The sequence below is a fragment of the Trachypithecus francoisi genome, unplaced genomic scaffold (assembly GCF_009764315.1).
Source record: "Trachypithecus francoisi isolate TF-2019V2 unplaced genomic scaffold, Tfra_2.0 Lachesis_group10, whole genome shotgun sequence".
NCBI lineage: Eukaryota > Metazoa > Chordata > Mammalia > Primates > Cercopithecidae > Trachypithecus > Trachypithecus francoisi.
The window spans coordinates 37,629,251-37,772,237 of NW_022681455.1; the positions used below are offsets into that span (position 1 = coordinate 37,629,251).

The following is a 142,987-nucleotide window of genomic DNA, read 5'->3' on the forward strand; positions in this document are numbered from 1 at the left end:
TCATCTCCTTCCCAGCCTCACCTCCCCTTATCCTAAGCAGGGCTTCTTGATCAGGAGCAACTTTGCACACTCATGTGCGCACACACACACCATCTGACAATGTCTGGAGACAACTTTGGTTGTCATGACTTGGGGGCAGGGGGTAGATGCTACTGGCATCTACTGGGTAGGGCCAGGGGTGCTACTAAGTATTCTACAGTGCCCAGGACAGCCTCCACAATCAAGAATTGCTGAGTGCTGAGATCGAGAAACCCTCTCTACTCCATCTTTTCACTCTGCTGAGGGCCCCACCCCTCAACTAAGGGGCCTCTATTATCCTCTTCCCTCTCCAGCATCAGAGAGGCACCCCCTTTGATGTGTGTGTCCTGTAAACCTAAAGGCCTGGACCTTCAGCAGAGAGAAGAATAGATGTCCTTACTTCCTGGGGACCACATCCTAGCCTCCTACCCTCTGCCTGGGGAACTCAGTCCTCACTTCCCTCCTCTCCTCCCCATCCCTTTTCTCCCTCTCTCCTTCCTTTACTCCTTTCTCTCCTCCCACTCCCTTGCAAAGCCCATCAGGAGGCCGAGGAGTGGACAGGATGACCTTTGAATCTTCCTGCCCGTCCGTATTACCCAAACAGGCCTCAGAGGCCAGTCCTTGGAGGGATGCTACTGGGGGCCAGAATCACCACATCCTAGGATGCGCAAGGCAGAAGTGTCCTTGGAGATCATCCCAGTAGGAAGGAGGACGCTGGCCCAGGAAGGGAGGACAGGCTCGGGGCTGGCTGGCACAGAGCTGAGGCCACCCGACCTCCAGACTCCCATCCATGAGCTGGCCACCGCCCACATGAGGATGAGGAGGGAGGAGCATCTCCATGTCCTCAGATCCTCTTCACTCTGTCCACACTGGAACTCAGCCCTGCTGCCCACAGAAGCCAGGCCTGGCCCCCTCTGCCTCTCCAACTCCTTCCATCTCTTCCCTTCCGCCCCCTCCTCCAGGCTCCGGATGTGTGACTCCATGCGGGGGTGGGAACTCGGAAAGGCAGGGAGGTGAGCAGGAGGTGTCTGTTTGGGCTCCCGATAAACTCAGAAGTCAGCCGGCGTGAAATGAAGAAATATGGCTCCCGGTAAATATTTATTTTCTATCAGAAATTAGCAAACCAAATGTAATTAAAAACAACTCTGTGTGTGCCTTCTCCACTCCCACCCCCAACCCCAAGTCTAGAAAATGACATCTCAGAATAGTGAGTCATAAAGACCATGTCCTAATTAGCAGGCCGCCCCCTGCTGAGGCTGCCTTCCTCAGACTCCCCAGGAAGTGACGGGGGCCTGGCATGGACCCAGGTCATCGAGGTGGCTCTGAAGATCTCCTCTGGCCTCCATCTGGGTCTAAAGAGTCCGAACCCTGAGCAAGGACCAACAAAGGGAAAGAGAGAATGAAACAGACCTCTCACCTTTGAGTCTGATGGGGGAGGCAGAGCATCTTCCTGGCCCCCGCCCATCTCCAGGCAGACAGCAGTGGGTGTTGGTTAAGGGAAAGCTGGGTTTGGAAAATCAGCAGAACCTGATTTCCTCACTTTCTAGCTGTGTGGCCTTGGACAACTCCCTTTAATTCTGCCAGCCTCAGTTTCCTCATTTGTAAAATGGGGATCGTGAGGCCTACCTTGCAGACTCACCAAAAATGTGGTGAGCCCCTGCTATGTGCAGGGTGGTGGGGCTACAGCAATGACCCAACCAGACATCTCTGCTCTCCAGACTTACCTCCTGGTGGTCCTGGTAGTACTCAGTTGTACAGCCTCCATCCACCACCCCAGGCTACCAGGAGTCCTGGCAGTACTGTCACCCCAGTGGGCTGGGTAATAGTTACCCCTCTTTGTTGAGCACCTACCGTGTGTCTGGTACTGTGCTAGGCACTGCTCCCCCAAGGTGGCTAGACTAGTTGGAGGGCTCGGTTCCAAGTCTAAGCCCCACGCTGCCTTGGGATGGGGCACAGGGTGGACAGAGATCCTGACTTCGGCTGCTTTGCCCCTCCCCTTAGCTTAGGCTGTGGGTTGCTGTGCTCAACAAGTATTCCAGATCCATCCTCCAGAAATGCTGTTTTCCTGCTGTCTACACCTCTAGTTAAAAAATCCCCAATGTCCTAGTGCCAGCAGGGTGAAGTCTGGCCCTGCTTGCAGGGTCTCCACAGCTCACCTCCCTGACCTGGGTGGCACAGGCTTCTGACTTGACCACGGAAGCAGCTGCTGTCAGGCCCACCCGGGTCCCTTCACCGTATTCCCTGCAATGCACCAGCCCAACTTTGGACTACTAATCCCTGCAGCCCTTTGCCCAAGACCTCTCTCCAGAGCAGCCCAAACCATCCTGCTGTGCTTGCAAATGCCACCTCCTCTAGGAAGCCTACCCTGACTCCTGGAGCCTGCCCAACTCTGCCTCTTGGCTCTGGCTGCCTTCAACTCTGCTTTGGACACTTGGCACAGACTGTCTGCTATTAGGAGTTTAATTTCACATATCCAAGTTTCACCTTATCACATAGACCCTTCCTTTCTCACCAAATCCTGCCACCAAATGTTCTGGGTTCAAGTCCTGACTCTCTCACTTAAAAGTTGTGTGAGCTGGCACAAGTTATTTAACTTCTCTAAGCCCCAATCTCCTCATCTGTAAATCATGATTTTTTTTTTTAGAGATGGGGATCTCACTCTGTTTCCCAGGCTGGAGTGTAGTCGTGCAATCCTCGCTGACTGCAGTCTCCAATTCCTGGGCTGAAGAGATCCTCCTGTCTCAGCCTCCTGAGTAGCTGGGACAACAGGTCTGCATCACCATGCTTTCTTATTTTTATATTTTCTTTCTTTCTTTTTTTTTTTTGAGATGGAGTATCACTCTGTCACCCAGGCTGGAGTGCAGTGGCATGATCTCGGCTCACTGCAATCTCTGCCCCGCCACCAGGTTCAAGCGATTCTCCTGCCTCAGCCTCCTGAATAGCTGGGATAACAGGCGCCCACCACCGCCCCCGGCTAATTTTTGTATTTTTCAGTAGAGACAGGGTTTTACCATCTTGGCCAGGCTGGTCTGGAACTCCTGACCTCGTGATCCACCCGCCTCAGCCTCCCAAAGTACTGGGATTACAGGCATGAGCCACCACTCCCGGCCAGTTTTTATATTTTTTGTAGAGACAAGGTTTCACCATCTTGACCAGGCTGGTCTCAAACTCCTGATCTCAAACAACCTGCTCAACTCAGTCTCCCAAGGTATTGTGATTTCAGTCTTTTTTTTTTTAGATTTTAGCGATGGGGGCTTCACTAATGGAAATTTCCTTCATGCTTGTTTTGAGAAATAAAGGAGATGAGATGCCAGCCATACAGTGAGGGGAGGAAACAGCTCTGCCCCTGTAGTTGGTAACTATGATACAGTCTTCCTAGCCAGCGCCCTGCTTCTGGGATTGGCATTCCTCTTGTTTTGGGGAACTGACCCCAGCACCCCAGCTCTGTGGTTCTACTAGAGGGTGTTCATCATGGGTCCCCACCCCTTGGACATCAGATGTGCAGTTGAAAGCTGGGCCAATGCTCAAAGCTGGGCCAACAGGAATTCTTCCCTAGGATTTCTCAAACTGGAGCTGGGACATGTTCAGCTCTTATCTGATGGCAATACCATGAGACACGAGAAAGTAAGGGGGCTGCAGCCAGCAGCACATCACCTAACATGTGAGGGAGAGGGTCTGAGGCACTCAGGCCAATAGGCACAGGAGCAGGTGCCAGAGCACAAATAGAGCGGTGGCAGCGTCCCAGTCCTGGGTTCCAGATGTCTCCAAGGCTCTCCTTCCTGCCGGTGGCTCCCTTCCTTTGACTATGAGAGATCTTCTGAACTCTTCTCGTCAAACACTTTATTGCCTTCGTTCAATCATTTCAACTGGGTTTCTTTCATTTGCTTCCCATCAAGTCCTGGCCAACACAGAACTCCCAGAAAACCACCTTTCCTCCATCTGCCCGTGACAAGGTACAGACTTCCGCGGAGGAGAAGGGAAGGTGAAGGGGAGCCTCTGAGCCTCTCCTAAAAGTGCTTCCTATTTTCCTTTCTCACAAAGGATATAATAGAAAGAAACTTCAACCCCAAAGCAGGCAATTAGTGATCAAGAAGAACTTCCCCAACAGCCAGGAGTGTGAGGCTGAGAAGCTGGAGTTAAGTTGTGGAGTGCTGCAGGGCAGAGGGGCTGCTCCTGGAGACCTCCAGAGCTCTGGGCTCTCTGTGGGGCTTGATTGCCCCATTTCTACCCACTGGCTCACATCCAGGTGTCTGGGGGCTCCCAGGAGGTAAGAAGGTGGACTAGAGCCCCCAGCAGGCCAGCCGAATTGGGGCCGGATGCTGGCTTCCTGTCTGATCGGCCACCGTTTTACTCCATTCTTCAGACTGCTCAAGGAAAATTGCCTCCCTAATTGGCTCTTTTCTTGAACAAGCTTTAATGAGCCTAAACTTCATTCCAAGGGTGCTTAACCACCCTCGAGCATCACTGGATGCCATCTGCAGCCCCCGCCACAGTCGCTACCCACGCCACAAGGGGCCCTGGCAGGGAGACAGTGGGGACAGACCCGAGTCCTGCCCTGTGTGGCGTAGCCGCCCAAATACTCTGCTCCAAACCTGCAAAGTCAGGGAAGAGGAAGCCTTAATGCAGGGAGCCCCAGGCTGAGGGGAGACACAGTGCCGTCCTCAGGGAGCCCCAGTCTGAGGGAGACACAGCGCCGTCCTCAGGGAGCCCCAGTCTGAGGGAGACACAGCCCCGTCCTCAGGGAGCCCCAGTCTGAGGGAGACACAGCCCCGTCCTCAGGGAGCCCCAGTCTGAGGGACACACAGCCCCCTCCTCAGGGAGCCCCAGTCTGAGGGAGACACAGCCCCGTCCTCAGGGAACCCCAGTCTGAGGGGGACATAGCCCGGTCCTCAGGGAGCCCCAGTCTGAGGGAGACACAGCCTCTGTACCAGAGAAGCTCGGAGCCTGAGGCAGGAGATACAAGCTTTGTCCTTAGGAATCCCCTAGAATTATGAGGAAACACTATTTCTGCCCTGGTTCACTTACCCATCAAGAAATATTTATTAACCATCTATCTGTCATGCTGTGTTCCAGCACTGGATTGGAGATATAGCTGTGAACAGAAAGAACAACAGTCCCTGCTCTGTTGGACTCATGCTGTAGCAGGAAGGAAGCACCACCCACTACCCACTGCCTCCCAGTCCTCAGCCCCAGCCCAAGCTCCCAGTCTGGAGAAGAGACATGGGCACTGAAGGCCGCCTTGCAGGAGAGACTGGCTGTACTACGGGGGTAAAACTAAATTCCTGTCATAGAGAATCCGAAACCCAGATACGCATGAGAGGCTTATAACCTCCCCCATAGCAGCCTGAGTCTAGGGTGGTGAGCAGCTCTTCTCCAAAGGTGATGTGGAGACCCTGGCTCCTTCAATCTTGTTCCTCCACCATTCCCCTAGGGTGAAGGACAGCCACATTGCCCTGCAGCCTCGGGACTGAAGTAGCCTCCATCATGTCCTTTCACTTGCCATTGGAGAGCGCTTGGCAAGGCAGGCTGGGAAGCACGGTGCAGCTGGGCAGCCATGAGCGCCTGGCCTGCAGTTCCATCAGCACAAGGAAGGGAGAATGAATCTGCGTTGTCAACTAGCAATCTACTCCAGTGTGAGCCTTGATTCACCAAGCAATCCACTCTTGGAGGACTAGAATATCGTTTTCTACTATGCCCATCCCCACACCTGGCACAACCCTGGGCATGCAAAATACCTCTTGGGAAACAGGGAGTTGATGTGATCAGTTATCTATTGATGTGTACTAAGCGAAGTGGCTTAAAACAAGAACGATGTTATTTACTCCCAATTGTGTGGTCAGCGATCTGGTCTGGGCTCTTCCTGGGGTCATTCTTGTGGCTGCAGCCAGTGGCTTGACTGGGGCAGGATGGTTAATGTGAACTCACTCACATGTGTGGAGGTTGGTGCTGACTGTTGGCTGGACTTGGATCCAGCAGGATAGTTTGGCCCTTTCACATGGCAGTCTCAGGGCAGCAAGAAAGTGAAAACAGAAGTTGCGCAACATCATTGCAGGTGTATTCTCTTGGTCAAAGCCAGTCCAGATTCAAGAGGTAGGGAAATAGACGCCATCTCTTGGTGGGAGGCACTGCAAAGAATTTGTGGACATTTGAAATCTACCACGCTGTTCTGCAGAGCAAACCACTACAAAAACTTAGTGGCTTAAAACAATGGCAGCATTTCTTTTGCTCAAGATTCTTCAGTTTGGGCAGGATGTGGTGTGGGAAAGATCTCTCTACTTCACCCAGCAACATCTGGGCTGGCTGAAAGGATGGGGCTGGAATGATCTCAAACTCACTCATTCACATATTTGGGGCTGATGCGGGTTATGGGCTGAGACTTTATTTGGGTTTTGTTCAAAACATGTGGTGTCTCCATACAGCCTGTGCTTTCTCTTAGCATGGTGACTGGGCTCTCCTGAAAGACAGACAGACAGACAGACACAGGCAGAGCTATGTGCCTTTTATGACCTAGCCTACAAAGCTGTGCAGTATCACTTCTGCAAAAATGTTCTATTCATGGAGGCAGTCACAAATCGGCCCCATTTCAAGAGGAGAGAAAACAGATCTACCTTTTGATGAGTTTCCAGGTCATGGAAGAGCTAACATAGGACCAGAAATATTTCTGAGGTCCATATTGAAAAATACGATCCACCGACAGTGCATCCACTGATTCTTCATCCATCCATTTATCAGACTCCCACGGTGCACTCGCTGTGTAACAGGCACACAGTAGGGACCATTCTCACAGAATCTCTGCTTCCCAAAGACACTGAGCCCCCATGCTACCCCAAGGGTGGGAAACTGACAGCCTTTCTTTGGCAGGCAGGACCACTGCTAGGAGGTCCGTGTCTTCTCCACTGCTCCCCACACTGCTAGCATCTGATGAGGCCCCAAGGCCATCATGCCCAAGAACAAATGGCCATCATGCCCAAGAACAAAAAGTGAGAGCACATTTCAGCAAACAGGATTCTAGTCAGGAACAAAGAAGGATTTTCCTAAGCAAACATTTGTTCTGAGGGGCGTGCTCTCACTTGCTGTTGTCACTGACCTCCCTTCCTGGGGTCAGGAAGAGGGGACATGAGGGGGCAGGTAGTCAAAGGGGACAGTGACTGACCTAAAACATAATGTCACTGGTGCTTTTTGCTTTTCAGTTTGGATGTATGGGCAGAGCAGGTGCTCACAAAATTTGTTGGATTCGAATGTCTAGACTTGCCTTATCCTCCCTCTAGACCGTGAGGAACCTGAAATCTAGGATCCTGGCATCTCACCCAGTGCTTTTGACATAGTATGTATTCAATATATTTATTGAATGAATGAATGAATGAATGGTGTGAATGAGAAAAATTAATAAGACTGCCAATTGCCCTCCTCCCCCCACCAATACCTGTTTCTCGCCTTCTTTTATTGCAAGACAAACGTAATTTATAGCTGGACAGACAGCACCCTAGAATAGAATATGCATTTCCCAGCTTCCTTTGCAGCTAGGAGTGGCCATATAACTAAGTTTTGGTCAATGAGATGTGAGCAATGTGTGGGATATTTAACTTCTGAGTCATATCTTTAAAAAAGAACCAGGCCCTCCCTTTACCTTTCCTCCTTCCCTCCAGTTGAAGTGTGACATGCTGGTGAAACATACTGGACCAACCATATGGACAAGAGAACACCCCAGGGATGTTGGAGCAACTAGCTAGAAGTGTCCTGGGTCCCTGAGATCTTGGAGCTGACATCCCAGCCCTTGACAACTTACAGCCAGACTGTTACATAAGAGAGAACTACATTTATATTTAATTTAGCCACTGCTATTTGGAGATCTCTGTTAGGGCATCTGAATCTCTATCCTAATCAATGCAACAAGAAGGTGAATACATGTGTGAGTGAATTCATGAGTAAGTGAATGGCCAATTACGTGAATGTCTAAATTTTTGCTGTTATAGTGACAGCAAAAGACCACAATACTTCATTTATAAAGCTTTAACTGTATGACATTTGTGTACTCAACAGGAAGTATGGAGGGGGGTGGTTTCAGGGTTGGTTTGACAGCAAATCAGTCATCAGGGACCCCAGGCTCATTCCACCTTTTTGCTTCACCGTCTTCACAGTGTTGATTTTTATTCTTGAACTTGACACATCACGGTCACAGGTCGGCTAGCACTGTTCCAGTCACGATGATGTCACATAGTCATGCTCATGGGCAGGAAGCTGGGGGAGGGCCACAGGGACAAGATAGGATTATCCTCCCGAGTCTCCTCATTAGTGCAGCCAACAGTGGCTGCCACAGTGACTAAGTAAGTGAATGAATGAACAAACCCCACGTAGAAAAAAATGCAACTATGTTCTCCTCAGCCCTGGTGGGAAGGAGAACTCCCAGAATTAGGTTCCAGGAAGGGAAAAGCAGACAGTGGAGAGAAAGGTAGTGCCTCTGGGATTTAGAGGCAGGAAGGAGGCCAGAGTTCCTGGAGTCAGGATGAGGGATGGATTCAGGGTGCACAGGGCACCTGGGAGATGGGCTGGGGTAATTTATGGGACAAAAGAAGACAGAGAAATCCACCATGGCTTGAGGAAGATGCAGTTTCTGGAAAAAAGAACAGGACTCAGAAAAGCCTAAGAACCTGGACAAGGCCTATGGGGACAGACAAAGGTGCTGTCCCACATACAGGCAGCAACCCTGGAATTAGATGTGTTACAGAAATCCATCTCTGCTAACCAAGAGATACAGACAAAACAAAACAAAACAAAAACAAAGAACAAAAACAAACAAAAAACCTGTTTGGGGCTATTGGTGATGGTTCCTTATGCCTGATCCTTTACCCTAATAGCAAATAAAACACAGAACACTGGAAGTCAGGACTTTGAAGGCCCTAAGGAAATAATTCAATCCTAATTCCTCCCATTTTGCAGGTGGCAAGATTGAGGCCCACAAATGAGAAGAAAATCCATGGCAGAGCCTGGACCAGAACCCAGACCCCAGGATCCCCGTCTCGCCTCTCCCACTGGGCATGACACCATTTCTCAAGACAGAGTCATAGCCTCATGGAGTGACTCAAGGGCAACAGCCTGGGGTTTCTCAGTGCATTCTGGAACGTTGAGAGGTGCAGAGCTCCTGCCTCCGTTCTTCTGTGGCCTTTCCCCCAACATGGCCCAGGATACAGAGGGCTGGGAGGGGATAGTCCTCACTGCTTACTGGCTGGCAGTGAATAAGCAGCCTGGCAAAGCACTGAGCTCCTGGTCACTGGCAGAATTCAAGTGAGCCTGGAAGGATATTGTAAGGAGGAATCCGGCCGGCCATTGAAGGGGGTGGCTACAGGTTCTCCCCACTCCTTATTACCTTGGCAGCATCTTGAAACTGACTCGATTCTCACCAGCCAGGGAGGCCAGACCCTTCTCAGGTCTGAGGGCCACAGACTTCAGTCACCTCTGCCAGCCCTGAAGGCTGTTCCCATGGAGACAGGTGAGTGAGAGAGACAAGAAAAGAGATGTGTGGAAACCTCCAAAGCTGTGGCCCTGTGCCAGACAGGCCCTGGGGGCAAGGTGTGGCCAAGGCTGGCAGAAGAGGGGGAACAACCTCCTCAGTGCCGGGCCTGCTCACCAAAGGATGGGGATCTGGACCCCGCCTCCCTCCAGTCCAGAGGCCAGAAGTCACCCGGATGCCACATACTCCCCAATCCCCCAATGCCGTTTCCACTGGAGCCCCCCGGGGAGTCGTCCTGAAGGAGGGTAGTGGCACGGTGAGATTGGCCCATCCAGAACCTTCTCTGCTCTTCAAGTTTTAGACAAAAACAAACAAACAAAAAACCTTCAAATTCCCACCCTAGGGAGAGTGGAAGGGGGACTTTCCAACCCCCATCCCCCATCCTGTCCTTATCTCTGGACTCAGGGTGAAGGGAGTGAAGGGACAGACTCCGCCCTTCTCCAACCTCCACCCTCACTCCTCCCTCTAGGACAGGGTGTCCAGGGCAAGGCCAGTGACTTCCTGGGAACCTTCTGGATGGACTGCGCCATGCCCACCGCCAGGGTAGAGGGTCCTGGCTGGACAGGGCTTTTCTGATGCCTCTGGGGCTTCATGGAGGGCAGGATTCTCCCTCCAAGCAGCCCCCAGCCCAGGTCCACCTACAGCCTCCCACACCCTGCGGCCATCCTCCCTAGGGGCTAGCTCTGTCCTTCCTGACTTTGGTTGGGCTCTCCAGTGCTCCTGACACCCAGTGCACCTCGCCAAGACCCCCCTGCCTCAGGATGCAGCCAGACCCCGCTCATCTCCGGGCCGACGCCGCTGGCGCGGAGCAGGCTGCCTGCCCCTGGGCGCGGAGCCCGAAGCCTGGAGGCCGCCGCCCGCTCCACCCGCCCCGTTCAGTCGCCAGCAGGCCGCTCGGTGCCCACGCCCCACCGGGCTCCCAGCCAAGACCAGCCAAAACGCCGCCGGTCTCCGTCTTGCAGCTCCCACCACCTGCTTGCCTCTTGGCGGGGATGGGGACCGGTTCAGGGATAGGGGTGGGAAGCGGGAGAAGGTTAAAGAGCTCCCACTTAGGCATGCGTAATGGGGGTCCCCAGTGTTGGGGTGGGGACAGAGACGCTCAGGACTACAAACAGAAGCAGGGCTGTGTCCTGTTTTCCATTTACCCTTTTGTGGGGGCCCCCTTTCTCTGCATTGCTTAGACACCCCACTCCCTCATTTCAGTGAATCCCAGAGCTGAAGGAACCTTCAGCTTCAAGCCTCCCCAGCCTTCTCCCAATTTACAGGGTCATTCAAGCCCAGAGAAAGGGCTGGCTTATTGAACCTCACAAGCCAGAATGTGGGTCCAGGCATTCCTCCTCACAGTATTCTTCCCACTGTCTGGGCTCAGCCTCTGTTTCTCTTTACCTCTTCTCCAACTTCTCTCCCTCCTCCCTTCCTTCTTTCTGTGGAAACAGGACCCAGCCTCTAGCCCTCATCTTCAGGGAGAGATCAGCAGGTGCAGTGCAGGGCTCCACCGGGGACATGGGACCCACACAGGGCAGGGAAGCCTGCGACCTGCCTCTCGGTGGGCAGGTCAGCCAGGAGGATGCTGGAGGGACAGAGGAGCTTGGTGTGATAGCATCTGGCCAGGCTGCAGTAGCAAAGATTAAGTTAGATTTTAAAAAGAAAAAAAAACTTGTATGAGCAGTGCAATAATGAAATAAATGAGTGGTGGACCCTGGAAAGTCCTGGAAATCTCCTTATCTCCTTCTGAGAACTTTTACCATCAGGAAAAGCCCTAGACACTTCTAGTCAAGGTCCTGAGCGTTTCCAAGGGGGCTTTCTGCCTGTAGGGTGGAGGAGGAGTCTAGGAAAGAGGTGGTCCCAATTCTTGCCCCCTTCCCTCCTCCCTGCAGGCCCTCCTTAGGCTGCATGGACCGGCCCATCCCGCTCCCCTCACTGTGGGGTGAGTTTGCTCACACACTCAGCTTATCTGGCGCGAGGCCTCATGAGATGGCTCATATTCATGAGAGGAAGGGAGATGCCAGTGCTGCCGGGGGCTGCCAATGCCCCAGGTGTCCTAAAGAGGAAGGGGGAGCAAGAGGCCCGTCTGGACCCTTGGTCATCTCCAAGGCCCCTGGTTTCCTTCAAAGCCAAGCAGCTGCCTCCCTGCATCTGTGTTCCTGGCCTTTGTCTATCTAACTTTGAAGAGGACCTCCTTCAGGGAGCCTTTGGGGACTGGCCCAGCCATGGGGAAAGGGGAGTTTCTTCCCACTCCCAGCCCATGGATACCCAGGTTTTCACATCTGTGAACAAGCTGCAGTGGGCTCTTAGGTGCTTGCTTTTTCTTTTTTTTTTTTTTGAGATGGGAGTCTTGCTCTGTTGCCCAGGCTGTAGTGCAATGGCGCGATCTCGGCTCACTGCAACCTCCGCCTTCCAGGTTCAAGCGATTCTCTTGCCTCAGCTTCCTGAGTAGCTGGGATTACAGGCACCCATCACTTCACCCGGCTAATTTTTATATTTTATATTTTTAGTAGAGACAGGATTTCACCATGTTGGTCAAGCTGCTCTCGAACTCCTGACCTCAAGTGATCCACCTGCCTCAGCCTCCCAAAGTGCTGGGATTACAGGCGTGAGCCACTGCGCCCGGTAGGTGCTTTAAATGTTGCCCTTCCAAATAACGATGATGATGATGACGATGATGACAAGTTAACACTTGCTAATCACCTGTTCTGCATCAGCAACTGTGCCAAGTGTTTTAGACAAGTTATCTCATTTCATCCTTCCTCTCATTCTCACATTACAGATGGAGAAAAACACTCAGGCTCAGAGAGGTTTAGTAACTTGTCCATGGTCACACAGCTAGTAAGTGGAGAAAAGCGCCTGGATTCAAATCCAGGTCTGTGAAGCTCTGAGGCCTGTACTGTTAACCAGGCTCCTCTTTGCCAATGTCTGTCTCTACCTAGCCTCTTCAGAACCCACCTGCTGCCTCAAGCACCCATTTCTGGACTAGCTCCAGGAAAAAGCCCTGGGTGCCGCCAAGGGGAGGGAGCTCCATTCCTTCTGGCAGCCCCCATCACCCATCCCCGACTCAGGACCTCCCTAACTTCATCTGAAAGCACTGTGATTGTCATTATTCTTCCCTTAGATTTTTTCCCCTAATGAACACACGGTGCTTGGGTGATATTACTTTTGAAACATGTTTTTTAAAGACATAAAGGTAGCTATGGAAAGCTCACCAAGTGGTCGGTTAAGAGACCAGCTCCTGGTCCCAGCTGTAGCCTTTCAGCCATGTGAATGTAGGCAAATTCCTCTTCCTGAGCCTGTTTCCTCACCTGTAAAGTGGGCATTATTGACGTCTTCTCAGGGATAATGAGAGGGTAAAAGGAGAAATCAGTATAAAGTTGGAAGACCTGTGCACATGGGCGGGCTTATTCTTTAACTTTTAAATGCGTATTTGGGTTTACTAACTAGTAGTCCAGAATACTGATCCTCAGTTGACTGATTCTTCCCCCTCTCTCCTGCTTTTGGGGGGTTCCAGGGACCTGGGATTCTTGAGTCAAAAGAGGGAGAGGGTGAAAGGGAGGCCTCAGATAGAGTGACAGAACACAGGAGTTCTGGCTGACCAGGTCCTCCTCCCTGCTGCTTCCCTCGCTCTATGCCTCAGTTTCCCCTCCTGGGCCCTGAGTCTGAGTCTGGGTGAGGACAAGAGAGGCTGAGGAGGAAGGTGAGGAGTTGGACAGGCAGAGGAGCTGTAGTTTTTATATTTTCTTGGGTCCTTCCCACTCTGACTGCAGCAACCGCTGACCATGGGCATCTCAATTAGCCACTTGCTTCATAACTTATTACATGGTCAAGGCTGCCGCAGGCTCACATGTGTGGGCATGTACATCCACTCACACGTGTGCGAGCATACATGCATACTCGTGCACACACAGTCACACACACTGCATGGGCATCAGATATAACACTAAATGTTAGTGTTGGTTGCTGGAGGTTGTGTTCTTCTCTTTGGAATTTCTGTTATTCAAAGCTTGGCTCGACATCCCCTCCTCCTTGGCCCTGGTAAACTCAACCCAATTCTTCCCCCCTCCTCCTCCACTGCATGAGCATTTTTATTTGAATAAATCAGCAGGAAAAGATTTCGAGTTCAAAGTCCTTTCCCAAACTCTGTGATGTACAGTTATAAAAATAATACTAAGAACAGAAAGTGACCTTTATTTCTAATCTATAGTCCTTGATGACTTCTGGCTTTTATTTTCTTGAGAAAATAGATTTTTTTCCCTGGTTATTAAAAATAATACATGCTCATGTAAAAATATTCAGGCAATACAGAAAACCTAAAGATGTGAGTCAGAAGCATCTGAAATTTCACTACTGAGATAACTACTATTCACATTGCAGTGAATAGTCTTTCAGACCAAAAAAATGCATATGCTCACATATACACAGATGTTATTATATAAAAAAGATAGTAACAGGCATGCGCTTTCTAATCTGCCATTCTCTCTCGACAATATATTATGGATATCTTTAAATGGCAGCAGAGACTCCCACTGTGTGGATGTTCGGCACTCTCAGCCTCTCTGACTCATGTTTTACTCTATTTCTCACCGCCTCTCAGATGAGAGTGAACCGGCGGGTGGTTCTGGGGGAACGGCACGGGGGGTGACAGAGAGGGACTCTGCTTAGGGAGGGCAGCGTATATAGATGGAATGAGGACTCACAGAGTGCCGGGTCCACTCTGCTGAGCTGTGGCTGGCCCCAGGGGACCTGAGAAAAATGGGCAATTCAAAACATCTTTAGAGAAGACCAAACAGCTGACAAGACAGGGTGATGGATGCGGTGGGAGGAGTTGCATTCGGGGGCCCTGCCAAGTGGACCTCAGAACAGGAAACCACGCTGGGCGCTGACGGGGCCACATGCCCAGGAAAGATGAATTTGGGAGTGGGGGTTCAAGAAATGGTATGGAAGGATGCCTCCACCTGGGTTTGGGGTGACTTCAAGGAGGAGAGTTTCGACTTTTTTCTTGGATTTATCTATACCCAACCCCTTTCTAAAAAGCTGTTATAGTAGCTCTCAACAAAGGACATGCAAAAAGGTCAGGCAGCTAGAAATAGAAAAGCAGGAACAGGCACGGTCTCCATCTGAAGCAGAGGACTGCAGCCTGGGCCTCACAGGGAAAGGGCCTGCTTCTCCCAGCCCCTGGGAAAGAGCTGGGGAAAAGCAGAGTGATCCCCAAGGAGAGGAAGAAGAGGAGGGACTCTGGCTGATGTGAATGTACATCGCACCAGAAGTCAAAAACCTAGATCTCCCTCTAGGTTCTTCCTCTTCTGAATTTTCTGAGCTAGGGTAACCACATCACCTTTCTGAGCCTCACTTTGCTCATCTGTAACATGAAAATAAAAGTATCAGAGTCCTGGCTGGGTGCGGTGCTTCACGCCTATAATCCCAACACTTTGGGAGGCCGATGCGGGCAGATCACTTGAGGCCAGGAGTTTGAGACCAGCCTGGCCAACATGGTGAAAACCCATCTCTACTAAAAATACAGAAATTAGCTGGGTATGGTGACACATGCGTGTAATCCCAGCTACTTGGGAGGCTGAGGCATGAGAATCACTTGAACCTGGGAGGTGGGGGTTTCAGTGAGCCAAGATTGTGTCACTGCAGTCCAGCCTGGGTGACAGGACAAGACCTTGTCTTAAACAACAAATAAATAAACTAACTAAATTGCCTATGTTCTTTAAAAATATATATGTCAAAGTCCTTATAACACAGGACACGGTTGCTGCAAGTTACCTGACCTACCTGTACAGTTGGCAATGGGACCTGCCCTTGGACAGGGTCACTTGGAGGACTTTCATGGGACATACACTGCATTACTGTGCCCCTGGGAATGAATGGCCACTAGAGGAGGGGAGAAAGAGGGAAGATGCAAGGAGGTGTGTTTTCGGTGCCTGCCAGCTTCCTGCCCCTCCTAAGTGGGTCCATCCACAAGCTGCCTAGAAATGGCAGCCCCTAGGAAGCCTTGTTTCATGTCCGTGACCCCTTCCTCCAGCCCAGCTGGTTGGATCAGGGTGGCATCTGACTCAAGGGCAGCCAACCCACAGGTTGCCCAATGATGTATGTGTGGCTGGACCTGAAATGGGGGCCCGTCCAATCAGCCCGTTATCCTGAGCGCTGAGTCAGTGAATGCTGGCAGCTGCCACTGGAAGGCCATGAAGGAGAGTTGAGTTGGAGAGGTCCTGATGCCTGGAAAGCTGAAGTTATGAGGAAGCCGACACCATGACTCAGGAGAGGAACTGCGTGGACAAAAAGCAGCAGATGCTGGGGAGTGACTGAGTCATGCCAGGGTGGTCATCTATTGCTGTTGTCACAAACTACTCCCACCCGCAGGGGCTTACAACAACTATTTTATTATATCTCATGACGATGGGTCAGGAATTTGGACAGAGCTTGGCTGAGCAATTCAGGTGGCAGCTGGGCTGGTCTAGAAGGTCTGAGGTGGTTGCACTCCCATATCTTCTGGTGCTTTGGTGGAGATGACTGGAAGGCTGAACTCAGCTGGGATGGTCAGCCAGAGCCCCTCTAGCATGGTGGTCTCAGAGCAACTCAGAGGACATCCTATGTGGCAGTTCAGGGCTCCCAGAGAGAACGTTCCAAGAGGCCTGAGCTGAAGCTCCAAGGCACTTTCAACTCAGTATGTCACATTCTATTGCAAACCTTCAACTCAGTATGTCACATTCTATTGCACAAACAAGGCACTAAGAGCAACCCAGATTCAACAGGACGGGAATTAGACGCTGCCTCTCTACAGAAAGGATAACAAGGGATTTGTAGCCATCTTTATTCTACCACAGGTGAGGCACCAGCAGTTTCTGTAGACGATGATCCTAGAGCTACCTTGAATCCAAAATGCCCATCTGGTTCAGGAAAACCATCCCTGTTGCAACTCCTGTTTGGATTTCTGAGTGCTCATCCCCCTCACTGTGTTTGTCCTCACAATAATGCTCCTGCACTTGAGTGAGCTTGACCGGATTTCTCTTCCTGTGCTCAATGAGCCAACTTACAGCGGTGGTGAGTCCCTTAGTCCCTTTCTCTTCTATTAGAAGAGAAAGGCCAGGTGTGGCAACAAGAAGTTACCCAACATGAGGGCCAATAAAACTTAGGTGGTAGCGAGAGGGAGCCCTTGGTCTTGTCATCTGAGCCTCAGTTTCCCCATCTGGAACATGGAAGTGAAACTACCCAATCAACTACCCGAATCACTGTAACCTGAAAGACTCTTCCCATCATTCACCTGATATGATGTAGTTCACATCATGACACCCACACCCCTGACTTGGGGCACTTTGCAAATGCTCATCACTGCCTATCCCCATGACCTTGGCAAGCCCATCTCTCCTATAATATAGGAGTAGATGGTTGAAATAAGTGACCTTTAAGGACCTCCCAGCTCTGAAATTCTAGAATTCTGAGAGGTCTGGGGTAAAGGGAAAGGTTGGCATAACTTGATTTTAGGGCAAGGATGCAGCTAGCTCGTGGTGAATAAGGGAGGCAGCCCCAAGTAGGTTGCAGGGTGGGGTCTATAGGGCCAGAATAGAGATTAAGAGGGAAGGGACTCCGAGCGTGTAGGAGGGATGGTAGGGTTGGGTGCCGAGAAGGGAAAAGGGCATTCCAACCACCATACCAAACTTATTCCTCCTCCTTTGCTCTTACTCCCCTTCCTTGAGTCTTCTAAGTTTTTGGGCCCTGTTGGCCTTTGCATATTCTGTTCCCTCTGCTCAGAAGCCTCTCCCAGCCCCAACAGGCTAACTCCAATCATTCTGTCTCTCCTAAATGTCTCTTAGAGAAGTCTTCCCTGAAGCCCCAACCCAAGTAAGAACCCTCCTCTTACCTTCTTTCATAGCACCAATTTCCCTTCCCAGCCCTCACTGTACACATCATTATATGCGTCTTGGTGTTATTATTAGCTTACTGTCCATCTCTCCCGTTACACAGGGCCTTCCACAAAGGCAGTGTTTGGTTGGTATTTTCTGAATGAGCAAACGAACGAGGACACAAGTTCGCTGGGAGCAGACCAGGATGCAGGTCCTCACTGTCCAGGCCACAGAGCAGGATCCCTGTCGAAAGGTGCCAAAGAGAAGAAAGGCCGCCCCCAGGGAGCTGAGAGGAGCCCTCCAGTGCCCCGGCCCCCACCCCTGGCCCACTCTGCCCAGCCAACACACACGGCTGACGCTGAGCGCTAGAACACTGCAGCTTTATTGATAGAACAACCGCGTCCGCAACTAGAGGTTACATTTGGGGGCTTGGAGGTGAAAGAGAGGCAAATGGGGAACAGAGGCTGGGGTGGAGACAGACAGCAAGGCAAAGGGGTGAGGACGGGGTCGTGTGACTAAAAAAACAACCCCAATACATTTCACCCATTAATAAGGGGGTCTCCTGTTGTGCTTTTACCTTGGTGGTGGGGTGGGCTGGGGTGGTCAGACACGTGGGCCTGGGCATGAGGAGTTTTGGCTTTTCTCCCAAGTCTTTGAGGCCTCAGGGCTGGAGCAGCCCCTTCCCTCCCTGCCCCTTCTCCTGGGCTGGGGATAAAGGCCTTGGTGAGCTGGCTACTCTGGGGCAGGAAGGATGCATGGAGACCACTGGGGCCTAGAGGACCACCAGAGTTGGGCTGAGATGGTGATTATGTGGGTGGCTGGGAGGAGGGTGGGAGGGGGCTAGGAAGGAGGGCATTCCTATCCTGGGAGGGTCCTTGGGAAATGAGTGCAGGCAACGAGAGGGCAAGGGGTGGGGTGGGCAGATGCTATCCCTCTGGACCTCGCCTGTACAATGCGGGCACCAGATTAGATGCTCCCTAACGTCCCCTCTAGTTATAAGGGTCAAGGGATCCCCAGGAAAGAGTGGTCCTTCTGCCCCAACACACACACACGCACACTCCACACATCACACACCACATTCTCGGACACACACGCACAGCACTGACTCGATAGAGAGGCAGGTGCTTCCCGGCCTTTGGAAGCATGGAGGACTCCCCTGAACCCTGAACCCAGCCTCAGTCAGTGGCTCTGCAGGGACTCTCCAGAGCAGAGGAAAGACCCTGGGAATACTCCCCAGTCCCTCGAGCTGCCCAGCGAGAAAAAACACGAAGATTCTGCACGCCCCACCCATGACCCTCCTGGTCTTTGGGGAAGTGAAGAGGATGAGCACATGAGGACATGCTGACCTGCACTCCTAGCCCGAGCTCTTGTGAAATCACAGGGGAGAGGTGGGGAAACAGGGTGTCTTCTCTCTGGGGGCCTGGGAGAGGGGTGGCAGCTGCAGACACTGGCGGGAGGGTGGCCACCTCTGTGTGGCACCCAGGCCTGCCATGGGGCAGAAGGGTCTGCAGCCTCGGATGAGAGGCCAGAATTTAGAGCCGGGAGATAGCATCTCTCCCAGGGTGGGATCCCAGCAACATCTATAACATCCCCACCGGCACCCTGGAGACAGGACTGTTAGCCAAACTCCCTGCAGTTGTTTGGCAGGAGACCTCAGGGGCAGTGATAAGTGGTGTGACACCCCCAGCGCTGTAGTACCTGCTCTCCCAAGACTGGCTCTACTCAAACTAGCTGTGTGATCTTGGGCCACTCCCCTTCCCCACTCTGGGATTCAGCTTCTTCATCTGCACGAGGGGTTCAAACTTTTGAGGTCCATCCTCACTCTGACAGCCTGAGCCAGGGGCTTTCCCAGAGCACAGGGAAAAGGAGAATGAATGGGAAAGAGGTGTCAGGCCCATCTCCAAGAGGCAGGGGTGGAAGGAGCATTCCAGGAGGAGGGGCTTGGTCTTCAGGCTTCACTCAGTACCCTAGGAGCCCGTCTATGGCCCCAAGGGCAGGATAGCCAAGCTGAGATTTCCATAAGCTGCTCTACAGCACCCGGCCCCCGGAGTGCTTTTCACCAACATGAAGGGGACAAGGGATGGAAGGGCCCCAGCATCCTGAGGGCTAACACCCCATTTTAAGGCCACAAAATGCCTCAGTCACCCTGACCCAGAGGGCGAGGCTGCCACTGGGGAGATGTGCTGGATCCAGCCAGCCTTGTCTCCCCTGGCGGGGGTCACTCATGGGCCACCCATCAACAGACACGGACACACCGTGGCACACAAAGACACACAGCATGAGCAACACTGATACAGAGATGCTGGCTCACAGGCACACACAGACACTGACACTGACAAGTCACCTGGTGATACACAAAGCCACTCATTTCTGCTGAGGAATATGCAAACACACACAGACCAGCACGTGCCTAGACACTCACAGTGCCCACTGGCATACACTGACACCCACATCCCCCACCCACCTGCTGGCACACACAGACATACACATCAAACTCACCCATTCACACGTGGGGACCTCAGTGTTTCAGCAGACACACTCTGTCAACCCCGGGTCAAGCCATCCTCCAGGCAGGGCTGTCTGCACCCACTGAGACCTCCAGTAGCATTCCCCCGCCCCCCGACCTTGTGCCCTCCACCCATAAAGACCAGGAATCTGGGGGCCACATGTATGCAGTTCAGCCCAGCCAACATGTACTGAGCACCTTTACTGTGGCAGGCTGTATGGATCCTGAGGGGAACAAGGGAGACAAGTCCCCCTGTTGGAGTAGCCAGGGTTGCGGGGCAGATGGATTGGAAGGTCCTCAGAGGGAAGCAGGCACAGGGTGCCTTAGGAACCCCAAAGAGGAAGCACTTGGGGCTATTCATCTCTGGTGCTCCAATGCCTATCCCAGCGAGGGCACAGAGGAAGCACCCAGGAGGTGCCAGGCCAGTGGTTCCTGCTGTCAGGAGAACCTGAGAAGCTTTTCAACATTTCTGATGTCCGAGTGTGCTCCAGTCCAATGAAATCAGAGCCTCTGAGGTGGGACCCAAGCAGCAATGCTTTTTAAAGGACTCTGGTGATTCTATTCTGCAGGCAAGGCCAGGAACCACTCATTACAGAATCCATTCCACTGGGCAATGGAGTGGTTTCCACACCAGGCCCATTTGTGCTAGGCACAAGCGGGAGGTGGTGGAGGTGGAGGGAGGACTTGGAAGGCTCTGAGGAGGAGCTCACAGTCTAGTTGGGGCAACAGACTCTGCACAGATGGGACAATTAAAGAACAATACCCAACAGACGCGATGGAAGTGTATGCTGAGAACCTGGAGCGACTCATTTCAGACGGAGGCCTCGACTGGGCCAGGAAGGCAGCCATGCTGATCAGGCATCAGAAGGCCCCGCTACATCCTGGCCCGGCCACCCACCAGCTGTTGGTGATAATGATCACACAGGCCTGGCAGGGGGAGGAGATGGGCAGCCTTTGCCTCGGTTCCCCGCCTGCCTCCTGGCGCTGCAGTGCTGCCCGAGTTCCAGGCCTCTTCTCTGCAGCTGTCCCCACCAAATGCTCCAGGAGGAGCCCTGTGACACTCCTCACCAAAGGTGCTTGCGTTCAATAAGGTCATCTGTAAGTTCTTTGTCATTCATAGGGGATGAAAGGTGGAATTTTAGGCCATCGCAGGCAGCTTGAGACTACAGAGCAGGGCTGGACACCATTTATTCAGCCAGCATCCTACAAGCAAACACATCACTCAGGAAGATGGGCACACACACTGACGTACATGGACACTCACAGAAACGACTGGGTCTCCATCCAGTCTCACAGGCAAATAGGTGTGATTGCACACACTCCTGCTCAACGAGGTACCCACGGTGGTACCTAGACACAGACGGGCACACACACATACACACATATGCACGCATGCGTAAAGACTCATTCTAGAAGGGGCTGGGCCTTCTCTCTCCCATGGACGGCTGGGTGGGGGCTCAGGGGTGATGCCAAGGAGGAAAGATCTAGATCCCATCATGTCAATCTCAGGCGCCTAACCCAGGACCCAAGGACAGGGAGCCCTTTCACAGCTCCCAGAGAGTGAGGGGACTGGCACCTGCTCCCTCCACCAATCCCAGCTCTATAAGCCCCTCCTCCTTCACTGCCCCTGGGTGGAGAAGGGAACTTTTGACTAGACAGTGCTTTTTGGCGTTCTGCCCTGCACACACCCTCCTACCCAGGGCACCCTTTCGTGCCAAGTAGGTAAGAAAGGAAGGCCTCTCTCCACTTCAAATTCGCTGTCTGATATGGGGGCACCAAATCACAGAGGCAGGACTTCCCTTCTGCCTTTCTCAAAGTCAAGCTTCACCCCAGAAAACGGGCTGGCCACCACTCCCCCAGCTCCTCTGAGACCCAGCTGGCGGCTGAGGCTAGGAGGGAACCGTGTTCTCAGGAGTCCCATGGCTTGTGGGGTGGAGTGGGGAAGGTGTCAGTCTTCAGACTGCCCAGGCCCAAGACCCTGTGCTGGGTCCCTTCAAAGGGCGCACACTGAGGAGGGAAATATGGTGTCCCAGAAATAGGTCAGGGGATCTGGGGTGACCTGTGGTCTCCACCATCCAGTGCTCACTCTGGACAAAGTTGTGTGCAGCAGGTGCCCTACCTTCCTGGTTGTCCCCTGGACGTGGGACATTCACAGAGCTTGCAAAGTCCCACCTGTTCCGCCTCTGATCCCTGTCTCTCCCATCTCAGGAGTCCCAGAGTCTGACCAAGGGAGGGGCTCCATGTCTGCCCCACTTCTGGCTCCCTTCTGGCAAAGCCACCAGGCTGGAGTTCGGCCTTGAGTTAGGGGACAGGGGAAAGTCAGAAGCACACCACGAGTGCAGCAAGGACGAGGCCTATGTTGCGCCAAGGTCCCTGGGTTGGCAGATGCCATTCAGGCAAGTCCCCTGTCTTCGCAGTAAAGAAGGTGCTGGCAGGTCGGATAGAAACTTGTGCTTTAATATCTCTGTGTGTGAGAGCATGAGTGTGTGCGTGTGTGCATGTGGAACAGCTGTCTGCAGGGCCTCAGTGCCTGGCCTCTGTCCTTGTCCTCTGCTCATCCTTGCAGCCAATGCAGGCCCCCTCCCTGGCAGGCCGGCCCTGCCCCTGGGCACCCCAGCTGGCAGGGGTCAGTCTTTGGTACAATGTGGACACTTTGGTGTGCCGGGGGCAAAGTTGCGGGGGGGCCACACAGCTCTCATCATCTCTGCAACGCCAAGAGGAAGATGGCCATGGGCCCCCACAGCTGTGGGCTGGACTGGCAGGGAGCTCCACTGCCCGGCATCACCACCACTGCAACAGGAAAGAAAGAGGAGACAGGCCAGGGCTCTGGTCAGCTCTGGCAGGGGCAGGAAGTGGCAGGCAGGTCGGCAGCATCAGGGCACTGTTACTCTGCCCACCTCTTTGGAGGGCCTGAGGGTGTGCACTGGCCTCAGTGCACACAGACAAACTCACAGCACAGACATGAGATGGCGTGGGGTGGAGTGGGGGTTAGCTCAGCCTGCCAGGCTTCAGGTTCACTAAGACTTGGAACAATTTACTTAACCTCAGTGGGCCTCAGTTTGCTCACTTTTAAAATGGGTCCAACGGTGTGTGCTACCCCAAACGACTGTTGTTGAGGATTAACTGTTGTGAGGTAAGTGAAACGTGCATATACAAGTTTGTGTGCCTTGCCTGGTACACAGTAATTGCTCAGTAAGTGGGAGCTGTTAGTATTGGAAACCTCTGGCCCTGGAAGGCACACGTTCACCTCTGGAGCCAGAGGTACGCACAGATGTATTCAGACACAGGCACAGGAGGCGCTCTGATACCATGAACAGGTCAGTAGGCTCACCACGAGGGTGGGGGCTGGGCTTCTCATTGTTTACACATGCACACAGAATGAGTGAGGGTGGAGCACACCTTCACACAGTCAGAGCCACATGATTCCCATCACTCAGACATTCTGAACCCCTATTCAGACACAAACACCCTCCCCCAACAGACAGGAACCCCCGCCACACACAGCTCCCTCCAGATTCAGCTCCCCCACCTCCTTCCCATCTTGCACCTTTATTGGGATCCATCTGCTTCCGGGGACACTCCCCCTTCTTCAGTGTGACGTCATCTATGGCAATATCCCCCAGGTAGCCTGAGCCTCGAACCCCCTCAAAAATAATCTGGGGTGGGGTCAGAAAGCAGGGAGCAAGGGTTGAGGAGGTTCTGCTGGGGACCAGAGCGCTCCCCCAACCCCACCTTTCCCCTTAATCTACCTGGAAGTTCCCCCTAGCCTGACTCTTTCCATCCTTAGCCCCCAGGAAGAAGGACAAGGCTTTCCTAAGTGCTTCCTGGCCACAGCAACCACCGAAGCTGGGGAGGGTCCTCTGGGCCCTGCGGACTCACCTGGAAGGGCCCACTGGGGCTGATGGGCACATGGGCCTGCTGCCACACATTGCCCTTATTGCCACTGAGGGACCAGGCATGCGTGTCCAGAGCCCCTTTGTTCCGGGATCGCACCAGGAGGTTGAGGGAGCCTGTGGTGGGTGTGAAGACAGTCGGCAGTGAGATCTGGCCAGGCCATCCTCACCTTTCCCCATTTACCAAGCCCTCTTCTCCCACCACATCCTGCAGCCCTGTCCCTGTTGACAGGACCTCCTCCCCATGGCCAGCTGGGTGCAATGTCCCATTCCTGCAGGGACACCCTCAATGTGGGAAACAAGACTTCAGCAGGATTTCAGTTCATCAGGATGACTTGCAAATTTTCTTTCATTTCTGTCCTTCTGTCCTGCCCTGCTAATCAGCTAATCTCCCCACCCACAAACACACACATGCACACACACCCTATCCTTCCCCTCTAGACAAGGGAGCTGTCCCAGGGCGCTGGGACCTCTGTCTGGGCACACAGCAGGATTTCCAAAGAAAACAGTGTGTCCCTGTTGGCAGTACATGACTTGTGGAGGTAGATGAAGGAGTTTTGAAACGTTTAATATCCAGTTGGCAAGAGAAGTATGTTCGGTCCAGTAAGGCCCTGGGAAAGAGAAGGCCAGAGGGGACAGTCTATGTGATCGTCCATGCTCTGCATTCCCCATGGGGTAGAATAAACACCAGCAAGTGAAAGCTTGCAGGAGGCAGATTTGAACTCCATCTAAGGAAGACCCTGGATGTATCAGATCTGCCCAGCAAAAGAGTGGGCTGTCTTGGGGGAGCATCCTGTCCTTGGACAGGACTATCCAGCAGGGGTGCTGTGGAGGGGACCCCTGTCTCCAGTCACATTACCCCCCTGCTCAGTCCCCTTTGAGGCTTCCCATCGCCATCCTTTCCTGGACTTCCACACCTGATCTGGACGCTGTCAGCTTCTCTGATCTCATTTGCCGCCACTCTTTCCTGGCTCCCACTCGGGTACAGCAAACTGGTATCCTTGCTTTTCTTTCAATACTTGAGGCCAGTTCCTGCCTTAGGGCCTTTGCTTGTGATGTTGCCCCAGCCTGGAACATTCTTCCCTCCCTCAAGGAAGTCCCTGACCATCCCATGTAAAATAGCTCTCTATTCTTTTTTCTGCATTCTTTTCTTTATAAGGCTTGGCACCAGTAGACTGTAGGCGCTTCAAGAGCAGGGATCTTTGTCTTGTCCTAGTGTCCTAGAACACTGTCTAGCATATAATGGTGCTCAATTAGTTAAGTGAATGAATAGATGGATGAATAAATGAATGATTGACAGGATTTGGTCTTCATGAACGCTGAGGTCCTTCCAACTCTGTGATTCTATGGAAGTCCTTGATGAGAGTTATGGAAAATTCTTCATTTAGAATTTAACTATTGGGAACTTATAGGAATTTTGACACAGACCTTCCTGCAAGGAGTCAAATAGGGAAGAGAAGATGTGAATCCCAGGGACTACCATACCACAGAGCAGAGAGTGATCTGGGCCTGGGGAGCTGTACATTAAGGACTCAGAGTTCACAGGAAGGATAGAGGGCTCCCAGCTCAAACCTAGGAAGACTTCTGGAGGAGGTGGTGTTTTCGACAGGCCTTGAGGAATGGGAAGAATTTGGCCAGGGGAATGTGGTAAGAAGGCATGTTAAGCAGAGGGAACAGGCTGAGCAAAAGCCCAGAGGCTGGAAAACTGGAGTCTATCCAGGCACCAGCATACAGCTCTGTTTGGTTTTAGATGTGGCAAGAAAGATATGGAGGAGTGTATTGAGCAAAGCTCATTCTTTTTTTGGGGGGGTGGGGGGTGGGGACAGGATCTTGGTGGTACAATCATGGCTCCCTGCAACCTCAAACTTCTGGGCTCAATAATCCTCCCACCTCAGCCTCCCAAGTAGCTAGGACTGTAGGCATGCACCACCACACCCAGCTAATTTTTAAAGTTTTTTAGCAGAGATGGGGGTCTCGCTATGTTGCCCAGGCTGGTCTAGAACTCCTGGCCTCCAAAAGCACTGGGATTACAGGCATGAGCCACTGAGCCTGAGCAGGCCCTTTTCAAACAGAAGGTTGGGGGTCTTGGGCCCTGGATGTCCTCTGTAAAGGGATGTCAGGAAGCCCCTGAGCAGGGGATACACTGGAGCTTATGGGTGCTGAGGGAAGGGGACGGTGAAAAAGCAGGCTTCTGCATCAGGGTCCTTGGGGCAGGGCAGTAGAGGAGGAAGAAATGGTATGGGAACTGAGGCTAGATCCCAGAGGGATGGGGACAGCGGGCATATCTCCAGGAGGGAGAAGAGAAAGTCACTTCTTTGGGGCTGGTGAGGATCCTGGAAGACACTGGGGCTTGGGCCCTGTGAAAGCCAGGGTGAGTACCTCCTGTTCTGCTGGGTGCTGGCACAGCCTCTCAAGGGCCCATCCCCTGCTGGTGAGGGTACCTCCGTATGCCTGGAACCTTCAATATGCTCCTTTGCTTGGCTTTCCATGCAGGAGGGGTGTTTCTTGCTATCCTAGTTCCTCTTCCCTCCTCCCCTCCTACTCTGCCTGGCAGCTCTGGGCACCAGCTGTCCCCAGACCTTGTGTCTTGCTGGCTCTCCTTGGTCCAAGCCAACTCCTTTCATACCAGGCAGGTAACATTTGGTGGCTCTCTCCCACCAGGGGGTCTGTCTATCTGGTGTCACAGATGGTACAGCTTTGTCTGTGGGAAGTGCCAGCCAACGGGCACCATCTAAGATTGATTCCCCTTCCCTCAGAGCCGGATATTTCATACCACTGGGGGCTGGAGCTGAGCTGGAAGGGACAGGGTGGGGGCACTGGTGTTGCCTGGGCACTCTTAGCCAAGTTCTGGTCTCCTCCTCCTCCTCCAGCACCCCTCAGTTACCCCAGAATTCCAGGTCCCTATGGCTGTGGGTAAATGGGCCGAGCACCCCCAGGCTAATGCCTCCACAATCTCCCCTCTCGCTATCTTGACCAAGTTATATAACACATGTGCTAATATCTTTCTTTAAACTCACTCATTCTTTTTTTCTTTTCTGAGCTTTGTCCTAAGCATCAGTATTAGAGAAATCTTGAGTTTTAAGAGCCAGCTTTATTCACCACATAAATCATACCCAGTGCTAAAACTGGAAAGATGGGGTAAACCAAAATGAACTGGTTGTCCTACCTGGGGAAGCCAAATGGAAATGAGAGGACTGGGCAGGGTGGTGGAGTCCTGGTCATCCACCCTCACCTACCCTAGAAGAAGCTTCTTATTGGACATCCAGACCAAGCCATGGGAAAAAGATCTGTGCAAATGGTTTGGGGGCCCCAGTGGAGACAGAACCTTCTATCCCACTCCATTCTTGTTCATCAGTTCAGCTTGATCCATCACCCTAGCTGTGGAAACTTCTCCATGATGAGCCTTTAGATCTACATTTGCTTAAAGTCACTCCCTCTACCATTACATCTGAGGCAAACAATGAAGATGCTTTCTGCGGACTGACAAGGAATGATCACCAAGATGATGTACAATTCAGAGGAAAAGAGCAAGTATAGGACAGTATGTGTAAAATGGGAGGAAATAGAAATATATATATATATATATATGTGTATATGCTGGTTTCTTTTCTTTTTTCTTTTTTTTTTGAGATGGAGTCTCACTCTGTCGCTCAGACTGGAGTGTAGTGGTGCAATCTTGGCTCACTGCAATCTCCACCTCCTGGGTTCAAGCAATCCTCCCTACCTCAGCCTCCTTACAGGCACCTGCCATCATGCCTGGCTAATTTTTGTATTTTTAGTAGAGATGAGGTTTTGCCATGTTAGCCAGGCTGATCTCGAACTCCTGACCTCAGGTGTCCCGCCTGCCTCGGCCTCCCAAAGTGCTGGGATTACAGGTGTGAGCCACCTTGCCTGGCCAGATGTACTGGTTTCTATTGGATAAAGTATCTCTGAAAATTTGCCCTAAAATCTAGTCTATTGATCACCTTTGGCAGATGGACTGGGATGGGAGGGCAATTGCATTATGTGCCCTTTTGTACCTTTTGGCCTTTGTGAAATGTATTACCTTTCCTATAAATAAGTAAACAAACAAAAACAATTTTTAAAAAATCATCATGTTCTCAGCAGAGTCTCCCATGACCATGCCGCGGAGTCAGTCAGGTCTCCCTGTTACCACCAGTCTGGGCCCCTGTCCTTCCACTGCTGCAGGGGTCACTAACTCCCAGCTGGTAGCACGGGTTATTTAATACCTGTCTCTCCCACTTGCCTGTAAATGCCAAGAGGATGGGGAACTCGTCCACCTCATTCACAAGCACCTGATACCCGGCACTGAGTAGGAGCTCTGGAAGTGATGGCTGACAGATGAGTTCACTGGTTACGTGACACTCCTACCAGTACCATTGCCTGCCAAAGGGTACTCCTTATGTTCACTCCCACACTTGGGAAGCAGGACTTCCTCTCACTGCCCACAAAGCAGCACCCTTCCGATCTCATGGTTAGGGCTTGGAGAAGTCACACAGATCTAGCTTACTGTGTGGTCTTGGGCAAATGCTTGACGTCTCTGAGTTGGATGGAAACACTTCCCTCATCTGGTGGCTGTAAGGGTTAATGCAACCAGGGATTCGGCACACCCAGGACATCACCTGGCAGGCACTCCATATTTGCATTCCCTTAGTTGTCTTCTCCATCCCCTCCTCTTCTATCTCATCCTGCTGGAGTCTTTTATTTTTTTTGAGATGGAGCTTTGCTCTTGCTGCCCAGGCTGGAGTGCAGTGGTGCAATCTCAGGTCACTGCAGCGTCCACCTCCCGGGTTCAAGCGATTCTCCTGCCTCAGCCTCCCAAGTAGCTGGGATTACAGGCACCTGCCACCACACCCTGCTAATTTTGTATTTTCAGTAGAGATGGGCTTTCACCATGTTGGCCAGGCTTGTCTTGAACTCCTGACCTCAGGTGATCCGCCTGCCTCGGCCTCCCAAAGGGCTGGGATTACAGGTGTGAGCCACCATGTCCGTCCCCTGCTGGAGTCTTTTCTATCTGCAGGCTCAGGACTCCTTGATCATCTCAAAACCTCGGACAAGCTGGCTTTCAACTTCTCCTCTTGCCAATTCTCTGTGCAGACCCCTCCAAGAACCTCTCATTTAGCCAAGTGGAGAAGCTCAGGCCTCACATGGGCCAGTCCATGGCCTCCTGTGGACCCCACTCCCCTCCCATCCTCCAGCATACACTTGGTGGAGACTACCTGGTCCCCCAACTCACCGATGTGTTTCCCGTACATGTGGTAGAAGAAGGAGACACAGTAGAACTTGGCGCTGGCATTGTAGAGGGGACTCACTAACCTTGCACGGTCCCCCAGCTCCCGAGGCCTTGATGTCTCAATGAACATGTAGTAGCCTGTGGGGAACGGGGAGATGCGCCAATAGCCCCCGAGACACCCGGGCCTCTTCCTACCTGATTCCCCCGAGACACCCGGGCCTCTTCCTACCTGATTCCCCCGAGACACCCGGGCCTCTTCCTACCTGATTCCCCCGAGACACCCGGGCCTCTTCCTACCTGATTCCCTCTCTGCCTAAGCCTCTGCGGGCTGAACCTGAGGTGCCTTACCCCACGCACCCTGCCTCACAGCACAGCACAGCACACGAGTCTGGTCAGTGCTCATGGGTTCTTGGCTCTACTGTAATTCTTCTTCCTCTTGATCCTCTATCAGGACAGGGCTGCGTCTCCCTCAGACTGGGGCTCCCTAAGGATGGGGCTGCGACTCACCTCAGACCAGGGATCCCTGAAATCAGGGCTGTGTCTCCCCTCAGACCAGGGCTCCCTGAGGATGGAGCTGCATCTCCCTCAGACTGGGGCTCCCTGAGAACGGAGCTGTGTCTCCCCTCAGACCGGGGCTCCCTGAGGACAGGACTGTGTCTCCCTCAGACTGGTGCTATCTCCCTTCATCCCCAGTCTGGGGTGCCCTGGGCCTAGACGACCCCCTGAAGCAATCCTCCACTTCTGGCAGCAGGCCAGGTCCTCACCCTCAGGGGTGCCACTTATGTCAGTGGGGGGACCAGTGTTCGGGGAGCGTTTGGGGTTCTGGGTGAGGGCATTCTGCCGCGTCCAGTCAAAGTTGTCTGTCAGGTCCTGGGTGTAGCCACAGATCTTCTCATCCTCAAAGTGGCAGGTGTTGTCTGCATTTCATGGGGGAATGAGACACAGTCAGCCTCTTCAGTCCCTGAGGCCCAGCCTCGCCCCATCGCCACCCTGCAGAGGCAGCTCCCATGCATCCAAGCAAGGCATCCAGGATTCCAGGCTTCAAAAGACCAGACACGGGGCCCACAGCAAAGTTGTTGCCGTAACAAGACTTCTTAACCCTTTTTGTCCATAGTCCCTTCTAGCACCTAGTGAAGCCTAAGGACAATCTCAGAATAATGATTTTAGACACATAAAATGAAATATATAGGATTATAAAGAAAATCAATTATATCGAAATACCGTTGTCAAAATATTTTTCAATCTGTTATAAAATCATAAGTAGGCTTCTGTAGTATCTAATTAAATCACAAGATCTAGTGTTAGGCCTAGTAACTACTATAGTTTTGAAATACAAATGGATATAAATGATATTTAGAGATATCTCGAACAACTGTAAGGTGAGGTGAAAACATGGGATTTCTACAGCTGACAAAGTCACAGGTCCTGATTTTACTACTGTGGTTTGGGTCCTCCATTCATCATTGAAGGGGATGTTAAATTTCTGCTAGAAGATAGGGAAAATAAAGAAATAATTGAGGCCAGGCATGATGGCTCACGCCTGTAATCCTAGCACTCTGGGAGGCCAAGGCAGGTGGATCACCTGAGGTCAGGAGTTCAAGACAAGCCTGGGCAACATGGTGAAATCTCGTCTCTACTAAAACTACAAAAATCAGCCGGGCACGGTGGCACATGCCTGTTATCCCAGCTACTTGGGAGGCTGAGGCAGGAGAATCACTTGAACCCGGGAGGCAGAGGTTGCAGTGAGCCGAGATTGTGCCACTACACTCCAGCCTGGACAACAGAGTGAGACTCCATCTCAAAAGAAAAAAAAGAAATTAATTGTATGCCTTTCCATGTTCATAGACTGCCTGAATTCTATACATAGATTCCTTGGAGGTCCATGGGTCACAGACTAAGAACCCCTGACTCAGGCAACAGGGGGTGTAGATGAGCCCAGCTTCTCCTTTTTTCTTTTGGGACAGTGAGCCTCTCCCCACCTGCCTGGCCTTTAAACCCCAGAATAATCCCAGACATAAACATCTCCAGCCCAACACTGCTTCTCCTTCTAGCCTCTGGCCGTACCCCATGGAAACGCAGGGGGAATTCATTTTCTCTCTGACTGTCTCAAGGATAGCCTATCTCCTTTCTCTCACCGGGAGAGCCTTTGTGTCCCTAAAGGGAAGGGGAAGTCATGGGGGATTGGGGAGTCTCACCTGAAAGGTTCGGAGAGCTGATGGCTGAGAAAGCAAGCAGGGAAACCAAGTCAGAACTGAGGTGTGGGGCTCTGCAGAGGATACCCTGCTTGGGACCAGAGGACAGGGTCCTCAGAGCCAGAACTGGGGGCCAGCGGGTCTGGCCTGCAGTGACAAGGTAGGAGAGTACATGGTGGGGAACCCCAAGCTTAGGAACCGCATGGGGATGGTGGAGGGGGTCCCTGGCCATGAGATGGGCCCATCCTTCCTACCACCACCACTGTCACCTACGCTCTGTGTAGTGGATGATGCGGGAGGCCATGTCACCAGCCCCGAAGGTGGTATAGGGTGTGAGGCGGACCTCGTAGCTGTGGGGCACACGGAGGTCCGTCAGGATGTACTCCAGCAGCTGCCCCTTCTCCACACGCCGGACCGGGACGGCCTTGACCACCGCATTGTGCTGGTTCAACTGTAAGTACAGGGAGTTCCCAGATGCCTAGGAAGTCAGCCCCTCAGTTTCTTCAACTCTGACACAGGACAATCACCTCTTCCGTGCCCACCTCCCAGGGCCGTCTTCATAATAAAAATGATGATAGCAACACACTGAACCATTAATAAGTGTGGGGTACTGTTTTAAGTATACTGCCATTATTAAGTCATTTAATCCTCAAAATTGCAATCCTATGAGGCAAAATATTATAATCAATCCCCCATTTTACAGATAAGGAAACTGAGGCCAAAGAGAGTAGCTTGCTGTAGCTACTGTACACAAAGCTGGATTCTGGCCTAGGCAGTCTGCCCCAGAGCCACACTGTTACCCTCCCACCAGTCACCTCTTGGGCTGAGCAGAACCACATGGAATCATACTGGGCACGAGAACAGCAGAGAGACCCTGGCCTTGCGTGGTGGAGACCCCCTGGATGAGACTGACCCTCCCCTCTCCCACACCCCTTCTTAAGCTCTTGATCCAAGAGTAGATTCTATGTTCTGTGAGTAGCACTGGCTCCCTCCTCTATGAACCCAGCAGACCCTTGCCTGCCCAATTCTCATAGCTGTGCCTAGAGTCTGGGTCCAGAAGGGACAGATCCCTAGAACGTCCAATCTCTTGCTGCTATGTCCAAAACTTTTCTCCCTAAGGGAGACTCTCTAAAAGGGTCAACGTGTCTGAGCCCCACCTCTGACCCTTCCTCTGGCCTTGATGAGCATTTCCAGGGTCAGCCACCCCACCCTCCACCTGCCCCCAGGCCCCCACTCCCCCTTGGCCCACCTGGCGGACGCTGAGTCTGTAGTTGAGCACAGGGTCGACAGCATCAGGCTCCCTCTGAGTCCACTGCAGCACGTAGGAGTAGTTCTTGGACAGCTTGTGGCTGCGGGTGGGGTTGGGGGTGTCGAAGTAAAACTCCGGGCTGTAGGCTTTGGCTAAGAGGATGGGGAGGGGGGCATTGGGCCGTGGAGGGTGCGGGGGAGACACAAAGAAAGGAGGTGTGGGAAAGGGAAACGGAAGAGGATGAGGTGGAAAACAGAGAGGGAATGGAGAAACAAAGAGAAAGGGAATATTGTGAGATTGGGGAATGTTCGGAGAAGAGGGGATTGGGGAGAATGAGAATGGGATAGGAGGGAAAGTGGGAGATGGAGACAGAGATTGGAAATTCCAAGAGGTGATATTGGTGAGAAGAGAAAGGCAGGCCCAGAAAAAATAGAGTAAAAAGAAATTTAGGAAAACACAGAAAAGGGATATGAGGGAAGACATGGGAAAGAGAGTGGGGGAAAGACACAAAGAAGGGTCAGGGATATTGGGAGGAAAGAAAGATAAGGGAGAGGAGGGGAACAGAGAGAGGAGTGGGGAGACAGGGAAAGTGTGGGAGAACAGGGGAGAAGGGAAGGAGGTGGGAAATGTCACAGGGGCCTCTGGCTGGCAGGGCTGGATGGTGGGGAGGTGGGGAGAGGGCCAGTGACCTGCCGTCCTATCCCCCTGCTGCTGAGTGAGGGATTCCAACAGAAACTGCAGGGCCACCCAGTCAGCTGGGGGCTGCTGGGAAAGCTGTGTATGCCATGGAATGGGGGACAGACATCCCCAGGCTCTGCTCCAGAGGTGCTGCCACCAGCTCTGGCAGGGAGGCGGCTCTCCCCACGTGGAGGAAGACATCAGCAACCCAGGCAGCCCCCCTGTGTTCCCCCAGGCCGCCCTCACTACCACTTCCACCCCTTTCTGACCCACCCATGGCCATCTGCAGCCCCTGACAGCCCACCTGAGAATGCCTAGAAGAGCTGGGGCTGAGAGGGGTTTCTGGGCACCGAAGGGCCTGCACCTCTAGGGTGCCAGCTCAGGAAACGTGTGCTGTCTGGCCCAGTGCTCCCGCAACAACGTTCCAGAGAAGCTGTTGAGAGGCGTCTGCTCTCCCCTAAACTACACCTCAGACCCCCGAAGCGGTTCCCCATCTGTAGCCTCAGGGGTCAAGGACGAGCGGGGAGGGGCTGAGATGGGGCTGCGGCCAGCGCTTGAGGGGCTCTAACGCTGGTGGGAGTGGGGCTGGAGGAAATGCTGCCTGCTGCTGGATCGGCCGGAAGCGCAAAGCTGGGACTGGACCAAACTGAAAGGGGTGGAGCCTATGCCTTACGCAGGCGGAGGAGCCTAGACGTGGCTTGGATGGGTTTTGAAGGGGTCTAGGCCTGGTTTGGTTGTAGTTAGAGAGGCGAAGCCTAGGCCTGGGGAAGGCTATGTTTGGAAGTGGCGCAGTTGTCAGACGCCCAGGAAGCGGGCTGAGCTGTAATAGGCGGGGCTTAGGACAGGTATAGGCATAAGCAGGCCTTGGAAGGAGAAGGCCTCAACCTCAAGATAGGGTGTAAGTGGAGGGGCATGGCCCGCACCTGGAGGGCGGGGCTGGGAGGCCCAGGTTGGTATACTAGCGGCACAGGGCGGGGCCTGGCCTTGGCATGGGCAGGTCTTGGAAAGGCCCGGGCTAAGCCTGGAGTAGGTGGGCTTCAAGGGGGTCAGCGGGCCCACCCAGGGAAAGAATCTCCCGGGCTGGGATTGGGGCAGAGCCTGGCCCCTGGTGGGCGTGGTGGGTGGGGAGGGACCCACTGGACGCTCACCGGAGACCTGGAAGAGGCAGACAGCCGAGCCCACGTCGTTGGAGACGCTGCACTCGTAGCTGCCGCTGCTGTCGCGAGTTACGGCGTCGAGGCGCAGCTCCGCATGATCCGGCGTCTCAGCGGCGGCGGGAACAACAGGCGGCGGCGGCAGCAGCTGCCCTTTGAAGCGCCACACAGCCGAGGCGATGCGCTGGGGGCTGCCTCGCAGCAGCGAACAGCGCAGGAGCACGGGCCGGCCCAGCGCCTGGCGCACGTCCTGGGAACTGGGCTCCACCTCCGGCGGGACTAGGGGCGGGAGCAGCGGTCAGCGGTGCCTCTCCCCAGCGTGTGGGGTCTGAGGAGCGGCCCGTGGGGAGGTAACGCGCTCGCCTCTACTGCCATGAGCCCCGCCAGGAAAAATCCCAGAGCGGATGCACACTCGCAACACATCCCTCCAATGGCCACGCACGTACCTCCCAACCTGCAGATACCCACTCCCTCCTGGCCATTCCCACCAGCCATGCTTCCCAGACCCGGCCTCCAGTCACGCCCTAAGTGGACCCCTCGCCCCACCCCCACCCAAGCAATGAAATGCAGGACAACTCAGGGATTTCGCGTATAATCGCTGAAGCTAGATGGGCTGGGTTCAAATCCCAGCCCTGACTCTGTGAGACCTTAGGCAAGTTACTCAACCTCTCCGTGTCTCGGTTTCCCTATTTGTAAAAATGGGGGAATAATAGAATCTATTATAGGGCTGCGGGGGTTTAAATGAGTTAGCGCATTGAAACTCTTAAAACAGTGTTTGGCACATGGTAATTTTCATCATCTTGTTATCAGACAGTGTTTCCCCTTGAGGGTCCTTCCTCCTCCTTCAAAATCCCATTTCCACCTGTCAAAATCAAGTAATTTTTTTTGTTCACCGGGCCCCTGAAAATGAAGATGGGAGATACTTGATGAAGTGCAGTAAAGAACACAGACCTCCGTGTTCTACAGCACGGGGTTGTCAAGGAGCGTTAGGGGTATCAGGAGTAGGTGGTGGGGTCTGGTTGGACTGGGGTGGGTAAGGGGATGAAGAGGGGACAGGCCAGCTGGGAGCCGGAAGGAAAGTTGGGAAGGTAGTCCGAGTGGCTTGGTGGACTCACACTGCACGTTCAGCTGCACCTGGGCCTCACGGGGGCGCACGTTGAAGCCATTATAGCGGGCCGTCTGGCAGCGGTAGGTCCCGCTCATGTCTCGGCTCACTCGCTCCAGCCGCAGCTTCCCGTCCGGAGTCTCCTCCAGGGGCAGCCCCGAGGGCAGCAGTGCAGCCTCCTTGTCCACACGGGACCAGAGCACGGGCGGCCGCGGCTTGCCCCGCACCTCGCATTGCAGCTCGGCAGGAGATCCCTCGCGCACAGTCACCACGGCCCTACCCTTGGGCACACTGATGGTGGGCGGCACTGCGGGGGTGATGGTGGTCGGTAGAGAGGTAGCAGTGGAGTTGGAGCTCCCCCCTGGGCTCTGCCTTCCGGCTCCTGCTTACCTCCCCCTAGGTGCAAGCCTCTCTCTCCCATCCCAGACTTCCCACTGGTCCCCAGTATTTCCAAAGCAGAATTCACTTTCCCAAATCCTCTCCACCTCCTGGGTCTCCACCTCAGGGTCTTCCAACTCAAAGAGAGACCTGAAGTCAGCCTGGCCTATATTCCGTGTTCCCCAGAACTAATAAGTACTAGGGATTCCACCTCTTAAACATTTCTAAATATATCCATTCTTGGTCCTTCTGTCCTACTCCGGGCCCTGGCCTATTTAAAGACTTCATCTTCTCTTGCCTTAGTGTGTTATCACAGGCTTCTAGTCTGTCCTACAACATCCTTGCCCTTTATTCTTAAGTAATAGGATACCTGGCTTTCAGCAGGGCTCACAGCCACCCAGAATAAAGACTACATCTCCCAGCCTGCATTATCGTTAGCTACAGCCACGCGACTAAATTCTCGCCAATGGAATACCAAGGAAAATGAGGGTGTTTAAAAGAAGCTGTACCCCTCTTTTCCTTCCTGCAGAAAATAATGCAGAATAATAGCTGCAGCTGGAACTGCCATCATGGGCAATGTGGCACAAGCTAAGGATGATGGAAGAGCAAGCCAGGGGGAGCCTGGGGCCCTGAGGACTTGGTGGAGCAGAGTCCCTATCCTAGCCCTAACTGCTTACCAGCAAAGTTTCACATGAGGAAGAAATACACATCTAGCTAGTTTAAGCCACTGTTAGTTAGGGTTATTTCTGTTAATAACACTGCTAATTTCTTTTATTCATGGCAGAACTTAATGCAACCCAACACATTGCTCAATCAGAGGGTCTTTTTGAAGACTTCCATGAGTCCCATTGCACATCACATCAAACAAATTAAAATGTACCCATGTTCTACATTAAATATAAAGTTCTTATTTTTAAATAGCTCTATAAGGCCAGCTGAGGTCCAGTGATCTAGTTAGTATAATATATACTCTATAAACATTTATGCATTTATTGGCTTTAATTGTGCAGTTGTTTCTTTGTATTTTGGAGCCAATTATTTTATTTTTCCAGGCCCTTAAGACACTTCCATGCCCTAGGCATCAGGCCTATGAGCCAAATGGAGGAAACACCTCTGGACCCCTGCCCTGGCTCTAAGACATTCCAACTCCCAAGCCCTCTACACACCCTACAGTTGTAGGGTGCGTGGTCTCTCCCTTTGAGGCTGCACTGCCCTCAGGGAACTCTTTCCAGACTCTCATGTATGCAGTTTGCAATGATATATTTATTTGTGAGACTATCTGAAATGTGTTTGCCTTTTCTCCTAAGCTCTATGAGGGCAGAGCCTGTTTTGCCCACCACTCTACCCCAGGGCCTAGCACAGTGCCTGGCATATTAACAGGGACTCAGTAAAAGCATGTGGCATGAACAAATGGTGGCCTCCTCACTCTGGCTTCCCTTTCCCAAGCCGCTGCCTCCCCACTACCTCCTGTCTGTGGGCCTCTCCACCCCCTCACATTTCCCTAGTGCCCCTCCAGTTGCCCACCTGTCTCAGAGGAGATGTTGACCTCGACGCTGAGGTCGGGCACGGGTGCCCCTGGGAAAGAAGCCATGCACAGGTAGGTGCCGTAGTCACTGAAGTGCAGGTCAATGAGCTCTAGGCTGCTGGTGACCGCGGGCAGCTCAGGATCATTGCGGGTCACCAGCAGCCGCTTGGACATGCGTGCCGGCTTGCCATTCTTGAACCACTGGTAGGTCACCTTCTCCTGGGGCACTGCATCCACGTGGCATGATAGCTTCAGGTCCTGGCCCAGCTGGATGTTCTCACTCTCTTTGATCACGTCAGGAGTGATCTGGAATGTAGCGTTCTTCATGGCTGTGAGTGGATGGGGAGGGAAGGGTAGCTGGGGTTGGCCTGACTCCAGGGGTCCATGTCCCACCCCAACCCAGACCCAGCTTCTCCCCTCTAACTGGCCCTTCTGGGGATAAGGGGCTACAACTCTCCCAGGTGAAACTATCACTTTTCTCTGCTTGGAAATTGTTTCATTTGTTCAGATGTGCTTTAAAAGTTCAAAAAGGTCACTGCAGAAAAGCAGGTTTTACCAAACAGAACTTACACTATGTGAAAGGCACTGTTCTAGGCACTCAACATGGATTTACTAGTTTAACCCATCCCAGAATCTCTGAAGGAGATGCTTTATTACCCCCATTTTACAAAGCAGGGAACTGAGGCTCAGACAGTTTAAGTAACTTGCCCAAAAAAGTAGCCAATCTTGAATTCAAACTCAGAGTCTGAGCTTTTGACCACTACAATGCTTTGTTTTTTATCATTGTTTTAAACCTTAAATATGCAAAATACACATTTGGAAGCATGCACTAGAATCTAATAGTGGTTCTATCTAGAGAGTGGAACTGAGGAGAATTAACAATTTAATTCTTACATTTCACCCTTTTGTGCTGTTTGACTCTTTGTAATAAGCGTGTGTAATTTTTATAGTAAGAGACCAATACAATCACTTCACATGCAATTACATAAAAACATAGCTTTTAGAAAGAAAAAGGTCTGGCCTCTTTAAAAAATGTGGATCATGGCTGGGCGCGGTGGCTCATGCCTGTAATCCCAGCACTTTGGGAGGCCGAGGCGGGCGGATCACGAGGTCAGGAGATCGAGACCATCCTCCTGGCTAACACAGTGAAACCCCGTTTCTACTAAAAATACAAAAAATTAGCCGGGCGTGATGGTGCGTGCCTGTAGTCCCAGCTACCCGGAGGCTGAGGCAGGAGAATGGCGTAAATCCAGAAGGCGGAGCTTGCAGTGAGCTCGTGCCACTGCACTCCAGCCTGGGCGACAAAGCGAGACTCCATCTCAAAAAAAAAAAAAAAAAAAAAAAAAAAAAAATGTGGATCATGTTTGAAACAAGCCAAGAGTTAAACTGAGTTTTTAATCAGGTACCCAACCTTCTGGACAGGACACTGGCACAACAGGCACAAGTCAGGTCTGCTCTGGGAAAGGCGGGCTCTACAGCCGCCCTAAGAGGTGACCGTAAGTATTTGATGTAAATTGAGATCTTACCAACCCAGGCTTAAAAGGCCAAATGGAATCAGGTGGAGAAAAATAATCTTGTGATGGGAAAAGTACGATCGAAGGAAAAAGTAGTCATTAGCCACAATTTTTAACCTTCTTTCTTGCTCTGATTAAGTAAAAAGTCACAGAGAGCTAGTTTCTTTCTGTGAGGAGAGTCAGAAAGAGACTGACTGCTCAGTGAGAGATGAAGAGAGTCCATGTAATCAGTGACTCTCAGTGGAGTTTGGCAGAAGCTGTACTTAATGTTCAAGTGCTAAAGCGCTGGAAACAAACCTGGATCTTTAAAAACAACAACCAAAACCAAACAGGGAGTGTATATTCAGGGCAACTTGAATCAATGCTCTCAGGTAGCCAAAATACATTAAAAAAGAAAGAAAGAAAAGCAACAAACAAAAATTCCTAAAGCCGCACAAGCAGAAAAATTTAAAGTTTTCTCTTTAATTCAGAGTGTCAAAATCAAGATCATAGTGGGCAGCTAATTACTGAGGCTGAGGTTTAATAAGAAAAATGTTTATACTTCTTTAGACTGTGCTCCAAGTTTTGTATCATTTTTTACATTTAGTAATTATCTTCAGATTCACTTAAATACTTCCCTAATAAAGATTTCCATATAGGGCATATGGAAATGTGTATTATTTTCACTTAAATTCAGTTAATCACATAGAAACTACTCTACAGGGAGAAAGCCAGGAAATTACTCTTGAAACCTAGAATGTCCCCATTTAGCTTTTTCAGCCTCAGTTTCCCAATCTTTAAAAAAAAAAAAAGTAGGTAATCAATCCTAGCCCTTCCTATTTCTTGGATTGTTGAGGTTACATTTGGAAATGTAGATTGTCAAACTTTCAATAAAGCTTTATACAAATTTTATTCATTCTGCCATCTGCTGGCAGTTAGCTGAATTGCAGGCAAATCGAATGGCATGGAACATCCTCTGCATGCTTCACCTAGCAAAGCGAAGCCGACAGGCCGCTTTCCTAGTTCATTGGTAGCTCCCAAAGACCAGGGACCCTGTCTGCCTCACAGCTTCCCTCCCACCCCTTCTGAGGCCACGTACATCGCACCAGCAGGTTGACAGTCTTCTTGGCAGGGTTGCCCACATTGTTGGTGGCTGTGCAGTTGTAGTAGCCAGAGTCCCGGGCCTGCACTGAAGGGATGCTGAGGGTGCCACCCTGGGCCAGAGCACCCAGGGGCAGTGGGCCAGGCCCATGGGACCAATGCAGCTGGGGGAGGGGATCACCGCCTGTCAGCAGACACTGCACCGTCACATTCTCCCCAGGGTTCACCACCAGAGTTTCGTTCACAGACAGCTTCAGGGCTGGTGGTGCTAAGAGGACAAGGAGTGGGATCTTAGGGGACTGTGAGGCAGGGCTGGATGTTGGGGAGAGTAGGGGGCTAGAAAAACCATAGAGGCTGGAGAAGCCCTTGGGGGAGATGAGAGGGGAGAAGACAGAGCAGGAAGAGGAGGGGAGGGGCCAGACATTAGTGGCACCATGCCTGGAGTCCCTGTGGGGTGGGGCACTATCTCCCGGTTGGGAGTTAGCTCAGGTAGGGAAGGAGTATAGGGAGGAAAACGCCTGTACCCGTGGTGTTGGTGAGCCGGAAGGTGATGGCCTTGTCTGGGATGCCGCATACGTTACGCACAGACACCTGGCAGGTGTAGCTGGCATAGTCCTGAGGCCGCAGGTTCTTCAGCTTTAGGACCTTGGTCTCCCCCTGGGTAGCAGTGGACCACTGGGGTGAGGTGCCTGCTTGAGTCTCCAGGGGTCCCACATACTCATTTACCCAGCACCAGAGCCTACCACAAATACCTAATTCCTCTCTTCCCACCCCCACCCCCACCCTCACCATTTAGCCCCAGGGGTCCTGAGCCTGGGGTGGATGCTACACTCTCCACAGCCTTGGCAGTGCCTCATCATGGGCTTCTCTGGGTCTGAGGTTGCCCTGGTGCACACTGGCAAGGACCAGGCCTTGGTTTCTCCAATCTGGGAAATGGAGGGGTAAGAAGAGAACTTGCTCTTACAACCCACACAAATATGGGGCTGGCCCGCAGGCATCGCTGAAAGCCCTCCTTGGCAGAATGGCATCACCACCATCTCCTGGGACTACCAGGGCCCATGGGAAGAGGAGTCATCTCCCTGCCCCCAGGTCCTGCTGTGCCTGGCCATAGGTTCCCAATATTCTCCCACCCAGCAGCAGACTGGGATGACCTGTCTGCCCCTAGAGGGTGTCTTTTCTAACTAGCAATGTTTCTGGAGGACATGTTGCCTCAGGGACACTCCTGTCCTCACTGCTGCTCCCTGGACTTTCCATCCGATTTTTCTGCCCCGGGCTGTCTGAACTCCAGTCGGAATGTGTGTTTCCAAAGTGAGAATAGACTTGCTGAAGTCAGGCAGTCCGAAAAACTCAGCCCCATGCCCCCCTCCCCTGTTGGGTGCAGGAGAAAAAATGTGGGGTGAGCCAGCTGCCCGTCCTGACCTGAGTGTAGAGGGGCTCATAGATGTCGACCCCATTGTCCTGGCTATGGGACAGGGTATCGGAGCCCCGCTTCCAGATGAAGCGGGCAGGCGGGTTGGAGTTGACAGTACAGCGCAGGAACACCGTCTTCTCCTGGTAGAAGTTGCCTCGCACATCGCTCACTGTCTGGTGCACCGTCAGCATTGGCTCATCCAGGTCTGCAAGGGCACAGCCCCCATGAAGTCAGGACTGGGTCACCCCAAGGTTGGGGGGCTCAGGCTCCTGGCAGCCCTTAGGAAGAGCTGAGCTGTCCTCAACAGACATTTCCAGATTGCCAGATGCCCTCCCAGCCCTGCAAGCTTAACCAACCTATTAGAGGCAGGGGACAGGACTTTTTCCTTTTACTTTTTTTTTTTTTTTTTTTTTGAGACAGAGTCTCGCTCTGTTGCCAGGCTGGAGTGCAGTGGCACAATCTTGGCTCACTGCAACCTCCGATTCCCTGGCTCAAGCGATTCTCCTGCCTCAGCCTCCCAAGTAGCTGAGATTACAGACATACGCCACCATGCCCAGCTAATTTTTGTATTTTTAGTAGAGAAGGGGTTTCACCATGTTGGCCAGGATGGTCTCGATCTCCTGACCTTGATCTGGCCACCTCGGCCTCCCAAAGTGCTGGGATTACAGGCGTCAGCCACGGAGCCCGGCCTCTTTCTTATTTTTTTGAGACAGAGTCTCACTCTGTCACCCAGGCTGAAGGGCAGTGGTGCAATCATTGCTCACTGCAGCCTCAACCTCCTGGGCTCAATCAATCCTCCCACCTCAGTCTCCTGAATAACTGGGACTACAGGCATGCACCACCACACCTGGCTAATTTTTTGAATTTTTTGTACAGATGGGGTTTCACCATATTGCCCAGATAGATCTTGAACTCCTGGGCTCAAGCGGTCCTCCCGCCTCAGCCTCCCGAAATGCTGGGATGACAGGTGTGAGCTGCTGCACCTGGCCAAGATGACAGGACTTGATGCCTTCCCAGACTTCCTCTGAGCTGTGCCTCCCGGGGACCTGCATGAGGGTGTCTAGCTTTGCAATCTCCCATCATGGAATGGAGGAAGCAGCTGCTTCTTCAAATCCTAGTTTAGCTGTTAATTTGTAGTATAACCCACCTAAGTCCCTTCTCTCTCTGGGCCTGTTTCCTCATTGGCAAACTAAGGTAGTTTAGTAGTTCTTGGCCCTGTTTGCACAAGAGAATTACATGGAGATTTTCTTTTTAATACTGATGCCTGGCAGAGTTCATGGGTAGTGTCAAAAGTCAGAACAATGGTTGTCTCCGGGGGGAATTACTGACTGGGAGGGGGCATGAAGGAACTTTCTAGAGTCATGGAAATGTTCTATCTCTTGAACTGGAAGTTGTTTACACACACATGTAAAAAATCATTAACCTTTGCACTTAAGATTAGTACACTCTATCGATTAATCCTCAATTTAAAAAAAATAATTAAAAAGCTTAAGAAAGAATCGATATTTGGCCCCACCCCTGATCAATTACATCAGAATCTCTGGAAGTAGGGCCCAGGCATCCGTTTTTTTAAAGGGTCCCCTAGAGATCTTAATGTGTGGCTGTGAGTCACAGGCACTGACAGTACACATTCCAACATCCTCCAACAAATGTCCCAGCAGCCCATCATTCTGCCCCTTCCACAGCCCACTGGGATAGAAGTCACCACCACGGTCATGAGAGGAGGTCAGCATTGGTGGGGCCCAGGCCATGCTTGCCAGCCTGTTCCAGGGCCAATAACCTGAGAAACGGCCCTCAGCTCCAGGGGTCGGCAGGACGCTGGCTGGCTGATGAGGGACAGAAGAGAGGTCTGGGATGCCACTGTTCACCACTCTACTGAGTCCCACTTAGGGAGTGGGAGGATGTATAGCTAATAGGTAGGTTCATTCTAAGCCTTAAAATGGTGCCACACAGGCTCCTGGGGCTGGGCCAACAGTTTCTGGGTACCTGACTCAGCCTGATGGATGACTCAGGAAAAGAGGCTCCTGGGGCTAAAGGAATACCCATGGAGAACAGGTAGGGACTGGGGGCTTCTCATGCAGCTAGCAGCAAGGACTCAGGGAATGGGGCTTGGTTCTGTATGTAATGTAGTAAGGAGGGAAATCTCAGAGCTGCCGCAGGACAAAAGCAGAGATATGAGGTACTGTGGGAAAGGCAGTGGACAGTGGGGAAGAGATCTATGTCCTCATCTCAGATCCGAGGCTACCTCACACCATGTCTGTGGGCAAATCACATGGGACCTCAGTTTTCTCATCTGTGGAAGGGGTGTAAATCAACCCATCCTGCCCTCCCTGCTCACCTCACAGGGATGTTGCAAGGTTCACATGGGATTACAGGTGCGAAGGTGTAGATGGTAGAGGGTGGTACACACCGCCCCATACCTCTTAGGCTCCTCTACCGAAGTCAGCTTCTCCATCCCATCCCGTCCCCACTTCCCCACCTCACCTCAGCCCCGGGGTGCCCTCTGGCCCAGGCTGGGCTGTCAGGGCCCAGGGAGAGGAAGGCCTCAACTCACACTGCACGTCCACGCGGATGGACTTGATGGCCGGCACCCCCACGCCGTTCTCAGCCTTGCAGTAGTAGCGGCCGCCCTGCGTGCGCGCAATACGCTCGATGCGCAGTGTCTCGTTGAACACCGATGTCTCCTGGAACTTGTCCGAGGCGCTACCTGCCGTCTTGGTCCACCGTACCTGGGCCATCAGGCGGGGCAGAGTCAGACTGTCAGACTCGCACGGGGTGGGGGCCTCAGCGCTGAGTGCCCTGCAACGGCACCCCCTTTGTCCCATACTTTTTCACAAGCGCACGTGGGGCACACGCAGGCCTAGGAAACGAACCCAGAGAGACTCGTGGGAATGCACAGACGGGGTAGGATGCCACGGGGTCAAGAGCTGGGGAATCCGGGATCAGAGGGAAGAGGCTTTAAATGGGGCGCACAGCGCTGTCGTTAAGAGCATGGATTCGGTCGGGCGCAGTGAGCCACTAATCCCAGCACTTCGGGAGGCCAAGCGGGCGGATCACCTGAGCTCAGGAGTTCGAGACCAGCCTGGCCAACATGACGAAACCACGTCTCTACTAAAAATACAAAATTAGCCAGGGGTGATGGCGTGTGCCTGTAGTCCCAGCTACTCAGGAGGCTGAGGCAGGAGAATCACTTGAACCCAGGAGGCAGGGGTTGCAGTGAGCCCAGATCAGGTCACTGCACTCCAGCCTGGGCAACAGAGTGAGACTGTTTCAAAAAAAAAAAAAAAGACTGATTTCCGTCTTGGTCAGTCACTCCAGGGAAAGCCAGCTATCAGGTCCTGAGCAGCCCAGTGGAGGGGCTCACTTGGGGAGGAACTGAAGCCTCAGACCAACAACCACGTGAGTTAGCCTAGAAGAAGATCCTCCAGTCTCAGTCATCCTTCAACGACTGCACCCCTGGCTGACACCTGGATTGCAGCCTTGTGAGAAACCCTGAGCCACAACCAGCCAGCTAAGCTACTCTCAGGTTCCTGTCCCACAGGAACGGTGAGACAGTACATATTGCTTGAAGCCCCTAAGTTTTGGAGTATTTGTTATGCAGTGATACATGACTAATACACCATGATACTCACTCTGCAAAGTTTTATTATGAGGTTTACAAAGGAAGTGTATAAATCACCTATGTGTGGTGTCTGGTATACATTAGTCATTCAACAAATTTCTATGATTATTAATATTGTCTTAGATTATAGAGAAATATCAAGGATTGCATGAGAAACCTGAGCCTATTACTCAAGGTGCCAGAGTTTTAAGTAAAACAGACCAGTTTTAGATAACTAAGTCTAAGGAGTGGGGCAGAGGCAGGGGCAGTGGGTACAGACTTCAGTCTTTAAGTAGGGAGGCTTGCTTATTACAGAGACAGGGCAGGGAGCCCAAACCTGATGAACAGGTCAGGCCAGAGGCCAGAAAAGTAAGGCTGGGGAGAAGGGGTGAAAGGCAACCTTTCTTATGCAGGGAGGGACCACCCGGGACCACAGTGTTGGTGCTCTCGTCCCCTGCCCATATTTGACTCTACCCACATGGAGCTAGAGGTTACAAAACCTAGGAAAAGTTAGAGGCAGTTTCAGGCAAGACACACCAGATCAGAGAGTGCTTTGGAGAGATAATAGGGACATGAAAACATTTGATCCTTTTGTACTTGATGTTTTATGTTTATATAAAACATTTTGTTTGGATGGTTTGTTTACATACTGCTCAAGCCTTGGTATGCTTTATACACATGAGAGTTCCTACCTTTTTTCAATTCTACAAAATTCTCAGTCTTTATCTCTCTCTCTTTTTTTTTTTTTTATCACTAGAGATGAGGTCTTGCTCTATCACCCAGGCTGAAGTGCAGTGGTACTCTTGGGCTCAAGGATCCTCCTGTCACAGGCTCCCAAGTAGCTAAGACTACAGGTGTGTGCCACCACACCTGGCTAATTTTTTTTGGGGGGGGAGAGTTAGGGTCTCACTATGTTGCCCAGGCTGGTCTTGAACTCCTGGTCTGAAGCAGTCCTCCCACCTTGGTCTCCCAAAGTGCTAGGATTACAGGTGTGAGCCACTGAGCCTGGCCCTTCATCTCTTTAAATATTGCCTCCTCTCTTTTTCTATTCATTCCTTCTTGAATGGCTAAATTTATGTTGTAGCTTCTCATTATATCCTCCATGTCTCTCAACTTCTGTTTCACACCTCCTGTCTCTTTGTCTTCCCTGGACTCCATTGGAAATGCATGGCTGATTTCCTCAGATCTATTATCCAATTCACTAATTTTTTCTTTAGCTATCTCTAGAGTACTGAGGCCAAATTTTTTAAAGACTATATTTTTATTTCTAGGATTTCTGTTTGCTTCTTTCTGTACCTAACTGATCAGGGTTTATAATCTCCTGTCTTATGGATTCTATTCCTTCCATAATCTCTTCCAATATTTAAAATTTTTTTAATTTTGAAGATCCTTTCAAATTGCTCTATTTTCTCTAGTTCCTCAGTTGTGAATTATTCACCTTGTTGGGTCTATGGACTAACTCTTCTGGCACTGTATTTTTTAATATTTTAAAATTTTATTCCACAGGTTTGTACTCAGTGAGATCATCTTCCATAGAAGTCCTATTTGGACCTTTATGGTCCTGTTTGTGGTGCAGATCTCATTCACTACTTGGGTATAGGCGGTTGCCTATACCCAAGATCATGGGTTCATAGATTCTAAAACTTTTTTTGTTGGTTTCTCAGGTTAGGGTTTCCTCACTATTTGGATATTGCAAAATACAGACAGGTTTAGGGTTATCCTATATCATAGGTGGCTGCATTTATATCCACACCCTGAAGGACAGTCTGTTCCCTGCAGTGACTCTGGGCTGTAGGACAGAGATCTTCTGGTCCTCATTCATAGATGATGCCACTCTTATTGAGCTTCCAGCTTTAGGTAGAGTTCAATTCCAGCTCCCAGCCATGGATGGACCTGCAGCCTCAATGCATACCCCTTATCTGTGTGTTAATACAACTATCAGTACAGTGTGTATGCAGTGCCAGTCTCTTCACGGGCTAGGTTCCTCAACTTCTGCTCCCTGCCATCACTGTAGATTTTGTCTGCATTTCTGGCCGCCAGATATCCCTCCTTCTCACAGCTTGTTTGGAGTGAGGCACTCCATGTTCCCTCAGTCCCCCATCTTGACCACTAAGTGGGTCATGAGATGGTATTTTCCTTGTTTTTCTAGTAGTCTGGATGCTCCATGAGAATAGAAACTATAGGGGCATCTTTAGGACCCATAACTTTGCTTGCATGTAGCAGTACTCAATAAATACTGCTTATAATGAAACAAGCAAAAAAGCTAGAAGGCATTTTAGGAGAGGCAAGCAACTGCAGCTAAAGCAGGAAGGTTGTACTTGGGGATGATGGGGAGGCAAGTCTAACTGGAGCACAGGGTGTGAGGAAGGTGGCAGTGGGAGATCAGACAAGAGAGGCAGGTGGAGGCCAGATTGTAGAAGGTCTTCAATGCCATCCCTAGGAGCTTGAATTAATCTGGTAAATGAAGGGGAGCCATTGAACGTCTCTGAGCAGGGGAGTGATATGATGTAGCACAACAGGGGTTATCATTCTGGTAGCAAAGTGCAGGAACAGATTGAAGGGGGCCGGGTGTAGTGGCTCATGCCCATAATCCCCACACTTTGAGAGGGTGAGGTGGGAGGATCACTTGAGCCCAGGAGGTCAAGACCAGCATGGGCAACATGGTGAAACTCTGTCTCTGCAGCAAAAAACAAAAAAACAAAAACAAAAAAAAATTAGCTGGGCATGGAGGTGCATGCCTGTAGTCCCAGGTACTTGGGAGGCTGAGGGGGAAGGATTACTTGAGCCCAGAAGGTCAAGGCTACAGTGAGCCTTATTGCACAACTACATTCCAGCCTGGGTGACACAGCAAGACCCTGTCTTGAAAAAAAAAAATAGATGGGAGGAGGGGTGAGGTGAGAGATTGGGAGGTCAGTTTAGAGTCTACTGCAATGGACCAAGGGACAGGACTGATAGGCTGACCTAGAGGGCTAATGAAGAAAAGAGAGGAGGAGACCCACGCAAGAGACATAAAAAGAAAGGTGTGCCGGTACAGTGGCTCTGTAATCTCAGCACTTAGGGAGGCTGAAGTAGGAGAAATGCTTGAAGCCAGGAGTTCAAGACCAGCCTGGGTAAAATAGGACACCTGTATCTACAAAAAAAAAAAAAAAGAAGGAAAAATGATCCAGGCATGGTGGCACACACCCGTGGTCTCGGCTACTTGGTCGGATGAGGTGGGAGGATCACTTGAGCACAGGAGGTCAAGGCTACAGTAAGCTATGATCTTGCCACTGTACTCAGCCTGGGCAACAAAGTGAGATCACATCTAAAAAAAAAAGGAAAAAGAAAACAAGGCCTCAGAGTCTGGCTAGATGTGAGGAACGAGAAGATGCAAGGCCAAATATGAGCCCAAGGGTTTGCGCCTGGGTGGTAGAACGAACGAAGCCACTGATGGAAATAGAAAACCAGGTACACATACACATAGCCACAACCACACATGACCCATACAGGGACACATAAGGAGACACACATAGATGGCCAGTGCAGCCTTAGGGAGAAATGACCCAGCGGCCTCACTGGCTTGTGGGGAGGACCATCCATCCTTTAGTGGTCACACCTGACACAGACGTCGACCTAAATCCAGCAGCATTGTTTTCCCTTCTAAAACATGCCTTTGAGAAGCAGCAGCAGTGATCATAGTTTTTTGTCCATCTGCCTGTCTCAAGGCCAAACCTACTAAAGCCATCTATGTTCCCAAAATGATCCAGGAAAAGGAATTTTGTATTTCACTGTCCTTTCTAGGATCCAATTGACACCCTTTCTGCTGCTATTATAAAGGTCACAGCAGCTCACCAGCAAATTCCTCCCATCCCTTCAGCCCACCTCCTCCCCTCAGCGCTCAGTGATCATGGGCCACTGCTTCCTGCTTGAGCCATACACTTCATCTGTGACAAAATTTATCTGGCATTCCCAGATTCTTATTTTCTGTTTCTTTCTAATTGCTTTGGCTCTTTAAACCTCAAGGGTGTGAAGCTTGCCTTCCAGAAGCCTGAAGTAGATAGAGATCCCATTTTCTATGCTACTTGCCACTCCTGGAGTCCCCAAATCAAAGATGGACATGCTGGGAGGAAGCAGAGTAAGCTAAGAGGACACTGGTTCTGGATTCAATGTCTGCTTCCATCCTCACAAGAGCCACGTGCGCTTGGGAGTTTACCCAACCTCGCTGAGTCGCAAATTCCTCAGCTGCAAAACGGGGTCACTAATGCCTTCCTCACTGCACAGCTGTGAGGCTCCAAGGGGAAAACACTGGAGAAAGTGCCTGGCACGGTGCCTAGCACATGGTCTGCCTGCAGACACATTAGAAGGTGCATCTAAGGATGTGTCTGCTCAACAGATCCGTGGAATGGAGTGGAATTGAACAACCGGCGTTCTATTTTTCCCCTCAGCCATCAACGTTTTCAGGTGAATGAGCCCATAGCCTCCAGCCCTTCCCCACAGAGTTAATTTTCCAGCTATTTCCCCAGCCCCCATCTCCTGTTCTCTGCCTCCATGCTGTGATGCATCATGAGTCCTCATATCCTGCTGTCTCTTCTTAAGTGCTGAGCCCAGGCAAGGTGAGGGCAGGAGGGGCCTGAGCAAGGCTGGGCTGGGGGCTTACCTGGGGTCGTGGGTGCCCAGTTACAAGGCACTGCAGCATGAGGGTGTCCCCCTCTTGGATGGTGTAGACACGCTCACTGATATTGTCCTCTTTCACCACACACGCCTGGCCCGCATGCACGATCTGGGCCTGGGCTGGAGCTGGCAAGAGAGGATGGAGGAGGTTTAGAGAAGAGGCGCCAAGGCCAGAAGTCTGGGGCTCCCTCCTGAGTGTGTTGGGGACGAGTCAGCCCAGATCTCTCCAGGCCATTCCTCAGAGGCCTGCCCCTGCTGAGCCCAGGAAAGAATCCTCCCAGGACCCCCAGGCTAGAACCAGGAGGGCCAGGAACTCAGAAAAGGGACAGTTCCTCAACCCCTTGCGAGAGAGCTGTGCTTTTCAGTGGGCTGTGTGAAGGGGCTTTGTCATCTGTACAGACCGGTCGTCACTCAGCATCACCATCTTAGCAGTCCTGGCAGTGGATGCCGTCGGCGCCCCTCCCAGCTCCCCAAGGTGACAGGTGCATCCATCCCCAGCTGCTGACAGCTCAGGGTACTCGCCTTCCTCAGGGAATTGCCTTTAGTCAAGAGAGCTGCCTTGGCCAGAAATGCCTAGGAGATAACCCCCCTCTCCCTTGCAACACACACACACACACACACACACACACACACACATACACACACACACACACACACACACACACAAACACACACACAGAGGTGGGGTGACTATGGCGCTGTCATACTCCAGAGCTCCCCTGGAAACAGGCTGAGGCTAAGCTTCCTGAGCCACATCTTTGCTTGGCTGCCTCACTCATTCCCTCAGTTTCTCTTGAGAGCATTTTCCCAGCAAATAGCTTGCCTAAACCATAACTCCCCAGCCCCAACCATCTCAGGCTTTGCTTTTAGAGAGCCAAACCTAAGACATATAGGCACACACACACACACACACACACACACACACATCCGGCTGCACACTGCCCTCCCCGAAGGCCTTCATTGTTTTTTCATTGCTCTCTGAGGCTGTGTCCAGCTTCTTCTCCAAGGCACAGAAGTGCTCACAGAACTTGAGGCCTGGGAGCTGGCAAAAGGCTGTGGCTCCTCCCTGACCTCTCTCACAGTGCCCAGGGCTGGGCTGTGACCCAGGCTGGGGGACCAAAGCTAGGATGTGGCTGGATGGGCCCAGTGGGAAATGACTGAACTTGCCAAGGTCATAGCCCCTGCCTCATTGTCTAGCCCCATTGTCCTAAAGGCAAACCAGGTCCCAGCCCCCCAGTGCTTAAACTCTAGGAAGAGGAAAAGACCCCAACTTCACGGGTTCTGCTCACAGCTGAGAAGGGAGAGAGTGAAGGTAGAAGAGCTGATACTGGGTATAAGGAACACAAGGAGGTACAGACGACATCCCTGCTCTAAAGAGGGGCACGGTGGTGTTAAAATAGAAATCATAAGAGTGATAGAACAGACTCTGTGGCTAAGAGATATCAAATTACAAACAGGACCTAAGGTCATGCCAGGCCCAGAATAAGTCACACCCCCTACACTTAAAGAATAAGCCATGTTCTAGTTGCCACAAGGCCTTCTGTTTTCTCTAGCAGCTAAACAAGCACTGGCCTGGAGATAAGCAATATTGAAACAATTGCAGACCATCTACTGCCAGACACTGACTAACTGGCCTCCTGTTCCACCAGCCATAACTACACCTTTGATCAGACAAGAGACTGATTTCAGTAGCTTTCTCCAGATAAAAGACCAGCAACCATGGACTGGTTCTGGCCAGTTGACAGAGGCTGCCCACTAAGTGCCTTTGTGTCTTCTGTGTCACCTTTTGACACAGGCCAGATTATGGTGCATTTAAATGTTGTCTGCACCCCAAAGTAAACATAAGATGTATGTAACATGCACGTTTGTTTACTATGCATGTGTACATCCCCCTTTGGGAATATACATAGCTCCTCCCATAACCTGTTGAAAATGTATACCTGGCCCACCTGTTCAGCAGAAATTCCTGTCTCACCTTTCCTCTTTCAAAGTGACTGCTTTCAGTCTCTGCCAGAGGCTACACTTCCCAGCCTGTCAGGATGGCCACGCCACAGGACCCAACCCTCTATAAGAAATAAAGTTCTCTTCTCTGAATTTATAATTCTCATGATTCCTCAGTTAACAGAGATAAGAAGAAGATAAAGCCGATACAGAAAATGTACAACTTCCTCCAGGAAATGTCCCACGACTGACAGACACCTTCCTTCTTTATGTGTCTACACTGTGCATCACTCCCCTAGTGCAACAACAAAGCATCAGGCCTGTGTTTCTGTCAAATTCAGGATTCTTGTCTTTCTGCCTACCAGACCTTGAGCTTTATCTTGGGATCTCCAGCACAAGGCCTTGAAAATAGCAGGTACTCAGCGAACACTGAATGAATGGATTTATAAGGATATCCCATGGTGAAGTTGCTGGGGGACATAAGAGAGATATAGAAGGCCCTAGGATGTCAGAAAACAGGCATCACCATCTTCTGGAGGAAGAACCACAGAAGGTTCCATGGAAGAGGTAGTTTTTGAACCAGGCCTCAGGGAATAGGGAGGCTCTGTGCTAGTTGACAGGGCAAAGTCCCAAATTATATTACACAGAGTAAACCTCTAGTGACCTTTGGACATGAGTTTTCTCATCTCTAAAATGAAGAGAACACTACCAACCCTAAGAACTCACAATGGCAGATGTGATGATAACACAGGATAAATGAAAAATGCTTAGTAGAGTCGTAATGTGTTTTACAGATGCTGCAAGTAGGGCCTTCCACCAACACTGATGGGACAGACATGAACTAATCACAGAGGTAGAGTCCACAGAGATAGCCTGGTAGCAGGTCGCTAAACTTGGTCAGCAATTGGGAGTGACACAGGCTATGTTTAACAGTGAGGGTCTCTGCAAACAGTAGCGGGTTTGGTAAACAGTGGTAGCTGCTACCAACCCAGAGTCTGAGTGTCCAGGTGACCATCCTGCCTGCCTGGCTGCCACAGAGGAATGAACCTGGCTGGCTGTCAGGAGACAAGCAATGTACACCTTGAGCAAGCCAGTTCACCATCTTGGGCCTCAGTTTCCCTACCCATAGGAAGGGTAGATTAGATGGCTTCTAAGGTCTTTTTCAACTCACACTTTCTATGAATTTTGTAATCAGCACATAGTCGTCCCTATATAAGATGCACTCTAGAATCTGGGAACTGGGCCCAAAACTGTCACCTCATGCAATAAAAATGCATGAACATCACCATACGTGAAAGAGATAGCCATCTGTGGCTGAAGTCCTCAGGAAATCTCATCAAGAAACAACCCACCAAAAGATGATGTGCATGCTGGTTGCTGATAAGACCAAGAGGCCTGGGGTGCCTCTCAACAAGGAAGACATCGATTTAACAGGCTCCAATGGAAGATAAGCTGTAAGCTTGGACACTGTGGCTTGCCTGTAGCAAGGCAGTGTTGTAATGACAGAAGCTTTGGTGACAGATAAGAAATACTGAAAAAGAGCTGGAGAGCTGGACTTTCTCAGGGCACAAGCTAGTACAGGCCAGGGAAGATGGGGCCTGATCGGCAGACACAGGGCCTCTAGTCACCTGACAGGTGTATTTCCCCACTGGAGATGGGGCCATGAGTGGATATCAGAGATGACATTGTTAAGATTATCCAGCTCCTGGGCAGATGTGATGACTCAATTACAATCCCAGCACTTTGGGAGGCTGAGGCGGGAGGATCACTTGAGCTCAGGAGTTCTAGACCAGCCTGGGCAACATAGCGAGACTCTGTCTCTACAAAAACTGCAAGAATTAGCCAGGCATGGGGGTGTGTGCCTGCAGTCCCAGCTATTCAGGAGGCTGAGGCAGGAGGATCATTTGAGCCTAAGAATTCAAGTCTGCAATAAGCTATGATCATGCCACTGCATTCCAGCCTGGGCAACAGAGTGAGATTCTGTCTAAAAAAAAAAAGATGATCCAGCTCCCTTTGATGACCACCCAACTCTAAAATGCTAGAACCACTTTGGAAGAAATTTGGGCAGTACCTCCTAAAGGTAAATAGGTGTATAACCCATGATGTAGCAATTCCATTCCTGGATATGTACCCAGTAGAAATGAGTACTTATGGCAACCAACCAATAAGCACAAAAATATTCACAGTGGCTTTATTCACAATAGCTCAAAACAAGAACAACCTACATGTCATCCATCAAGAATTGTATGAGCAAATAAGTTCTGGTATCTTCATACAAAGGAATACTCACCGTAAGTGAAAAAGGTGAGCTGTAGAGACATGACACTGTTGAATCTCACAGGCGCAATTTGAGTGAAAGAGCCCAGACACAACATACAGTGTATTGTAATGCCAAAGACAGAAAAAAAAAAAAGAATACATGGTGTGCGATTTCATTTACTCAAAACTTAAAACTGGAAAAACTTACCTTAGGGTAACAGAGGCCTAACACTGATTGCCCTTGGGTGGGGTGGGAGATTATTTGCTGGGAAGGGCATAAGAAAACTTTTTTTTTTCTTTTTGAGATGGAGTCTAGCTCTGTCACCCAGGCGGGAGTGCAGTGGCATAATCTCAGCTCATGGCAACCTCTGCCTCCCGTGTTCAAGCAATTCTCCTGCCTCAGCCTCCCGAGTAGCTGGGATTACAGGTGTCTGCCACAACGCCCACCTGATTTTTGTATTTTTAGTAGAGATGGGTTTTCACTGTGTTGGCCAGGCTGGTCTAGAACTCCTGACCTTGTGATCCACCCTCCTCGGCCTCCCAAAGTGCTGGGATTACAGGCGTGAGCCACCGCACCTGGCCAAGAGAACTTTCATGGGGAGAAGAAGAGAGATGGAAATGTTGGACATTTTGATCTGAGTGGTGGTTGTACGGTGTCTGGATACACAAGTAAAAGCATATCAAGGTATCTGCTTTGGACTTCACCATATTATACCTTCTAAATTACACCTCAGTTTTTAGAAAACAACATCTACCGTCCTGGGATGGTATTAACCATTGAGATTATCCAGGATAATCCATTTACTATTACAGTTATCCAGCTCCCTTTATTCTCACTCTTACTTGATGAGCCACTTCCCATTGCTGATTTGGTTCCAGGTACAGTTTTCCTTCTGAAATGAGTCCTCACTAGTAGTAAATTACCTAGTCCCCCTTGGCCTTGGCCTTCAATTTGCTCACCACCCCCTACTGAGTTTCCTTAACATGAGTCAGCCTCCCATTGGCTCAGGTCACCCCTGGAATGGCCAGAACCATATTTCTGACCCTAAACCCCAAAGGGTCCCTGGCCCACTGAACCTCAGCCTCCATCCAGCTCCACACACCCTAGGGAGGCACTGCCTGCAGCAGCATCTCCTGATTCGGACGGCAACCTGGGCAGGGCTGTTTCCAGATACACCATGACATAATCCTTTCATTCAGTCTGTCGAACAATAAGTGCTTCTGGGCCAGGCGCTGTGCTGGGCGCTGGAGATACTGTCATGAAAAGCAAACAAGGGATGGCTCTCAAAGAGCATTGCTGGGGAGATGGACAGCAAAAAAGGAAACAGAAATGGACAGGGTGGTTTCAGAGTGTGTTAAATGCTATGATGACTCGAAAACAGGGGGATGTGATAAGGAACTGTGGAGAGAGAAAAGGTCTGCTTTAGAGAGATGGAAAGCACACAGCTGTGGAGTCACACGATCTGGGGCCCATTCCTGGCTCTGCTACCCACTAGCTGGGCGATGCTGTGTGATGCTGGGCAAATTACTTAACCTCTCTGAGCCTCGGCCTCTTCATTTATAAAATAAGAACAATAATGCCTTCTCCCAGGGCTGGTATGAGGGGTTAATGCAATATATGTAAAACACCTGGTCAAATAGTATGTGCTCTCTCCATAAATGACAGCTCCCAAGATGATGAAATAGGAGCAAGAGATAGGGAAAGGGGACCACCTGCTGTGCACCCTACACATGCAACCCAGGGGTGGAAATGCTCCAAGCAGACATTAAACGGGTAGGGGTGTTTCATGAATATGTTCAAAATTCATGCTGAGGGCTGTGCAGGGCTTCAGAGGGGTTGGAAAGTGGGAAGGACTGGAGCCCTTCCCCAAACATCCCCCTTCTCATGGTACTAGTGCACTTGGCTGTGTGGCTTTCAGCAAGTTACTTAAGCCTTAGTTTTCTCATTTGCAAAATGGGGTTGTTGTGAGGAATAAATAAGGAAACTCAAGTAAAGTGTTTAAAACAGTGCCTGGTACGCAGTATGCAATCTAAAAATGTCAGCCAGCATTATTATTCTGTAAATGATCCTGCACTCCTCTCAAGAACACACATCCCCTGCAGCCTTCAAGCCCTTTGCATGAGAGGACCTTGCCTTCTCTGTCACAGATGATGAGGGTTGGTACCTTCCTGGGGTCCACTGTACCTTTCCAAGCTCCTTGCCTCAGTTCTGTGAAGCAGAAAGGGAAAGTCGCACTTAGCCCCATTGGCAGAGAAGGAGACCAACGCCTGGAAGAGGAAATGTCTCGTCCAAGTCACTCGCTGAGACAGCAGCAGAGCCAAGACTCAAACCCAGGCCTTCCACCTGCTAACTTGGGACTCTGTTCACTGTCCCCAGGAATTTCAGAGGCATGGCTGGATTTGATCATCCAATAGGTGGATAAAAAACTGAACAGGATTTCAGAACCAAGTATGTTTCCTTGCCTCTGGTCTATGAGACTTTGCTATTTTACTCTCCTGATTTCTATCAACAAAACCCCATGGAAAAGGAAAACAGCCTCTCCCAACCTGTGTGCCACAGAGTGTTCACTGACAGTCCATCACAGACGATCTTCACTGTCAAGTAAGGACACTGCATGTTCTTTCTCTCGCTCTCTGTGAGAAAGACTTAGCACACAAAGTATAGTATTAAAGGCTCTGAAAAGTCCTGCAGTAAACACATCCATGTAACTTGGTTTCACTCAGTGCTTTCTAAATGTATTTGGCCATAAACCCCCTTCTTCGCAGAGCACCTCAACATCCTGAGAGACAGCAATGTTTTGTAAAACTAGTGGAGAAAAGCTTAATACAAAACTGACAGCTGAGGAGTTAACACGCCCCTCCCCAGCCCCTTAGTTGAGAACAGCCAAGTGGCCTGAGACATGTCACCTTTGGGGCAGCATCCTGATGTGCACAGCCGAGGCGGAATGCTCCTGGCCTATCAGCTTACTCTTTTCCTCCCCAAAAAGTATACACCCAAAGTGTACAGGTATGGGTGGGGGCTTCCAGAACCCAGTAGGCCCAGTGAGGAAGCCACAAACTCTCAGGGAGTCAGACTAAGACAAACTCCAACCTGCCAACTAAGGATCCAAAGAGAATTCTCACTGGAATGGGGGAATTTCATCAAAGATCCCCATCCCCTATAAGAGAATCCATGCCCAGCTGCTAGCCACAGGTAGGGGTACTGCCAAATGCACATGGATACAACACTAGGGTGAGGGCCAAACAAGACAGACAGCGAGACAAATGGAAAACCTTGATTAAAAGCACCTTCAGGCCTGTAATCCCAGCACTTTGGGAGGCCAAGGTGGGAGGATCGCTTGAGCTCAGGAGTTCGAGACCAGCCTGGGCAACATGGTGAAACCCCATCACTACCAAAAATATAAAAACTTAGCCAGCATGGTGGTGCACACCTGTGTTCCCAGTTACTCGGGAGGCTGAGGTGGGAGAATGGCTTGAGCTCAGGTGGTGGAGATTGCAGGGAGCTGAGATCATATCACTGCATGCCAGCCTGGGTGAAAGAGTGAGACTCCATCTAAACAAAAGAAAAACAAAAGTTCCTTCAGGCTGGGTGCAGTGCCTCATGCTTGTAATCCCAACATTTTGGGAAGCTGAGGCAGGAGGATTGCCTGAAGCTAGGGGTTCAAGACCAGCCTGGGCATCAAAGCAAGACCCCATCTCTATAAAAAAAATTTTTTTTAATGAGCTGGGCGTGGTGCCACATGCCTGTAATCCTGGCTAAGAGGGAAGATTGCTTGAGCTCAGAAGATCGAGGCTGCAGTGAGCCATGATTGCACCACCGCACTCCAGGCTGGGCAACAGAGCAGGACCCCTATCTCAAAAAAACAAAAGCTCAGCCAATAATCAATGAAGAGGACCGTTGCCTTCTTCCTGCTTCCGGCTCCTTCAGGGGAAGTGAGTCTGCAGGCTGGGAAACGACCAAAGAGCAGGGTTAGGGAGGGGCAAGGAAACAAAAGGAGAAGGAAGGGCTGCAAAATTCCCCGCCCAGAGTTAGTTCTATCTGCCCACAGATGACATAGCAAGTGCCACCACCTTAGCCACCTCCCAGAAGCATCACTGAGTGTTCTGGATGGAGAGGTACAGAATTGCGATCTGTGTTCTGGTCCTGGTTTCCTTCAGACAGTCATTCAACAAGCCCTTATCAGTATGAGGTGCTAAACTTGATTCTGAGGTAACAGGGAGCTATGGCACTCAGGCTCTGCACTAGGGAAGCTAGTAGCTAGAAAAGCTGAATAAGAACGATGCCTATAAAGGCCTACTGAGAGGCAGAGAGGGAGCAGGGAGGGACTGCAGTGAACTAGAGACTAGTGCTGTGCTGTCTCAGGCCTCACCCCACCCCCATCCCCATAATATAACATTAACTGCAATAGCTACCCTTTATTGACATTTACTCTGCCAGCAATATATTGAGTGCTTTATATCTTTTATCGTATTTATTGCTCCTAACAAGCCTATTACGGTTTGGACTTTTCAGATGAGGAAGCTGAGGTTCAGCAAGGTTATATAAGTTACCCAAGGACACCCCATTGGTCTGGAGCCTGTCTGACTCTCCATCTTTCATGCTAACCCCCATGCATTTCCACTTCCCAAGTGCCTAGCCCAGTGCAGGGCTCACAGCTCAGGACGGAGTCTCCGCGTTCCTGGTAGGACCGACGCTGTGCAGCATCCTCAGAAACCGTCCCTCCCTTGCGTGACACCTCTCGCCCTCCCAGATCCTGGTACGCACGCGTTTATTGATCCTTTTATGCATGTAATGCAAATGGACACTGAATAATTTAGCAGAGTTAACAGTGCTGAAATATTAACAGGCTTTTCTCTTTTAATTAGCTGCTCAGAGAATGGTGGCCAGGGACCTGGGAGGAGGCTTTCCTGGGCAGGCGCCTGGCCTGCTCCACCTGGGCCTCCTTCTGCCAGGGATGATGTTCCGAGCCTCTCTGCAGACTGTGAGCCATCGAGCGTGGGCCTCTCGGGAAAATTAACCCTGCCCTTCTGTGCTCACTGCATCGGGGTTTGCTCTGCCCTTACCACAGTCCCGCTCTCTGCAGAGATGGCTGGAGCCTGTCCTCTGTTCACCACCAGCCGGGGTGGACCAGGTGACTTCTCAGGGGTGCTCTGAGGCTGGAGAGGGCTCCAGTTCTGTGCTAGGAAAGCCGGCTTGAAACAGCCCCAACTCACCCACACCATCTCCTCCAGCCTTGCCCTAATGCAGAGCATCTTGAGGGAAAGCAGCAACAGACTTTTGGCCCATCCAGTTCTGGTCATTCTCTCTTCGGTCATTAGACCCATGTTTGAGTCCATTCCCTTCCCATCCTCCCTCTCGCTCCCTGTCCTCTCAGTCCCTCAAAGGGCACACACAATCACCTTTTAATTTGCCATTGATTCATTAATTGGCTTTGTAACATTTTCTGAGCACCTATTATGTGAAATCTCCTGCCCTCAGCGCTGGGACACAGAGCCAAATGAGGCATAGCCCTTCTGGGCGAAGAACCTCTGCCCTCTCCCTGCTGCAAACCATATCAAAGCCTGTTCCCTGATACAAGGCCTTTTTTGCTCATCAAAACCAAACCCATATTCAGGCAACCTTCCCTTTGGCTGCAAAAATCTCTCCCTAACCAGAGTGCATGTGTCTCTGACCTCTGGGTACAAGGGCGCTGTCACTGAATACGGCAACCAGCCACAGCTGAAAGCTTCAGTGTGCAGGCCGCCACCCTGCAACCACAATTGAGTGCAAAAACAAGCTCTGCTTTCATAGTCAGATGCAAGCCTGCTACAGTTTGCACGGCCTTGTTCCATTTGCAGACACTGCCACTGTGGCGCCTGGAGCTTCTGGGAGAGGCTGGCGCCCTTACAACTCTCCTCTGCTGTAAGTGCTGGCCGGTCCATTATGTCCCACTCCCTGGGGGTGTTCAGTACCACTGTGCCCACATCCTGATCTCACTGGAAGGCACACAGGCATGGAGAGTGGCAGGTGATGCTCACAGAATCTTCATTGTCTATCAATGGAAGTCTAATCTGCACACCCACTTCTAGAACTAGAGGGTGTCTGGAAGGCCACCAGGAAAGCCCTTTAATGAGGACTTTTAGGTCTCCTGATGAAAACTATAAAGGGACTTTCTCCTGGTGGGTCCCAGGATGCCAGAATTAAAACTGTTAATGACAGCCGGGCGCGGTGGCTCACGCCTGTAATCCTAGCACTTTGGGAGGCTGAGGCGGGTGGATCACTTGAGGTCAGGAGTTCAAAACCAGCCTGGCCAACATGGTGAAACCTCATCTCTACTAAAAATACAAAAAATTAGCCAGGTGTGGTGGTGGGTGCCTGTAATCCCAGCTACTTGGGAGGCTGAGGCAGAAGAATCACTTGAACCCAGGAGGTGGAGGTTGCAGTGGGCCGAGATCGCGCCATTGCACTCCAGCCTGGGCGACAGAGAGAGACTCCGTCTCAAAAAAGCAAAAACACAACAAAAAACCGTTAATGACGAGGGGACATAGGTCATCTCCAATCAGTAAAGGCAGGACGAGTTGGGCAACGCTTGATCAGAGGCTTTAAATGCAAATCTGAGGGCTGCTCAACGACATAGGATGAGTGGTAGGGAGGAGTGCTCTGCCTTTTACTCAGTGACCAAGTGACCTTGGGAAAGTTGTTTCACCTCCTTTAGCCTCAGTTTCTTCATCTGCAAAATGGGAATAATACTACATCTCAGGCTTCGGTGGAGATAACTTTTGGGTTGTCGTGAGGATTCAATGAGAAAATGCATATCGGGTACATCGCACAATGACTTGTAGTCAGCAGGTACTTAATAAATTTCAGTTCCATTTCCATTTAATAATATAGCCCGGGATGCTCTAGGAACCTATTCCAAAGTCTTGCAAGAAAAAAATGTGAAACTGAATGAGGTCTACTTTGGAGGATTACCAGGAGTTTGTAATCCTGAGAGATCAGAACATTAAGGTGGGCTGAAAGTAGTAATCACTGGGAGGAAAAGCTCTCCCCGTGAGAATATGTAAGATGACAGTGGAAAAGAGAGGCTTCCACCCATCAGGGCAGAGAATGACTCCTAGGATCCCAACGTCTGAGCCTTCTTGGCCCAGGGATGTGGGACCCATGGAAGGAGGGTTACTCATGGTTACTCATGTAAAATTTCCTTTCCTGGATCCCAGAAAGGAAAGTTCTAGCCCCACCAAGCTCTGCTGGTCTTGGAGACCCCATCACTGTGATTCACTTGGCACCGGTCCCTGGCAGCAGCCCAGGGTCTAGATCTGACCAAGCCTGCACCTGTCAAAGCATACCTATTGAACCAAGCCCACGGAAACAGTAATTTCTGGGTGACTTGAGGCAAATCATTTACCCATCTAGTCTAGAGCCTCAGCTTCCTAACTATAAAATGGACATAACAGGGCTCCCTATTGTGAGTGTGAAACCCACTGAGAATGGAATGCCCTGTGCACAGTGCATGCTGCCTAGTAGATACGCTAGAAGTACAGTTGGAAGGGGCTGGAATAAAACTAGACTCATGCTTCAGAGTGTGTCTGCTCTGAGAAGGTCCTCCTATTCCAGAGTGGAGCCTGACAGCCCCCGGTCTAGGAGTCTGCAGCACAGTCGCTAGGGATAGCGCACCACCAGGGTAGGACTGGAGACACACTGCCAGATCCAGGCCTCCAACCCAGAAGGCAGAGCCTGGGCCAGGATGTGGGGATGGCAGTGGCTTTGCTAAAGCAAGAAATCCCCAAAGCACCACCCGATCAAAAAGCCCAGTGAGGCAAAGGGATGGAACATGGCTGTCTCCAAGGCCCACAGGGCTAAACCCCAACCCTCAAGCAGGCTCAGCGTGGGGTTCTGGCATAGGCCCGGATGTAGGGGCCAAAGGGAGAAAATGAGGCTAAGGCACTGGATTTGGGCTGCAGTGGGCATCTGGGGACCCTGAGCCCTCACATAAGAATGGACGGAGATAGGTGGCAGGGAGTCCTTTCCACATAGTGCAATAGAAAAGCAACCAAACCTGGCTGGCCATGATGGCTCATACCTGTAATCCCAGCACTTTGGGAGGCCAAGGCTGGTAGATTACTGGAGGTCAGGAGTTCAAGACCAGCCTGGCCAACATGGTGAAACCCCAACTCTACTAAAAATACAAAATTAGCTGGGTGTGGTGGCTCGCGCCTGTAATCCCAGCTACTCGGGAGGCTGAGGCAGGATCATTGCTTGAAGCCAGGAGGCGGAGGTCACAGTGAGCTGAGATTGCACCATTGCACTCCAGCCTGGGCAAAAAGAGTGAAACTCCGTCTCAACAGAAAAAAAGAAAAGAAAAGAAAAGCAACCAAACCTGCAAGAACTAGTTAGAAGCTCCACTCCAGCATTTAACTTGCCTAAGCCCCCATTTCTCCATATAAAACAGAGGCCAATAACATTAGGCTCATAGCGTCTTATTAAGTGAGATGACATTTAAGAAAGTATCATGTAAACTGTAAAGTTCTGCATAGATCAGGCCTTATTATTATTAGGTGCCAAACGACCCAAGTATGGCTTCAGGAGGTGCAAATTGGAAGTTAAAAAGCAGGCCATAATGCACCTATTAAACCAGTGAAAATAAATTAAAATGATAAAATCCATTGTGGCCGGGCTGTGCACAACACCAGCTCAAACTTTCTGTCACACAACCCGGCAGTGCGAAATGAGAACCATAAAACTGCTCCTATCCTATGACCTATTAGGCAATCTCACTTTGGGGAATCGGCCCCAAGGAAATAATTTAAAAGGAAAAAGTAATTCACATAAGGATATTCATGGCAGAGCTATTTAAAAGAAAGGGAAATTGGCTCCCACCCAAACGCTCAGCAGCAGAGAATCGGTGACCCGAACTCTAGCACATCGATGCAGGGGGTGCCCTGCGGCCATTAAAGTGACAGGTCTGAGGGCTCAGTCAATAACAGGAGACGTGTGTAGGAGATAAAGTCAGCCGAGAAAGCAGAACGGACCACTGTTTACCGCTATGTAAAAATACATTGACAGGGGTGGGCAGGGAGTTTAGAATGAATGGTTAATGTTTGATAGTCACTGGGCTTCTTTTTTTCCTATGAAGTTGTTTAAGTGGATAATAATAACAATAACAGCAATGAAAACAAATCAATCTTGCAGCTTGAGAGCTTGTGAGGCCTTGGCCATAGTAGCACAGAAAGGAAGGGAAGGATAGCATTTCTGGGGGTTCTCCCACAGCCAGGCAGACTCTGACCCCCCTGACCTCAGGTCACTGTGGGTTTGTGGGTAGAGCTCCGGCTCATGGAAAACACCCCACCCAGCTGCAGGGGGAGATAGAGGTGCTGCACCCCAACTTCTAGTAACCCCTAAAGCCATCTCTACATATGGAGTTACCTGATTCCTCCAGGCCAGGCCTTGGCCTCAACCCAGGAGACCACAGGAAAATTAGCTCTGAGGTTAAAGAACCAGGGAGCAGAAATGTAACAAGGACCTCATTAGCTTTATGGCTCCTCCATCCACTGACCTCCAGCAGCCAACTTTCACTGCCCCCCAGTACCCCCAAGGGTTGGGAGCCACTCCTCACCCCCTCACACCTGTATTAGTGGGAACACGTTGTCTCCCGTTAACCAAGTATCAGCCAGAAATCTGGGAGCCATCCATGACCTCTCTTCCCCTCCCACACCCCACACCCAATTCACCAGCAAGCTCTGTCGGCTTGACCTTCAGAACCAGTCGGGAATCTGCCCCCCTGCGATGCCACCCTAGTCTTAGCCCCCACTACTGAGGCCTGCCTGGATTATGACAGCAGCCTCCTGATAGGTCTTCCCTGCTTCCTCCCTTGCCTGCTGTAGCCTGTTCTCCACGTGCAGGCAGAGGATCCCATTTCTCCTCTGCTCTCCCTGCCATGACTCCCATCCCACTTGGAGTCAAAGCCAATGCATTTTCAACAGCCTGCCATGCCCTCTGCCATCTGCTCCCGGCCCCACTTCCCGTTCTACCGCCCTCCCCACTCCAGCCACATTGCCCTCTTTGTCAGTCTTCAAGCAGGCCTGGCCCTCTCCCACCTCAGGGCCTTTGCACTTACAGCCGCACCCCCTCCCCACTGCTTGGATTGCTCTTCCCCAGCTTTCCTGAGCCTGCTCCATCCCTTCCTTCAGCTCTCTTCTGAGAGGCCGTCCCTGGCCTCCCTGTTTAAGACAGCCCGCCTGCCCTCACCTCCATCACACTCAATCCCTTTCCCTGATCAAATCAACACCCTGCATATTAAATAGTCACTTGTTTATTCTCTTTCTGTATCCTTTTCAAAAGGCGAGCACCCCTGGGAGCAAAAGCACATTAAATCCCTTAAAGGGATGAACAATCTATTTTTTCAAGCATCAATTCAGGAAACATAAAGTTTAGGAACATATTTTATTTAGCATCAGGTATATTTATAAATTGGGAAACGCAATACCTGCCCTCCTGCTTAAGTAGTCTCTCATTTTTTCTCCATCACTGAAGGGTTTCCTCTCCTTTTTTGCCTAAAATTTTAGAAACCACATAAGTGGCAGGCTCCATAGGATCTGATTATAATGCTGAGCCTCTGAACAACTTGTAAATGACTTGAAATTGAGTAGGTTGGGGGAGAAAAAAGGACTTGCGGATGGAGAAGGACAACTGGACCAGAGTTCAATCACAGCCAGGGACAGCAAAGCCCCTATCAGGAGACAGCTGAGGGCTGTGGATGCGGGAGGAGGGAGGCTGCCCCCTGGGAGGAAAATGGGGTCTGAAATGGACAGTGGGTGGGTGGCAGTAAAGGGCTGGTACAAAACACCTGTCTCCCAGCCCTGTACAGTAGCTAAAAGGGAAGATTCTTGCTATAAACTTCCCCAAACGGAAAATGGAAGGAGGACTGGAATTCTTCTACCCTACCTCCTGGGCGAGGGTCTCAGTCTTGTTCCCTCTCTGTCCCAATATTGTGTCACGTGCCTGTACACAGAGCCTCCCATGCCGCCTCCCTGGTGGCAGCCTCTGTGCCTCAACCAATGACAGCGGCAGCTTCCTGAGCCTGGCCTCAGCGGTGGAATCACTCACTTAGCAAACCCTCCTCCGAGCAGTGGCGGTCATTGACTCCCACATGCCAGGCACATGGCTTCCCATGCATTCCTCATTTCCCCTTTATCACAGCCCTCTGAGGAAGGTACCAGTCTTGACCCTGTCTTGTGCATGGGGTAAGTGAGGCACAGTGCAACACCTGCCCACGATCACATGGCTAGTGAGTGGCCGAGCAGACCTCCACCCCAGGTCTGTTTCAGAAGCCTCTAGTCCTATCCTTCAGGCCACACTGCCTCCCTACCTGAACGAGAGATGGTTATTCATCGACTTCGTTATATTTAGTTACTTGATTCTGAAATTAGATCTCGATGGTGTCATGGAGCCTGGCAAGTCATGTGCGACAGCTGACCTCAGAGCTGCTAGTTGCTGACACCTCAGTGTGAAGAACTTCTCTGGTTACTCCCCTCCCCGGGGGACGCTAACACACCAGGGAAGGCAAAGGTGGGGACAGAAGGTGAGCTATGCGGGACCACTTGCCTGACCCTTCCCAGAATCCTCCTCTCCAGCTGCCATGGCACTCTGTGGAGGCCTGTGCCCTGACGGGGAAGGCAAAGTGGGGTCAAAGGAAGCAATCTGGGAGAAACGAAGCCAGCTTTCTCAGAGGCATCAGCCCTGAGACCCTCAGCCACTAGGGCTACCCTTAGAAGGGAGAAGCACCTCCCAAGAGGAAGTGAGAAGGGTTGAGCAGAGATGCATGAAGGAGGTGACAGAGGTATGCAGAGGGTGGGAGGAACACCAGTGAGGAAACTGAGGCAGGTGAAGACCAGACCCTGCAAGCACTAGACACGCAGCAGCACTAGTCCAGTGCCCGGCAAACAGCATGGACTTAATACAGCCAGAATTGTAACTAGTGTAGGTGCTCAAAAGAGTCCCTGGTTAGGACACCAGAGAGCCCCAGTTTGCTCCGGCTGGGAAGGAAGCATGAGCACTGGATTGGAAGGCCGTGCCGGAGCTCTCCACGCTGCACCAGCACTTTTCAAAGGTGCCAGCTCCCCTCTGGGCCTCAGCAGCCCCCCTGCCCCTCAGCCCAGCTGGGGCCACTGTCTCCACACACCCAGCCCAGCCCCCAATCTGGCACTGGTGCAGCGGGTGAGTGCACACCTGGCGCAGGCCCCAGTGCCCGGGAGAGAGGCTCCAAGCAGGCGGCTTTGTGTTTTGTGAAAACCAAATCCACAACTGAGCTCTCCAGCCAAGCAGGGCCTGCTGGGAAGGCTGGCGGACCTCCCTCCCTGTCCCCTACTGGGGTCCACCCTTCCTCCTCAGCCCCCCACTCTCAGGAACCCTGGGCAGGTCCAGCTGCCACCCAGGCTGGCATGGGGGGTTAAAGGGGACGGGTCTGGGGCTAGCTCTGGCAGTGCCTGGGTTTGCCCTCCTACCCTGACCCCCTTCCTGCCTGGAATAAATTGGAATACAAATCAGAGGGAAACGCTTTCCTCTGTTTGAACAAATTGCTATGGATTCCTCCCTGTCTCAGGTCAGGGCTCGCGATGGGGGATATTTTTACTTGCGGACTGCTAATAGACTCAGGAGAAGCTGCTGGATCGATCGAGGCCAGGAAAATTAGCCAGGAGCTCCAGGCCAGCTTCGGCCCGCCCCTGCCCCCGACTTCAGGTCTCCTGGGAAGGGTGGTGGAGTCATACCCAGGCTGGACATAAGTCCCTGACTGATGACCCAGGATGCTGGATGCCTGTGCCCACCCCCTGCCTTGCAACCAAGGCAAAGGCCATCTGGAGGGCAGTGAGATAAAAGTGGACCCAGAGAAGCCCCCAAAGAGGTCTGCAGGCCCCCATACCACACATATACATAGTTCCCTACACATACATACATGTTCTTTTGTGCAACATCGTCACACATAAATACACCTACAGCACACACATGCCATTGTATATTACATGCACAAAAAATACAAATAATGTGCACTCGCATGAGGCAGAGAGAACCGGAGGAATATATTACAGCTTCTGTTGACATACCCAGCGAGAGAAGTTTATCTCATACCAGTGGCCCCCATACACAGATACACATACGCACTGATCTCCAGCAGAAGACGGGGAGGGGACAATGCAGGGATGAAGCCCACCCTCACCCCAGCCAGACTTTGCAGCCCCTGCTCCCTGAAGTCCCCAGAAAGGAGGGAGTGAACCAGACAAGGGTGTCAGTGCTTTGAGCATATCAGGGCATCCCTCAGTAGCAAGCTCTTCCTAGTATCACTTGAGGCCACTTTGCCAGCAGGCACAGTAAAGGAGGTGCATGGCTTGATCAAAAGAAAGTACTCATGTCCCCTGCCTACTGCCCTTGCCCACATCACATATACACACCCCTCAGGAAATGAGAATCTAGATCTGGCTTGGGAGATGGATGTGGAAGAGAAGAGAGTATTCACTGGCAGATACAGCAGGGCCATCCGCTTGGTGAGACCCTTCACCTCTGACCATTGGTTTCTGCCTCTAAAAACTGAGCAGGTAGGCTGGGCACAGTGGCTCACGCGTGTAATCCCAGCACTTTGGGAGGCCGAGGCGGGTGGATCACCTGAGGTCAGGAGTCCGAGACCAGCCTGGCCAACATGGTGAAACCCTGTCTCTACTAGAAATACAGAATTAGCTGGGTGTGGTGGCGGGTGCCTGTAATCCCGGCTACTTGGGAGGTTGAGGAGGGAGAATTCCTTGAACCCAAGAGGCGGAGATTGCAGTGAGCCAAGATCATGCCCTTGCACTTCAGCCTGGGCGACAGAGAGAGACTCCGCCTCAAAAAACAAACAAACAAAAACAACAACAAAAAAAACTGAGCAGGTAGAAACAGGCAACCTCTAAGCCCATTACCTCTGACCTTCCATGATTCCAGGCTGAGCCCCCTCTCTGCTGTGTGGCCTGAGAACTTCTCTTGCTTTCTCTGGGCTTCAGATTTCTCTCCTGACAAATGATTAGATTTTCCCTAAGATTCACCCCGGCTCTGTCACTCTATGAGTCTGTGATTCTAGATCATCTCCTTCTTGCTCTCTGCTGTATCCTCAGCACCTAGAACAGAGTCTGGCGCATAGGGGAGGTTCAATACATATTGAATTAATTAATCTCAGGTCCCAGTTGTTAGAGAAGAGACAAATATACAACAGGGTGGAAGTGCTGCTCTGAGCCAAACTCATGAGGCTCAGGTATATTCAGGGGTGCAGGCCACTCTGGTCACAGCCCATGGCTTGGCTCCTGGGCAGGGAAGTAGACAGAATGCAGTCGACCTTACTACTCTCTGACCCCTAACAATTGTTTCACCCAGAATCCTGTCTACAGGGAGAAGGAGTGGTCTTCTAGGCTAGACTGTCCCCACCTCTATGTTGGTTTTAAATTCAGTGGGATGGAGAGCATGGTGCCTCTCATGGCAATGCCCAAAGGACCCTGTAGATTCTGGGTGCGTCCTTAGTGATGCTCAACCCCGTCCTCTGCAGGTATAAGGCATCCTTCAGGGAGAGCCTGAATTATATCAGGAGAGTCTTGGAGAAATCAACACACTTGGTTTCTGACTCCAAAATCCAAGGAAGCAAATGAGCAGTGCGCAGGTCTGGTGGCTGCAGGGGAAGAGTTTTCAGCCTGGAATGGAAGCTTGTACATGCAGCCCAGAACATGAGATCTAAAAACAAAGAGCTCCACACAGCAGGCTGGCTCTGAAAAAGCAAGACCATGGCTTAGGTAAGATGCAATACAGAGTGTTGCTGCCCCACCTGCACCCCCTTTCCTAAACACTTCAGTGCGCCACCAGCCAACTCCCAATTGCCAATGCCTGCGGGCACCTCTCTGCCTGAGGGCCATCTCTGGCCACTAGAGCTCGCGCTGCCTGTGTGTGCAGTGGTTTAGGAGTACCGGGAATTAACACCCCCAGAAGCAGCCTCGTCCAATGACAGACACAGGGTGGGTGTATACATGCCCCAGCTCCCTCACCCCATGGTGGGATAACTGAAGTGTGTGTTTCACAGTGTGCCAGAGTTCCCCCATGGGACAACGATGTCACTGACTTGATAAGGCATCTTTCATTGGCTTCCTTTGCTTCCCTGTCTTGCTTCCCCATTCCTCTGTTCCCCATTCCATCCAGGAACAGACAGAGTTTCCTGGACTTACCTCCCACATAATTACAGCATTCAGCTCCTTATCTCAGAGTCTACTTCTGGGGGAACCCAAACGAAGACTATGAGTCCAAGTGTGTTTTGACTGTCCATGGTGTCCACTATGAAATTTCTCACATGGCCACAACACAGAGTCCACATATTGCCTAACGACCCCTCTACACACATATCAAATACCCCACCATCATCCTCTTCCTCCACCCATCACTCCCCTGGAAACCTCCTTGCCTGAATCTCATGGCTCAAGATCCAACTCATCTGATCAACCAACCTGTGCCATGGGGAGAAGGCTTAGGGCTGTCGGGTATTCCCAAAGTAACCTTCTGGAAACAGTGGCAGTGCTTCTGCCAGCTAACTTGTTAATAACTCTAAAGCGGAACTTGTAGGCAGTGTAACAAGATGTTGGACCCGGTGGAGACTGGCAGCAACCTCCAGTTCACACTACCAAGTAGGCTCACTTTCCCACCCACAAGGGTGGGGGGGTGCCCCGACATTTCCAATAAGGGCCTCTAACATCTAACTAGAGTACTACACCCAGAATGAGCCCCAGCTTCTGTAGTCTGGATGCAATGAGGTCTGAGAATAAGAAATGAGGTTCACAGGGGAGGGGGAAGGATTATAGAGATGTGGGCACACAATGAGATTATAAATGCCATGCAGACATGTCCTGGATTCTCCTAAGCCTGGGAGGTGACACAAGAGAATGAGAAAGATCCAGCTGTAGAAAGTCCTTTGACATGGCTTTTAACTTCAGCCTTGGCACCTAATTGCTGTGTGCCCTTGACAAGCCACTTGCCTTCTGTGGTCTCAGTTTCTTCCTGCAATCAATCTGGAAGATCTGTTTTTGGGTCATTGAAGGCCACTGGCTGGCAGCTGACTCCTTGCCATACCCTTGTGCCCTTCCTCATGGCCTTCTCTGTGTCTACCCTGTGGTCTCATTCCAGAAAGAAAAGTGAATTCAGGTCTTGCCACGGCACAGAACTTCAGCTTGCCTTGTGGCTTTATGTATCTTGCCAGAAGGTAACCTGGCCTCCTCAAGGACCTCTGCATGTTACTGGAACACTGGAATCAAACCCAAGTAGATGAGGCCACTGAAATTCAATTCATTTCCCCATCTCTATCTGCCCAGTATCCCTCTCAGAGATGGGGGAAATGCCTTCATCACGAGTTTCTAAAGAATCACTTGGCAGCCGGGCACAGTGGCTCACACCTGTAATCTGAGCACTTTGGGAAGCCGAGGCAGGCATATTGCTTGAGATCAGGAGTTCAAGGCCAGCCTGGGCAACATGGCAAAATCTCATCTCTACAAAAATACAAAAAGTTAACTGGGTGTAGTGGCACACGCCTGTAATCCCAACTACTCAAAAGCTGAGGCACTTGAACCCAGGAGACAGAGATTGCAGTAAGCTGAGATGGTGCCACTGTACTACAGCCTAGGCAAAGAGTGAGACTCTGTCTCAAAAAATTAAAAAAAAAAAAAAAAAAAAAGAATCACTTGGGGAGAGTCTCAGGGCCAAGGAGTTACTCAAGTTCAACTCAGAGGTCTCGGTTCCTGAATCTTTCTTTCTGATAAATTGTTACAGCAAGTTGAAATAAGGTCAATGGGAAGAACTTCCCAAAATGAAGGACCAGAGACCCTGAGCAAACAGCAGTGGGCCTGCTGAGAGGCAGAAAGATGAGTCAGATCACTTCTGGACCAGAGCCTCTCACATAGCCCAGCCGTTTCTGTTCCCAGAAATCAGGAGGCTGCTTTTTCTGGAACCACAGAGCTCTTCTGCTGTTGGGACTGAAAGGAGACACCTGCTAGTAGAGAGGTACCAACCGGTAGAAATCAACAATCCCATGGACGTGTGAACAGACAGTGTCTGGCTCGCTGGCAGACAGGAAGCTGGTGGGACTCTCACTTGAATGTCTGAGTGACCCAAGCAAGTCACCTCCCTCCTCTGGGTCTCTGTCTTCTTTCAGGTCTCTTCTGGGCATCTTCAGAGCAGCCAGGACCCCCCGCGCCCCACCCCTACCTGAGCTAGGCTGGCAGAGTGGGGCGAGGTGAGGATAGGCTGGCAGAGTGGGGTGAGTGAGGAGGGGAGCAGTCATTCACATTTATCTAAATCCCCTCTCATTCAAGAAACACCAACTGCCCCTAAAATGGGTGTCTGTGGCAAAGACTGCTCATTACCCACACAATACTCACTTCCCTTTCTTTCTAACAGAATACAGATATTTTTTCAGATGGGAATGTGCCCATCTAAAAAAACCCTATTTCTCAGCCTCCCTTGAAGCTAAGAATGGCCAGTAAGATGTAAGCAGAAGTCACTGTAGGGTGTTTCTGGGAAAGCTCCTTAAAGACAGCAGACTCAGCAGACAGGCCTGCCTTTTAAACGTTCCCGCTGTCTTCCTTCCTGGATTGTGTCATGATGGCTGAGCCCCATCAGCCTTTTGGTGACCTTGAGGCAAAATGTTAAAAGGCAGGGTTCCCAACCTTTGCAGCCTGGGCAACATAGTGAGACCTCCATCTCTACTAAAAAAAAAAAAAAAAAAAATTAGCCAGGCATGGTGGTGCACGCCTGTAGTCCCAGTTTCTCATGAGGCTGAGGTGGGAGGATTAGCCCAAGCCCAGGAGATCGAGGCTGCAGTGAGCTATGATCACACCACTGTACTCCACCCTGCAAGACAGAGTGAGACCCTGTCTCAAATAAAATAAATTTTGCTGGTTTTACATTGAATTGCTACTTTGTTCTTCAGCTCTGAAATTTTCATTCTTTTTTTTTTTTGTAATAGAGACAGAGTCTCACTATGTTGCTCAGGCTGGTCTGGAACTCCTGGGTTCAAGTGATCCTCCCATCTCAGCCTCCCAATGTGCTGGGATTACAAGTGTGAGCCACAGCACCTGGCCTCACTTTCTTCTTAACCAAACAGGAAAGAGAATCAACAAAAGGACCACATTTCAAAAAGGTACCATCATTTACCTATTAAAAATCAAAGACAACTGTGTTTCTGAAGGAGACTCCTTCATTTCTCTAGGTTTGGGACTGGAAGTCCCTTGGTTAGAAGCCAGAAGAGGGGCCAGTCTCCCAGACTCTTGGCCTGGACCTTCCAGTTAGCACCATTAAACCAGAAAGTCTCCCTGCTCACAGTTTAGAAAATAATCAGTGGATTTTTTTTTTCCTAAGACTCCAGGTTCAGATGAACTTGGTTGAAACTAGGCTTGGGCAGTGACCTGGAAAACCAGGAAATGCCCTCAGAAAGTCCAAGGGAAGAAGACATCTGTTTCGGCCTGGGTTTTTCAGACACACCGTCTATACCAGCTGTGCCCAAGCATCATCTAAACAGCTCTTACAACCACAGATGCCCTGACGCCACCTGCAGGGTTTCTGATTCAGGAGGCCCGGGGTGGGGCCGGGCGTCTGTTGTTGAAAAAGCTCTCCAGGTGGTTCTGACATGCGCCAGGGCCGAGAAGCACTTCTCTACACAGCTTCCAGTCCTCCAGATAATTAACGTATCTCAGCTGAGTTTCTGGGACTGGAAAAGAACCAAGAAGAGTCTAGGGTGGAATCTTCAAAGCCAGCCAAGCAGTGCCCTTGAGCCTGCTCAAGCCATCACCCAGCCACCAAGGTCACCCACCCCTGCAGCTCCAGCCTTTCACAGGCAAAAGGCTGGGTTTGGGGAAGGGGAGCTGCTATTCCAGCCTCCCTGGCCTTCCACATTTCTCAAAAGCGCAGCCTATACCTCCTGTTGCCACATGCCACCCACACCCGGAGCTCCCTGCCATCTGCCTGCCACCCCCTCTGCGCTCGTGAAACAGAGTCCTCATAGTTCACCTTCGAGTTTACAAAGTGCTATCACTCCCGGGCTTCTCTGTAATCCCAAGAGGTAAGTGTGCCTGAATCAGCCTTCACATGGGGAAACTGAGGCTTAGAGAGGCGAGGCCACTGGGCAAGGACCTTCAGAGGCAGTAGGCTGCCCACCTGGCCCTCCAACCTGAGTCCAGTCTTCTTACTTGAAGCCCTCATTATGCGTAACGCAATCCCCAGTCTAGCAGCATCCGCACCATCCAGATTCACACAGAATCTCAGCCCAGCCCCAGCCCTGCTGAATCAGAATCTGCATTTCCACAAGATCCCAGGGGAGACTTGTGCACAGGAAAGTTTGAGGATCCCCACTCTGTGCTGCAGCTGCCCCCAAGCTCCCCAGTTCCCCAGTGGCCCTTTCTCATTGCACCTCCTCCTCTCACAGACTCTGCCACAGACTTTCCGGTCCACGTCCCCTCTCAGGCCTCCTCCTGCCCCCTAAACGTTGGTGCTCCCCAGGGCTCTGGCCTCAGCCCAATCCCTTCTCTCTACTCTCTAATCCCTGGCAATTTTATTCCACCTCATGGTTTCAACCCACATCCTTCTGCAGACATAAATCCAGATGTGCAAATCTACCTCTCCTGAGTTGATCTCTGTCCTGAGCTCAGTGCTCATGTCCACCCGATTTGTCAATATCCCCCCCAGACATTCCAGCACCAGAACCCCATGAAGTTCAAAACTTCACTCACATTGTCACTAAAACTATTTACTGAGGCCTTGCTATGTGCCAGGCACTGTGCTCAGAGCTTCTTAGGCACCGTCTCATCACAAACCCACGCAGTGAGTACGATGATCTCCATCTGACAAGCGGAGAAGCCACGGCTTAGAAAACAGATGTAACTTCTTGGGCTTTTACAGCTGGTGTGGGGCAGAACTGGGATTCAGACCCAGGTTTCTTATGCAGAAGTCGAGGCTCTTAACTACTTCATTTCCCCAAACCCGTCTGACTTCCAGTGGTTTTTGTTCAACCTGTTATCACTGTGTGCCAAGTCTCCCAGCTCCAAATCTCAGAGCCGTCTGTAGCTCCTATTCCTTGCCTGAACTCTTTCCAATACACTTTCAGTGCTTAATGATGGTACAATCTTGTGTCTTGCCTTTTGCAACAGCCTCTAACTGGTTCCCTTCCTTCATCCTCAAACCCCTACCATCTATTCTCTACATGGCAGCCAGAATGGTTCTATTAAAAAGGTGTCAGTTCATGTCCCTTCTCTGCTCAAAACCCTGCCATAGTCCCCTATCTCATGCAGAACAAAATCCAGAGTCTTTTCATAGCCTTCAAGGCTCCAAACAATTGGACCTACTAACTCTCTGGCCCCACCTTCTACTCCCCTCCCTCTGGCTCATGCTGCTCCAGCCACACTGGACTCCTTACTGTTGCTCCAACAGGCCAGGCAGGTTCCTACTCCAGGGCCTTTGCAGTGGCTATTCCTCTGCCTGGAACACACCTACTGCACATGCCCACAAAGCTCCCTATGATTCCCCTGGACAACTGCAAAGCCGCCTGACAGTCTGTCCAGCATGGCCTCTTCCCACACATAGCGGCATGGCTACCTAGCCCATAATATGGCTTGCATCAACCCAGCTCCCTGTTTGACATCCTCCTTACAGCTTTGCAATGAGCAGTTCTGGGTTCAAGTCCAGGTCTGCCACTTGGACAAGGGACTGATAAATGACTTTCTCAAGGAGTTGTGATGAGACTGAAGATAAAGCATACTCATGACCACAGGTTGGACAGTCAATGTTAGCAATGTTTAAAATTATTCCTGGCCCAGCGCAGTGGCTCACGCCTGTAACCCCAGCACTTTGGGAGGCCAAGGCGGGCAGATCACGAGGTCAGGAGATTGAGACCATCCTGGCTAATACAGTGAAACCCCGTCTCTACTAAAAATACAAAAATTAGCTGGGCGTGGTGGAGTGTGCCTGTAGTCCCAGCTACTCAGGAGGCTGAGGCAGGAGAATTGCTTGAATCTGGGAAGCAGAGGTTGTGGTGAGCCGAGATCGTGGCACTGCACTCCAGCCTGGGAGTCAGAGTGAGACTCCATCTCAAAAAAAAAAAAAATTCCTTTACTGTTCCAGCCCTAACAGCCCCAATTCCCTTTCAGCTCATGCTCCAGCACAACTGAACAGCTCACGAACTCCTCACACACTTGGGTTCCTTAGCTTCCAGGCGTTTGCCACAATCTGCCCTCCACCAGGGATGCCCCTCTCAATCCTTACTTCTATTTGTCAAGGCCAGTTCAAATGCTCCCTTTTCTACAAGGCCTTGGAAGCAATTACTTCACCCTTCAGATTCTCACAACCTTTTATCTGCCCTTGTTACATGACATTTATCAAAATCTTCCCCCATCTTACATGTGACTCCCCTTCACCTTCCATCTTATTCATCTCAGTAGCCCTGCCAATGCCCAGAACTGGGTCTTGCTCGAGTTAGAGGCTCAGTAAACATTTAATGAATGATGAGTGAAAGGAACACCACACTGCTTTCCTTCCCCGCAAATCAGAAGATCCAGTGGGACTGAGTCAGCGCTACTTCTTACCAGCTGTGCAATGTTGAGCAGGTCACTAAAACTCTTGGAACCTCAGTTTTCCCATCTGTTCAATGGAGACAATAGTACCCCCTGTGCTGACCTCTCAGAATGTCATGGAAGCAAAGGCTGCAGAGGCATGAAAATGCCTGGTAAGTCATGTGGCACTTACACACTTATAAGGGATTATTGTTCTAACAAACAATCCTCCCTAAAAGGTTCATTCCCCCTCACACAAAAGGATGCCTGAAAAAACCATGACCAAATGAATAGTGGGTTATCAAGTGAGGTTTGCTTTCTTTCTTTATACTTCTATGTATTCCTTGATTGTTTTGCAAAGAGCACTATGTTACTCACAGCAGTTACTCATGGTGTTATTCATAGACTTGAGGAAAAACGAGATTTCATTGTTGAAAAACAAAAATATTCATTCCTTTGAGCTAAGCCTTGCTCTTGCCTCCTGTATCAGCATTTAAATGCCAGAGAAGCCCTTTGGTACATAGTACCTTCTAGCAGCAGATGTATGCTTGCAAAGCAGGGTCTTCTGACCATGGGGAGAAGATGCAGAAGAGGGGCCATGTGCCAGGTTTATACAGAGGCGTTTCTGCATGGGCACAAGCACCCCCATTCCCCCTGCCACAGCCTTACCAGAGCAAGAGCCCACTAGGCTAAGCTGAGCCCCAGCATCCAGCTGGGGCCTAGGGAAAACCTGATTCATCTGAGATCACAGCAAGTTTGGCTTTGGCCACGGGCAGGTGCTAGGGACACCGGGGTGGGTACGTGGGAGCTGGAGGGAGGCTTGGAATTCCAGAAGGCCCTGAGGAGCCCTTTTCAGCCCCAGGTTGAGGAATGAGCATAACTCATCCCTTAGATAGGGTGAGGCCCACGGGAGCCCAGGAAAAGCAAGAAGCAATGCGGCGGCCAAGCCCTCCCCCTGCTGGCCACATCTGGAACGGCAGCAGCAGCCGCATAGGGCAGGGCCCCTAGGCAGTTACACACACACTGGGGACCTGGGACCATGTGAGGCTCAGGTGTCCAGAGGTGGGAGGTGAGGCAGGGCTCTTCAGGAGTGAGAGCCCAAGACTCCATCTCCTAGGTCCTCTGTCTTCACTGGGTGGGTCATCTCCTAGTTCACCTTCCATGAGCCCATCCATGAGATGAAAGTGGGGGGTGGCGGGGGAGTGGCAGGGACACGGGGACAGTGGCATTTGGGGTGGGGGTGTCTTCCACATTCCTGCCTCTGTCTCAGTCTCACTCCTCCCAGGCCCTCCTCCATGCCTCCTGGGCAGCTGGGAGAAGCTGGGGCTGCTACCACTGCCCGGATTTCCACTCCCGCCCCCAGGTATTGATTTCCTGCATCATTCATTTGCTGGGCCTTGGCGGCTGTGATTAGCTCCCTCCATTCTGCCTACAGATTCCACCCCGCTTCCCCTCCAAGCCTGTCCCTCCAAGCCTGTCCCTCCATGTTCCAGCAAAGCAGAGCTAATATACCAGGCTCTAAATGAGGCTTTGCCACGTTGGCCCCAGCAGCTGACAGCCAAGCCTAGCCAAGCAGCTCTCAGCTATCCCCTGCCCACCCCCTCAAGGATGCTTTCTTGCTAATAAAATCCCCTCTAACCGACCTCCTCCCCTGACCTAGAGTCCCCGCCCAACCATGAAGCACAGCTTTCATCCTGTAATGTAGGACGGGACGTCATAAGAATCTTGACCCTAAAGCGGGGGCTCTCCAGCCTGACACCAAGGGTCTGGGGAGCCCTCAGGCTGGCTAAGGGGCCAAAATCAACTTGGGGTGGGGAGGTAACGCCAGCAAAGCAAACAAAGCAGCTTGGATTTGTGGACACAAGGTGCTCTCCCTCGCTTGTGCAATTTCTGTAAGTGAGAAGAAAGAAAGAACAGAAGCACAGAGCTTCTTGAGGACATCAAGAGAACCCCAAGCCTCAGTTAGCCCCAGGGAACCAAAGCTTCAAGGCATGGGGTAGGAACTCCAGTGAAAAACCTCAAATACCCACACCCAGATCATCACCCAGGAGACGACACTGGGACACTCACTTCCTGAAATTCCTTCTCCGTACTCCCCAGAGGAGGGAAAAAAACGGATTTGGTGATAATTCTGTAAGCTATGTTGCTCTTGTCAAATTATTCAACATCTGTCTTCATGTTCCTACAAAAATTAGCATAGGATAGTAGTTTCTGATGACACCTTTGGTGAAATATTTTGACTTCCACCAGTAAGTTGCAAACAACCTATCTTAAGGATAATGTCAATTCCCACTTCTGCATATTAAATAATTCAGGGGTTTGTTATGTTTTTGTAAGGGAGAGGAATCCCACCGACCTGTGGTCCAACTGCTATGAGAGGAGGAGAAGCCAGGACAGAAGGCGGGGTGTTCCTGGACACTATCCGCATGCAAGATATTCCTCTTCCATCATTTGGCTACTGCCTTTGCCCCAGAACTAGGCCACTGGGGCCAGCCCAGCCCCCTGGCTTGCCAGAAAACAGATTACAGGATCCACCCCAGAGGACAACAAACTGGGCCAGGAGATTGGGAGGCGAGGGAGGGAGGGAGAACCAGCTCCAAATGGACCATCTGGTCCAGCACTTGGCTGTTGTAGCATCTGTGCCCCAAAGAAGAACAAAGCCACCTGGCCAAACTGAGAGTGCCGCCTCCCCAACCCTATTGCAGACCATGGATCCTAGGGCAGGTGGTGGACCTCAGTGGGAAGCAGGACATAGGGTTCTAGGCACCTGCCTCCTACCAGCCTCAGCAGAGATACACAGTCTAGGCCGAATGCCGTCAGGTTTGCCCTCCACTGCCTGCTCGTCTTCCTCCCCTCTGTTCAGCCCCTCCCTTATCCACACAGGCCTGGGGGCAGAGGGGCAGGGGCAGGGGCAGGGGATCCCTCCTCAGGATACACATTTTTCTCCTATGTCTTGAATTAGACCTGCTGCCTCCCTCCCCAGTGCCAGGGCAATACTAGGCTTCTAGCCTCTTCTCTCTTCTAGGGCTGCAGGCTGGGACTCTGGGACTCGCCCTAAGCAGAGACTCTTAAACAATGCCCCACTACCCTGCTGGAAACCAAGTCCTAGAGAGACTTCTCATGGAGAGAGAAAGAATTTCCAGCCTGCCTCCAACTATGGCCGTTTCTTCATTCAACAAACACCTGCCGAGCTCCTGCTGTTATGACGGGGACCGTGCTAGGTGCTGGATGCGATGCTGGGCTGGAGTGGCCATCCCTGGTCCCTACGTGCCGCCTTCACTCTCATGCTGTTTATTCTGCTTTGTGGGTACAGAAAGACTGCTGGGGAGGGGGCCAGAAGAACTAGTCCCAGGTCTTTGACCTACTTCTTAAGCCAGTCCTGGTCCTACAGAGATCCTCCCTTCTGCTGAATGTGGCCAAAGATTCTAGCATCACAAGCAACTCAGTGACCTCCTGTCATCCTGCTCCTCCTCCTAAATCTTCTCCCACCTTCATCCACCTCAATAAAGACTTTTAAACCCAGCAATTCCCCTGAGGCCTCAACACTGCCTGAAGTCAAGCTCTCAAAGGAAAAGTGGCATGTCACCCAAGGGCCCGGGATCGGCCCCTGGGCCCAGCACACCCAGCCCACTTTGATTGGCTCTGAGTGAGAGCAACTGGGACCTAGGCACAGGAGGGAGGGGAGAAAACACAGAGAGAAAAGGGTATAGATAAGCCTATGGCTGAATCCTGGCCCTAGAGTACTCTGAAATGAGGGTCCACTGCCCCTGACTCCAAACCCCACTCTCATTGCTGGGTTTACTAGACTAGGAACAGAGGAACCTCCTGAAGATGAGCCCCAAGCAGCCTAGAGGTTAGAGAAGCTGGAGGGGATAGAAGACAGGGATGACCAGGAATGGGTCTTGCCAAATGCATGCAATGGCACAGGGAAGGAGGGTAGGGTGGAGGACAGCAGCATGCAGGAAGGGCTCTCCATCACTCTCCCCAGCCCAGGGCTGTGTTGAGAAGGCAAAGACCTCAGCAGCACCTCTCTTAGGCACCTTGACTTGGGGAGAAAGAAGACTTGGGGAGAAAGAAGAAAGAGAAACCCCAGGGCAGAGAAACCTCATCTGCTCTGGAGAGGCCAAGGCCTCCAGGACCTGCCCCGTGGCCTCCTCCCCCAAATCCAGCCTCTCCCAGTCCCTGCTGCATTCTTTCCTGCCTTTGCTGGCATCTGTGAGGGACCATGCAGTAAGACACACACAAACTAATTAAGAAGCAGAGTTTGGCCAGATGCCTAGGCTAGTCTTACCAGAGAATTAAGCCCAAGCCAGCTAGCTGGGTAGGGCCAGGAGCATGTCACCTCCCAGACACCCTTCAGGACACCCCTTCCTCTTGCCAGGCACAGGCAGACGGCCAGGCACCCTCCAGGGTGCTTTAGCCTCAGCACCTGAGGCTGGCAGCCAGTAGTCAGTGCCTATACCACCCCACAAAGAACAGGTCAGACTCCCCTGGATCTAAAAGAGGAATCATTAGTCCCTCCACCCAACAGAAAAGGAGAGAGAGAATCCTGCCCGCCCCAGCCACACATCACTAAAAAGGGACCTGGACAAGCCATCCTGCAGTCAAGAGAAAGCAAAGTAACGGCCACTGGGCCCCTGAGAATGACTTTCAGTGCTGTGGGGTTAAGGCACTGCGGGAAGCTGAGCCAGGTGACTGAATGGATGATGCCTGCCCCGGGGGCCTTCCCTGGGAAAACCCACAGGATGGAAGGGGGAAGGGGTAACCAGAGTCTCCCTTGGAAACCAGAGCGAGACGTGCGGACGCAGGAGCAAGGCTGCGTGGCAGGAGGCAGAGTTTGGACACGTATCCCGGTGGGTGCGTGCCGTGTTTGCGTTTTCCGGGGATAGTGGCTGAATGTGTCTGTGTGTGCGCGCAAGAAGAAGGAAGGTGGGGCTGGGGTTTGTAGCTAGGAACCGGAGACGGGAAGAACTGGTTCAGGGAAGGTCCGAAAAGGGATGCCGGGGTCGTAGGCGCCGGAGCCAGGGAATGTCAGCATCCTGATCAGGCTGTCAAGCCGTGAGTAGAAGAAGCGAAGCCGCAGCAACAGCGGGGAAGGCGAGCCCGCCGCAGGGCCGCGGTGCTGACAGCCGGCTCACCCGCAAGCCGCGCGGCAACTCCGGCTCATGCATCGCTTGGCTTCCACTCCGGAGGCCGAGGCAGGACGAGCTTTCGGTGCAAGTCGCCGCACCAGTCCTGGGCTGGGTCTGTCCGGGTCTCCCGAGCCGACCGGGTGCTCTCAAGGGTTCCTAATCATTCCCGCCTCTAGCAGGGTGTGGGAAAGTGGGTACCTCCCCCTGACATCCCGGCTTCACACCAGACCCTACGACCCGCCCCTGTGTTCCGAAGCCGCTAGCTCGGTCTCCTCGCGCCCTGGAGAGGGCGGGGACGCGAGCATCCACTCCAGAGTCCGAGTCGAGGTCTCCACCAAACCCCGGCAGCGCGCACTTTGCGCCTCTTGCAAAGTTTCCGCGCGGAGCTAAGCCAAGGTGGAGCGGGACGCGGGCTCTTACCGTAGACTCCTTGTCCCCGGCAGTGGAAGGGGATCAGCGCCAGAAGTAGAAGGCAGGTCACCTCCATCTTCACGGCCGGTGCTTCATCCCCGCGAGGCGGCGCAGCTCGAGAGGCGGCGGGGGGCGCATTCGCCGGGGCCCCGCGACGCCCCTATGTCCCCCCTTTCCCTGAGAGGTGACAGAGAGAGTGGCGACGAAGACCAGGAGATTGAAGAGGTGAAGGTGGCGGCGACCCGGGTTTCTCCGGCGGGGTCGCTGCCCGCGTGGGGACGCAGGGGGCGCTGGCCCAGCCCCGGGTGCCTCGGGGCGCCCGGCGCAGCAGCCAGCGCCCCGACCCGAGGAGCCCGGCCGCCGAGCCGCCGCGGGTCCCCAGGGCTGTCCGCGCGGGATGCTGGGCGCCGGGGACCTCTCGGCGGCGGCGGCGGCGCTTCGATCCAACAGGCCACGGACGACTGACAAACTTGTCGTTTCCCCGCACTGGAGCCGCCCCTCAGCGGAGCGGAGTCGAGGAGGCCGGGGCTCCGCTCGAGTTAATCCGCTGTTTCCAGTCCTGCGGCCGCTGCCGTGGGTTCAGCGGCCCGACTCAGGGGTCCAGGCTGAACGCACTCGCGGCGGCGAAGGAGCCCCGGGTCCGGCCCTCCTGATCCGGGGAGCAGCGCGGGCTGGGTTCGGCCGAGGGACGAGCGCCGCGGGTCCCCGGGTCCGTGAAGTTAGCCGAGTCGCCGAGAAACCCGGGGGAGGAATAGCAGCCCGGCGCCCCGCGGGAATCTGGAGTGCAATTCCAGGCAAGAGGGGCCCCAGAAAACGGGGAAAGGAGGAAAGTTTGAGTCTTTTGAAAAATATTCGCGCTCTCCCCCAGGCCGGGGCTGCGGCGCGGGCCGCCTCCGCTCGCCTCGCTCCTCTCCCGCCTTCTGGCCGCGGCCGTGGCGCTCCCGGGCTCCGAGCTCTCGGGAGACCGGGGCTGCGCCGCACCCCAAGTTGGTCGTCCCCGCCCCCGCCCGGCGGCCTTGGCCTGCGGGGGCCCAGAGCGGGCGGGGCCGGGCCGGGCTCCTGGGCGCGGCGGCCGCTCGGCTCCGGGCCGCGGGAGCGCTCCGCTCGCTCAGCAACTTGGGCTTTGCTGTGCTGCTTTTTCGCCCCTCCGAGGTTTTCATTCCGCTCTCCTCCCGCCTCCCTCCCTCCCTTCCTCCTCCCTCCTCCTCGCGTCTCCTCGTTCGGTCTCTCGCTCTCCCACCCGTTGTCGCTCGCTCTCCTGTTTGATTCCCCTCCAGTTAAAAAAAGGAGCCAATTAAAGGCAGCCCAGCTCGCCTGGCCCAGCCTCTGTCCAATTCCCTCGCCTCCCCCAGGACCAATTAGAGAAAACAAAACAGGGCTGGGGGAAGCTGACTGCCTGCCTTTCTCTCTCTTTCTCTTTCTCTCTCTCCTCTCTTTTCTCTCTCTCTCTTTTCTCTCTCTCTCTCCTCTTTTCTCTCCTCCTCTCTCTCTCCCTCTCTCCTCTCTCTGCCTTCCTCTCCTCTCCTTCCTTTTCTCCTCTCCCTCCCTCTCTTACTCTCTCCGCCCCCTAACATTCCCCCCGCAACCCCGCCCAGCAGGAAAATGTCAGAAAGCAGAAATGGATCCATCTATCCCGAGGACAGTGGCGGAGGGACCTGGGTTTCGGCGCGGGCTCTGCATCCGCGCGCTCGCACACTCGTTGTTCGCCAGCCTTGCACACCCAGACTAGCTGGCCGAGCCGGAAGCACCATTGCCAGCAGCCCGCGGGGCAAGCACGGCCGCTCGCTCCGGGGACCCAAGCTCTCAGGGCACTGCACACTTCGTAAATGTTTTGCACTTTGGGGAGGCGGGACTGAAGCGGGGGTCCCGGGGAAAGGCCGGGCGCCTGCGGTTACTGGGGTCCTGCAGCCGCGCGAGCCGGGCGGCGGCTGTGGGTCTGCAAGGCTGTCTGCCCGGCTCAGGAGGCCCCCGCCCCTTTAAAGGCGTCTGGTGCGGGGGCCAGGCCAGAGCAGCTGGCGGAAAGGTCGCCCTGAGAGCTCCTGCCTTTGCCGCGGCCCACAGGTTGCCAATAGGTTTGCTCTCACGACCCCTCCGCCAGAGCTTCCCTAAGTCACCCCACATTTTCCTCGGCTAGCCACTCTCCCCATCTTGCCTCCTCTCGGGACCTCAGGCGCCCCCAAGCGCCCCGGGGGCACACCTCCTTCCGGCTGCCGAGCCCGGGCCGCGCTCCAGCTGCTGGAGTCCGGCAGTCGGGTCTCAGCCGGCTCGAAGGAGCCCTCGCGGAGCAGGGGTGCGGAGAACGCTCCTCCCAAACGCCCGCGGGGAGTGGCGTAGCCTGGCAAGCCAGGCGGGTGGCCTCCCCCGCGCCTCCGATCCCGCCCCCGCGCCCAACCCGGGTCCTGCTAATCTCACCTGCTCCACCTGTCGCCGTTTTTTATCTCAGCGTGTGCGCAAGAATTGTTTTAGGTCGGCCCGTGGGAGCGCAATCACAGCAGCTAACAAGCTGGGAGACTACAACCCCCCCGCGCTTCGACCCCCGGAATTGCTCAATATCTTGATGGTGGTTCCACGACTCTATGCATTTGTCAAAACTCAAAGATCTCCACACCCCGAAAGGGTTAATTTGTCTGCCTATAAATTGAAACATAAATTTTTAAAAAATAATAATAATGAACCACCCCTTTCCCAGGCCCATTTCCTGCTGGATCCCTCCTCCCCTGACTCTCCAGGGCTTAGCCCCACCAGAGCGCGCGCTCCTGACTGCTGGGAGGGGAGTGGGAGGTGTCGGGAAGTGCCTGGTGGCATGGGGGGTTCCATCTCCCTTTCTCAGCCCCCTTTCTGTCCTTCTCGGGAAGCCCGAGAACATCCGAAGACTCCTGTTCTCTAGCCCACCTCCACTCGTTTGCGCCTCCCTTGTGCCCTCTTCCCTCTTCTCTCTCCTTTCTGCCCCGTGGGTCCAAGGCTGATAGGGGGTCCAGACTCAGTGCGGTGCACGCAGCAGATGCTAGCTGCAGACGTGTTCAGTGAATTCACGAATGATGCCCATCATGGCCAGATATCACAGACCTGGGATACCCTCAAAGTAGCCATCCTTTCACTCGCCAGCCCCCGACTGTTACCTCAAAGGCAAAAATTTCATTTTCTGTCCCACAGAGATACACAGCCACCATGCCTCTTCCTACCCACCGCCCCCCCCATCCAGTCGGAAAAGGAAATGGTGCCAATTGAGAGAGTGATGGGGACTAGCTTCTTCTATTGTCATCCTCTTCCCATTATTAGAGGATTCCTGGAAGTCCCCACCCCTTCCAGGAAGCTCTCAGGGAGTGATCACAGCCGCTGTGGCTTGCCCATTCTGAGCTGAATGTGTACTTCTCCATATCATGGGAAACTGCCCTCTGATTTTCCAATTAGCTGTTCCAACACCAAACAGCAGTCAATTGCTCCTTTTTGGCTTTGGGGTGAGTTACTGGGGACAGGGAACTGCACTGACTCAGCTGACATTCTCTTGACTTTGCCTTCTCTAAACTCACACACTAGCCTGGAGGAGAGAGAAGGTTCATGATGGCGGGTTGGGGGAACAGAGGACCAAATTAGCCAGGCTGAGATTGAACATTTGCTATAGCTAATCCACTTGTGAATACTCTACAGCTAATTGTATGCAGTGTAAATACCTTGACAGCCTGTTTGTGTGTGCCTGTAAATTCAGCTGTCTCCTCCCCCAAGTGTGCCCTGCCTGCTACCTCAACAGAGCCCAGTGTCTGACAATGGGAGGCAATCTCAGAGAAGGGAAACAGCCCTGGACGTCAGTCCTGTGTTCCAGTCCTAACCTCTCTAGGCCTCAGTTTCCCCAGATATAAACTAGGTAAGATCCCTCTCTTCCTAGAGAAAAGTAGAGTAATAAGAATAACAGCTGACACCATATGCCAGGCACTGTATTAACTATTTAATCCTCATAACTGCTATGTAAGACAGGGCTGTTATTCTCGTGGAATGACATAGGAAGATGTAGTGGCTCACTCAGCTGCTAAGGGGCCAGACTGAGCTTTGACCTCAGTAGCTTGGCTCGGAGATCTTGCCCTCTCCCACTGTTCTATACTGAAGAGGGGCAAGGGCCTAAGTATCTAATAACGTTTCCACAAGAAGTGTTTCCTGTTCCCTTTACAGACACAGAGAACAATACTCTGGCCCCCAAATTGCATGAAGGGTAGGGGGGACATGAGAGCTAGACTGCTAGACCTGACATGGGCCATAGGGCACAGGATGAGCCTGAGGCCAGGCTGTCTGGAGGCTTGGTGGTCAGCACCCAGCTGCCAAGTTTTGGGTTCCACCCAAGATCATTCTAAGGTCACTTCCCTCTAGAGGAAAAAATGTATTTTTTGCCTCAAAGAAAACCTAGCACTTGGGCCCCAGGAGGTTTCAGGAACTCGCTGTTGACCATAAGCCAGGGGCCAGGGAACCAGGGGCTCCAGGCATTGAGCGCGGAGGGCAACTGCGGTTTGTTGTGAGAGCATGTTACTAGAAAGCTCTCCCATCTCCTCCTGCCACTAGCTGGCCTCCGGCGAGTGACAGCCTGGAAGAGGAGAGAAGGAGAGAGAGAGAGAGAGAGGAAGAGTCTTTGCTAGATGGTGTCATCGCCTTGCGAGAGAAATTGTCTTGAAAATCATACAGTGGCAGGTATTGATTCAATCTCATTGCAAGACACTTTCTGGTCGTGTGGGGGAAGGATGACTGGGAGGGGCGAGGAACGGGAGAATTATGACCCCCCGAAAGACCAGTTTATTAATTCGGGCTCTAACAAATAGCCAATTAATGGCTTCAGCTGCTAATTAGTAGGCTGTTAACTCCTATTATAAACTGTGGTGGCTCAAGACTGGTAAGAATGCAATCCCACCATGATACCCTTGGAGAAAAGGGGCCCTGTAGACATATGTCACTCAGGGTGTGTAGCCCACACCACCCCCCTCCTCATCCCACACCCGGCAGACCTTCTGCTGGTAGAATACAGACTGTGTGAGAGCAGGGACCTTGTCTATATGTTCACCATTAATTCATTTAACAAATATTTAATGAATGCTTACTATGTGCCAGGCACTGCCCTAGGCACAGCAGACTCAATGTAAATAAACCAGACAAGAATCCCTGCCTTTGTGGAAGCTATAGTCTAGTGAAGAGACAGACAATAGACTACACAAATGGGGAAAATAAGGTATTTGGATAGTACAGGGTATGAAGGAGAACACCAAAGCTAGGGAAAGGAGTAGGAAATGTAAGAGCTGAACTGTCAGAGAAGGTATCCAGAAGGACCCCACTAACATTTCAGTCATGACCTTAAAGAGGAGAGGGACCTAACCATGCCAGTATCTAGGGGGAGGACATTGCAGAGAGAGGGGATGGCAAGGACAAAGGCCCTGTGGTGGTGAGGAGGATGTGGCTGCAGCTGAGAAGGTGAGGGGAGAGTAGGAGGAGCTGAGATCAGAGAGATTTAGGGGGCAGGTCATTCGGGTCTTGGGATTATTGCAGGATGTTGGGTTTTACTCTGACCGCAATGAGAAGAGCTGTGACAGGGTCTCGAGCAGAGCAGGGAAGGGATCTAACTTTAACTTAGCAGGCTCACTCTGGCTGCTGTGTAGGGAATAAACTGAAGGGGGTGCCACAGTATCCTCGGCAGCTGGCACTGTGCCTGGCCAGTAGTAGGTGCTCAGTAAATCCTTATCATATGAGTTGATTAATGAATACTGATGGGGCTAAATTGCAAGACTAGGAACCATGCCCACATTTGAAAGGCCAATTTATTTAGATTGTCTTGTAAATTATTTTACAACATCTCCATAGGTGCCCTCATATTGAAACTTTCCAAGGAATTTCACATCCATTATCCTACCTGGTCCTTAAAATGTTCCCGTGAGGGGGCCGGGCGCGGTGGCTCAAGCCTCAGCACTTTGGGAGGCTGAGACGGGCAGATCACAAGGTCAGGAGATCAAGACCATCCTGGCTAACACGGTGAAACCCCGTCTCTACTAAAAAATACAAAAAACTAGCCGGGCGAGGTGGTGGGCGCCTGTAGTCCCAGCTACTGGGGAGGCTGAGGCAGGAGAATGGCATAAACCCGGGACACAGAGCTTGCAGTGAGCCGAGATCCGGCCACTGCACTCCAGCCTGGGCGACAGAGCGAGACTCCGTCTCAAAAAAAAAAAAAAAAAAAAATTGTTCCCATGAGGTAAATTAAGACATGTGGCCCCCTCCATTTTACAGATGTGAAGACTGAGGCAAGCAGACATTTGCTGACTGGCTTAACAGGGCGTGACAGAAGTGACCAGTCATAGAATCTTGGGTGTGGGGAAGAACGCAAAGGAGACGGGAGCCCCTCTCCCACTTCTGGCCACTATGTTACAACTACACCCTGACTCACTGTGTGACCTTCGCCTTTTGGCCTCTGGATTCTTATTTCCACAATGAGCATATGTGCCTGGACCACCTCTGAGATTGCTCCCAGCACTAGACTCCAAAGCCTTGTGAGCTCTCTCCAAGGCCTGATATGTGAAGCCACCATTTCCCAAGTGAGGGTCACCTGGGCTTCCTTTGTCTACGCTAATGTTGGAAAAGGGGAGGTTTTGTTTAACTTTTGTGAGTTGATGGTTCAGTAGATCACAAGTAATTTTGTTTTAATACTGACTTGAAAAATATATGGTCTTCCCACTCTGAGCAGGTGTAAGGAACACTGGTTTACCAGGCTCTGCTTCCCCACTGGGGTGGGTCTGGGAAAAAGCAAACGGGCTGGAAAAGTGGAGTTCTTTTGACTCTTCATTTGGCACCCCATTGTGCTGGAGGCATCCAACAGCTAAAGATACAGCCCTGCTCTCAAGTGGCCCAAGTCTGATGGAGGAGACAGCCCTGGCCCTATGGGCCCGTAGTCTGATGGGGGAAGACTGCTATTATAGGGTTCTAGATCCTGGAATACAAATGGAGCTAGGCTATAGATCTAGGGACAGATACTCTATAACAGCAACCAAGTGTTCACTACATGGGTAAGAGTGAAGAGGATGGAGAACTAGGAAGGCACCGGCTGGTGACTCTGATTTCTAGGCTCTTACTAAAAGTTTTTTTTTGAGACAAGATCTCTCTATTGTCCAGGCTGGAGTGCAATGGTGCAGTCAGAGCTCACTGCAGCCTCAAACCCCCAGGCTCAATTGGTCCTCCCACCTTAGTACCCCTAGTAGTTGGGTCCGCAGGCCCGCGTCACCACGCCTGGCTAATTTTTATTTTTTATTTTTATAGCAATGAAGTCTCTCTATGTCACCCAGGCTGGTCTCAAACTCCCAGCCTCAAGCGATCCTCCCACCTTGGCCTCCCACAGTGCTGGTATTACAGGCATGAGCCACCACACCCAGCCGTCCTCCTATCCTCTCTTTTTTTGTTTTTTTGTTTTGTTTTGTTTTGTTTTGTTTTGTTTTGTTTGAGATAGAGATTCGCTCTTGTTGCCCAGGCTGGAGTGCAGTGGTGCGATCTCAGCTCACTACAACTTCTGCCTCCCAGGTTCAAGCCATTCTCCTGCCTTAGCCTCATGAGTACCTGGGATTACAGGCACCCACCACCACGCCCGGCTAATTGTTTTTGCACTTTTAGTAGAGACGGAGTTTCACCATGTTGGCCAAGCTGGTCTCGAACTCCTGACCTCAGGTGATCCACCCGCCTTGGCCCCTAAACTTTCTCCAAGCCTGGTTGCCTGCAGCCTTCCAAATTTCAGCCAAACCCAAGGGAAGTAGTCTGTGTTTTATTTGGGTTATTTTCTCCTAATGCAAATGTCCTTCTGGGCTCCTGGGAAAGTGGCCTATTTGAAGGAAATGCTGTGAAACTGGCATGCAGCTGTTGGCACCCACAGGGAAGAGCACCATTTCTCTGGAAGCCAGGCTTCACCCCAGAAGTCCCAGCCCCATCTGACTCCACTGACCTCCCCTAGGGAGATACCTCTGATTAAGGAGACTGCAGGGCATCTAGAGATCAGCTCCTCTCCAAAGGCCCCACCTGCTACTCTGGCATCATGGATGACACCCCTCCACCCCAGGCTTAGAGTGGGCATTCATCCTCTGTGCTCTGTTTCCATGTGTGCTGTGAGCTCAAGGATAGAGGGAGCGTCCTACTCATGCCTGGATCACTCACAATACCCAGTGCCAAGCTGAGCACACAGTAGTTATTTGATTTATGCTCATTAAAATGAACGGGGCAGAGCGTGGTGGCTCACACCTGAGTTCCTAACACTTTAGGAGGCCAAGGTGGAAGGATTGCTCTTACTCAGGAGTTTGAGACCAGCTTGCGCAACATAATAAAACCTCATCTCTAAAAAAAAAAAAAAAAAAAAAAATCAGAAAATAAGCCGGGCATGGCGTCATGCCCCTGTGGTCCCAGCTACCTGGGAGGCTGAGATGGGAGGATTCCCTTGAGCCCAGGAAGTCAAGGCTGCAGTGAGCCACGATCACACCATGGCACTCAGCCTGGGTGACAGAGTGAGATCCTGTCTCAATAAAATAAAATAAAATAAAATGAGCTGAGTTTGTTACACTAACTAACTCAAACAAAAGTAGGTGTTGGGCAAGACCTAAATTACCAGGATAACGGAGGCCCAAATTATCCAGACAATAGGTAGATTAGGGACAAATACAAATAATGAAGATCCAAGAAATGTTTGAGTTATGTACAGGCTGAAGGAAAACTGATTCTTGGGGAGGGGAAGCAGGCAGGTGAGGCCCAGAACTTCTGGCAAACCCCCTTGTAAACAAGCGGCAGGGGGTTAGCAACCCCCCACTGCTGCTTCCTTCTGGGATGCTGTCTGGGAGGAGAGGTCTGAATCAGGTGCGTTCCTGGAGGCACGGGGGCTCTGCCAGGCTGAGGGTGGCTCTGTCCTCAAGCATCTGCTCCCAGGCCTCAGCAGCCCCAGTGGAACGCATCAAGTTTCGCTGAGCTGGTCTTTCTCACTTTCTCCCCGGCAGCTCCGCGGGAAGCAGGATCAAATGTTCTCCAGCTTGAAAAGCCCGACTGGGGTGTGAGGTGAAAGAAAAAGGGTAGGAGGGGCGGCCAATCTGCGGTATTGGGAGGGGAGGGGCCAGGGCCGGGCCCCAGGGACAGGGCCCGAGACTCTTCTTGCTCCCTTTCTGTTTAACCCTCCCAGCCAATTCTTTTTCCTTTAGCCATCAGGTCTTTTTGATCCACGTAAAAGGGGGTGGAGGGGGGCGGGAAATTTGGCGTGGACTTCGAGGTGTTCAGCACACCCGCGACCGCTGCGTAGCATAAACTACAGAGGGCGCCATTCACATAGGATACGACGGACGTGGCGCTCCCCTCAATCCCGTCCTGCCACCCCCAGTGCAACGTGGGGGCCCTGCTGCCACTCCCTCGGCTCTGACCTGACCCCAGGACAAGCTGGCGGGTCATCCTACCCTGTACCTCACTTCCCTCGCTCCTTCTCTTCCCAACCCACCCCCAAGCACCCGCCCCCAGCTCCTGTCTTGGCCCCTCACCCTCCAGGTCGCTTTTGGTCTGGCCCCAACTCTTGCAGGCCACGCTGCGGATGGCTCAGAGAGAGACTGGGGGAAGGAGCCATGGGCAGTTCTCCTGCGCATGCTCGCTGTGAGACGAGAGCCGTGAGCCCTGGGAACTCGCTGCCCTTTTGATTAACTCGTCTTATTATGTGGCTCTCCTTGGGGATCCTCCATGCCCACCATCCCAGGTGGCCTTTGGGATCCATGCCTGGCATAGGCTTGGAAGGAACCCGCAGGCACCGGCCCACTCAGTCACTAAAGAATGATCCGGCCTGTCCATCCGTCCCCTTTTTCATCACCTAACCCAAGGCTTATCTGAAGGAGTGTACTAAAATTCATAAGTATCAAATGCCCAGCATAAAGGCCATTTGCTTTCATGACCACCTTTGTCATCTTCATTTTAGAGGGAGGGCAACTGAGGAACAGAGAGGTTCAGTCACAGACAGTTAGTAAGTTGTGTTCTATCAAACTAGAGAATCTGGCTCCAGAGACAGTCTATACTCTTCACCACTACTTGGTGCTGCCTCTCACGTAGAATGGGGCCAAAAGCTGGCACACTAGAGCTGCGCTGGCCAAGGCATAGCTACTAGTAGCTATTTATGTCAGTTTCTCAGTCACACTGGCCACATTTCAAGTGCTCACAGTCACACTAGCGGTTACCGTGTTGGACAACAAAGATATAGAACATTACCCTCATCACAGGAGTTTTATTGGAGAGCAGTGCTCAGGAGTCCTTAATTTTCATCCCAGCGCTATTGCTTACTAGCTGAGTGACCGCAGGCCGGTAACCTAACCTCTCTGTATCTCACATTCCATAAGAATAGTGCAAGGCCAGGCATGGTGCCTCATGCCTGTAATCCCAGCATCTTGGAAGCCTGAGGTGGGAGGATTGCTTGAGCCCAGGAGTTCAAGACCAGCCTGGGCAACATAAGGAGACCTCATCTCTGTGAATAAAAAATTTAAGAAAACTAGCCAGGCATGGTGACACGCACCTGTAGTGCCAGCTACTTGGGAGGCTGAGGCAGGAGAATCCCTTGAGCAGGTCAAGGCTGCAGTGAACCATGATCAAGTCACTGCATTCCAGCCTGGGCAACAGAGTGAGACCCTGTCTTAAAACAAAAAAGTGCCAACCTCATAGGGCTATTAGAAGGATTAAATGAGAAAATGTATATGAAATGTGCTAGGCATAGTGCCTGGCATATAGTAAGCGTACTAAACATTGTTAGTTTGTTAGGAATCATAAGCCAGTCCTTTATTTAACAAAGTGGGTAGCTGAAGACCAGAAAAACTAAGGAACTGCTTCAAAGCCACACAGCAAATTAAATGCCAGATGCTGAGGCTCCTAGTTGTTTTTATTCCACCGCATGGCCTACTGATATCACTACAGCCAATAAGGGACTTCCGAATTTGGCCCTCCCGAAAATGTTGTAAGGTGGTTAATTGAGGTTTCCTCAACCTCACTGTACAGATTAAGAAACTGAGGGGCCCAGTGCAGTGGCTCATGCCTGTAATCTCAGCACTTTGGGAGGCTGCGGTGGGGAGGCAATTAGAAGTCCGCTAAGGGCAATGAAATTAGGATGAGGGGACAGAGGCTGGGTACCAACCCATCCTACTGGAGTGGATATGACATGACCTCTTTATTGTGTCTTACCCACAAAATGGAGCTTCTGTCAGGAAGGATCTTTGTCGTGTTCACTGCTATATCCCGCATACTTTAAAGGGTGCCTGGTAATCAAGAAATTGTTGTTGACTGAGTGGATGCCCATTTTTCAGATAAAGATGGTAAGGCTCAGAGATGTGAAGGACTGTGCCCAAGATTGGATTTATTCATATGAGAGGAGTTTACTGAGCATCTACTTTGGGTCCGCATGTCGAGTCTCTCTGACTCCAATTCCTGGGCTTCCCTTCAATATCTCCCATCTCCAACCCCCATTCTACAAAGGAGGAGGTAGGGCTGCCCTGACTCCATCCTATACCCCCGGCACATACGTGCTCCTGTGTCTTTGGTTGACCTGGCAAGGAGAGGCTTGAGAAACCTTAAATTAAGGTTCAGGCATGAGTTGTGCAGCCAGGATCTATCCTGAAATTTTGTTTTGTGTTTTCCCATTGCGCTTGGAATAACGACCTTCCATTTTCCATCCCAAGAAAAGAACTGAAGTCAGTGTCTGAGTCTGGGTTTTTTTTTTTTTTTCCAGGGGGGCTGGGTGGGTTGCCTCAAGTAGCTTTGGGTTTTGTTGTCAAAGCAGAGGGTTGCCCCGACTCAGTTAGGTTTAGGAGGTGGAGGTCTCCTGATAGAGAGTGAAGTGGAAGGAGAAGGGAGATGGGGCCTCCCCAAGCTGGGAAGCAACAGAGATGAGGCCTTTGTGTCCCTCTGGCCTGCAGTGCCAGAGGGGGTTGATTGTGTCCTGAGGCCCTGAGGGTCTTCGGGCCCCACATGTGGTCATCGAGAGGGCTGCTGGGAATACCTCTCAGAGGTGTCCAGGGCTGCAGGGCCTGCCTGGGACCTGACCGAGACCTGACCCAGGGTTCAGGAGCCACAGCAATAGGAGTCAACTACCATGGCAACCACAAGGCACAGGGCCTCTTTTCCTGGGTCCCAGATTCTTCTGTGACCCTAGAGAATCCCCCTGAACATAACTAAGGCTGATTTCTCAGCACTGTGGCAATTGGAGATTTGGGATCAGAATTTATTTGACTTAAAAAACACAGTATGACATTTATTGCATGCGGATGTTGCAGAGTAAATTTAAACGCACTCCAATGCAGAGGGATCTGAGGGCCTCTGGATGAAGGGGTCTGAGCTGAGAACCACACACAGGAGGCCTCTTGGAGGTCTGGCCAGGCAAAGCTAAACCCCAGGTGAGGCCTGACTGCCTGGCACACCGAGGAGGCTGCAGGGGAAATACAAAAGGAACTTAATTTAAAAAAAAACTGTATTTGAAAATAACATTCATTTATTTCTGATTGTAAAAATAATACACGCTGCTTGTAGAAAACTGGAGAGAAACAGATGTAAATCACCTATAATCCCATCACCCACGATAATCGTTAAAATGGTATTATCTGTCCTTTCCCTCTTTATTCTATACACAGCTTTTTACATAATCGAGATGATATTAACATTATTTATATAATTTATATTCTATCTATAGAGGACAACAGGTTCCTGAGCTCTGCGTGATGAACAAATGAGCAAATGAGGAACACACACACAGATTCTCTCCCACACGTTCACATGTTCATTTGCACAGACCGTGGGGGAATGAAACATGGGAAAGAACATTAAACAGTAATAAGTACCAACCTGCTACTAAACAGCATCATGACCCTGAGGACCCTCTCTGTGCCTCAGTTTCTTTTCTTTTTCTTTGAAACAAGGTTGCTCTGTCACGCAGGCTGGAGTACAGCAGTGAGATCCCAGCTCACGGCAGCCTCAAACTCCTGGACTCAAGTGATCCTCCCACCTCAGCCTCTCAAATAGCTGGGACCACAGTTGCATGACACCACACCTGGCTAATTTTTTTTGAGACAGAGTCTCGCTCTGTTGCCCAGGCTGGAGTGCAGTGGTGTGATCTCGGCTCACTGCAAGCTCCGCCTCCCGGGTTCACACCATTCTCCTGCCTCAGCCTCCCGAGTAGTTGGGACTACAGGCACCCGCCACCATGCCTGGCTAATTTTTTGTATTTTTAGTAGAAACAGGGTTTCACCGTGTTAGCCAGGATGGTCTTAATCTCCTGACTTCGTGATCCGCCCACCTTGGCCTCCCAAAGTGCTGGGATACGGGCGTGAGCCACCACGCCTGGCCCACACCTGGCTAATTTTAAAATTTTTTTGTAGAGATGGGGTCTCCCTGTGTTGCCCAGGCTGGACTTGATTTTGGGAGGACCCTTTGAGCCTGGGGGTTTGAGGCTGCAGTGAGCTGTGATTGCACCACTGCATTCCTGGGTGACGGAGTGAGACCCTGTCTCAAAAAAAAAAAAAAAAAAAATAGTGCCCACCTCATAGGGCTATTAGAGGGATTAAATGGGAAAATGGGAGGATCACTGCACGTCCCTGCCCAAGACCTTCTGTGCCTGCCCAAAGGCATGGAAGCCAGAAGGGCCAAGGACCCTGAGGTCCCCAGGGGCAGCCCTCAGACCGTGATTCACAGGAGCTGCATAAATACCAGCTCCCTCACCCCTCAGGCAGGACATCCCAGAGGACATGTCCCACACTGTCCCCCAGAGTTCCCCAGTGAGACTGAGCTCCAGCTCCCCACGTGGTAACTGGATAAATACTACACCCCTTATGAGCTGCCCTCCCTCCCCTATTTCACTTCCCCCATTCTCCTGTGGGTGTTTCCTGGAGTCACCAAATACCACCTGCCCTGCAATCCTTGTCTCAGGGCCTGCTTCTGGGAAAATCTAACCCAAGCCATCAGGTGATGATGGGTGCCAGGAAAACAAAATGATACTAGGACAAGGGGGTGGAGAATGAGGGATGATGTCACTTTAGGCAGGGAAGGTCTCTCTGGGAAGCCGAGTAAAGTGAGGGGGGAGACAGATGACTAGCTGGAGGCAAGGGCGTTTTAGACAGAGAGAGCAGCAGGTACAAAGGCCCTGAGGTGGAAAACCCTGGAGGAGTGGGGTGTTAATGATACCCACCCAGCCAGGCTGTGGAGGGTTCCTGGAGAGAGTCTGTGCGAACTGTAAAGCCCTGGGCACTTGTAAGCTATTGGGGTGCTTTAAATCCCCTCTTGCGTGACAGCTCTCTTCAGAGACTCACTCAGCCTCCTGCCCAGCCTTGGCTGCCATGCTCAGCACCTCCCCCTCTGTGCTCACCCAGCCTATTTGGCCTGGAGCAGGGCTTGGTTTTTCCAATAACTCATTAGTGCGGCTTTTGTCATGATTGAAGAAACAAAACCCCCAACAAGAAAACCGCATTCAGCAGCGTTACGGGTTATTTATGAGAGAATGCAAAGCAGCCTCGGCATTTGGGGAAGCCTAGGGGAGGCAGGAGGACCTTCTGGGGGGTGGGCTGTGACATCTTGGATCTGCCTGGTGCTGGCCACCAATGCCTCTGCCCGACGGATATAACCCCCTCTCTCCTGCCCTCGCCACCCCGAAGCCAGCCAGGAGTCACCACTGCTCTAGCCACTTCATTGAATTTTACCTACCCACCCAATGCTTCATTTATTCATTTATATAATCATTTATTCATTCAGCCATGCATTGAAGGCCTACTATGTGCTAGGCACTAGCTGATGTTAACATTTATGGTTCAGAGAGATGAATCAGCAACTGTGTACTCTCAGTCATACCAGCTCAGAAGCTGGCAGCATCTCTTCTCAATTCCACGTTCAGGCTACAAAGCAAGACCTTTCCCCCAGACAGGTGGTTGTTGAACACTTACCAACACACCACTGTAGCAGGCCCTGGCGTCTCAGGCCACACAAAGTCAAACCATAATGACTGACAGTCTAAAACAGAGAAGGACATTGATCCAATTTATGGTGTAACACAATCTTGCCCACCCAGATTTGTTGGCCTCAAAGTCATCCAGAGCTACTACACAATCACCTTTGCAACCTAGGAGCACAGCAAGAACAGAGAAATCAGTTCTGTCATGTGAGACCTAGGAAGGCTTAACAAAGGAGGCATATTTGAGGCTGAGGCTTTGAGGTGAGATGTCTGCCTCAATGGAGGGTGTTCCAGGTGGTGGGGACAATTTAAGCAAAGGTCTGGAGGGAGGCCGGGCAGACTGTGTTCACCCCACCTAGATTAAAATGCCATAGGAGGGAGTTTTCCCCACTTGTTACCTTCCTGATCATACCAGCAAAAGTGAACTGCTCTCTGGAGGAAAAAATTGATATTGCAAAAGCTGGGCTGTCAGGGAGGGGCTGCTGTTAGAACACGAGGTACTGAGCGATAAGGCACCTCTCCTCTTCCTTGCTTCTCCTCCCAACCTCCCCCTCATCACCATTCCTTCTCAAGGAAAGGCCCGACCTGCAGGAAAAACGGCTGCAGTCTGCGAAAGGGGCAGCCAAGAGGCCACCATTGAACCACCCTCAACACCACCACCATTGGCACCCCCAGCATATGCCACGGTATATAACCACCGCAACCTTGCGGTGACAGTGACCCTGTTGTCACTCCCTGTGGGGCTCACTGGCACTGTTTCTTGGCCTCTACAGACCCACATGCACAGGCTTGGCTTACAGACACCCAAACAGACCAAATGCTCTAAAGGACTCCAACTACCTTTACTGAATGTTGCAGGAGGTCAGGATAGAATTCATCCAAGAAGCAGGTTTCCCGACAATGACTTCATATGTGCCACCTCCTGACTCTGAAAGTTAGCTGGGGCTCCCCCGTGTGTGCATGTCTACACACATATACACACACATGTGCAGAGGCAACAGCACATCCAGAATGCAGCACCATTGAATGTCACACTGTTCACCTTGAAATAGGAGAGGCATGGGGGAGGCCTCAGTCTCTATCAGCCTCAATCACTCCTCACAGGCCTGGTGAGCCGGTGCCAGCCCATGCCTGGCCTGCATCGTCCCAGCCACCCTGCCAACCTCACCCGATTGCCTGATGAGGGCCTGAGCTGCCCATCAGTTCAAGGCAGCCTCCCACTCTCTCTTTCCTGATCCATTGCTGGTGGATGACTATACACCACTTTGTAGAACATTCCACAGTGCTCAAAGGGCAGTCACGTATTCGCTCATGTAATCGTGGGAACCCTGTGATGTGATTAGGGTCTCCAGTCTATAGAGGAGGAAACTGAGGTTCCTAGTGACTGGAGATGCAAACACAAGCACCACTAATCCTAATAACTAAGCTTTATGGCGTCCATGTGCAGCATTATCTCCCTCCACCCTCACCGCAGCCCTTTAAGAGGTGCTATGTTTATCTCCACTTTCCAGCGAAGGACCCTCAGCACCATTTCTGTGGTGAACAGGTTCACTGTGAGCTCCAGGGTCTCCCTAGTTGGCCCAGGACCTTGGCCCCCGCTTTTATGCTTGTCACACTGCCCCCTCATGAGCTCATCCATCCCATGGTTCTGATTACCACTCAGTGACCCACAGACAACGTGTCGTGGGGCCAGGGGCATTTCTCTGGAGTCTGACTGTCAGCTTCTTAGCTGTGTGACCTTAAGCAGGTTATATCACCTCTCTGTGCACCAGTTTCCTTGTCTGTAAAACGAAGCTAACAGTAGTAAAAATAACAGCAAATTCTTCCAGAGTGCTTATTTTGTGAGAGGCACTATTCTACAGTAATTACAAGTATTAACTCTTGGATCTACACCACATCCAGTGAGGTTGGCCCTTAGCCCAAGAACGGGAGTGCTGCCTGCATTTGGTAATTGTTTAGCCATCGTGAGCTGTATATTCTGGTTGAGCCCCCTGAAGCTGCCCAGCTCGCTGCTTAAAACACAACCCTGGTTGGGTGCAGTAGCTCACGCTTGTAATCTCAGCGCTTTGGGAGGCTAAGGCAGGAGGATTACCTGAGGTCAAGAGTTCAAGACCAGCCTGGCCAACATGGTGAAACCCCGTTTCTACTAAAAACACAAAAAATTGGCCGGGCGCGGTGGCTCAAGCCTGTAATCCCAGCACTTTGGGAGGCCGAGACAGGCGGATCACGAGGTCAGGAGATCGAGACCGTCCTGGCTAACACGGTGAAACCCCGTCTCTACTAAAAAATACAAAAAACTAGCTGGGCGAGGTGGCGGGCACCTGTAGTCCCAGCTACTTGGGAGGCTGAGGCAGGAGAATGGCGTAAGCCCAGGAGGCGGAGCTTGCCGTGAGCTGAGATCCAGCCACTGCACTCCAGCCTGGGCAACAGAGCCAGACTCCGTCTCAAAAAAAAAAAAAAAAATACAAAAAATTAACTGGGCATGGTGGCGGATGCCTGTAATCCCAGCTTCTCAGGAGGCAGAGGCAGGAGAATCACTTGAACCCAGGAGGCAGAGATTGCAGTGAGCTGAGATTGCGCCACTGCACTCCAGCCTGGGCGACAGAGCAAGACTCCATCTCAAAAACAAAACAAAACAAAACAAAACAACAACAACACCAAAAGAAACAAACAACAACAAAGAAAACCACACAACTCCTTTCCTTCTCCCGTGTTTCTCATCTCAGTGAATGGCTCGCTATTCTCTCATCACCCAGGCAGACTCTTGGAACCTAACCCTGGGCTTTTCCTTTCCTCTGCAAATGCACATTCAAATGCAGCAGCTCTGCCTCCTCCAACTCTCATCTCCATCCTTCCATCCATTTCCTATTCCCATCACTGAGGCTTCGGTGCAGCCCTGCTCATTTCTCCTCTGGATTATGCAGTGGCTTCCTGCTTCCAGCCCACACATGCTACAAGCCAACCCCCTGTGCTGGCAGAGGAGATTTCTGAATCACAAATCCACTGAAAATCCCTCTGTGTCCCTCCACAGCCTTCAGGATCAAGTTCAGACTCTCCAGCTTAGCACCAGTGCTTGTGGGATTTGCACCCTGCCTTCCTCCCCTCTGCTCCCAGCCCACGCACTGCAATATGGCCACTCTGGGCATGCCAGTTCATTCCTCTGGCCCTTTGTACATGTGGTTCGCACAGTGTGGAGTCCTGCCCATCGTCCTTCGTCTGACCAGCCCCCCACATCCCTCATGACTCAGCTCAGGCAACATCTCTTCCCAGAAGTCTTGCTGGAGTTCCACTATATGCTTCTCCTTCATGCTCCTAGAATAATACTCTTAACTCATTGAAATTGTAATGACATTATCTATGTGTTGTCCCACCAAACACAGATGTTGCCTGGAGGCAGATGGTTAAAAGCAGGCATTGCAGTCAGATGGTCATAAGTTCTGACTCCAGCTCTACCGTTTACTAATGGTGTGATCTTGGGCAAGTTACTTAACCTCTTTGAGTCTCAGTTTCCTGATCTCCAGTGATAGGAGGCTAATGGTAGTACCTATCACAGAAAGTGGTTGTGAGAATCTTGATGTAGCAGGAGAAGTGCCAAGCACAGTGTCTAGCTCAATCCAAGCGCTCAAAAAATGTTAGCTATTATTATCTAATATAAGATTCTGTCTTTTTCATCTTCCTATTACTATTGCCAAAAATATGGCCAGCCATGTGCCAGATAGTTAATGTCTTTTGAACTGAATCAAAGTGAAATAACTTGGAAACAGTTTCTGTCTGAATCAGGGTTTCTAAGTTGCAAGCAACAGAAATCACACTGGCTGTTTTACGCAAAAAAGGAATTTACAAAGGAAATCAGGTAGTTCACACAATCTCTAGGAGGACTAGAGGACGAGGCCTGGAAACCACAGTCAGGAACAGTATCCAAATGACACCCTAGACCTGTTGCTGTGGATGCCCATCTACCCCCACAACTGGCACAAACTCTGCAGCCTGTACTAATGACACTGGGCACTGAACTCTAGAGATCATCCCTAATATTTGGGAGGCTCAGAGAAGGAGGACAAATGGAGACTCTCACACTCTATATCCAAGTATATTTCAAAATCTCAGCGCTCACAATCTATTAAATGAAATATATTAGAATCTGTTCCTGTTACTACGGCTGAATAAGAAGTGCCAAAACTTAGAGGTATAAAAGTAACATTTATTATGCTCCTAGATTTTGTGGATCAGGAAGTCAGATCCTGAATGGTTTGTCTCTGCCCTATAATGCTGAGGCCTCAGCTGGAAGGTTCAGAGGCTGGGGACTGGAAGCATCTGTAGGCTTACTCATTCACATGTCTGGTAGTTGACTGGAGGCCTCGGTTCCTCTCCATGTGTCTCTCTGTGAGGACTGGTCTGCGCTTCCTCACAGCATGATGGATGGATTCCAAGGGCAAGTTTCCTAAGAAAGAGACACCCATAAGAAGCTGGATTGCCTTTCATGACCTAGCATCCGAAGTCATGCGGTACCACTTCTGTCACACTCTGTTCATCAAAGCAGTCACAAAGTGCTGCCCAGATGCAAGGGGAGGGGAAGTAGACTCTGCCTCTTGGTGGGGAATGTAAAGATCTGAAAGAGCAAGCGAGATGACACACTGCCGTTACCATTTTTAGAAAATACAATCTTCTACAGATTCTACACCTTGACACATAAACCTTTATAACAGCCAGGAAGGTCAGGTTCAGACTCAGAATCCTCAGAACTGTGCTACAAAGGGGTGGTGCAGGGAATCCACCTCCAGCCCCTGCCCCTTCTCTTTCTTCCCTTTGGCCCTGTCCTGCCCTGCAAGGGGCCTCTGGGCTTGTGTGTAGACATTCCTGCCTACTGGCCTAAGTTCTCTTCACATCCCCCACAAACAAACGCCCCTAGGCTGCCTCTCAGGCTTTAGGGCATACCACTGCAGTGTGATCTAGCTTTGGAAGACAGACTCAGGAAAGAGGCCTGTACAGGCCCTGGAAGTGGGAATAAGGTCATTTGGACAGGAAATCTGGGATCCTGGTTCTCGAAGCATGATGTAGAAGTAGAGGTGTGGGCTCTGGGTAGGCATGTCCCTTGGTCCTGTAGATTCCTGACCCTGATGGGAGGAATGTGGCTGGAGGAGGACCAAAGTACGACTCTATAAATGCATGGGCCAAAGCAGGGACTCCTCTTGCCCAGGTCTAAGGGGTGGTACTCCCTAGAACTTCTGCCATCACAGCCTCTGGAAGTTGGGTGCCTCTGCTGCTACAGTCTCCAAAATAGAGGCCATGCTTCTTCAGAGACTCCCCTGGATACTTTTGTTTGGCGCAGCCTAAATTACATACCTGGTATAAGGGAGCCTAGGAAAGTAAGCTTCTGGCTTCTACTTAGGGGAGAGGCAGACACATAAGATGGAGGTTCCAAATAAAGAAAGAAGGTTTAAAAAAGCCCCAGGCAGCCAAGAAGAATGACAAATGTTTGTTGCAGTCCACCTCTTGGCTGCCCAACATTAATATATACCCTTCTTCCTTCTCAGATCTCCCCGCCACGGTGACCACCACCAAAACCTAACATGATGTCATTATTCCGCACAATGAAAACTTGCCCTTTTCCCCAAAGGGGGACAACGCATGTCCCTATCAGTAATTACACCAGGATGACCACAGAGGTCCATTGTCCCTCTAATTCTGTCATGATTCCATTTCAAACTTCTAGAATCTATGCAATCAATTGCTAATATAGCTATCAAAAATATCCTTATATAAAAATAATAGGAAATAAAGATGGGAGAAATAAGGAAATTTGGTTAAAAGAGATAAATATATCCATAAGAAAAGCAAGGAGTACACTATGGGTGGATACTATAATTGTTGTTTCTGCAACTGATCACAGGCTATAGTTGGTATTTGTCATTTCATCCCATGTCCCACTTGTCTTCACGAGTACCTCAGCTACTCATAGGTCTTTATCTGGTGAGGTTAAGGTCAAGGTCATCAAAGAAGGTTAAGGTCATCTTAACCTTTCCGGAGAAGGCTGAGCCTTTGATGGTGTTGCCTGTTTCAGGTTGATATGGCCTTCCATTAACTTTTATTTTGAGACAGTTTCGCTCTTGTTGCCCAGGCTGGAGTGCAGTGGCACAATCTCGCCTCCCGGGTTCAAGCAACTATCCTACCTCAGCCTCCTGAGTAGCTGGGATTACAGGCATGCGCCACCACGCCCTGCTAACTTTTTGTATTTTCAGTAGAGACAGGGTTTCTCCATGTTGGTCATGGAGAAACCGACCTCAGGTCTTGACTAACTTCTTGACTGCCTTGGCCTCCCAAAGTGCTAGGATTACAGGCTTGAGCCACTGCGCCCAGCCTCCGTTAACTTTTACCACCTGACTTAGAACTACTTGTCCTACAAGTCCTACCCTTCCCTGCCCCATTGTTTCTCATTCATAATTAGGGTCAGTCATCCCAGACAACACTATGATCTCCCTTTTTGCATGACAAACTAAAAGGGCCTGGTGACAATCTCACCTTCCAGTTCAATGGAACCATTATTGTCTTTCAGTGGAAGCATTCCTACCTTGGATATTAGTCTTCTAAACCAGGAAAGTTTGGAGTCATGTGGATGGGAAGGAAAAGACTTGCAAATGGGTCTTTAGGTAAAAGAGTGAGAGAGATCTGGGCTGGAGACATGAATTTGGATTTCACCGGTGCATTGAAACCAAGATCATGGATGCCGTGCCCCAGAGAACATGAAGATGAAGACAAGAAGAGAGCTAGAGACAGTCCCTGGGGAACGTTGCCTTGTAAGAGTGCAGCAGGGGAGGCGGAACCCTGAGGAACCAGTGAAGTATTGGGTGGTTTTTCTACCAGAGCCCAACTCTCTCTTTAGTGACCTCTCCAACCCTGGGCAACAGCATCCCATCCTGTCTAGAACAAGTGTGTCAAGAGTTCACACTGCTTGGATGAAGCTCACCTCCCTTCAGTCATGCTATAGACCTAGTGTTACAATGCAACATTTCCGAGGAAAATCCCCAGAAAAGTTAGTCAAGAAATCTGAAAAATGGAAAAAAGTTTATAATTCTCTCGTGAGAATTAGAGCTTCATAATCAACATAGAGATGTTACTTGTTCAAAGGAATCAACTGATGTCAAATTGAAAGCAAGAGCCAGAAACCCTGATACATGGAGTTGAAGGTTAAAGTCCATATGTCTGGGAGCTGGGCTAGGAGTTCATAGGCAAGAATGTCACCGTCTAATCAGTCAGTCTTCCTGACTGGGAGTTGTTGCCCTTATATCAGTGCATGTTTGTGGCCCTGTCTGCTGCCAATGGTGAGTCATTCTTACAAATAAAATAAATATTAATAGGTGATAAGTACAGTATACTTAATACCAATCCTGTGAGAAATATTTCAAGAAATAAGTTTTGGAAACAAAATAAGCCCTTAAATTGGCAATTGTAGTACATATAGTACTTACTGTGAACCTTGCTAGGGGATCTGAATATTACCTTCTTCAAACACTGTGCAGTCACGGTCACTCCCCTTTTCCAGCATTTGAATATTTGCTACGGGAGAAATGCAAAGAGAAGAAGATAGGAATGTGATAGAATTCTCAGATACAAAATCAGAAACTGATCTAAAGTCTGAATTAACAAAAGCAATATCTATTTCAGTGACAAAAAGAAAATCAGGGCAAGCAAAGTACTTTCATGGTTAAAAGATAAATAAATGAGCTTAGTTGAAGCATATAACCTATCACATGCTTGAACACCCAACTTGAAGATGCGCTTAGACACATGCTTAATGATTCAACCCATATCAACGCAAAATATTTTTTTCCACATCTGGGATATTTGTTACAAAGCAAAGATCAAGAGTGTCAGGCTAAAATCTTAGCTGAGTGTGGTAGCCCACGCCTGTAGTCCCAGCAACTCAGGAGGCTGAGGCGAGAGGATCACTTGAGCCAGGGAATTCGAGACGGCAGTGAGCTATGATCGTGCCACTGTACCCTAGCCTGGGCAACAAAGTGAGACCTTGTCTCTAAAAATAAAATAAGATAAAAACTTTTTAAAAAGACTGTTAGGTTAATTATTGCTTTGTGTGTTTTAAACTTTTCATTTTTAGGCTGGGTGAAGTGGCTCATGCCTGTAATCTCAGCACTTTGAGAAGCCAAGGGAGGAAGGCTGCTCGAGCTCAGGAGTTTGAGACCAGCCTGGGCAACATGGTGAAACCCCATCTCTAGAAAAAATTCAAAAATTAGATGGGCATGATCATGCATACCTGTAGTCCCAGTTACTGGGGAGGGTGAAGTGGGAGGATGGCTTGAGCCCAGGATGAGGAGGTTGCAGTAAGCAGAGATCATGCTACCACACTCCCTCTGGGTGACAGAGAGCGAGCCTGTCTCTAAAAAAAAAAAATGAATAAATAAAATAAAATGTACATTTAAGATGAAAAAATTTTAATATTAAATATTTGTGTTAGCTTTCAATTTTTAAATGATTTTTATTTGGTATTAATTGTGTGTTAATATTCCCTTATTTTAATGTTTTCTCTTATGAAATGTCTACATCAGGTAGGGAGAAAATTTACATGTTATTAAAATATATAATCTTGTTAAAATATATTGGCTCATAGAAATAATGAGTCAGGAATTTAATATATCTTTTTTATAAACAAAAGACCTCTGAAACTTTTAACATCACCGTATCACAGAAAAATGATTTACTATTTATTATTTACAGTCACTCATTATTTACAATCATTTTGTTTACTGATTTATTTTTTCAAGACAGTTTCACTCTTTCACCCAGGCTGGAAAGCAAGTGACGCAATCATGGCTCACTATAGCCTCAAATTCCTGGGCTCAAGTGATCCTCCTGCCTCAGCCTCTCAAGTAGGTTGGATCACACGTATGCACAAACACACCCGGATAATTTAAAACTTTTTTAGAGACAACGCCTTGCTGTTGCTCAGGCTGGTCTCAAACTCCTGGGCTCAAGTGATCCTCCTACCTTGTTCTTTCAAAGCACTGAGATTACAGGCATGAGCCACCACGTTTGGCCACAGTCATTAATAATGATAATCATCATCATTATTTAAAATGTGTAAAATTGGCCAGGTGAGGTGACTCACACCTGTAATCCCAGTACTTTGGGAGGCCAAGGTGGGTGGATCACTTGAGGTCAGGAGTTTGAGACCAGCCTGGCCAACATGGTGAAACCCCATCTCTACTAAAATACAAAATTAGCCGGGCATGGCGGTGTGCATCTGTAGTTCCAGCTACTTGAGAGGCTGAGGCAGGAGAATCGCTTGAACCCGGGAGGTGGAGGCTGAGGTGAACCGAGATCATACCACTGCACTTCAGCCTGGGCAACAGAGTAAGACTCCATCTCAAATATAAAATAAAATAAAATGAAATAAAATAAAATAAAATGTGTAAAATAAAGTGCTATGAGAAATATAGAATAACATATGATTTCAAAAGTTCCCAAGAATTTTTAGGGATTCCAGTTTCTCATTCCCCAAACCCCCAAGTTAGTCTCAGAAATTTGGACACTGTGCAGACTGGTGGCATCCCCTGTGGTTGGGACCACTGGATTCACCCAGGCACAGGGGCACTGGATGGATAGGGAGGGCAGTTTTGCCAGACACCAGCCCCAAGCAACCTCGGTTGGAGGATGCCAAGCCCACCAGCAGCCACCCTGTCATCCTGCAGCGACTAGGTGCCTAACGCCCCAGTACCCTTGCTAAACTGGAAGCAAACAGAACGCTGGGTGTCTGCCACCTCCTTCCCTGGGAGAAGAGAAGAGTAGCATTTACCTTCCTTCCAATTTTGTCCTTTTCAAATGTCAACAGGGAAGGGAGGGGGGCTCTGTTCCTCTCTCAGCTCCACACCAGTCTCCCCAGAAGAATCCCTCACTCCACATCCCCCTGTCTGCATATATGGGATAGGGGCGGTATGTGGGTGGGGACACTTCCTGGGATCCCTAGAAGATCAGGGCGGCTCAGGGCAAGGGAGGCTGCCCCTGTTGAGGTGAAGAGAGCTGGGGAACCTCTCTTTTGGGCTTCCTGGAACCCACATAATGCAGAAAGTGATGAGAAGTCACAGAATGAAGAGACCATCGCAGGAGACATGGGACCACCTGGTTCTATGCCTCAAGGATAGATGGCTTGATTATCTATGCCACATATAAGCACCCCAAAACGTAATGGTTTAAAACAGTAAGTGTTTTGTTTGATCAGAATTCTGTGATTCAAGAATTCTGACAGGTTACAGTAGGGACAGATCATCTTGGATCCATGTGACGTCTCCCAGAGCTGGAAGTTCATGATTTCTTCATTCACAGATGGGTGCCTCAGCTAGGAGGGCTCAGAAGGCTGAAGGTGGTTGGAATGGCTCTACTGGGTCATGTATCTGGGTTCCCTGGTTCTCCTGCATGTGGTCTCAGGGCTTCCTCCCCTCCACTAGGCTTTTCCATGGGTAGTCTTTCCTAAAGAATAGCAGAGCATTTTAGGTTGTGGTTCAGAGCTCACCAGAGTTCTAAAGTGAAAGTTACCAGGCAGTGGGGTGCTGGTATCTGACTTTACAACAAAGAAAATAAAAAGGAAAGAAAGATCCCTGATGTGTAGTATTTGCCAATCTCTGTGGTGTAAATATTTCTACCAGTACTAATTTCAAGTTACCAACTTGATGTTAATATGCTCATAAAATTCTAGAAAATTTAACTATCAGTTCTTGCAAGCTGATACAAGCCAGCTCCATCACACCAGGGCCTTCTTAAGGCTTAGGCCAGGAATTGACACAACATCACTTCTGCCATGTCCTACTGGTTAAGGCAGCGCTCAAGGCCAGCCCAGAATCAATGTGAGAGAGGCGTACACAAGGGTGTGAATACTGGAAGGTGTGCTTCACTGGGGACCACCAAAGTAATGGATTACCAGGGACAATGACATTAATCACAGGTACAGTTCCAGTGGCCCACCAGGTATACCAGATGTTCTACCAGGCACTTTGCAAATATTACCCCTTTTCAGCCTGGTGAAGTAGGTATTATTAACCCCATTTTAGTGATGAGAATGCTGAGCTCAGGAAGGGTGACAGAGTAGAAGCTTTGGATCCTATTTGCTTCCGGTAGTGAGGCATCTCCTCTCCAGGAGGTTAGGAGCACTGTAGTTTTCAGATGGGATTAGGGAACTTGGGTGTATCCAGGAGCACAGGAAATCAGTTCTTACTAAACGAGCGCTAGTCAAATCTGGGAATGTGGTGGGAATGACATGAATGAACACGAAGAGGAAGGGCAAGAAGAATAAGAACTGAATCATCAAAATCCTGAAACATTATTATTGTTAATACTTAACATTAAGAACTTACTATGTGCTAGAGACTCTGGTAGAAATTTTACATACATTATCTTATTTAATCCTTACAGTCCTATGTGGGAGGCTTTTTTCTTTTCTTTTCTTTTCTTTTTTTTTTTTTGAGACAGGGTGGCCTTGCTCTGTTGTGCAGGCTGGAGTGCAGTGGCATGATCACAGCTTACCACAGCCTCAACCTCCCGAGCTTAAGTGATCCTCCCACTGAGTAGCTGGGACTACACGCACATGCCACCATGCCCAGCTAATTTTATATTTTTTTGTAGAGACAGGGTTTCACCATTTTTCCCAAGCTGGTCTCGAACACCTGGCCTCAAACAATCTGCCCATCTTGGCCTCCCAAAGTGCTGGGATTGTAGGTGTGAGCCACCACGTCCAGCCAGGCTCTACTATTACCTGTTTCACCTAGGAGGGAACAGGCTCAGATAAGTTACCTGGCTCACCCAGGGTCACACAGCCAGAAAGTGGCAGAGTCAGGGTTTGAACCCAAATCTACCTGATGCTGAAGTTTAGGCTTCTTTTGAGTGCTAGAACTAGGGCAAGAAGGATTCCAACCCTGGGCATGAGGCTAGAACTGCGTTTCAATACATTGTACTCTTGTGTGTTTTATTTTTTGCATTTGAAATATTACACTGAGAAGGGGTTCTGAGACTTCCCTAGGCTGCCAAAAGGTCCATGATTCAAACAAAGTTAAGAATCATGTTCAAAAGCAAGTAAGAGGCGTTTGGTGTCCAGAGAAGTTGTACTGACTGAGAGATGACGCAGAGCCGGTTTCCATGAGCTCCTCAGTGACACAGATAGGGGCATAGGGATCTATTTCTCATCCTCGAGGCTGGTGCTGCTACCCTAGTACTCCACATCTATGTTGGAGACCTTGAAGCTGATCTGGGCCAAGGACTCTGATCTGTGGGTGCTGGTCAGCAAGCAGGAAGTTCCAACTTTAGAGACCAACTGGTCAACCCGTAAGCCCGCTGGCTGCAGCCTCGGTCCTCACCCTGGCTCTCCGCCCGGCTTCTCTGACACGTGTGGGCAGGCTGGGCATCTCCAGGAACCAGGTGCCTGCTGCACCAAGAGGCAATTTATGAACTGTGGGTATTTTGTCTGTTTACTTGAAAGCACAAAAATTTGTCACTTGTGTGGGTAATTTGCTGCTAATTACGAGCTTACAATCTGCAGATAGGAAAATCAGGGCCAACGTGCGCTTCTTGAGGAAGAGGAAAATTACCCCAAGTACTGTGTAATTATACACTTAGCGGGCCCAGCGCTCCCAACCCTCACCCTTCCCACGGAGGGCTGACAGTGCAGGGTGAGTTTGCACACATGCCCACCGAGCCTTCCTCTCTGGGGAGGAGAGGGCTGGCCGGCTGCTGAGACCCGGCGCCGGTTCCCCTCATCCCTTCCTTCCTCCACTACACAAAGGAGAAGCGAGAAAGGACTGAGGTACTTTCCTTGGAGCTTCCAGTCTGAGTAGGGGGACACAGCCTCTGCCCTCAGGGCTTCCCAAAGCAGATGGAGAGGGCATAGGCCAAGACCTGAAGAAGGCCCCAGCTTAACAGAGGAGATACCATCCCTGCCAGCAGGGGCCCCGCTCTGATTGGAAGGGCAGACACTTGGCCTGCAGGAATCCCTGTACTCCAAAATGCCTGCACTCAGGTCATGCCCTGTCCTCGGGAAGCCCCAGGTCTGTAAGGGATAGCACAGCCCCTGCCCTGGCTTTGGAAGTCCCCAGTGTAATGGGGAAAAACACAGTTCCTGTCTATAGAGGCTTCAACTCTGACTGAGAAGACATGCCTCTTGCCCTCAGGAAGCCATTGGTCTGGTGGGGTAGACTGGGCCCTGCAACAGACTTCCTTTCTATTTGATAGGGAGACGTAGCCCTTGCTTTCTGGTTGTCTCCGAGCTTCTTTCTGTTCATGTCCATGTAAAATGAACAATGTGACAGTGAGACTAAGAGCCAGTCTATGAATCACCTTCCCGGCTCTGGAAGGTGTGTACCCAGCCCCCAGCACCTCCCTGTAAATGTCCGCAGTAACCCTTCCCCACGACCCTCACACCCTGCAGATTCCCTCCAGCCATCCCAGTGTGATGTGTCAGCTGATCTTAAAAGAATTCCTGTCTCTTTCTCTCTTCCTGATCCCCTTTATTTGCTGGCCTAAATCATTCATGACTTGCAATAAAGGCCTTATGGCCCCGCCCAGCCCCCTGCAGAAAATATTATTTAACGGAAAGGTGACAGTTATGTAATTTAGTCTCTGTCTCCATTATTGATGAATTTGATCATGAAATATTTAGGCTCCTCCGTGCTCCGCTGCTCAGGGTCTGACAGTGTCAGTGTCACATTCCAGTTTATCCTCATGGAAGATATGTCCGTCAGGAATGCCCTGCCTTACCCACCCGAGGCTGCACCCCACCTTTGAACACAAACCCCAGGGCTCCCCAGCTCTCCCTACTCGGGGCTCCACCTAGCACTGGCAACAAGGGTCCTGTGTATTCTGGGAATCTCCCCACCCACCAGCAAAGTGGTCAGAGTCCATGAAGAGACCTGTGAATTCAGTAGTCAGATAGAACAGAGGGAGCGAGGGAGGAAAGATTGTGTCTGAAGTATAAGTGCCGGCCCAGTGTTAACTCATTTAATTCTCTACCAGCCCCATAAGGTAGATATTAGTAGAATCATTTGCATTTGAGGTCATGGAAGCTCAGAGAGGTTGAGACATTTTCCCAAGGTCACTCAGCTAGGCTGTGGGGGAGCTGAAATGGATCACAGAGCTTGCCAGCCACTGTTGTCTCCACTCCACTCTGGTGAAAACACATTCTCAGAAGACATGGCTCAGTCAACATTACACATGCGTTCAGTGACTCCCAGTCCAATGCCCTTCCTGTTCTAGATCATCGTTCTTAGCTAGATTCAGGTGGAGTAGGGAAAAGACAGAAGAAAGAGAAGACGGGATTCGTATCCTCAAAGGATTCCCAGCCTGCTGGGGGAGACAGCATCCCTGGGAAGCTGAGATTACCAGCGGGAAGCCACAGCAATTCTGCTGGCCCAAGTTGGGGTGGAGCTGCAATGGGGAAACAGAAGCCTGGGCCTCGTTTTCCTACCACGGAAGCTGGAGGAAATCAGGTTAGTACTTTCAACAATGGCACAGCCCTCCAGGCTGCTCCATAACCCTCTGGGGGTGCTGAGCCCTAAAAAGTTACTGACAAAACCTTCTTCCTCCAGACTCTGCAGACCGACTATATGTTTGTCTGTCTGTCTGTCTCCGGCTGCGGATGATTGATGAGCAGCTCTGGTGCAATGTTAAAATATGCATTAGGCTAATTGCATAGTAATTAAACAGACAAGACCATTACGGCTGCTCAGGGGCCCATCTGTGCTCTGGTGTCTCACCATGGAGCAGACAGGGCTGGGAGGTCTCACCGTGCAGCAGACAGGGCTAGGGGGTCTCACCGTGCAGCAGACAGGGCTGGGGGGGTCTCAAGACACTGAGGACCCAGACTGGTAGGGGGATGGACAAAGCTGACCCCTCAGAGGGGCTGAAGAGGGCTGGCAAGTGGAGCCTGTAGGCACTGCAATACAAGGGAGCGCTTCCTAACCACAAGTCTCCAGCTATTAAATGAGGGAGTGAGCTCTCTGTTTTTGGAGTCAAGCAAGCAGATAAACAAGGATCCCTGCAGCACTTTGAGGAAAGAGGTGTGGATCAATTCTGAGATTGCTTCCGTTTCCAAGATTCTGGGTTTCTATGATCTAGGTCGAGCCCCTCTCTCTGTTCCTGTCTCACTGCTCCCCCGAACTTGCCCCGCCAAGCAGAGGCACCTTGCCCCTGTGGGAGACTAAGGGAGTGGAGGCCACACAAGGGGCAGGGAGGAGGCCGGAGATCTGATTGCCCCCCACCAAACAAGGACACCCAGTATGTGCTTCGGAGGCCCCAGAGATGGAGACCCACAAGGATAGCCCTAGCCCTTCCCAGCCCCATTCCTGTCCCTGCAGGAGAGAGGTTTCTGCCAGGGTCTGGAGACAGGCTCGTTTCATCGTCTGGCACCTCATGTGTAAATATTTCATATCCCCATTGAATATTTTGGGATGATTATGAATTCTTGATGTAATAAGAACCTTGGTATGTATGACATGCAGTCGGCTGCCGCTGAGAGGGAAGGCACAAGGGAAGGCAAATCAGATAAATCATCACATACCCTGAGCCCAGGCGAACTGGCCGACACCCACATGCCAACCGCATGCCAGCACACAACTGCATGTCAGCCACACTCTACCCACATACCACCAACACAACACGCACACGTTATATTCACATGCCACCCACACCAACGGCATGCCACCCGTATACCATCCACTTATTCTCTGATCCTGGTAACCGTCATTGTCATCATCATTGTCATTATCACCATCTCAGCCATCCACCTGGCACAAGACCATAAGATGCTGGTCCATGACCAGCCTCTTACATGAGGTCAGAAGGACAGGGATCATGACCTTGCGTTAACTACAGCACAGGCCGGGCGCGGTGGCTCAAGCCTGTAATCCCAGCACTTTGGGAGGCCGAGACGGGCGGATCACGAGGTCAGGAGATCGAGACCATCCTGGCTAATACGGTGAAACCCCGTCTCTACTAAAAAAATACAAAAAACTAGCCGGGCGACGAGGCGGGCGCCTGTAGTCCCAGCTACTCGGGAGGCTGAGACAGGAGAATGGCGTGAACCCGGGAGGTGGAGCTGGCAGTGAGCTGAGATCCGGCCACTGCACTCCAGCCTGGGCGACAGAGTGAGACTCCGTCTCAAAAAAACAAAAAAACAAAAAAAAAACTACAGCACAGGGAGGAGAAGCCACTACCCCTTGGCCACACAGAGACAAAACTGCTCAGAGGCAGTAAAAACCTTTTGTTCATTTGCATTTACAAATCTGTTTCAGGCCAGGCATGGTGGCTCACACCTGTAATCTCAGCACTTTGGGAGGCCAAGGCAGGCAGATCACTTGAGGCCAGGAGTTTTAGACCAGCCTGGCCGACATGGTGAAACCCCATCTCTCCTAAAAATACAAAAGTTAACCGGGCGTGGTGGCACATGCCTGTAATCCCAGCTACTCGGGAGGCTGAGATATGAGAATTGCTTGAACCCAGGAGGCTGGGGTTGCAGTGAGCCAAGATCGTGCCACTGCACTCCAGCCTGGGTGACAGAGTGAGATTCCGTCTCAAAAGAAAAAAAAAAAAAGAAGAGTTTGTTTCAGGCCAGGCACGGTGGCTTACACCGGTAATCCCAGCACTTTGGGAGGCCAAGGTGGGAGGATCACTTAAGCTGAGGAGTTCGAGACCACCCTGAGAAACATGGCGAAACCCCGTTACCCCATCTCTACTAGAAATACAAAAATTAACCAGGCGTGGTGGCATGCACCTGTAGTCCCAGCTACTCAGGAGGCTGAGATGGGAGCATCGCTTAAGCCCGGGAGGTTGAGGCAGCAGTGAGCCGAGATTGTGACACCGCATGCCAGCCTGGGCAACGGAGTGAGACCCTGTCTCAAAATAATAAAAAATAAAATATCTATTTCATTTGGTAATTAAGACATCCATTAGGCCAGATGTGATGGCTCATGCCTGTAATCCCAGCACTATGGGAGGCCAAGGTGGGAGGATTGCTTAAACCCAGGAATTGGAGACCAGCTTGGGCAACATAGTGAGACCTCATCTTAAAAAAAAAAGCAAGAATAAACAAAAAATGGAAAACAACAAAAAAATAACATCCCCTAAGGGAAAAGGAAGGAGAAAAAGTAGGGTGCAGATGAAACAAGACTGGCCATGTGCTGGTTACTATTGACACTGAGCCCTGGAATATACCAGTCCGTGATAGTATTCTCTTTACTCAGGGATGTGTTTGAAACTTTGCATGATAACGCTTGTCTGTTTTTGTTTTTTGTTCATTTATTTATTTATTTATTTTGAGACAGAGTCTCGCTCTATTGGCCAGGCTGGAGTGCAGTGGCATGATCTAGGCTCACTGCAACCTCTGTCTCCCGGGCTCAAGCAATTCTGCTGCCTCAGCCTCCCGAGTAGCTGGGATTATAGTAGTGTGCCACCATACCTGGCTAATTTTTGTATTTTTAGTAGAGAGGGGGTTTCACCGTGTTGGCCAGGCTGGTCTCAAACTCCTGACCTCAGGTAATCTGCCCGCCTAGGCCTCCTAAAGTGCTGGGATTACAGACTGCTTGTCTGTTTTTTTAAAATCCAGTCTACATATTGCCAGGGAGCCCCTTCATATGAATACAAAGGTCTCCCTGTCGGCCCACCCCAGGTGGGGCCTGGCCAGCCTACTGCGGTGGGAGGGGAGGGACACGTTTTCCTTGCTTCTCTTCACTTTCCCCAGTAGAGCTCCTTTTCCCCTTTCCCACCCACCAGGCCACTTCTGCCCCTCCAAGTTTGGGATGGGGGAAAGAAAGAGCAACAAAGGATGTATTTACCTGGTATGGTCACACACTCTAGCAAGGCTTTCTGTGGGCTCAGCATGTGGATAACGCTGCCCCGTCCTGTCATGGAGGCCTTCACAGGTTCTTTGGAGACACCCCCTCCCAGTGCTTTGCTGAGTGTTTTCGCCTGTCATCAGTCCCCGACATGGGTGTGGCACTATCCAGCTGTCGTTTCATCTGCCTGCAATCTCGGCACCTGCTGGTCCACCCCTTTGGAAAGAATACAAGCCAACCCCAACCAGCGCCCAGATGCTCCATGAGAAATCCTTGGCGCCCTTTGTTCTTAAAAAGGCAGACTCATAGGCCGGGTGCGGTGGCTCAAGCCTGTAATCCCAGCACTTTGGGAGGCCGAAACGGGCGGATCACGAGGGCAGGAGATTGAGACCATCCTGGCTAACACGGTGAAACCCCGTCTCTACTAAAAAAAAAAAAAAAAAAAAAAAAACTAGCCGGGCGAGGTGGCGGGCGCCCGTAGTCCCAGCTACTCGGGAGGCTGAGGCAGGAGAATGGCGTAAACCCGGAGGCAGAGCTTGCAGTGAGCTGAGATCCGGCCACTACACTCCAGCCTGGGCGACAGAGCAAGACTCCGTCTCAAAAAAAAAAAGGCAGACTCATCTGCCATCTAAGCAGGAGGCCAGGTGCAGCCCCTACCTTTAGGTTTCCCAGGCATGAGTCCTAAACCCAGCCAGCAGATCTCACCTTCCGCTCAGCTCACCAATACCTCTCTCTTCAGAATCTCCAGCTCCGGAGCCTCCCAACTTCTCTATGGCCTAGAGATGAATAGTCCGAAGGAGTCTTAGCTCTCGGCAGCTTTTTTGCAAGTGCTGCTGGGGTTGTCTCTAACCTCACTTTGGTTGTGGACTAGTTGGCACCTGCTGATTTTGGGACCTCAACTGAGACAGAAATAATGCAATTTAACTTCCTGCTACCCTCGCTGTGCGTCGTTGAGGGAGGCAGAGGAGGAAGGCCAGACAGAAGGAAGAGCCTAGCAAAGGCTGGAGGTGAGAAGTGGAGGAACAAGTTTCCATCTCAGTATGCAGTTCAATGATCTACTGTGCTCAGCACCTAGACCAAAGGAAGAGGGACATGAGAACAAGGTGGGGAAAGTGGGTGCTCTGGGTCTGACCACAGAGAGCCTTGAGTGCCGGGTGAAGGAGTGCAGGTTTTACTAAGTAACCCCATTGCTCTATTGAGGGTGTTCTTAAGTGGACTCCCCAAAAGCAAAGCCTGAGACAGGTACTCACGTGATGTGATCACTGAGGAAGAACTCTCAGGAGAGGGGCAGGAAGGGAAGCAGGGGAGGGTGGGGGAAGGGGCTAAGCAAGGATGTGGTCTCCTGAGGAGTCTGGCTTCAGCCCCATTCCTCAGGGAGCTCTGGAGTATGAATTCCATCACAGATTCAGCCCTGCTTGAGGCAAGAAAGATAGTCTTGTGTGCCCCACTGACTGTGGGCTGCCCCCAAGGGGGTGCATAAATTCCTGGACACGATGGGTCCCAGGGTCCAGGGCAGTTCTCCAAAGATGGAGCAGTTCTGCGTTGTTATCAGTCAAAACCCACAGCAGCGGCACAAGCATCCCCACCAGGTTAAAGGGAGCCAGTGGGCCATCAGCAGGGGCCCCTACAAAGGTGTTGTTTTGGGTTTCAGCTGGGGGCAGTGGGGCATCATGTGACAGTTATATGATGGAAAGTTATTTATTCACTCCTATGTGAAATGGTTTAAAGCAGGGATTATAAGAGTCCAGATTAGGCCCACACCTGTAATCCCAGCACTTTGGGAGGCCAAGGTGGGTGGAACATGAGGTCAGGAGATCGAGACCACGGTGAAACCCTGTCTCTACTAAAAATACACAAAAAAAATTAGCTGGGCGCGTTGGCAGGCGCCTGTGGTCCCAGCTACTGGGGAGGCTAAGGCAGGAGAATGGCATGAACCCAGGAGGCGAAGCTTGCAGTGAGCTGAGATCGCGCCACTGCACTCCAGCCTGGGCAACAGAACGAGACTCTGTCTCAAAAAAATAAATAAATAGAAACAAAAATAAGAGTCCAGATTAAGAGTCTAAATGGAGAGAGTGGCAGGGGAGAGGGAGAACAAAGACAGATGATTGGTACAAAAGGACAAGACTTGGCAAGGATTTGCCAAATAATAAATGAGGATGGAGCTGAGATCTTTCAAGCCTGGTTAAAGACCAGGGGGGATGTCATGAAAAGAATTACTGTACCTTCAAGAGGTTCCAGCAGATCATTGTATGGGTTTCCTAGGGCTGCCATCACAAACAGCACAAACCTGAGTGGCTTAAAACAACAGAAACTTATTATCTCGCAATTCTGGAGGCCAAAATCAAGGTGTGTCAGCAGGGCCATGCTCCCTCCAAAGGCTCTAGGGAGGAATCCCTCCTTGCATCTTCCTAGCTACTGATGGTTGCCAGAACCAACCACTTGGTTCTCCTTGGCTCATAGATGCGTCACTCCAGGCTCTGCCTCTGTGGGCACGTGGGGTTCTCCTTACGTCTGTGTCCAAGTTGGTGTCCAGCTTTCTCTCTTCTGAGAAGGATGCCAGTCATTGGCTTAGGCTTCACCCCAATCCAGTATGGGCACATTTTAACTTGACCAAATAAGGTCACACTCACGGGTACCCCCAGCATATCTTTTTGGGGACACAACTCAACCCACAGCAACCCTGCAAGAGGAGATGCCAAATGGGCATTTGAGAATGCAGCCCTGCATCTTGAAAACTGCATCTTCAGGCCAGGCACGGTGGTTCATGCCTGTAATCCCAGCAGTTTGGGAGGCCGAAGCGGATGGATCATGAGGTCAGGAGATTGAGACCATCCTGGCCAACATGGTGAAACCTCGTGTCTACTACAAAAAAAAAAAAAAAATTAGCCAGGCGTTCTGGCATGTGCCTGTAGTCCCAGCTACTTGGGAGGCTGAGGCAGGGGAATCACTTGAACCTGTGAGGTGGAGGTTTCAATGAGCAGAGATTGTGCCACTGCACGCCAGCCTGGGCGACAGAGCAAGACTCTGTAAAAAAAAAAAAAAAAAAAAAAAAGAGAGAGAGAGAGAGAAAATAACACCTTCAGAAGAAAAAGCTCCAATGGTGATGCCAGGCTGTGGCCAAGAGGGAGGGAGAGTCTTTTACTGCTCTCCTGATCCTCTGCATTTGTGGGGAGGATGGAGCAAAAGAGACACTGGAGCAGATCCAGCTGGAGAAATTCAAAGATGAGGATATTGAGATATCGAGAGAGGGGGACTGAGGAAGGACTGAACCGTCTTCCCAGGGTCATTGGCAGGGTGTTCAGGATGAACATGGGGAACATAGCCCTCCTGATTTGGGAGGGAAACCTCAAATACCTCCCCTAACCAAAACCCGAAACATCTACCGTTGGATGCACTTTGTGTCTAGAACATCATCTTCAACAGGTTTCTGATTTCCAAGAGGGGATGAATACCTCCTATGAGGTATTGGGCACTGTTCTGGGTGCTAGGAATACAGTGGGAAACAAAACAGATAATATCCTGGGCTTCATGGAACTGATATTCTGGTAGCACTGCACATTAAGCCCATGTTTTTGTCTTTGTTTTTGTTTTGTTTCATTTGAGACAGGGTCTCACTCTGTCCCCCAAGCTGGAGTGTAGTGGTGCTATCACAGCTCCCTGTAGCCTCCACCTGTATGGCTCAAGAAATCCTCCCACCTCAGCCTCCTGAGCAACTGGGACTACAGGTGCCTGTTACCACATCCGGCTAAGTTAAAAAAAAAAAAAAAAAATTTGTAGACAGGGTCTCGTTATGTTGCCCAGGCTGGTCTTGAACTCCTGGGCTCAAGTGATCCTTCAACCTCAACCTCCCAAAGTGCTGGGATTACAGGCGTGAGCCATTGTGCCCAGCCTAAACCCATGTTTTGATGCAAATTCACTGCTTGGTTCACTTGCAACAGCAACAGGTAATCCAAAGCACAGCCTAAAGGCTGTGACAGAAAGAGACAGAACAAGTGAGTTTTGATCTGGGTTTGACGTGGGAGACAGCTCTCGTTTAGCAAAGAACCAGGCTGGGAGTCCAGAGGCTGGTTAGAAATAGATCAGGAACCTTAAGCAAGTCACTGTTCCTCTCTGGACCTTGGTTTCCTCATCAGTATGGTAAGAGTGCTGCACTAGGTAGGGGGTATATTCCAGCCCTGAAATTCTCCAGGCCTCTGAAACATTTGACAACTTCTGGTCCAGCTCCCTCCTCACATCCCTGTTTCAATCTCTTTCAATCTCTCAGGGCCCCTTTAATCTGCCTCCCAGTCTCCAGTCCCCTCCCTGAGATCACTGCAAATGCCTCTAGAGTCAGATGGTGCCCTCTCTCAGACAGTAAGTTCTCTCTACGTCTTTAAGAAGAGAGGCCATGGGATAGACTGTCCTGGGACTCCTCTCCCTCCAGAGAAAGCTCCTGGCCCTGGATAATAGCTCCAGAAAGAAGACAACTCCACGGATCCTGCCAAGAAAGGCCTGAGGTTCAAAGGCTTGTGATCTGCAGTGACCCACCTACCTACACACCCTGTTTTACAGATGAATGGGTAGAACCTGGCCCCGCTTTCTTGCCCACCCATTTCTCCACCTACAGGTCGCCCTTCTGGTACTTCTTCCTCCTTCACAGTCTGGTTGGGTTGTACATTGAAGGATGCTTAAGATAGGCAGAACCCAAGAGACCGTCTTGTCCAAGCCCTATTTTTGACACTGAGGAGACCAGAGATCAGAGTGGTTGAGTGACCTGATGGCAGTCACACAGCCAGCTGGCAGCAGGTCTAGCTTCAAAGCTGTGTAATTTGGGCTTAGTCTCAGTACCAGGTTTGGAAAGAGGGGCCTCCCTGGTGTCTGGGAGAACACAGGGTGTCCTCTGTGGTTCAGTCCTGGACATGCTGGCCCTTCTCTGAAGGATGTCTGCTTGGTCCCAAGCCAGGCCAAGAGCCTGGGGGTGATGACCTTCCTACCAGAGCCCAGTCTCTGTCCCATGACAACTTTTGTTGTTGTTATTTTTTTTTTAGATGGAGTCTCACTCTGTGTCCCATGCTGGAGTGCAATGGCATGATCTCGGCTCACTGCAACCTCCGCCTCCCAGGCTCAAGCGATTCTCTTGCCCCAGCCTACCAAGTAGCTGGGACTACGCGCCCGCCACCATGCCTGGCTAATTTTTTATATTTTAGTAGAGACAGGGTTTCACCATGTTGCCCAGGCTGGTCTTGAACTACTGAGCTCAGGCAATCCACCCACCTTGGCCTCCCAAAGTGCTAGGATTGTAGGCGTGAGCCACTGTGTCCAGCCAACAAATGTTTTGTTTTAATGTCCATTTCTTCCCCCACTCGTCTCAGTAACAGGGGGTGACACTGCAACCTGCAACCTGCATTCATCAGGCTCTGTGCCAACTAGTTTTCTGCCACTTTGGGGCAATAGGAGGCGCTGATGAGATTGGAAGACAAGAAGAAGGGAAAAGCCGGGTATTTGCTCCCTTCCTCCCCCCACCACTTTGTCTTGGTTGGCATCTTTAGCAGCTGCTGCATCTCCTTCGTGGCTTCAACTGCTGCCTGACAGGCCTGCTGTGGTTCCTTGGGGGCCCACTAATACCTTCCTCCCTATGTCTTGCAGACTCAAGGGCCATAGAGTTTCTTACTCTCACTAGTCTCCACATTGACCCCATCATCCGTTATTTGGCTTCTCCACGGTCTCAACACTTGTATAACCAACCCCTGGTATTGCATTCCTCCTGTTGGAAACATCTGAAGTGGCTTCCGCTTTCCTGTTTGGACTCTGACTGATGGCCCTCTAGAACCACTGTGCTAGGAGAAAATAAAGAGGTCCTTCCACCCCAAACCTCTCTTTGTCCCTCTCTGGGTTCCCTTCCTGCCACAGTTATTTTGCTCATTCAGTCACTCAGTTCATGACTGTTTGCTGAGTGACACCCATGTACCTAGCAAGTTCATGGTTCCCAGACTCTGTGCCAAGGTACCCCGGGGCACCACAGTGAACTCATAGGGGCACAATGGGATATTTTAAAATTTCCTTTTTTATATTTTGAGACAGAGCCTCACTCTGTCACCCAGGCTGGAATGCGGGGGCATGATCACGGCTCACTGCAGCCTCGACAACCCTGGACTCAGGTGATCCTCCCACCCCAGCACCCTGAGTAGCTAGGACCACAGACATGTGCCATCACGCTCAGCTAATTTTTGTATTTTTTGTAGAGGTGGGGTTTTGCCATGTTGCCCAGGCTGGTCTTGAACTCATGGGCTCAAGCGATCCCCTCACCTTGGCCTCCCAAAGTGCTGGGATTACAGGTGCGAGCTACAACACCCGGTCTTAAATTTTCAAAGAAAGCAGCAACACCACACAAGCTCGAGTAGTTCACATTCATACTAAACATGAGATTGCACTACGTACATTTCTTTTGGTGATGTCATATCTTTGCAAAGATAGATTTTCATTGATGCGAAAATCAATGCAAACAAGAAATGAGGATGAGGATGGTGGTATTCAGCCTGATTTCCAGGTTTGTCAATAGAGCCGGGTGTGGTGGCTCACGCCTGTAATCCCAGCACTTGGGGAGACCAAGGTGAGTGAATCACTTGGTGTCAGGAGTTCGAGACTAGCCTGGCCAACATGGCAAAACCCCCTCTCTACTAAAAACACAAAAATTAGCTGGGCCATGGTGGTCCACATCTATAATCACAGCTACTCAGGAGGCTGAGGCAGGAGAATCGCTTAAACCCGGGAGGTGTAGGTTGCAGTGAGCTGTGATCGTGCCACTGCACTCCAGCCTGGGTGACAGAGCGAGACTCTGTCTCAAAAACAAACAAAAGCAAACAAAAGGTTTGCCAACAGGCACACAGATTCTACAAGTTAGTAACTACAATTAAGAATGAAATAAGGCCGGGTGCAGTGGCTAATCCCTGTAACCCCAGCACTTTGGGAGGCCAAGGCAGGTGGATCACCTGAGATTAGGAGTTCAAGACCAGTCTGACCAACATGGTGAAACCCCGTTTCTACTAAAAATACAAAAATTAGCTGGGCATGGTGGCGGACACCTGTAATCCCAGCTACTCAGGAAGCTGAGGCAGGAGAATCGCTTGAACCTGGGAGGCAGAGCTTGCAGTGAGCCAAGATGGTGCCATTGCACTCCAGCCTGGATGACAGAGTGAGACTCCATCTCAAAAAAAAAAAAAAAGAAAGTAAAATATTGGCTGGGTGCAGTGGTTCAAACCTACAATCCTACCACTTTGGGAGGCCAAGGCAGGAGGATTGCTTGAGCCCAGGAGTTTGAAGCTGCAGTGAGCTATGATCACACCACTGCATTCCAGCCTGGGTAACAACAGAGTGAGACCCTGTCTCAAAAAAAGAAAAAGAAAAATTAAATAAATAAAAATATGTATGTTTTCTTTCAATTTATGTGTATTGTTTTTCAAATGTCTACTAAATTATTAGGATATAAATACATATTAAGTTCTTTGGATAAAGCTACTTAATAAATGGAAATGTTAGATATTTCTGTTGATCTAGGGGCATCATGAAAATAAAATTGGCCGGGCGCGGTGGCTCAAGCCTGTAATCCCAGCACTTTGGGAGGCCGAGACGGGCGGATCACGAGGTCAGGAGATCGAGACCATCCTGGCTAACATGGTGAAACCCCGTCTCTACTAAAAAATACAAAAAACTAGCCGGGCGAGGTGGCGGGCGCCTGTAGTCCCAGCTACTCGGGAGGCTGAGGCAGGAGAATGGCGGGAACCCGGGAGGCGGAGCTTGCAGTGAGCTGAGATCCGGCCACTGCACTCCAGCCTGGGCGACAGAGCGAGACTCCGTCTCAAAAAAAAAAAAAAAAAAAAAAAAGAAAATAAAATTAAGACACTAAGGGAACTGTGACCCAAGAAAGTTTGGAAACCTCTGTATTAGAGAACAGGGATATCTCCAACTTAGAAAAAGACAAGGTCTCTGCTCTTAAGGAGCTCATTCTAGAGGTAAAGGAAGATGGACTCATTAGCTATTGCTGTGTAACAACTTCCTACACACTTAGAGGCTTAAAACAATACACATTTGTTATCTCAGTTTCTGTGAGTCAAAGGTTCTGGCGTCGTTAGCCTGGGCCCTCTGCCTATGGTCTCGAAAGGCTCCGCCAAGTGAGACCGTGAGCACAACACCTAGGTAAGCTTTGGGCTGCAGTCTCAGCAGAGGTTTGACTGGAAAAAAATCTGCTTCCAGGCTCCCTCAGGATCCTTGGCAGAGTTCATTTCCTTGCTTGGTGGCTTGATTCTTCAAGGCCAACAGGAGTCTTTCACCTCAAGGAGGGCATCAGTGCCTCTTTTAGGGCCTTTCCCCTGATTAAGTCAGGCCCACGCAGTGTAATATCCATTTTTTATTAAATCACAATCAACTAATTTTGAGCTGCTAAATCTCTTTTTTTTTTTTTTTTTTTTTTGAGACGGAGTCTCGCAGTCGCCCAGGCTGGAGTGCAGTGGCCGGATCTCAGCTCACTGCAAGCTCCGCCTCCCGGGTTTACGCCATTCTCCTGCCTCAGCCTCCCGAGTAGCTGGGACTACAGGCGCCCGCCAACTCGCCCGGCTAGTTTTTTCTATTTTTTAGTAGAGACGGGGTTTCGCCGTGTTAGCCAGGATGGTCTCGATCTCCTGACCTCACGATCCACCCGTCTCGGCCTCCCAAAGTGCTGGGATTACAGGCTTGAGCCACCGCGCCTGGCCGAGCTGCTAAATCTCTTAAGCTTTGACACAGTCTATGGACTAGGGGCAAGTCACAGGTCCCACCCACACTCAAGGGGAAGGGATTATACAACGGCATGACTCTCTGGCACAGGGTCACTTTAGAATGTGTCCAACCAGCATGCTGGGAATTACGGAATTACAAGAGTGATCATCATTTCAGAAGGAAAAGTTCAGTGTTCTGTGGGAGTGAAGAACCCAGTCTGAGTGGGGGCAGGTACAATCTTATGAAGCATAATGTCTGAGCTGAGACCTGAAGTTCGAACAGGCATGAGATAGGCCACATGTGGGGAAGAGCACCCCAGGAAGATGAAATGGTATGTGCGAAGGTCCTGCGGCCAGAGAAAGCTGAGTGAGTTAAAGGAACTTAAAGTCTAGTTTGACTGGCATGTAGAGAGTTGGGGAAGGACTTGGAGCTGGAGAGAGAGATGCTTCCCAGCCCAGGCTTTCCTCAGAACCACTAAGCAGCCTGTTGTTGCTGCAGTTAAGACAAGTATCAATAAAGCCAAAGCCACACACAAAATATGAACAATGGTTCCCTTTGCAGGGGCTATTACTAAGGGCACAAGGGCACCTTTTGAGGTGCTGGAAATGTTCTCCCTCTTGCTCGGAACAGTGGCAACGTGAATGTGTACATTTATAATACGTCATTGTGCTTAGACTTAAGATTAGAGAACTTTAACGTCTATAAGTTATACCTCCACAAAGTGCTATTAAATAAAAGCAAATAAGACATAAACACAGAATAGGTCCATACGTGCATCAGCTCCAGGCTGTGATCCTGACACCTATCAGGCACCTCCAAAGTTACACCACTGGTCCCCAGGAGGAAGGCCCTGAGATGCTTAGGAGCCAGTTCCATTTGGTCAACACATGTTTACTGAGCACCTTCCCTGCCCCATTTGCAACTAGCTCAAGGTTATAGAAGATTATAGAAGGGGGGGGTTCAAGGTTATGGAATGCACTACTCCTGTCTCCCAGGGACTTATAACCTAGGAGGGAAACCAACTCCAGAACTGACTGCAGTAGATGACAGAGAGATCTGGTAAAACCTGCAGATAAAGGCTCAGGAATAAGTAGCTAATTCCATTTGGGGATCTGAGGAGGCACTTAAAGGAGGAGGCATTTGAATGGGCCTCTGTCAAATGACATTAGAGGCTTCTAGTTTTTCCCTAATATGCTCTCTCTCCTTCTTTCGTAGTAATACAATCCCAGATCAGATTTTTAGCCAGGTACATGATTCAAAATAAAGACTAAATGTCACACCGCTTCTTTGCCGCTGGCCAGTGGGATGTATGTGAAAATGCAGCATGGTACTTTGGGTAGGTTTCCTTAAAAGCAGCCACACATGCCTTTGTCCTCTTTGATGCTTAGAACACAGAGTTAGGACAGGTGTGGTGGCTCAGGCCTATAATCCCAGCACTTTGGGAGGCTGAGGCAGGTAGATTATGTAAGGTCAGAAGTTGGAGACCAGTCTGGCCAACATGGTGAAAACCTCTCTCTCCATTAAAAAAAAAAAAAAGAAAAAATTAGCCGGGCATGGTGGCAGGTGCCTGTAATTCCAGCTACTCGGGAGGCTGAGATAGGAGAATCCCTTGAACCTGGGAGGTAGAGGTTGCAGTGAGCTGAGATTGCACCACTGCATTCCAGCCTCGGTGACAGAGCAAGACTCCAACTCAAAATATATAAATTAATTAATTTTTAAAATGTTTTAAAAAAGAACACAGAGGTAATGGCTGGAGCCCTAGCCACCATCTTGGATTATGAGGATGGGAACCATACCCTTGAGACAAATCAGTAAACTAGAATAAGCCTGGGTCCCTGAAGACTATATGGAATTTTATTTGAAAGAGAAATTGCATCTGTCTTAAGTTCTATTATTTGGGGTCTCTATTGCTGGCAGCTGAACCTAATGCTAACTAATAAAAGAGTAGGAATGGGATAGGTAGAAATCACAGTGGCTGAGGGACAAATGTATGCAGATGCCTGGTGTGTTCTGGGAAAGTTGCCACATGCAGGGTGTCTTAGTCTGTTTTGCGTTGCTATATAAAGGAATACCTGAGGCTGGGTAATTTATAAAGAAAAGAGCTTTACTGGGCTCAAAGTTCTGCAGACACTAGCATCTGCTTCTGATGAGGCCTCAGACTGCTTCTATTCATGGCAGAAGGGAAAGGAGCAGGTTCGTGCAGAGGTCACATGGTGAGAGAGAGGAAGGGAGGGCAGGAGAAGGCGCCAGGTTCTTTTTAACAACCAGCTCTGGAGAAAACCCTCATGGGAACTCATAGAGTGAGAACCCACTCATTACTGTGAGGATGGCACCAAGCCATTCAGGAGGGATCCATCCCTAAGACCCAAACACCTCCCATTACGCCCCATCTTCAACACTGGGGATCAAATTTCTACATGAGATTTGGAGGGGTCAAACACAGGGCTGACGCCTGAGCGCAGGGCTCGGGGAGAGGGGAGCGATTACAGGGAGATGAGGGATTGAGTTGGTTTGGGTCAGTCATAAAGAGCTCACATCTGCCTTCCTGAGTGGTCTGGACTTGATACCCTGGTTAGAGTTTGAAGGGTGGATGGGAGGGGGACAAGATGAGAGGCAGAGTCCCTGTGAGATGTCTGAGACTCCAGCTGGAAGAGTGCTCAGTGGGGAGGGTGAGAAGCGAGTAGAAGAAAGAGGTATTTAAGAGCTGAACCCCCACGGTTATGGCGGGGACAGGGTGTGACTCCCATGTTTCTGGATTGAGAGACTGAAAGGGCAGTGGTGCTGGTTGAAGGCTTGGGGATTGCAGAAGGATAATCTAATTTGCAGAGGAAGAGTCTGACAAATTGATACAGACAAATTGAATTTGAGTTTCCAGCAGGACAGTCTAGTAGAAGTGTCCGGTACGCAAGGGGAACTGCTGTCTGCTGTCTGGCGTCCTTGGAGAAAGATCAGAACAAGGGGTAGGGAATTATTTGGGTGTTGTCTGCTTGGTGGTAATAAAAGACTTGGAAGACAAGACGATCAAAGAGATCACACAAGGGGGCATTGGTGCGGGAAGCGAACTCTGCTGAGGATGGAGTCTCAGGGGGCTGCCTGCATTTAAGGGGAGGTCAGAACAAGGAGCTAGTAGGGAAGAGCCATCAAAGAGGCATGAGGAGAAGTGAATGTATTCAGGCCGGGTGAGGTGGCTCACGCCTGTAATCCCAGGGCTTTGGGAGGCCCAGGCAGGCGGATCACCTGAGGTCAGGAGTTCGAGACCAGCCTGACCAACATGGTGAAACCCCATCTCTACTAAAAATACAAAATTAGCCAGGCCTAGTGGCACATGCCTGTAATCTCAGCTACTTGGGAGGTTGAGGCAGGAGAATTGCTTGAACCTGGGAGACAGGGATTGCAGTCAGCTGAGATCGCACCATTGCACCCCAGCCTGGGCAACGAGAGTAAAACTTCGTTTCAAAGACAAAAAAGAGAAAAAGAAGTGAATGAGTTCGTGTCCACAAAGTGGAGAGGGTCAGGTTTTAACAAGGAAGAAGATGGATACAAAATACCAAAGCTGTGCAAAGGGAGTGGGCTAACCCAGCTCCTCGCCCATGAAAAGTGTGGCTTACCCAGGGTCAGGGAGACACTGGCTCCCTTGCCTAATCTCTCAAGCTTATTTGCTTGTACTCCCTGCAAATTGGCCATGGGAGTTCCCCGAGCACAGAAAACAGCTTGATTCATTTAAAATAAAGGCCATTTTAAAATTCTTTTGTGGAATTTAAGTTATTTTTTTAAATGTAGCTAGTCATACAGTCTCACCTATTTGACAGAGAAGTGTTTCTAAATTAACTTATTATTTCTCACCCTGACAAAAGCTTCTCTGTGACAGGTGTTCCTTGATGATGTGTGCACAGGACAGCTCATTTGCAAGCCAGAAGTGTGCGTCCACGTGTGTGCATACATGCATGCACACATATGTGCACACAAACACGTGCACACGTGGCATTCCCATGCTCAGGAGTCAGGGCCCTAGCAGGCCAGGTGCGGAAACGGACCTGGATAACCACACGCCGCCACGTGATCATGCTTGTCTTGGTATAGATCGCTGCTTAACTCATTGTCTTCCAACCAGGTTGTGGGCTCCATGTGGACAGGGGCAACAGCTTCTGTCATCTCTTTCTCATCTCCCTCATTACCCAGCAGTGTGCCTGGGAGCAAATATGACACAGCACCTCTAGCACTCCAGCACAAAGAGGTACCCAACGGACTGCCCAGATTTCGCAACTCAATGCCGTGATGCCCCCATCTGAGAGAATTGAAACTAGTCCCCTCCAGTGTCCCTGATTACCAGCCTGTCCCTCATCCCTCAGTTCTTCAAGCCAATGAAGGAGAGCTAGAGATAAAGGAATATACATCATGAGCCAAATGGAACACGCTGTGGGCCACAGCTCAGCTGTAAGGATGCAGCATTCTCTGTGATCATTCCCTTGGTCCCCCATCACAGCTCCATTGCAGACCTGAGCATGCAGGATCTCATTAAATCCCTGCAACAACCCACAGGCACAGGAAATGTTAATAACAATCACACTAGCCTTGCCTCTCTGTACCCCCAAGACCTATCTGAGCAACTCCTGCACCAGCACCTGGAGATTCTTGCACATGCTTGTGTAGGATTGTTCCCTGGGTGGCCTTGGACCAACCAGTTCTCTCCCCTTTCTTCCTCGTAGTTCTCAGAAATAACTGCAGAATGTGCTGAGAATGCAACATCCTGAGAAAAGGAGGGACTAGCTAGACCAGCTGGGTGCCTCTTAAAAACAGGATGCCCATTCTTGCTTAGCCCAGCGATTGCTACATCCTCCAGGATATAAAACCCAGGGCACGCTGCTTTCTAGAATCTCTCAGCTATGGTGCAAGTGCGGCACACACAAACAAGACTCTATTCACCCAGGATAGCTTTCTTGGGTCTTGGGAGATCAGCTCATCATGGCTCCTGGGCTTCTGCTGCCCTTACTGCCTATCTGTGAGTAATAAACCTGCCTGATGTAACTTGTGTGTGTGAGCGCTTTGTCTCACCAGACTTGGGCAAGTAACCAGTGCACAGGATACCTGCTGCACACCTTGGCTGTCTTTCACTTTTCCTCTAGACCCTACAGATTTAAACAAGCAAACGAACTAACTCTCCCCCACTGCTTTAATAATCATAACCAATACCTATGGAGTGTCTGTGTGCTTATGATCTGAGCATGCATGATCTCATTAAATCCTTGCTAACAGTCTTATGGGGAAGAGGCTCTTACTACCTGCATCTCATTTTACCGGTGAAATGATATGATGTCTGGGACTAGTTTTAAAATACTTGAATAACAAAAAGGACAAGAATGGAGGGCAAGATAGATAAAACAACATTAAAACAATGTGGATAACTTGAAACTGGGTGTTGAATTCATAGGAGTTTATTATTGCAATTCTCTTTTTATTTAAATTTTCCATAATTAAAAACAAAATTTCAGTGGCGGGGGAGGGGCGCAGCAGCTCATGCCTGTAATCCCAGCACTTTGGAAAGCCAACGCAGGAGAATCTCTTGAGCTCAGGAGTTCCAGACCAGCTGCCTGGGCAGCATAGTGAGACCGTGTATCTACAAAGTGAAATAAAATTGGCCAGGTGTGTTGGTGCATGTGGTGGCGTGCACTTGTAGTCTCAGCTACTTGGAAGGCTGAGGCGGGAGGATCACTTGAGCCCAGGATGTTGAAACTGCAGTAAACTATGATTGCACCACTGCACTCCAGCCTGGTTGACAGAGTGAAAAAAAGGGGTAGGGGGAAATAAAATTGTAAAAGTAAAGCAGTACTGGTACATAGTATGTGCGCATTAAGTGTTTATTATTATTGCATGAAGATTAAATGAGGTCAGACGTGGTGGCTCATGCCTGTAATACCAGCACGGTGTTCGAGACCAGTCTGACCAACATGGCGAAGCCCCATCTCTACTAAAATTACAAAATAATTAGCTGGGCATGCTAGCGCATGCCTGTAATTCCAGCTACTCTGGAGGCTAAGGCACGAGAATCGCTTAATCCCGGGAGGTGGAGGCTGCAGTGAGCCGAGATCATGCCACTGCACTCCCAGCCTAGGTGACGGAGTGAGATGCCCTCTCAAAAAAAAGAAAAATAGATGAAATGAGATAATGTATATGAAGAAGTAGTACAGTTCCTCTACTCCATAAAAGGTGGGAACGATGCTATTTTGCTATTACTATTATTATTATTACTATCTAGAGCTGGACCCTCCTTTTGGCCCTATCACTCTGCCCCTTTATCGGCTACTCTTTCCTTCTGCTCCAGGACAAGTCTCCTGTCCTTGTCTCCAACTGCTGGCTTCATCCCGGAGGGAACCCCAGCACTTCCACCTGTCTCCCTTGTGTCCCTGGGAACCCTGTGCAGCCGGTGTACAGTGGGAAGAAACAGTATCCATACTCTCCCCGTTCAGCAAACATTTCTGGAGACAGCCAGACACGGGAACCGTGGTGTTCCCTGGTTCCGACAGTGGAGTTGGGACTCCCCTGCTGGTCCCGACAGTCCCAGACGCCCACGGCAGAGGGCGGCCTCCTTGGGCTCTAATTTTAACCCTGAGGAAGGTGCCAATCGTTCATTTTCAAAGCTGTTTCAAAGTGACTCTGATAAGCAAATTGCTGGCAGCCCTGGCGGGTGATTATTCCTGCATTAATCAGGGGGAAATTATGCCAGTTACTGATTAACTAATTACAGCAATCAGATCGGCTGGGAGAACAGTGCAGGGGGAGGAGGACAAGGTAAACACAACCTGGGAAAGGTGAAGGAGGCAATTTGGGTGCAAACAGAGGACAGGCGCCAGAGCCCCCTTCCTGCCTCCTCTTGCCCAAACCACCCCAGCCCAGCCGGAGGACCCCTGAGGCCAAGCTGGCTGTCCAGTCTGTTGGGGCAGGCAGGACTCATCCTCTGGGAATCACTGTCCAGTGTGACAGGAGGAGTTGTCCTCTCCCAGCCTTTGCTGGATTTCCCATCTGCCAGAGGACACAGGTGCTGGCTTTCAGGAGGCCCCTTTCTGGTAGAGGAGGCCGAGGTTCCTACACCCACGCCACCCCCGTCCATCTGAGGGGGCACTCTGGAGGAACAGTTAGGGCTTGGCTATTAAGATACAATCTCAGCAGGGCACAGTGGCTCACTTTGGGAGGCCGGGGTGGGCGGATCACCTGAGGTCAGGAGTTCAAGACCAGCCTGGCCAACATGATGAAACCCTGTCTCTAATAAAAATACAAAACAATTAGCCAGGCATGGTGGCCCTTGCCTGTAGTCCCAGCTACCCAAGAGGCAGAGGCACAAGAATCTCTTGAACCTGTGAGGTGGAGGTTGCAGTGAACTGAGATCGCACCATTGCATTCCAGCCGGGCAACAGAGCGAGACTCAGTCTCAAAAAAAAAAAAAAAAAAAGACACAATCTCAGAAACTGGGAAAACAAGTGACAAAAGTGACAGCCAGGGCTTCCAAGCACAGAACCCAAAAGTCACCTAGTCAGGCCAGTGAAGGGCCACCTGCCTTAGGTCACTGGCTCCCCTACCTCACCCATAAGACAATGGGAGGGGAGGGGAGGAGATGAACAGACAATTTTCTCAGTACTCCCAGCTGCAGAGCCACGGTCCACCTGAGAGGAGGAAAGGGGATCCTTCCAGAATCCTTCATGCTCATTCCCCCAGTCCTGTCTCTCAGGTGCCTCTGCTCCTGTTTGTTTGGTGGCAGGGGGTGTGTGTGACCAAAGTCAGAACCTGGTTGCAGTTTGCTGACTGCCACTTCACCCAGCACAGAAGGTGCCACTGAATGAGAAGCTGGTTCCGGACACAGCCGGTGTCAGAGGACACATTTTTCTCGCCATAGCCTACAATGTATGCGAGGGGGTTGGGAGGCTTGATGTCCTCTGGCCGCACAGGACTTAGAAGAGGAGCTAAGGGGTTCCCAAGAGGCCACTGCTAGCCTGTGTATGTAGAGTCCAGTCACACATCTACAGAGCAGGTCTACAGGGTTCCTGCACTCAGACCTGAATCTCCCTCCTCCACTAAAGTTCCTCTGCATGGAAAACTTTTCTTGAAGGTGTCCCTCTCCCCAAAGTTCAGGATGATTTCTCTCTTCCTGGGGTGGCAGACCCAGTGAATGGGTACCTGAGGATGGGTGAGGGCTGCCCAGCCAGAGGCTGTGGAGCAGGCTGCTGAGGAGGATGTCGGCCGACACTGGGGACTGTGGGGTAAAAGTCTCTCCCCATTTTGGGCACCTGTTTTCTTCAGGGTCCTGAAGAACTGTTTCTGCCCAGTGCTCATCCCATCCCAAAAGAATGATGTGATATCCTGTGGGTAGGATGTCCCTTCTAATCAATAGGAAGGGAACCAGAGCCAGTACCAGGGACACTGCATAGGCTGTGCCCTCTGGGAGGATGCACTGGGAGAGGATTAGGTCACTTAAGGGCCATCAAACTTCCACCCTCCTCCTTCTTGCCTTGTACCTCCAGTTTCCACATCAGGGCTGGTGGGAGGATAGGCTGGGCCTGGCCTGACATGACCTGAGAACTGGCCGCAGGGCTGGGCAGGGGGTGTGGGTGACATGACTCTACCCAGCTGGAAGAAGGGTAAAGAGTGCAGGGAAAAGAGAAAGATCCCAGCCCCAGGCATCTACTAGGAATCTCTACCATGTATTGAGTGCCTATGGCATGCTGACCTGAACTCCAATTTATAAGCGGGGAAACTGAGACTTTAGCAAGTTAAGTAATTTACCTAAATATTATTACTGGAACCCAGGGCTGCTGGCTTTCATCTATAACCACTGCACAATATTGCACCCACTCCTGTAAAATGGGGCCAATAATGATACTGACATCACAGGTTGATGTGAAGACAAATGAGAGAAATGCTTGCGGAGAGCATCAGGCAGATTTATCCACTATATAACAGGTGCTATCATGAGTGCCCAAGCAGAGGAACAAATGGGTGGCAGTCCCTGTCCTGGAGGAGCCCCTGGCCTAGTGGGGAAAGTGGATGCAGAAGAGATAAACCACCGGACGGCACAGTGCATGCTCAGAAAGAGTGCTGAAGGGCCGGCCGCGGTGGCTCACACCTGCAATCCCAGCACTTTGGGAGGCCGAGGTGGGCAGATCACGAGGTCAGGAGATCGAGACCATCCTGGCTAACTTGGTGAAACCCTGTCTATACCAAAAAAATAAACAAAAAATGTAGCCGCCGTGGTGGTGGGCGCCTGTAGTCCCAGCTACTCAGGAGGCTGAGGCAGGAGAATGGCGTGAACCCAGGAGGCAGAGCTTGCAGTGAACCGAGATCATGCCACCAAAAAAAAAAAAGAGTGCTGAAGACAGCAGAGGCGCAGGCAGAGGAGGACTGACCAGACAAGGAGGGAAGATTTCTCCCGGGAAACAACTTTCGAGTGGTGTTTGTAAAGACAAAATGGGGAGCAGGAAGGGCATGTTAGAGACAGGAACCAGAATATGCAAAGTCACAGAGGCAGGGAGTTTATGGGGAAAAGTGAGGGAATCAGTGTGTCCACATTAAGACTGCAGGGAGGAAGGAGGAAGCTCAAAGGATGACCCAGACAGATCCAAGAGGGCCTTAGGTATAAGGCTAGGAGATTTAGAATTCATACTAGAATAGTAAGAGCCATGCAAGAGGTTTTTAAGAATACGTTTGGAATGGGGCAAAAAATAAATAATTAAAAAATAAGACTATGTTATTGGGGATTTTAAAATTTCAGAAGTAATACAAGTAATACTCTTTTCTTCTCTCTCTCTCTCTTTTTTTTTTTTTTCTTGAGACAGGATCTCACTATGTTGCTCAGGCTGGGCGCAAAAACTCCTGGACTCAGGTAATCCTCCTGCCTCAGCCTCTTATTTTTATTTTATTTTATTTTTTGTTTTTGTTTTTGAGACGGAGCCTCACTCTGTTGCCAGGCTGGAGTGCAGTGGTATAATTTCGGCTCACTGCAACCTCTGCCTCCCAGGCTCAAGCGATTCTCCTGCCTTAGCCTCCCGAGTAGCTGGGACTACAGGCTCGCACCACCACGCCCAGGTAATTTTTGTATTTTTAGTAGAAACGGGGTCGCACCATGTTGGCCAGGATGGTCTTGATCTCTTGACCTCGTGATCCGCCACCTCGGCCTCCCTAAGTGCTGGGATTACAGTGTGATCCATCATGCCTGGCCTGCCTCAGCCTCTTAAAGTGCTGGGATTCCAGGCATGAGCTACTGCACATGGCTTATACTTTTTTTTTTTTTTTCTTTTTGAGATGCCATCTCACTCTGTTGCCCAGGCTGGAGTACAGTGGCACAATCTCAGCTCACTGCAACTTCCGCCTCCCGGGGTCAAGCGATTCTCCTGCCTCAGCCTCCCACATAGCTGGGACTACAGGTGCACGCCACCATGTCCAGTTAATTTTTGTATTTTTAGTAGAGACAGGGTTTCACCATATTGGCCAGGCTGATCTCAAACTCCTGACCTCACGATCTGCCCGCCTCCACCCCACAAAGTGCTGGGATTACAGGCGTGAGCCACCACACCCAGCTGGCTCATACTTTTAAAATAATGATTCAAACAAGTCAAGCAACACAAAGGTTTAGGATGTAAAGAAATATATATTAATATTCAACTGCTTTTTAAGCCCCTTCCCAAACCCATTCCCTAAAGTGATCAAGATAATGCTTGTTTCCTTCCCCTGGGCAGAGATGATTAGTTGTCCCCTGATATCCATAATTTTTTCTAAGTAAAAGAAACTTATCTGGGCATATGGCTACCTGGAATGAAGACTACATTTCCCAGACTGCCTTGCAGTTAGGTTGTAACTATAGGATTAAGTTCTAGCGAATGAGATATAACCAAAAATAATATAGGAGACTTTGAGGAAGTGACCTCTTAAGTAGAGGGAACATGCTACTATTGGTGCCTTCCTCTTTCCTATTGGCTGGAATGCTAACGTGATGGCTGAAGCCAAAGCAGCCGTCTTAAGCCATGAGGTAACCCTTGGAATGGAGGCCACTCATAGTAGATAGAGGGAACCTGGAGGATTTCTTGGAGTAGAACTACCACACCAGCCCTGAACCACTCACCTCCAGAAGGTTAAAGAAGAAATACGTGAGAAATAAGAAATATGTTATCTTGTTTAAACATTGTTGTTTTGTGGTCTTTTTTTCCTTTTATTCACAGCTGGCCCTAATCTTAGTATGACTCTCCTCCGTGTTTGTGCTTTTCCTTACCTATCCACAAACACATACTTTTTTTTTTTGTGACAGAGTCTCACTCTGTCACCCAGGCTGGAGAGTTGCAGTGGCACGATCTCAGCTCACTGCAACCTCTGCCTCCCAAGTTCAAGCGTCAGCTTCCCCAGTAGCTGGGATTACAGGTGACCACCACTATGCCCAGCAGCAAATTTTTGTGTTTTTAGTAGAGACGGGGTTTCACCATGTTGGCCAGGCTGGTCTTCAACTCCTGACCTCAGGTGATCCACCCACCTGGGCCTCCCAAAATGCTGGGATTACAAGCATGAGCCACCACACCCAGCCACATACGGATTTTTTTTTTTTTTTTTTTTTTTGAGACAGAGTCTCGCTGTGTCGCCCAGGCTGGAGTGCAGTGGCACGATCTCGGCTCACTGCAAGCTCCGCCTCCCGGGTTCCCACCATTCTCCTGCCTCAGCCTCCCGAGTAGCTGGAACTACAGGTGCCTGCCACCATGCCCGGCTAATTTTTTATATTTTTAGTAGAGATGGGGTTTCACTGTGTTAACCAGGATGGTTGCGATCTCCTGACCTTGTGATCTGCCTGCCTCGGCCTCCCAGAGTGCTGGGATTACAGGTGTGAGCCACCGCACCCGGCCCAGATTTTTTTAATGGGACCCAAATACACTTACCACTCTGCAACTTGATTTTTTCATGTACAATTTTGTGAGTCAACAATTAGATATACGTCCTTTTTAAAATTTAATTAATTAATTTTTTTTTTGACAGAGTCTCACTCTGTAACCCAGGCTGGAGGGCACAGTCATGCCTCATCACAACCTTGACCTCCCAGGCTCAGGTGATCCTCCCACCTCAGCCTCCCAAGTAGCTGGGACCATAGGTACATGTCACCATGCCTGGCTAATGTTTTCTATTTTTTGTGGAGACGAGTTCTCATCATGTTGCCCGGGCTCATTTCCAACTCCTGGGTTCAAGTGATCTACCCACCTCAGCCTCCCAAAGTGCTGGGAGTATAGACATGAGCCACTGCAGCAAGGCTACTTCCTTTTTAACAGCATCATGATATTCAAAAATTGGACCATAAAACTTGTTTAACCATGCCTCTATCAATGGACATTCAGGTTTCCGGGTTTTTGCTATCACCAGCAGCAATGTGACAATAGATGTCAAGTATGCTATTCTTGTGGGCTGGTGGTTTTGTTCTATTTGTTTTGCTTCTGTTGGATAAATTCTACAAAAATAGCCTGCTGCTTTAAAGGGAATATGCACTTAGGCCATTCTGTCTTGAAGGCAGAATAGGAAGCTCCTTGAGTGACTTTCCAGTCTAGGAAGGGTCTCTTGTCCACTCCTGCCCCCACTCCTCCTCCTCCTCTTCCATCTCCTGTTCCTCATCCTCCTCTCCCCCAGAGGTTCTCCTTTTATCAGGATATAAGCACTTTGACCTGACATGTGGAGAGAAGACTTTGGCCACCTCTGGGAGAGGAGGCCAATGAAACTCACTCGGAGGCACAAGCTTTGGAAGTAGATCATTTCCGCAAAGCAAACACTGATGGTGAAGGGGCCCTGGTCCCCTACAGAGGCATAGGAAAGAGAGTTCAGAAAGGGATGCTGAGGGGCCAAAGACATAACCTTAAGCAAAAACCCAGAGGGCCAAAGCTGAGATTCCCATCATCGCTTGCTGCACAAACTCAGGCTCACTTCTCTTAACCCAGGGGTTGTTAGCTGTCAAAGGGGCTAACATCCCCTGGACCTTTGGCTCAGGATGGGCCTGGTCCAGGTCTTGCTTTTTTTTTTTTTGAGATGGAGTCTTGCTCTGTTGCCCAGGCTGGAGTGTAGTGGTATGATCGTAACTCACTGCAACCCCTGCCTCCCAGGTTCAAGCAATTTTTCTGCCTCATCCTCCGGAGTAGCTGAGATTACAGGCGTGCGCCACCACACCTGGCTAATTTTTGTATTTTTTTTTTTTAGTAGAGACGGGGTTTCACTATGCTGGTCAGGCTGGTCTCGAACTCCTGACCTCATGATCCGCCTGCCTCCATCTCCCAAAGTGCTGGGATTACAAGTGTGAGCCACCACGCCCAGCCTGGTCCCAGTCTTTCTAACCCAGGGCTTGCACACTACCCTCCACCTCTGCCACCTGTTCTCCTACTGTCCCCTCTGCCACATGGCCCAGAGGAGGGGGAATGCTGCCCCTGCTTCAGTTTCCCTCCAATTTAGGTTTGAGGCCGTCATCCTCTTCCCTGGGTAGGTAGCAGAAGCACAACTCTGGAGAAAAAGCTGAGTGCATAGTGGAAGGAGCCCCTGGTAGGGCTCTGGCAGGCTGTCAGGGGGCGATTTAGGGCGATTGCTTTCCACCAGGCACATTGTTTCACTGCAGCAAATATTTCCTCAGTGTTGCTACAAGACGTCTATTTGGCAAACCACAGAGGGCCTGCAGGCCCCACTCTCTACTGGTAAAGAGGCAGGCGGGCGCTGCTGATGACTGGAGTAAATCTGAGCTCACAATTAAAATCTCTTTAGAGATTGCAGCCAAGTGACTGATGGATAGGACCCCAGGCTCCATCCATCCCCTCCACGCTCCTCCGCCAAGACAGATATTGACAGGGCATCATAAATAGCCTCGCATATCCAGGGCTTGCAGGCTGGCAGGAGATGAGGTGGAGGAATTTAAGGAAAGGGCTGAAGTGGGCTCTGTTCGGCAGGGTGCAAGCTGGGGGCTTTGTGCAAATCATCTTGGGTGAGTGGGGAAAGTATTTTTATCACCTTTCTATAAATGAGGGAGCTGAGGCCCAGGCTACACAAAGGCAGATTTCCTGAAATTGAATTTTGGAACCACACAGAACTATGTGTGGCCTCCTGGGGTCACCCCATATTTTGCCCTCGATCACACTTTCCAACTGTCTGGAATGCCCATCCCTTCCCCCAGCACCTGCCATAGCAGGTGATATTGGTGCCCGGCCCACACTCCTTCATTCTTATGGCTTCAGTGCACACTAGCCTGACTGCTACAACCTGCATTTCTTTGCTTGAAGGCTCTCTCTGGCCACTAGAGTCCATGTTGCCATCTGTGCAGCAGGCCAGAAGTGTGGGGTAATTAATGCCTCCCCAAGACAGCCCTCATCCGTGATGGATGGCAGGTGACAAGAGTGTAAATACCCCAAATCTCTCACCACTCAGTTGGGATAACTCTAAGGTATGTTCTGCATAGTTTCCCAGAGGATCCCAGAGGAACTGAGCCCTAGTTGCCCAAAATGGCAACCTCTCATTGATGTACTCTGTATTGACTTCCTCCCTTTCTTCCTGGTCTCTCTTCCCCATTCCCCTGCCAGTGCTCCCTGGGATCCTCCCAAAGTAACTACTTGCGCTCATTTCCTTGTTTTAGGATCTGCTTCTGGGTGAACCCAAGTCAAGACATCTATTCACATTTGAATTCTAAGCCCAACTTGCTCTCCACCCAGGAAGCCTTCCCCACCCCCTTGCACCACATCCAATACCATACACATTGACATAGCAGCTCTAATATTTTCTGGCATGTCCTGGTGTCCAAATCAGTTTCCCTAGCTAGATAGGAGCCCTTGGGGCAGGAACACTGCTTTATATTATCTCCATGTCCCCTGATATGGTTAGGCTTTGTGTCCCCACCCAAATGTCATCTTGAATTATAATCCCCATAATCCCCATATGTCAAGGGAGAGGCCAGGTGGAGGTAATTGGATCATGGAGGTGGTTTCCCCCATGCTGTTCTCGTGATAGTGAGTGAGTTCTCACGAGATCTGATGGTTTTATAAGTGTTTGGTACTTCCTCCTGTGTTCATGCTCCTTCCTGCCGCCTTGTGAAGAAGATACCTTGCTTCTCCTTTGCCTTCCACTATGATTTTAAGTTTCCTGAGGCCTCCCCAGTCATGCTGAACTGTGAGTCAATTAAATTTCTTTCCTTTATCAATTACCCAGTCTCGGGCAGTTCTTTATAGCAGTGTGAAAACAGATTAATATACTCCCTGAGTCCAGCACAGTGCCTGTCTCACAACTGGGGCTCTTACTGAATAATTTACTGAGTGAATGAATTAAGTGTTTTTGTCAATGAAGAGAACGTGGGTGAGGAACCTTTTCTTCCTACAGAGAAAGAAATAAGCAAAGAAGAGCCACATGAACAAAGAACAACTTAACTTAGCTTTGTTTTGTTTTAAACAAGGAATATAAAGCATTTTATTGATCTGCCTTTTAAATTAAGAACAGGAAACGGAGAGCCATTCAATAAATAAAACATAATAAAAACACTTCTGTTCCAGAGTACTGCTAATTAAGGGAGACAGAGAGAACAAAGCGGGAGAGGGGAGGGGAAATGAGAGACAAAGAAGACAGGGACAGAGTCAGAGATAGTGAGACAGAGATAGAGGGACTGAGCAAGAGTGCTGGGGGCAGTGGGTCATAGAGATGCTGTAAGAAACTTGAAGGGGAGCGAGATCATTAGGACAAATGCCTAATGCATGCAGGGCTTAAAACCTAGATGACAGGGCTGGGCACGGTGGTTCATGCCTGTAATCCTAGCACTTTGGGAGGCTGAGGTAGGCAGATCGCCTGAGGTCAGGAGTTCGAGACCAGCCTGGCCAACATGGTGAAACACTGTCTCTACCAAAGATACAAAAATTAGCCAGGCATGGTGGCGGGTGCCTGTAATCCCAGCTACTCGGGAGGCTGGGGCAGAAGAATCACTTGAACCTGGGAGGTGGAGGTTTCAGTGAGCCGAGATTGGGCCACTGCACTCCAGCCTAAATGACAGAGTGAGACTCTGTCTCAAAACAAACAAACAAACAAACAAAAAACCCTAGATGACGGGTTGATGGGTGTAGCAAACCACCATGGCACATGTATACCTATGTAACAAACCTGTAAGTTCTGCACATATATCCCATAACTTAAAGTATAATTTAAAAAGAAAAAGAAAAAGAAACTTGAAGCTGGAGGGCACTGTGCAGCTGGGCACCAGAGACTGGGCAGCAGGGGAGGTGCAGAGGCAGAGGAAAGAGAATCTCTGCAGACATTTGGGAGCCAGGAGTAGAGGTCTGCTGCTAAGAAGGTGCCCACTGCAGATCTAGAAGGAAAGAAGTGGGGAAATTTTGAGCCCTTGGAAGCAGAATTCTTAAGACTGGCCAGGACCAAAAGGGATAGAAGCTTCTTTGAGGTTAGAGGTGAGCTCAAACTGGAACACAAAAGGCGAGTCACAGGGGGCCAGTCACCTACATCAGCCATTCTAGTAACTAATGTGAATTGAGTACTTCCTACCTGTCAGGTCATGTGGGCTAAGTGCTTTAGGGGCACGAGCACATTTAAACATTTTAACAACTCTGTGGGCAGATACCATCATTATCCCTAATTCACAGGTGACAAAACTGAGGCTCAGAAATATTAAGTCACTTGCCCAACACATCATGCCCAGCATCTGACCCCTTGTCATCTGACTCCATGGTCTGTGCCTTAATGCCTCCCCACTGTCACTTTGGAGGGGGAAAGGCCGCACCGGGAAAAGGAATAGCAGTTCTTGGGGGCTCATAAAACCCTGGCCTCTGAGAAACCCTAACATTTGACGCTACTAGTTTGAGGGTATTAGGGGAGTGTGGGCTGGGAATCTAAAAAGATGCGGGTGATGTCTTCTGTGAGTGCCATCACGCTGTCCTTCCAGGCCAGCCCATCTATGGGACCTGCCTGGCTCAAAGTCATCGAGACCCCCAAAGCTTGCCTCTTCTGAGCTCAGGATCTCCTCTGCTCTCCCCACCCCCTTCAGGTCCTGCTCTGGGTCCTTCAAGATCTCCTTTCCTCTCCTTCTCCATCTTCTATCCAGCCCATAATTGGGTGGTCTAGTGCCAAGAGGATCAGACCGCAGGGCAGAGGTCCAGGGGCTCGGGACACTGCTGTTTCCTTGGAAAAGAAGTTGAGGAGGAGAGGACTGTCTATAGCCAGTGTCCCCAATGAACCTCATGTATTGCAGCCTAAAAGAATACTTCTGAATTGGGAAGAGGAATAAAAGAGAAGTCAATAACTTGGAAAGGATTTTGTGATTGATCATCTCTCATTCCCCAGCCCCAAACTAACATCAGCTAAACACACACACAACCCCTCACCAGTATCTAAGCCCGTCCTATATGAGCTCCAGCCCAGGGCCTTCGTCCAGCCTCCATCCCAGAGCTCATTCTTGGCCCAGGCCAAGCCAAGCTTCTACAATCTCCTGGGACCTCAGTGACTTTCCCAGTGGATTTTAATTACCTGACAAAAGTAATACCAATATTTATAAGGGAACAAACACAGATACCATAAATAAATACATTACTGACTCATTGAATTAATTAGTGTTTAATTACTTGAAATTACTGTCAGTTACTACCAATTACCTGAAAAACAAATGCATTCTTTCTCTATTACGAATGGCAAGTTCCAGAGTGAAACCCAGAGACCTTGGGCTGTAGGAAGAGACCTCAGGCCACATTAGCTGTCACCTGGCCCCTCCCCGCTACTGCCTCCCTCTTTTGGTCACTGATTCACTCCTTGAGCATACATTTATTGAGCATTTATGATATACCAGACATTGTTCTAGGCACTGGGGATGCATTCCTGAACAAAACAGACAAAATCCCCAGCTTTGTGGAGCTTACAATCCAGTGAGTAAGGAGAAAAATTATGGATATTTTAAGAAGGTATTAAGTGGTATACAGAAAAACAAGCAGGAGCTGGGCATGGTGGCTCACGCCTGTAATCCCAGCTACTCCAGAGGCTGAGGTGGGAGGATCGCTTGAGCCCAAGAATTAGAGACCAGCCTGCGCAACATAGCAAGCTCCCATCTCAAAAAAAGAGACAAAATAAGGAAGAGGGATGGAGTACTGGGGGTGATGTTTAAATAAATGTGGTCACTATTCAGATGATGACCTGAACATCCTCCCTTTGCCCCTCCAGACCGACTCCCTACCCTTCTTCACCCAGGTCTGTGCCCTGGGAGGCTGGCCTGCACGGACTGCATCACCCGGCTCCCTGCCCTCTGGCTTCCATGAATTCAGCCAGTGGGGAGTCCCTGAGAAGCCCAGAAGCAAAGCGTTGGATGCTTCCCTTGACCAAGGATCTCAGCCTCTATCTGGTCATCCTTTCCAGAGAGCCCTTTTTATTTTGGGATTCTCTAACAGCTGCCTCCCACAACCTCCCCATCCTGTCTGGCCTTGTGACAGCTGCACCCACCCTTCTCCCCCCTCCCAGTCAATTGCCTGGGGGTCCTGCACTATCCCTGTGGGTACCAAACCCCCTGCCCACACCTGTGTAGACTCTCCTCACAGGATCTGAATCTGTGTGGCCTTCTGCTTTCTGCTGGGACCTGGCAGACAGAGATGGCTTCTTTGGTGAGGTGAGTCTGGAGCAGAGGTCTGAAGCAGGGGAGGCACAAACATGTGGCTATCTCTGAGGAAAGTGTCCCAACCACAGGAACAGCAAGTGCCAAAGCCAGAGGCCAGACTGCTTGGCATCTTCGTGGCTAGAGCAGAGAGTGAGGGAAGAGCCACGCAGGTAAAGCCAGAAAGCAGGCAGGGGTGCGTGGGGGACCTGGTCAGAGAGCGGGCAGGGGGGCGCGGGGGCCTGGCCAGAGAACAGGCAGGGGTCACATCGGGGGCCTGGCCAGAGAGCGGGCAGGGGGACATGGGGGTCCGACCAGAGTCGGGCAGGGGGACATGGAGGCCTGGCCAGAGAGTGGGCAGGGGCGCATGGGGGGCCTGGCCAGAGATTGGGCAGAGGCACATCAGAGGCCTGGCCAGAGAGCAGGCAGGGGTGTGTGTGGGGCCTGGTCAAGGAGCGGGGGGTGGCCTGGGAGACATTGCAAGGACTCAGGCTTTCCTCTGAGAGAAAGAAACCCCTTGTGGCATTTCGAATGGCCAAGTGACTTGGTCAACACACACTGAAAAGGGTCACTCTGGTGGCTGTGTTGAGAACGGACGATCGTGGGAGAGACACCTGGGGACTGCAGTCATCTGGCAGTGGATTGGACCAGGGGGTGGGAGTTGTGGAGCTGGTGAGATGTACATAGGTTGAGGTGGAGCCAAAGGATTCGCTAGTGCATTGGAGTGAAAGAAAGGGGCTGTGGCCCCAGAGCAGTGACTCACGCCTGTAATCTCAGCACTTTGGGAGACTGAGGTGGGCAGATCACCTGAGGTCGGGAGTTCGAGACCAGCCTGGCCAACATGGCGAAACCCCTTCTCTACAAAAATTAGCCAGGCATGTTAGTGCATGTGTGTAATCCCAGTTACAAGGGAAGCTGAGGCAGAAGAATCGCTTGAACCCAGGAGGTGGAGGTTGCAGTGAGCTGAGATCATACCACTACACTCCAGCCTGGGTGACAGAGACTCTTATCTCAAAAATAAAAAAAAAAAGGAAAAAATTAAAAAAAAGAAAAAGAAAGAAAGGAGCTGTGGACAGTACCAAGGGTTTCGTCCTGAGCCACTGGAAGGCTTTACTGAGATGGAGAAGACTATGGGAGAGGCAGGTTTCACAGAAGATCCAGAGTTCAAGTCTGAACATGTCAACCAGAGGCACAGCCTAGACTGTGGCAGTGCATCCTAGGCATTGGGAGGTCAGCCCACCACCCGGCCCCAAATGCACGCAGCTCCCAAGTCTCCCCAGCTGGGCAAAGACACTCTGACTTCCCTCCCGTCCTCTCCTGCCCCCTTCCCTGTTGGCAGTTCTCCCTTCACTCTAACTGAAATTCCGTCTCTCCCTAGACCAGCCCCTTCTGCTCCCCCACTGAATGACCAAGTGCCCAGATACAGCTGCGTTTAGGAACAGGGAAGAAGAAAATAAGGGACCCAGGAGAAGATTCCTGCCTGGGTAGAGTGGGAGGCAGTGGGGTTGTTTTCCTCTCCTGGCAACTTAAGAAGCTTGTACCAAAAAATAAATGTGGAGTAAGAGTAACCCCAATCTCACTTGGGTCAGAGTAATCAAAATGTAATTGGGTTTGTGAATAACTAATGTTTACCCTGATGTTGTCCTAATAGGACGATGAGACCTGTAGATGTGACTCTGCCATCTCTGCTCCATGAGAAACATGGGTTTTCACAGAAACTGGGTCGGGCAGCAGGAGATGGGGAGAGAAGTCACCGTCCTGAGCTAGGTGACTAGGACAGCGGGAGGCTCAGGAGAGTCTCTGGGCAGAGGCAAGGAGGCCTCCATTCAGGGAACTGAGTGTCTAGGAGAGCAGTTTTGCCCTGGAATAATGATAACTATGATCATCATTGTATGTGCCACTTATTAAACACTCACTATGTACCATATACTTAACACGTATCCCTACAGTAACCTGGTAAGGTGAATTTCACTATCCCCACCTTACAGATAAGACTACTGAGGCACTGGCTCCGGGCATCTCATCTAGTTGGTGGCACAGAGGAGTCCAAGATCAGGTTGTC

The 142,987-nt window shown here is 50.7% G+C and overlaps 1 protein-coding gene across 7 annotated transcripts; it reads right to left on the reverse strand.

The window, feature by feature from the left end:
* Window positions 1–16,216: 16,216 nt before the first annotated feature.
* MDGA1 (MAM domain containing glycosylphosphatidylinositol anchor 1) lies at window positions 16,217–82,261 on the reverse strand. 7 transcript variants are annotated; one of them, XM_033217034.1, is made up of 18 exons: window positions 80,850–82,261; window positions 49,520–49,659; window positions 43,837–44,011; window positions 41,291–41,487; window positions 40,396–40,528; window positions 39,870–40,139; window positions 37,277–37,606; window positions 35,385–35,681; window positions 34,264–34,548; window positions 32,438–32,589; window positions 31,462–31,639; window positions 31,192–31,215; window positions 29,761–29,913; window positions 29,000–29,134; window positions 23,750–23,880; window positions 23,418–23,526; window positions 21,990–22,165; window positions 16,217–17,607 (listed from the first exon to the last, which is right to left on the reverse strand). In XM_033217034.1, the coding sequence occupies exons 1-17, from the start codon at window positions 80,914–80,916 to the stop codon at window positions 22,020–22,022; spliced, it is 2,922 nt and encodes a 973-aa protein (XP_033072925.1). In that variant the 5' UTR covers window positions 80,917–82,261; the 3' UTR covers window positions 16,217–17,607; window positions 21,990–22,019. The 7 variants fall into 7 exon arrangements, with proteins under 7 accessions (XP_033072925.1, XP_033072927.1, XP_033072930.1 ...); XM_033217036.1 differs by lacking the exon at window positions 31,192–31,215 and having other exon boundaries at window positions 17,516–17,607; XM_033217033.1 differs by lacking the exon at window positions 16,217–17,607 and having other exon boundaries at window positions 17,729–22,165.
* Window positions 82,262–142,987: the final 60,726 nt, after the last annotated feature.

Coding starts and splice junctions, on each gene's coding strand:
- MDGA1 (XM_033217034.1), bottom strand. CDS start 80,916: ATGGAGGTGACCTGCCTTCTACTTCTGGCGCTGATCCCCTTCCACTGC. Junction 37,607..39,869: donor TGTCAACCTGCTGGTGCGAT/GTACGTGGCCTC, acceptor ATCCACTCACAG/CCATGAAGAACGCTACATTC. Junction 35,682..37,276: donor CAACATCTCCTCTGAGACAG/GTGGGCAACTGG, acceptor TCACCCCCGCAG/TGCCGCCCACCATCAGTGTG.